Source organism: Squalius cephalus (assembly GCF_949319135.1).
Source record: "Squalius cephalus genome assembly, chromosome: 14".
In the NCBI taxonomy this organism is placed as follows: Eukaryota; Metazoa; Chordata; class Actinopteri; order Cypriniformes; family Leuciscidae; genus Squalius; species Squalius cephalus.
In genome coordinates, this window is record NC_137135.1 from 6,450,614 (window position 1) to 6,594,792 (window position 144,179).

The window sequence follows — 144,179 nt, forward strand, 5'->3', positions numbered from 1 at the left end:
TGAGCAAGACACCTAACCCTAGCTGCTCCCGACAAGCTGGATGGCGCCTTGCATGGCTGACACCGCCGTCGGTGTATGAATGAGTGAATGAATGAGTGAATGAATGAATGGGTGAATGTGAGGCAATATGTAAAGCGCTTTGGTGGCCATGGGTCTGTTGAAAGCGCTATATAAATGCAGTCCATTTACCATTTACCATAATGACCCAACTTGTACCCACATAGGAAGCCCATCTGGGTTTACCCAAGTGGGAACTACATGGTTGAACAAGGTAGGCTGCACATTTATTTACCCATTCTGAAACAATATACCGATTACCTACCTGTGCACTACCTAGGAACCATGTAGGTAGCCTATACTGTCAGGGTTTGGGTTGATGAAAGGAGTGAGGACTCAAATGCAGAGTAACAGACTTTAATTAATTATAAAAATAAAACAAAAACTCCCCCAAGGGTGGAAACAAGACAGGCAGCCAGACTTAACAAGAACTGGACTTGGCAGGAACAAGAAACATGAGGATACCTTAGACAATGGACCAGCACAGGACTGCAAACACAAGGAGAATATATAGGGAAGCAAACAAAAGAGGGTAACGAGGGAAGGCAGGTGGGGCAAATTAACCAAATAATCAGGTAACAAGATGGACGGGGTTAGACAATCGACAGGAGAGCACATGGCACAAAGCACATGACAAGCCATGTGCTCACACCAAACATGACGGCCAATGAAAACAATCACAAGCCATGTGCTCACACAAACCGAGACATGAACACACAGCTAATGAGACCTCACATAAGCTGTGTGTTCACACAAAACAAGACATGAAAGCACACGGCCGATGTAAACATGAACTACACTACACAAAGCACAACAAACACGCGGACAGAAGAGCGTACGCCCGAGCGAACTCGAAACCGCACGCTAACACAACAAGACAGAACGCACGAGAATGAGCAAATACACAACAGACGACAAACACACGGAGCATGAATGTCCGAATCCCGACACAAAACCAAAACAAAACTAGACCGAAGTGCCGGGATCCGAACACCACGCCCCGCTCACAAGACAATACACATGGACAGAAGATCGCACGGCTCGAGCACGCTCAAAACCGTGCACTCACACACAGACAAGACAATACAGGAGTGTCAGGGCTCTGTCACAAAACCGAGAATAAACTAGACAGAAGTGACAGAACCCTGACATATATGGGACTGATTGTGTTTGCCCATGTCAAACCTATTTGTTAAATCTAACTGGGCCCCATTAGTCACCCAACTTGTACCCACATAGGGACAACATGGTTGACCCAAATAGGCCCCAGATAAAATGCCCACCAATTTATCTAAAAAATAACCTATATGGGTCCCACATACACATGTTGGCTGGGAGGGCAGAGCTGGAGACCACCATGGTGGAGCCGGCAGAGATGGAGACCACGACGGGGCCGTTGGGGCTGGGCAGCTGGAACAGAGAGAGAGAGTCCAGAGAGATTGTTATGATTAATTGTTAATATTTGGGTCAGTTAATTGGATTAACTTGATGTAGCTAAATTAATATTACAATCAATTAATCAGTTCGTCCAACGAACTCTTTTGATTATTCATTTATTCTAAAGAAAAGCGTCTTTCATGGCCACCGAAAAATTATTATTTCTTAGCATGTACAGCGCTTAGAGCATGTAACAAGATCAAGATCATAAAATAGATATTTATTTATTAATAGAATTAGAAAATTAGAAAATTATTTCTGAAGAATCATGTGACTGAAGTAATAGTGCTGAAAATTCTGCTTTGAATCATTGTAAAAAATTCCATTTTAAAATGTATTTAAATAGAAAAAAGTTATTTTAATTTGTAATAATATTTCACAATATTACTGTTTTTGCTGTATAAATGCAGCAATGGTGAGCATAAGAGACTTCTTTCCAAACATAAAAATAAATCTTAAATATTCCTAAATATTCCTTTTGACTGGTAGTGTATATCTTCCTCTATTACTATATCTTGCCCTGGTGTCTTTCCTGGTGTCTACCATTTTCTTTTGGATAATTTCCTTAAAGTCCCCCTGTGGTGAAAATCCAGCTTTTAATGTTGTCTGTGTGTCTATGTGGTGTTTTTAATATGCTTTAAGACAAACCATGTGTAAATTCATAAGTCGACACCATTGCTGAGTATTTCCTCCTTAAAACTGCAGTGAACCAAAGACAGTCTCAAACACACGCTTTGAAATCGCTGGTGTTTCTGACGTCACAAACTGTGATCGTCAACGAGTGGATCTCTGAGCTGAGTGAGTGAGTGGAGGCGGGGCTCATTTGCATATTCATAGAATCTCATATACTAAATGAGGCAAGGGTGGAGAGTTACATTCAAGATATTTTAAGGCATAATTTTTTTTAAATATGTCATTTTGGTGATCAAAGATGTGTTTTAAGGGACAAAATTGTCTACGGGGGGACTTTAAGATGAGCCTTTAGACCAAATATTATATACATGTGTACAGACAAAGTATTTGAGTCTATATGTTTCTGTCATTATTTCTCTAGTGAAGGGAATCAATCAGACATCAGCACTAAAACCACTGATGACATGGTTGAGAAATACAGCAGCAAACAGTGCTTGTGTGTGTATTCAAGTGCTCGCCGGAGCAAAGGCTGAGCATCAAAAACACAATGCTGCAATCAGTGCACTTCAAACGCACAAGCATCTGCTGGAATAACAATCAGCCTCTCTGCTCTCACAAAACCACAGGACCACCTTTGAATCTCACAACTGCGCTGGGCATACAAACAGATCAGAGCTTAGAGAAACAGAGGACGGAGAAAAAGACATTGAGATTGATGTTGCTCCGCTGGGAGAGATGGAGTGGGATGTGAGGAGGCGGTGGAGAGGTGTGTGTGATGTCTGGAGAGCTGTATGGTAATGTGTCCCACGTCCCCCTCCCTGCCTCCAGACACTCAACTGCCCTCTCAGCCTCATTTCAATCACAACACAGCCCTTCACTTCAGATTTCTCTGGAACAAACGCAGCAGATCCATGAACCAGACAGATAAAACATCACTGCGCTGAAGTCAGAGGAAGACTCTTCAGAACTCAGGAGAGGAAGGATGTTTCAACACTTCAGATGCACATTCTTCAAAGTTATTAAGAATTAATTCAAAGCATCTCTTCAAAAACCTGAAACAGCCCAACATACAAGAAGGTGAGTGAATCAAAACAACACTTCTGTTCCTTAATCGTCAATGTACTGCTATATTGCATATTCTAAGTAATAGTAATAATTAATTTGTTTGAATAAGATGTGGAAATATTACCTTGTCAGATCTTGATGAGTTCCTGAAAAAGCTGTTGGTGTTTAGTGCTATTCACAGCAATGGCTTCAAGTGCAGTCATAATTTATATTTATTCTAAGGTCACTTAGTCATCTCATGATCACAGTGTTTTTAAAAGCTGCGAACAGCTCAACAGCTTTAACCATTTTCGATTCAGTTTCTAAATTGTGGTCAAAAGTGTACATATATGTTGCAAAATCTGCAAAATGTTCATTATGTTAACAAAAAAAAATAAAAGATGAATCTTAAAAGCATACAGTCACTGCTGGAAAGGGTTCAAATATGTGAAAGATGCTGGAAAACCAAATAATTTGTGGGACCTGGAGGATTTTTCTGAAGAACGGTGCTCAGTTTAACTGCTCGGCACAAACAAGGGATTCATTAACAACCATAAAAAAAACAAAAACAGTCGTGGATCATCTAGGGTGATACGTCCTACAGTAATGACACACAGTATTAAGATTCAAGGGGCATTTTAATGAATTCAACTATTATTTTGTCTTGTGAATTATATGCTAACATCTTATTTGTAAAATATCTTATTCAGGACGCTATAAAGTATTATTTTTCCACTATAAAGAACCTTTTGTGGAATAGGATGGTTTCATGGATGTTAAAGCTTCTTCATGGAATCATAGATTCCTGTATATTATTAAAACATTTCCCTTTCACAACATATTTTGTGCAACAACATTTCAACCTTGTTAAAATTAATAATGTTTTCGGGGTTGTTTGTTAACAATAGGGTGGTTGATAAATAGTCAGTGTAAAAATGTCCAAACTGCAAATGTCATCATATTACTCATCAGACAAAACTATCAGTAAGAAAAACAACATAACACAGCTGAATATATTATAATAGTGAGCTTGTTTTTTAAGGGCAAAGCATAAGTATTACACATACAGACCTAAATCTATCAAAAGTAATTCATTTCCAATAAATCAGTAACTGATGTGAATGAACCCAATCCATTTAACTGCCATGAATACTAAGAGCCTCCCCATAATTACATTGGATTTTCAGAGAGTCCTGCATAGTTGTCCATCTTGACCTTTGAACAGTGAACACCATACTTTACTGCTATAGCATTAAACACAGCCAGGCCTGTGCTGATCTTGTGTTACAAAAGGAATGTCACTTTAATATCTTCATTTAGTAAGTAAAATTTACAATTAACACAATCATGTCCTGTCATCAAGAAACCTTTGAAATGCTTATAGATCATTAAACGTTAATTTAAAGGTGCCCTAGAATTTGAAATTGAATTTATCTTGGCATAGTTAAATAACAAGAGTTCAGTACATGTACATGACATACAGTGAGTCTCAAACACCATTGTTTTCTCCTTCTTATTTAAATCTTGTTTTTGAAAAACACCCCTGAAAAATAGGCGAACCTCCACATAACACCGACTGTGACGCAACAGTCGGGATCATTAATATGTACGCCTCCAAAAATTTGCATATGCCAGCCCATGTTCAAGGCCAGGCGGAACTGCGCAGCCGAATCATCATCCGAATAATTTTTCCTCGAGAGACATCATGGCTTGCAAACGAGCGAAGCATGGCAGTTGCTCAGTGTTTGGAAGTACAAATGAACACAAAGATATTTGTTTAGTTCCTTCATCCGAGCCTCTGAAGAACCAGTGGGTTATGTGAATGTGAATGATGTGTATTTGTTCAAGTTCAGACAGATGATCTTTCTCTCAAAGTCGTTCAATACTGTTGATGCATCAGTAAATCAAGCCAGTGACTAAACAATCAACTTCACGTCGTTTCTCTTAGTAGGATGAAAATAATCGTTCTTAAACTGTGATTAATATACAGATAGCGATCAAAGAACAATCCCTTTCCAATCGCCCAAGCTGTCAATCACACAGCGCGAGTTTATCTGGACACTTGCCAAAACTCGTTATGAAATCAATGACGCTGTTACACTGCACAACGAAGCTCTTACTGTACGTACATCATGTTTGCATTGGTGAAATCATTAGTGAGAGTGCAGAAACTGCGTTGCAATGATAAGATCTTCATTCACGTGATCAACAGGCTTACACTGAAGTCTCACAGCAGCCAATCACAGCAGTGGGTGTTTACACTGAAGTCTCACAGCAGCCAATAACAGCAGTGGGCATTTACACTGAAGTCTCACAGCAGACACGCCCCTTCAAACAGAGTGTTCAAATCAGAGGCTAAAATCAGGCTAGGAAAAATGCCTTTTATTTCTAAATTATAACAAATTTTGATCTAAAAAATATACTAACATTATAAGGGCACCCCAGGAAACATTCTAAAATAATAAAATAATCCATGCAATGGCACCTTTAACTTTTGTATATCCCAATAATATTGACAAGCTATTTGTCAAGTTGCCTGATATTATTAAATATATTGCTGAAATTAACAAAATGAACACACCATTTAATGTCTCTTTTAAAATCATATAATAGTATAACCTTTACAGACTTCTTTAGTGTTATGGTATGAATAATGTTAAACTGCAAGCATAAGTAATCATACAGACGGGACAAACTCATACAACCTAACACCAGCTGAGAAGTATGTGCATGCGACAAAATTATTTGAGATATTTCTAACTTGTTTTCTTCAGTAATATGACAGTTTGTTCAATATAGTATTTTTGCATTGCAGTATTTCTATAGTATCATGTGTACAAATTATATTTTGTGTTATCAATGTGCAAATACACAGATGCTGCTTTGAATGAGACTCTAATAATATTAAACTGTTTATTAAATTGTTTGATTAGCTGTAGATTCAGTTCTACAAAACTCTTTTACAGAATGACCGGACAAGTGTTGGTGGAGAGCATGGATTTATCAGCCCACAGACTGTCTGTGAAGACTTCTGTTGAAGATGAGTCAGAGCGTGCCGATAGCACTATCAGCCGGTGAGATATTTTAGAACTCAACAATCAGCTGTTACGGTCTATCAGTCTGTATAAATCCCAGTTTGACTCTTTTGCTAATGCAGTGGTCAGTCCATATGTGATGACACTTCATCAGAATTACAGCGAATGGCCACCCTCGAACCACGTGGACTGAACTCACAGAACTCCTTCCGTGGCAGAGGGGCGCTGTCCAGGTGAGTCAAGTCAAGTCAAGTCAAGTCAAGTTTATTTATATAGCACTTTTCACAACATAGGTTGTATCAAAGCAGCTTCACAGTATTAAATTAAAACAATACATCAATGTTTGTTTCTAGTGGAACGTCCACGTTTGGTAATGCTGATCAATAGTATCGTTGATTGATTAATTAAATTAAATATCCCAAAATATCCCCAACTGAGCAAGCCAAAGGCAACAGTGGCAAGGAACCGAAAAACTCCATCAGGTTACCTAATGGAGAAAAAAAAAACCTTGGGAGAACCCGGGCTCAGTCGGGGGCCAGTTCTCCTCTGGCGTTTATGAACTAGAGGTCGGATTTAACTGTAAGATTAAAAGTATTATATGAATGCCTGGCTGAAGAGATGCGTCTTTAATCTAGTTTTAAACTGGGAGAGCGAGTCTGAGCAACGAACAGTATCAGGAAGGCTATTCCAGAGTTTTGGTGCTAAATGTGAAAATGCTCTCCCTCCTTTGGTGGATCTGGATATCCTAGGTATGACCAAAAGCCTCGAATTTAGTGATCTTAAAGAGCGCGATGGATTATAGGGCGATAGAAGATCGGTTAAATAGACTGGAGCTAAGCCGTTTAGGGCTTTATAAGTCAGTAGCAATACCTTGTAATTAATACAGAACTTTATAGGTAACCAATGTAGTGATGATAATATTGGTGTTATATGATCATATTTTCTTGATCTAGTTAGAACTCTAGCGGCGGCATTTTGGACTAACTGTATCTTGTTTATTGAGGATGCAGGCCAACCAGCTAATAAATCATTACAGTAATCTAGTCTCGAGGTCATGAATGCATGAACTAGCTTTTCTGCATCAGAAACAGATAGCATGTTACGTAGCTTAGCAATGTTTCTAAGGTGGAAAAAGGCTGTTATTGTAACATGAAATATGATTTTCAAAAGACAGGTTGCAGTCTAATATAACACCCAGGTCTTTTACTGTAGAGGATAAAGTAACAGGACATCCTACTATGTTAAAGTTGTATTGTGAGAGGTTTTGTGGGTGTTTTTTTGAACCGATGATTAGTACCTCTGTCTTGTCTGGATTTAATAAAAGAAAATTGCGCGTCATCCAATCTTTTATATCTTTAACACACTCTGTCAATTTGGATAATTTAGCGTTCTCATCCGGCCGTGATGAAATATAGATTTGAGTGTCATCAGCATAACAATGGAAACTAATTCCATGTTTCCTTATAATATTTCCAAGTGGCAGCATATATATTGAGAATAATAGAGGGCCTAACACAGATCCCTGCGGCACTCCATAGTTTACTGGAGTTATGATCGATTTTTCTCCATTTAAATAGACAAAATGGTAGCGGTCAGATAAATACGATCTAAACCAGCTTAATGCTTGTCCTTGAACACCAGTATAATTTTGTAGTTGATCTAAGAGTATTGTGTGATCTATAGTATCGAACGCAGCACTAAGATCAAGTAAAACTAGTATTGAGATACAGCCTTGGTCAGAAGCTAAGAGTAAATCATTTGTGATTTTAACGAGCGCAGTTTCAGTGCTATGATGCGGCCTGAATCCTGACTGAAACTTTTCATAGATGTCATTTTCATGCAAGAAAGAGCCCAGTTGGGCGGACACAACTTTTTCTAGTATTTTAGACATAAACGGTAGATTTGAAATGGGTCTATAATTTGCTAGATTATGTGGATCTAATTGTGGTTTCTTAATGAGAGGTTTTATAACTGCCAGTTTAAATGTTCTTGGAACATGACCTAAAGATAAAGATGAGTTAATAATATTGAGGAGAGGCTCTTCCACTACAGGTAACACTTCTTTCAGTAGTTTAGTTGGTATAGGATCTAATAAACATGTTGTTGTTTTAGATGAAGTGATAAGTTTATTTAACTCTTTTTGTTCTATAGTTGTAAAGCACTGTAATTGTTCTTGCAGGGTGATAATTGAGGCTGAATTATAAGGCATGATTGAGGATTGAACGTTTACAATTGTGGTTCTGATGTTTTCTATTTTCTCAGTGAAGAACTTCATGAAATCATTACTACTAAACTGTAACGGAATATTTTGTTCAGGTGACATCTGTTTATTTGTTAGTCTAGCCACGGTGTTAACCCTCATATGACCTTAGTTTCCTGTTTTACACTCAGTGCATTTGGGGTCTATATGACCCCAAAGATGCACAGAGCTTTTGTACAAGAAATATACATTTTAATAATACAAATTATATATAATTTTTTTCGTTTACTTCTCATCTATATTTTTATGCTGTGTTTTGGGGGATATGAAGTACTTTTTTACCTATTTACTGCAAAATTCCTCAACTACACCATTAGCATATGTATGAAATATCATTTTTTTATAAAAAAAACACATTTATGATGATCAAATTTAAATATGAATTGTTTCTGGATATTGATCTAGGTGTTAGATGCAGAATTCTGCCATCTGGTGGTTAGATGTTTTTTTGTAGATAATATAGTTTTAGCCACAAAGTGTAATTACCATGTACTTCCAGCAGAGGTCCCATAGAGATCCATTCATTTTTCTGGATGTGACTTATTGCTCTTATAACAGCTTTTTTTATGAATTATATATTTAAACATTTTAAAATACATTAAATAAGTATTTTGTCAAAGTTTAGAATTTTTTTTGTTGTTGTTTGAGGTTTTTTGAAGTGTCTTGTTATTGCAATAATGCTATATAAATTTGCAATAATGTCACACAAGTTGCCACTAAAAGAAACTACTTGATTGCAATTGCATATTATTTCAATAATCGAAATGTATAAAATGATTAACTTTAGAATAAGAAATTAATTTTTAAAAAGTAAAAAAACTAAATAAAACAGTAAAAAAAAAACAAAAAAAAAAAAAACAGCTGGGCGGATAGGAATAGGAGTGAAGAGTAAACACACTGTGTGTCTGTCTGTGTGTGTTTGTGTGCATGTGTGTGTGTGTAATCATGCTCATTCCACATTGTTTTTTTTTCTCTAGTACCAGGCCTTCATTTATGTGTGAGAATTTTCAGATTTATGCTGGAATTATTGATTTTATTTGTCAATTTCTATAAAAATGCTTTCTATTGGAGTCACACCTGTGTGTGTGTTTGTGTGCGCGAGCATGTGTGTGTGCAAGTGATCATGTTCGATTCACATTGCATTTGTGCTCGAGTACCAGGACTTCATTGTGGTACTGAAATTTTCAGATTTATTCTGGATTTATAGATTTTTTTTGACAAATGAAAAATAAAAAAAACATTTTTTTTCGATTTTCCCATTCATTTCAATGTGGGGTCATATTGACCCCAAAGGTCATGAGTGTGACTTTTTTTTTTACATGCGTTTAGAACAACCGAATCAAGCCCAGTTTTTTTGTGTGTGTATAGATAGATAATGTAGGAAAGTCACAAAATTTTATTCCACTGAGATGAAGGGAACCATTTTTTTTAATGAAAGAAAAGTCACTTGGGATCATATTGACCCCAAAGCACAAATTAGGGTTAAATAAGAACCTAGGATTGTTTTGGTTGTTTTCTATTAGTTTGTGGAGGTGCTCAGCCCTGGCCGCTTTTAGGGCCTTTTTATAACGTGACATACTGTCTTTCCATGCGATTCTAAAGACCTCTAAGTTTTTTTCCATTTACGCTCTAAATTACGGGTTTCTCTCTTTAGAACATGCGTAGTATTGTTGTACCATGGTGCTTTACTTTTCTCTCTGACCTTTTTTAATCTAATGGGTGCAACAATATCCAATGTTCCAGAGAGAATGGTGCTCATAGTGCTAGTTAATTCCTCAAGTTCATCTGTTTGTTTGGGTTCACTGAGCAGCTGAGACAGATCAGATAAGCAATTTGAAAAATTATCTATGGTGGATGGAAGGATTCCATGTGAGTGTCACAGACAGTTTCTTCAGTTCATTTCGGTTTATTCAAGTATGGCCTGCTTGGGAATTTGAATTTGAAATTGGATAAAGGTACACTTTGGCCCTCTAGCGGTTAAAAGACAAAACGTCATTCATTTTGCGGAATAACATTGTTTTGGTTGTGCTTTGGCTCTGTGTGACTGTGTGATAAATATGGTTATTTCTCATAACTAAAGAGAGAGATTATCCTACTGCTCACAAAACATTCACTACTAGGCTTAAGAGATATAAGCAGTTTAGACGATAAGGATCTCAAGCTGACTAACTGGAGACATTACTGTAGCTTTACCCATTAATAGACATAGTAATGAAAATAAATCCCAACACAATGCTACAACAACCATAATGAAATGATCTTCACAATATATAATGATTTACAATTAACTCTGTTAGAGAGCTACATATGACAATTTATCTGTTCAATAAAAAACTATTGAGTAATAAAAACACCATCATCTCCACATTGCTTTTACAACATTTCAAATCGTCTCGGTTGTGTATGCAACCCTCGTTCCCTGAAGGAGGGAACGGAGATGTAGTCGACCCGGCTCGAGAGGCCCGAAGGCGGTCTAAAGGCAGGGTCTGAGTGTGCAGTGCAACACTTACCTGTCTCCACAAGACAGCCAGGGATGCATGAGAAGGTGGATGACCGGGTCCTCGAACCACACCCAGCTGTCGTGCTGGCGAACAAGAGGGGGCTGAGGGGTGCAAGGCTTTACAGAGTTGCACACCACCAGACTTACCCTCTTGGGACCCAGGAACAGAGGAATTTGCTCTTTCTTTGAAATGTGGGTACCGCTTGCTTTGCCTTTTTTGGGAACCAGTGGTGGAAAAGACACACACACAAACAAAGACTCCACCTGGCCCTCATCCAGGGGGAGGGAGTGGATCGGTGACCAACTCCAAAAGCACCCTCCTCCATCCCTGAGCGGGCCGCTCAGGAATGCTTTCGCTGTCGCTCGCCACCTGGCTTGGCAGCGCCTAGAGCGGGCTGGGCGTCCCTACAGTGGCCGGCTCTAAGCTGAGGCTTGGCTGGAGGCTGCTGCGGAGGCCCAGCGGGAGCGGCGGCAGGGGAACACCCTTGGCGATGAGCAAGCTGAGGAACTGCCACCGGCGGTGGGGTAGAGGCAGCAGTGGGCCGCCGGGGCAGGATGTGCCAGATGGCCTCCGTCTGCGCTTGGGCGCATCTGCCGCATTGCCGACCAGGCCAACCTGGGAAATTGGGAAGACCAGGAACCGAACCTTGTCTGCATCCGCCATAACAACCAGGCTGAGCCAACGATGGCGCTCCTGGACTACTAATGTGGACATCGCCAAACCGATCGTGCATGCCACGACACTCGTGCCCCAGAGGACGAGGTCGGATGTGGTGTGGAGCTCACCTGTGAGCGCACGGTCTGGGCTACCCTTGTGCATGTCCATGAGTGCCCTGGCCTGATATACCTGTAGCAGCGCCATGGCACGCAAGAGGAGGTGGCTTGCCCACAGGCCTTGTAAGCTCTGCCCTTCAGAACGGGCGAGAACTCACAGGCTTTAGGTGGAGACGAGGGGCCCCATCCAAAAAGCAGCGGCCGCCGGACGCAGGTGCATCTTTGTCACGCCAGACCGCTCTATTTGAGGGACAGCCTCGCAACCCTTCACTGCTCCTCACTATGATCCTCTGATCATCCATCCCACACAGCGCCGTAGCGGGGCGTGGTAATGGGGACTCCACCATGCATGAAGGCGAGTCTCGATCTCAACACCGCCATAGTCATATCCTCGCAATGAGAAAAGAAACTATCCACAAAAGCTGCTTCAACGTGCTGTATATATATATATATATATATATATATATATATATATATATATATATATATATATATATATATATTCTACAAACACGTGATACAACTATTGTGACCGCCCATTTGGGGAGACAAGGAACAATCACATCCAGAAGCGCACGGGTGGAATGGCATCTTGAAAAAGACGCAAACACACCCGTGTTGCCCTTTCAGGAAATGGGACCCATCATCAGTGCCGAAACACACAGGGGACACAACAGTGAACTGAAACAGTGAAGCACTAATTTTTCTGCCCTCTAACCAGCCGTCAACAAACAAAATTTGATGCTGTTAAAACTGCAGTTGAGAGCTTAAAGCTCGCGATCACCACTGCACTCGCGCTGTAGAACCACCAGCAACTGGGAGAGTCTTCCTAGAAGAACACGACACACTCGCTCGTTGTATACAACAATACTCTTCAGAGACATCAAAAACAATCGGCTCCGAAGCAAAAAGTAACTAGTGGCAGACAAAAAGCACCTTGGAGAAACTCAACAGCAGTGCAAAATATGAAAAGACAATGCAGAAAAGCAGAGCGCATGTGGCAGAAGACAAAACTTGTAGTCCATTATAATATCTACAAAGACAGCCTTCATGCTTTCAATATGGAACTTGGCAAAGCTAGACAGACTTTCTTCTCAAATATTATAAACAGCAATTTAAACACACGCACTCTTTTTGCTACTGTAGAGAGACTGACAAACCCCCCAAGCCAGATTCCCAGTGAAATGCTCTCAGACAGCAAGTGCAGTGAGTTTGCTTCTTTCTTCTCTGAGAAAATCAATAATATCAGAAAGGTGATCAGCACATCCTTGAGTTGCGCTGGGGTCAGACAGATCAGACCACCTGAGAAAGTAGTTACTATGTCTGATTTCAGCGAAATTGATGGCAAAATTTTGGAAGAAACTGTACAGCACCTTAAAACATCAACATGCGCTCTTGACACACTTCCCACATCTTTTTTCAAAAGTGTGTTAAACAGTTTAGAAGCAGATCTTCTAGAAGTGGTAAATGCCTCACTTCTCTCTGGGAGTTTTCCAAACTCCCTGAAAACTGCAGTTGTCAAGCCCCTCCTGAAAAAGAGCAATCTGGATAAGACCATATTAAGCAACTATAGACCGATCTCAAATCTTCCTTTCATAGGCAAGATCATTGAAAAAGTTGTCCTCAATCAGCTGAACAAATTCTTATGCTCGAATGGATACTTTGACAATTTTCAATCTGGTTTCCGACCGCACCACAGCACAGAGACAGCGCTCATAAAGATAATAAACGATATTCGCTTAAATACTGATACAGGCAAATTACGTATTTCAATATGAATGCATTTTTATTATTAATATTAATAATAATAATAATAATATTATTAGTGTTTTTGTTGTTGTTATTAATAATTGCTCAAATACAAAGTATTTATTTAATTTCCGTGTGTGTGTGTGAGAGAGAGAGAGAGAGAGAGAGAGAGATTATGACTGGTGTTGTTTATTGAAAGTGTTTGTTGCCTTTTTGGACTTATTGCCCTCCACCTGCACTGTCTCCTTCTCTAATGGATCTACCCTTTTCGCCACCTTCTCTGGGCCAGCATCCTCTAACCTGGCCTTTTTAGGGGACTCTCCTCTCAGGGCGAATGAGAGGATGCTTAACTGCTTTTTACCTGACATCTTTGAAAGACAGATGCAATGATTAATGCATCCATGGCCAGGATATAATTATAAAATATGACATGATTTTAAAAGTGACCTATAACATTGACTATGCAATACAGTTTAATTTATTTAGAGCTAATAAAATTATTAAGCCTATTTGGAGAGAGAGAGATGTTTATAATGTGACAATACTGTATGTCAGTCGTGTGATAATGAAAATATGACTAGGCCTAAACTACTTGTTCTGAGCAGGTGTTGTCAGTGAACAGGCTGTAAAACTGTTGGCTAAGTTACAGACACTTATGAAAAACTGATGCTAATTATCTGGGAAACATTCTCTAACAGCAGTCAAGTTGTCACTGTTTGTGTCAAACAAGTTGTGAATTTGTTGTAACATTAAAACAGGAGATCATCATCATGACTTACTCTGTGCTCAAAGTGATGCTCGGAGCTCCAGTGGTTTCCTCTATGGGTGAACAAAACTTTGAACGAAGACGCTGTAGCAGAATCACGTTAACAATTCCAGGATGTGCTTTTTTTCATTGGTTGTTGCGTTAAATCTTACCCAGATACAGTAGTGCTATTTTCTGATTGGCTATTGTGTAGCCCCTTTATTTTTTTTGATTGGCTGATAAAGTGGCAGGCTCGGCTAGGGGAGATGCCCTTGATTCCTGGCTGCCGGTTCCATAGTGAGATCGGCGCGGCTAGAGAAATTTTGGGCGCTGCGGCATAAATAGTTTTTCTGCGTGAGAAATACAGTGTGTGGCAGGAGTGCGTGACAAAAGACCGAAATGAGTGACACTTGAGAGCCCTGCAAAATAAGTTTCTACAGGCTCCGAAGAACAAAGCTGAATGAGTGGAGCACGCAAGCCTCATTTTATACCCATATGTCTAGGGGAGTAGCTGGCCTAGAAATTCAACTCACCAATTCTCATGGGCCTTTTCTGAAATGTCAGAGATGCTCTGGGCTTCCAAGTCTGGCTCTTAGTGTTAGTCTCAACACAACATCAAAGAGACTGACAGATAGGGAATGGGTGATTTCCCGGTGGTTAGAAATTTAGCTGCCTGTCAACCTTTCTTGTTTACTGTGACAACCAACCTATGTCATTCCCACACCTTTTCTCTATTTACGAATATGTCTAGACATGTACGGGCAAGTGACGTATGGGTTGAACTATCCTTTTAATATTACTTAATTCAATTTATATTGATGATATTGATATGAGGATTTACCAAAGTTTTTAGAGTATTGTGAACAATAGAAAGAACATAAATGCATACATCAACCAAATTAAAAAAGGGTGAACTTTAAATCTGCACAGCTATCATATTCACTGAATCGAAAAAGAATAGATTAAGTTAATAGTGCTAAGAGAACCATATTATATACACTCACCTAAAGGATTATTAGGAACACCATACTAATACTGTGTTTGACCCCCTTTCGCCTTCAGAACTGCCTTAATTCTACGTGGCATTGATTCAACAAGGTGCTGAAAGCATTCTTTAGAAATGTTGGCCCATATTGATAGGATAGCATCTTGCCAAATTCTGACTCTACCATCTGAATGTCTCAACAGAAATCGAGATTTTTTCCCATGACTTTCCCATTCTGACATTCAGTTTGGAGTTCAGGAGATTGTCTTGACCAGGACCACACCCCTAAATGCATTGAAGCAACTGCCATGTGATTGGTTGATTAGATAATTGCATTAATGAGAAATTGAACAGGTGTTCCTAATAATCCTTTAGGTGAGTGTGTATATATATATATATATATATATATATATATATATATATATATTGTATAGGTACATTTAAGGATTTCAGGCACTATATTTCCAGCTTCCAGTTTTCAAATCAATATTTGTTCAGCGTCACAGGATCATAATTCATAATTATTAATGAGACACTAATTTCCCTAAGATTAAAGCTTCACATCCTTCTGTAAGGAGAAACTACAGCATATAGTAAAGTAGAATGTTTGAACCAAATTAATTAGGCAATTTCTCCCAGGACTCCCCAGAACCAAAGGACAGGGCACTCTTGTTGAGATCCTTTGGGAAGCTGCAGTACCTTTCAAAGTTCTCCATAAATTAAGCTAGGGAACATCTAGAAGGCTATTTAGTTTATTTCAATTTAGACTTGGATGGAAGGTGAACTCTTGAAATTAAATTCTGGGGCCTCATTTATAAACGTTGCGTACGCACAAAAGAAGGCGTACGCCGCTCTCTACGCAATAATTGGTATTTATAAAAAGCAAACTTGACGGGAAAATGGGCGGTCCTTAACGCAAGCTCTGACCCAGGCGTACGCACAAAAACGGGTGAAATGAGAAATGGCGACACCGTCGACAGATGGAAGAAACCCGTGAAAGTGTGTGAAACTGTAGAAACTGTAAAAGAAATGGCAATACTGCCTCTCATAAATAACATGAAGACATGAACAGCCGACACGAACACCCGTTTGATCGATCTGCAGTGTAAAACAAACAAAAGCAAACGAAGATTACAACAGAAATGAAAATTAACGCATATTTGCAAAATGAAAAGTGAAATATGTTCTGCAATAATATTGGCTTGTTATGCAATTCATCCTCATAACACATCTGTAGCTTGTCAGATGCAATCAAATGGATGGTAATAAAATGCTATGATGCCGTCACAAGGCGTAATGACGTGAGTGAAGTTACGTTTCTTGGTTTTCCTCTGTGTTTGCCATGATTTCGCAATCGATGAATATTAACTTGTGGGCGTTTCACGGACTATTTATGGGCAACTATGGGCGTGACATGAAGCCGCAAAAGCTGCGCTCCATTTAGAATTGATTGTGATTTATTAAGGGAAAACTGCGTAGGATGTGCGTGCGCACGGTTTTATAAATCCGAATATTTCTGTGCGTACGCACGTCCTATGTTTTATCCGTACGCCACTTCTGACGCAAATCCTACGCAAAGTTTTATAAATGAGGCCCCTGGTCAGTTTCTCACAATGCGTATTTCCTCATTGATTTATTATTTCTCTTTGTTTCCAAGGTTGGTGAGTATGGTAGTCACTCTTAGAGACTGGGCCCATAAGAGCCTTCAGGAAGAGGAGGAAAGGCCAGATTCTTTTTTAGAGCGCTTCCGAGGACCTGAACTTCAAGTTGCTCCCAGTCGGATAAGCATCAGTAGATCTGATGCTCATGATGGGAACAACAGTGCCAAAACCAAGTGAGTTTGTCCTGTCACACCATTATCACCATTCATACATAGCTGTATGAAATACCCATTGCCCTTTTTAACAAACATGCAACCACATAAAATTATGAAATGCATTTGATTATCAGGAAAAAGTCTGATGTTTTCATACTGGCACCTGCTGATGACCTGTACTACCGCTGGCTGTTTGTTATTGCCACAGCTGTATTGTACAACTGGTGCTTTGTGGTGGCTAGGTAAGACAAAAGATATGTTAATTTATCTACACACTAATCATTTTATTTGGAGTTTAAAGCTGATATATTGAACATCAATAGCATTTCTTAGCTAAGGTCCTAAAATACAGCAAATTATACAGTAAATTAATCTGAATACTGTAAGCGGAAGAAATAATAAACCTACTAAATTTTGCATGCTGAACACTGCATGTATATAGCCTGTGAGGAAATTATTTGTAGCAGCTGTTCGTCCATTAAATCCAAGCGGTATAATTAGACCTCATGAGCAAGAGTGTGTGATCTAGGCTCTCATTTTGATGATGATTCATGTAAATAAGTGTTGTTGTGCCATATGTGAAAGGGTTAGTCCTGACTCAAGCTGATGGTGTTTCATTATTCATATCCCAAACACAGAGCCTGCTTTGATGAGCTTCAAACCAGGAACTTCATTCTGTGGCTGGTTTTGGATTATCTCTCTGATGTCATTTATATACTGGACACCTGTGCGAGACTGAGAACAGGTCAGAATCTTTTAGCATCTATCATGTTTTTCAAAGAGTTGTTGTGACACTTTGCACTATTGATTAGATAGGTGCTTTGGTGCTAAAATTAAGTGTATATGAGCAATCATTAAGAATTGACAATGTGTATCTTCACTATAGGTTTCCTTGAGCAGGGTCTTCTGGTGAAGGACCTTACCAAGTTAAGAGAAAGCTACTTTCATACTTTTCAGTTCAAGCTAGACCTCCTATCCATACTGCCCACGGATCTAGCCTACATCGTCATTGGCATTCACGTACCAGAGCTGCGTTTCAATCGGCTGATGCGCTTCTCACGCCTGTTCGAGTTCTTCGACCGCACAGAGACCCGCACAAATTACCCCAACATTTTCCGCATTTGCATCTTGGTGCTCTATATCCTAGTCATCATTCACTGGAATGCCTGCATCTACTTTGCCATTTCCAAGTCTCTGGGCTTTGGATCCGACCAGTGGGTCTACCCAAACATTTCTGACCCTGAGTTTGGGACTCTCACGCGAGGATATGTCTACTGCCTCTACTGGTCAACCCTCACTTTGACGACCATTGGGGAAATGCCAGCTCCGGTGCGGGATGAGGAGTATCTTTTTGTTGTTTTTGATTTCCTTGTTGGCGTTCTCATTTTCGCCACCATTGTTGGTAATGTAGGAGCCATGATATCAAACATGAATGCCACACGGACCGAGTTCCAAGCTCACATCGACGCCATCAAACACTACATGCAGTTCAGAAAGGTCAGCAAAGAGCTAGAAGCTAGAGTCATCAAATGGTTTGACTACTTGTGGACCAACAAGAAAGCAATTGATGAGCAGGATGTCCTAAAGAATCTGCCAAACAAACTGCGGGCTGAGATTGCTATCAATGTGCACTTAGAAACATTGAAGAAGGTCCGTATCTTCCAGGACTGTGAGGCAGGGCTTTTAGTGGAACTGGTGCTCAAGCTGCGGCCACAGGTCTTCAGCCCTGGAGACTACATCTGCCGAAAGGGAGACATAGGAAAAGAGATGTACATCATTAAAGAGGGTCGCCTTGCTGTTGTGGCTGATGATGGGGTGACCCAGTATGCACACTTGACGGGCGGCAGCTGCTTTGGCGAGATTAGCATCCTCAACATCAAAGGGAGCAAAATGGGCAACCGTCGTACAGCTAACATCCGTAGCATTGGCTACTCTGACCTCTTTTGTTTGTCAAAGGATGACCTGATGGAGGCTGTAATGGAGTATCCGGATGCTAAGAAAGTTCTGGAAGAGAGGGGAAGACAGATTCTCCTGAAAGAGGGTCTGCTGGAGGAGTTGGAGGCCGGCGGAATGGGAGAAGAGCGGGTTGAGGAGAAAGTGGAGAGGTTGGAAGCTTCTCTTGAAATACTACAGACTCGGTTTGCTCGGTTACTGGCTGAATATACAGCTACTCAACAGCGGCTGAAGCAGAGACTTACAGCATTGGAGTGTAGGACACATCACTCTGGAAGCGGATTCCTTTCGGATGGCAATGAAAGCACTATTGATGGTGATGGTACACACAGTGAGGTCAACATCCAACTCTGAGCACTTGCTTTTAAGAGAGAACCTTGTACTAGTCTTAATGACTACTCAATAGCAATAATATATGAACACTTTACAACAATTATAGCTGTCAAAACAGTTAGTATACATGTGGAATTGTTTCATTTATATTTATAAATGTCATGGAACAGACCTTAGTTATATACAAAATAACATAATTTCCTTATGTTTTTGGCCATCCTGCCTGTACAGTACTTTGTTTGCTTATTGTGTGATGTTTTCCAAAATAAAAAAAATTCCCACAGAAAAAATTAACCGTACTTCTGACAAATACAATTAAACTTGTGTATACCCACATGAGATGAGGACTCCAGACATATTAGTCTTCTAGAAAAAAAATAATTTTTTTAAAAAATTTAAAAAAATAAAACAAAATTTATTCTACATGGAGCGGGACCCCTAGCCTGGATGCCAGCCGATCTTAGCCCCGCCCACAAAATTTTTAGGTTGGGAAGTTCAGTCTGGACTTGATCCGTTATTATGCCCGAACAAAAGCTGTACAACAAAGATGACTGCCGCTAGAGAATTGAGATTTCACGAGTTCACACTTACAAATAAGTCAGATAGAATAAATGCATTTTTGGCGTGCTGTCCGAGGAGAGGCTCCAGGCTCGGTATTCGGCCCAAACCCAAAGTACTCCCCTCGTATTCCTGGCTGTAGAAGAACAGGCCAAGAGTGAGTGGAGGGATGCTGAAAACTGTCAAGGAATGTTAGATGAGTTGACAGAGTGAATAAATATATGCTTCCTCTCATGCTGATAGGGTAGACGGTAATTGTTTGATGACAAGTTGATTGGATTGATTATTTGAACGTGCTCCTCCCGAACTATGTTTATAAAACATCATGTGAAGATTCCACCATCACGTCTGTTATAGAAGATATCGACAGCGCATTGATTTTAAAAGAGGAACAGAGAACCGTGATCAAGGCATTTGTTGTTCGGAAACATGAATGAAAAACATACGTCACTTTCTCCGTTGCTCTGATTGGTTGTAGGTCTATCCAATTGAGTGCAGAGGCATTTTCCTTCCTGGTTCGGTTGAAAAACACCCCATAATCACAGCCCAATGGAGCAGTATCAGACTCATATTCTGACTAGAATCTGAGTATGACAACGTCAGGCTACGGGACCCCCAGAGTTACAAATAATTGTGATTTTGGGGTGGTGACAGTTAAAACATATTTGTTAATATAGATTTATTCTGATTAACATTTCTTTCACAGTTGTGCCAGTGTTAGCTGCGTTACATACACTCTACCTTATGTTACAGATTTATGGTAATATCATGGAAATATTTACCTGATTTGTGAATGTCATTTTGTAATCTGAATTTGATGATAAAAAATAATGCACATGACCTGTCCTCGCAAGCTGCATGCAAAAACAAACACAGTCTCAGATTCTGAATTATTCTGTCAGGACCACTATCGTCAAATACGATTGACAGTTAGCAAACATTTTGGATTGGCGGTATGGTTCTGTTCTGCACGAGAACTCCCTGCGCGTCCATGCAGTCTAGCATGGATAAGAGCAGCAATAACCCCCCTTAGGGTAAACAGAACAGAACCAACATGAATGTGTTGCAGATATCATTAATTCAAGATTTTAAAGTACAACATAATTCAAGAATTTATTCTGATTCAAGGGGAATCTGAATGCCAAATCCTGATTGGACAGGAGGAGCTGGGGAGGGAGGAGGGTAATGAGCTCCTGAGAAACGCGATCGCTGCTGATAATACTGAAGGAGCTTATATATGAATACAGTGATAGGCGTCATACTCCTATAGATAGATGTGGATCAGCTGAGTATAGGACTCTAATGTGCTAACGACCTGCCAGAACTGACACTACGCTTAATTTTGAGCAGCTTCTTTTAATAATTCACTTTCAAACATGTTACTGGTTTTAATGAGTTTGACTAATCTTTCAGTAAAATAATTCAATATTGTGTTTGGGGGCAGGAATGTCCTGCAGTATTTTCTGTTGTTGCCATTCAGTTGTAAAAGTCATTGTCTTGATAATTAAATAGAAAGTGTGTTCACATTTTTTCACTTTAATCATTAATTGCAGGTCAAGTTAAGTATATTTGATTGTGCTTAAATGGAACTAGTGCAAGTAAACTCTAGGCACACTTTAAATATCTTGTATTTAAAGACAGATATTATACAGAAATCATACTATCCTTACTAATTCTGATATTAAAACATTTTAGGCTTAATATTAAAAAATGTGCATTGTGCAATAAAGAAGTACTCCAAATAAAGTTTATTTATAATATTTATACCAGTAAGTCTCAAGCAATATGTCAGTAAAAATGTTAATGGGTTTGTAGTATACGTAGAGTGAAATAAATGTATTTTAAATATATTTTGGTATAGGTTTTTCTCACCTGGGCTGCAGGGTTGGGAAATACTGTGTAACAGCATCCTCCCTTACACTACATGAGCCTGTCCAGCAGAGGGAGTTGGTAACACACACACACACACACACACACACACACACACACACTGTGTCCTAATTCAAAGGCTGTTTAAAAGTGTAATCCAGAAATTTCTCTCAAAAAATTAATTCTGGGGTAGGCCAGGCTGCGAATGAGCTGTTGTATCTGTTGTATCCTTTATTTCACGGGAAACGAAGGACGTGTTTGGAGGAGCCTTCACATTGGGACAGCCTTCGTCAACAGAGTACTTTATAGTCAACAGAATCTACTTTATAGTGAAGAGTTGACAACAACACTGTTAACACTTACATGATGTCCTTAAGTTCCTTATCAATTTGACTCAGGGAAGAAGCCTGACTTCGTCATACTCATATTCTAGTCAGAATGTGAGTCTGATACTGCTCCATAGAGATTTGATTATGGGGCGTGTCTCAACCGAACTAGGAAAAAAAAAAAACCTCTGCACTCAATTGGATAGACCTACAACCAATCAGAGCAACGGAGTAAATGACGCATGTTCTTCATTCATATCAGAGCCTGCCCACTCCCTATTAAGCCCTATTGTACCGAATTTTGGTTGTAGTACCACCACAGTTCCACTGGGGGCAATCGCCATGAGTGCAAAATGAATGAGAGTCAATGGGGCTAGACAGCTAAATTTGTCTCTTTCACCCGATTGCCGTTGAGAAATCTCAGATCTGATTGTAGATTTTGCAAGTTCAACATGGGTTTTAGGTCGAAAGTTGAATGAACAAGTACTTACGTCCTTTTGATTTCTTACAGGTTGAGTTGTTGTTGCCCATAACACGCTAGCATTCTGCTAATGAACGCTGATTGGTCAGTGAAGGACTGATTACGACCAGAGATCCCGCTTGATGGCATCGTGGCATCCAAAGCGGGACTACAAACAAACAAAACAAAAACAAGTCTAGCACGTGTATTTACCTGTGTCAGCTGTGTTGTCGATGCCTCGAGAGAAAAGAAAGTGCAGAGCGCGAACGCACCAAAGTGACTGAAGGATTGCCGTGAAGCAGTATCTCTGGTCGTACGATGTGTATGACGTCATTGACACTTTAAAATACTTTTTAAAGCAAATAAGTGACTCAAAAAAATCTAACACCCAGCAATGTGTAATTTATTTGCATATCCTTTCGAATACAACATTCAAATTACTAGACAAAAAATTATATCCTGAGAAAAGTGGATTTTTATTGGTATCGCGCCATAGACCTCCATTCATTCTGCACTCGTCCTGTGAGCGCCCTCATATGGAATCAGAGAGGAACTGCAACCAGTTCAGAAGCCGGAAGTGTACTGAGAGTGACACTTCTCGCCTTATTAGACATTCTCTGTTCATATTTTCAACCAACAAAATGTCGCGGGCGCGGCTCTCTGTTCCTCTTTTAAAATGAATGCGCTGTGGATATCTTCTATAACAGACGCGATGGCGGAATCTACACATGATGTTTCATAAACAAAGTTCGGGAGGAGCACGTACAAATAATCAATCCAAATCCAATATCAACTTGTCATCAAACAATACCATGTCTAACGTTACCGAGGAAGCATATTCACTCTGTCAACTTACCTAACACTCCTTGACAGTTTTTCAGCATCCCTCGGTCCCTCCACCACCCCGAATCCTCACTCTTGTCTTGTTCTCTCACAACCAGGAACACGGGGGGAGTATGGCTACCGAGCCCACAGCCCTCTCCTCGGACAGCACGTCATATACGCATTTATTCTATCTTACTTATTTGTGTGAACTCGTGACATCTCATATAGCCTACGCATTTATTCTGTCTGACTTATTTGTAAGTGTGAACTCGTGAAATCTCAATTCTCCAGCTGCACTCGTCTTTGTTGTAAACGAATTCAAATTAAGCGCTCTTTGGTGACGTGGGTGATTACGTAACCGCAGACCATCTGTCCATCATCGATTAAAGCCTGCCCTGGCAATTTGATTGGCTCGGCCTTCTAGGAGACGAGCATAATTACTCCTCAATGGATCGAGTCCAGACCGAACTTCCCGACCAAAAAATGTTGTGGGCGGGGTTCGGGCTGGCACCCAGGCTATCAGGGAAGAGGAAGAGTAGAGAAAATCATTTAACTTTGAACTTTTATTTCAGTAAAATTAAATTTACACAGGATTATTGTGACAAGTACATATATATAAAAAAAAAAATGGAATGAAATTATTTTTATTTTGAAAAAGCGCAGATCTTATTATAAACGATTCATCCATGTTCACGTTTTTTTTTTTTTTTTTTTTTTTTGGTAATATTTAATCCAATCATTTATTCTCCTTAAACTCTACAATCGACTGTAAGATCACATTCATTTTTGAGTGCAACATCCACATCTCAACATCTGATTCATTACCAACTGATGAACCTGCCCTACACTATTTCGTTTTTTATTATGTTACACTTGGATGTACGTCACAATATGTAAGAAAAGATTCACTATTTCCTTTTAATTGCGACTTTAGGTCAAATTACCTTTATTTATAAAGCGCTTTATACAATACAGATTGTTTCAAAGCAGCTTTACAGATAAACTAATGATCAATGATGGAAACAGAAATCAATTCTGCTGTAAAGCAGATCTAAAAAGACGACAGTGTCATTGTTCAGCTGAAGTCAGTTCAGTGTTGATTCAGTTCAGTTCAATAACTGTGTAACGATCATCAACTATGAAATGAGTTCATCTATGATCAGCTCTACAGAAGATAATAATGATGTTATTCACTTTGAGTTAGTTCAACGTTGATTCCATTCAGTTCAATAACAGTGTTGATGTTTTTGTTACTGTCACCAAATCCCAGCATGCACTGCAGTCTCTGGTGCTGAGAACGGGTCCTGTTACATCATCAGTGGACATTGTGCAGACCATGGTGTTCATGGTGTTATGACTTATATTTGTCACTGCAGATGTACTTAAAATAAATTGAAGTGCATTAGTTTGCATATAGTTCTCTATACATACATACATAAATACATCAATCATCTGTCAATCATTATGCATGAATATATAAACAGCTGCTTGCCTCACAGTGCATTCATATGTTTCAGATCTCGAGTTTATAGGATAATATACATATGAACATATGAGAATTTCAGTGGCAAGAAGATTACTAAAACTTTTTTCAGTACCAAGCTTTTCCCATTAAATGCCTGCAAAGCTCCACTGGGATTTCGCTGGGATTTGGGATTTATAGTACAGTAGAATTTTTCTTTATCAAATATTACATGCACAATTTTTTTTTCTTTTCTGGTAAATACACACAATTATTACACAATAATTTATCCAATTGGCTCTAATATGCAGATGCAGAAAACAGGAAAAAAGTGAGTATTTGCTTTAAAGACCAAACCTCAGAAAACGGCTTGTAAAAAATAAACTTAAAAAGACAAAAATATCCTTTAGGACACACAAGGGTTAAGTTGGCTCAAAATTGAACATTTAAGTGTGATTGATCAATGAGACCCTTTTATTACAGTGTTATTATTGAAGCATAATTTGCACAACTGAATTAGTCTAGAAGCAGAATCAGATTTAACTGCTGCAATAAACAGTTTAACTGGTAAGATCCTCAGAGGAGTTGTGCAGCGATTATATAAGCATGGAAAGACTGTGTCGTTGAAGGTGGATGTGAATGTGAGTAAATGTGTGTTAGTTACAGGATCAGAGAATGACACTGTTCCTCTGTCATAGTCCAGCTGAACTCTCACACGCTGAAGCTTCTGTTTAACAGTAAAGACAGTGACGGGTTGCTCTGGGGATTGTGAGCCGTATTCGCTGTCTATGTAATCCACACACCAGACATTAGACTCAAAGAAGTCCAGTCCCTTCCTTTGGTTTGATGCTGTGGTTATTCCAAGACTCCACTCTGTATTGTCTCCAACCTCCACATCCCAGCAGTGTGTTCCTGAGTTAAAGCCCTCAGATCCCAGGACACATGGATACCTGTCAATCCTCTCTGGATTATCAGGAAGTGTTTTATATACACGACTGTTCGACACACTGGTCAGATCAGCAGAGAGTGTGAGACGAGGATTTGCTGTGTTTGGATCCAGAGTCAACGGAGCTGCAAAGAGAATAACATCAGATTAGAGGATGAAATATGATGTATTAGAAATGTAAATTTAAAACACAAATAAAGACTTTGTTGAAAGAAATCATAAATCATAACAATGGTCTCTTACTGTCAGAATGGATTGAGGCTTCAGGTTTAATATCAGTATTCAATAAACACTATTGTATCCTAATAGATAAATATAGATCATGAGGAATAAACTTTTCATTATGAGTTCGCTGTATGATCTGATGATTTTCTGAAATACAGTTCAGATTCACTTAGAAATTATCACATATATTTCTATCAAATGTTGATGTTGTGTGTGTTTATATCTGAACTATCTTCTGCACTGGTGTCAAATCTGCTGAGACTCACTGTGTTGGACAGTTTCCAGCATCTTCTTCCAGACTCTGAACGGCAGGTTATCCAGATAACGCGACACATGAATCAAAGCTCCAGAACTCATCCGTGGATCCGGCTGTGAGATCTGGACTCTGAAGAACATTCAGGAGTCAGAACTGCAGTGAATTTGAGTTCAGATCCACTGAGAGAAGAGATACGAGCAGCTCACTCACCTTTCCATCGTGACTTTATAGTTCTGGAAAATATAGAGTTTGAAAACATTTTAATATCTTATCAAACACTCTCATTGTCAATGAGTCTCTCTATACAAGTTGTTTTCTGCACAGAGAATGAAGCCAGATTGATTTGTCACCTTTAGAAACGAGACGTCATTGTCTTTCATCATCTCCTCCATGTCTCTGATTGTGTGTGAAAGAGCTGAGATGTGTGTGTTCATCTCCTCCAGCTTCTCCTTCATCCTCTGCTTCTTCTGCTCCTCTTCCTCTCTCAGTGCAGTGATTGTAGCTTCTTCTTCGTCTCTGAGAAACTGATGAAGCTTCTCAAACTCTTCTTTAATCTGACGCTCTGTGTGCTCAGCTTGAGACTGAAATCAAATCACATTCATTTCAGTCAGCGCTGTATGAACACACACTCCACTAATGTCAATAATAAACTCTGTGTGTGAATGTTGAGTATTTAACTCTTTATATCCTCACCTTGATGTGTTCAATTGTTTCATCACACTTTTTCTTCATTTCTTCTCCATGTTTGAGCTTGTTTTGTAAGGACGTCAGTGCTGTATTAAATTCTTCCTACAGGTTAAGGTGGAAATCTGTGAAACTTATGCAGCTCTAAGAGGTTTAAACATTGTATGTTTGGATGTTTTTATAGTTATATTATTTATATGATGAATGGGTCATTCTCATGGAAGCATTTGTGTCTGAAAATTGCAGGACATATATTTTTAATTATATAATTTGGAAAGTATGAACGTCAATAAATCATGTTTCTACCAAACAAATGTGTTTTTTGCAATGGCCAATTCTTAATTATTATATCCATGCAGTTGTAAATTTGTGGTTGTGCAAATACAGAACATTTATATTTTTTCAAGAAGATTTAAACATCAGAGCGGTCGAAGATTAGAGCAGAATTTTATATCAGAGAGATATAAAGATTTAGTCTGAGTAAAATGGTTTATTGGTCTATTGTATACACAAATAATACTGTTTCTATGTTTAGCACTGTATTCAGCATATGAAATGAGAGACATTAGTCTTACCTTGTAAGATGAAAGCACTTCACTGATGCGTCTGAATGTGTGATTGGTGTGTTTCTCTGAGTCTCTGCACACGAAACACACAGGCTGTTTGTCCTCCTGACAGAAGAGTTTGAGTTTCCCACTGTGTAAACTGCAGATCTCCTCAGATCCTGATGAAAGTTTCTCAATTCCCTCCTTTATCAATGAATCACACAAGTTTTTTAACACAAGAATAACTGGAGGATGACCATTTGAGGATCTTCTCCTGCAGACAGGACACTCCTGAGTTTCCTTAGTTTTCCAGAACTGTTGTAGACACTCTTTACAAATACTGTGACTACAGGACAGAAGAACAGGAGTCTTGAAGATTTCACAGCAAACAGGACAAGAAAGCTCTTCCACAGATTTTGAATCCATTTCCTCGTCTTGAAAAAGATCCAATGATCTACAATTTACTTTCACTTTCTGAACTTTGGTTTAAAGAGTAAACAACTATTACAATCAAAATCTAATCTGGGTTAATTCAGAAATAAACAAAAATGCTATAATATAATGTTATATATATATATATATATATATATATATATATATATATATAAACTCTGTTCTTCACAACACTTGACTCGTTTCAGCTTTCAGTAAAAATGAAAGGCAAAAATAACGACTAGTCACTTCCTGGTAAGGTTTGTAAGAGGGTGGAGTTTGTGTGTGTGTGTGTGGTTGTGGTTGTGTTCAGTGTGTGTGTGTGTGTGTGTGGGGTGGGGATGGGTCATGGATGGTATCTGTCATGATTCCTGTCTTGTGTTCCCCTTGTTTTGTGTGGACTAATGTTATTTCCTGTTCTGTGCCATGTTTTGTAGTCATTTGTAGTTTTTCATGTTGATATCTGTTTTACTTTATTTTACTTGTGTTAAAAAACAAACAAACAACAAAACAAAACTGCATTTAGATCCTCACCTTCTCCTGCTTTCTCTGGCACGTTACAGTATCAGTTGCAGAATTCAGAACAGCATACAAGCATACTACTCTTCCTATTTCTGCCATAAAACAATATGGTAAATGTTGTACGAGTAGTGTACTAGTATGTGCTTCTGAATTCAGAGGGTTTTATTTTATTTTTTAATGCCGGTAGGAAAACGTCTCGGTTACGTATGTAACCCTCGTTCCCTGAGTAGGGAACGGAGACGTTACGTCGGATGACGACGAATGGGGTTTCGCTTAGAAAGCCTCTCACCTTCGAGTATATAAAATGAGCCAATGGCAATGAAATGCCATGGGTCTGCGGAATTTGCATAGCGTATCTCCGCCCCACGCAGGGGGTATATAAGGAAGTGTGGAGCAACATGCAGATATGTCTTCGCTGAGGAGCCGAGACTGAACTCAGGCGTTCCAGCGGTACAGCGGAAGTGGCAGGGAGACGTAACGTCTCCGTTCCCTACTCAGGGAACGAGGGTTACATACGTAACCGAGACGTTCCCTTTCGTTGTCACTCCGAGTTACGTCAGATGACGACGAATGGGGTTCCCAGTGTAATCACGCCACCTCTCGACTGTCTTCCAGTGCCCTGCGTAAGTCTGAGCTCCCTGTCGTGAGACTGGCACGGACGAAGGACTCCTACTTAACACAGGAATACCAAGGTACACTGGGAAGCATATCTCAGTGGAAATATGCAATCATGCCCAACCCGAAGGGGGGGACTTGGAATACACATATGACCCCGAAGGGCTGCATACGGAGTAACACTGGGGTGTCCAGCCGCAGGTGGAATATTTCAACCCCAGGGTGGCAAGGTGGCTTGCCATGGGAAAGACACATGCTCAAAGAGGCTTACAGTGGAATACACATGTGGGGGTCGCCCGGAGGGGAACCATGCACATGGAGGCACCTAGCCAAGCGCGAAAGCTGCCAGTGGCATAACTCTGGCGTTGACGTCAACAGTGCTGGAGGAGACTCAGGGCTTATGAGGCTCACCTGAGGAAATATCGCACGTATACCGTCCGTGGAGAGGAATGGCAAGCAAGCGAAGACACCTGAGCAGAATCTAGTACCGGCTAGTTGAAGCGAGTACATGAGAAGAAACTGGCTCTACTCGGAGATTGTAGAATCTCGCGAATGTGTTAGGTGTCGCCCAGCCTGCAGCTCTGCAGATGTCTGTTAGCGAGGCGCCATGCGCTAGAGCCCAAGAGGATGCCACACTCCGAGTGGAGTGGGCCGTCACACCAAGGGGGCATGGTCGACCTTGCTGCTGGTAAGCCAAAGCAATGGCGTCCACTATCCAGTGAGACAACCTTTGCTTGGAGAGAGCCTTCCCCTTCAGCTTCCCACCATAACAGACAAGAGCTGGTCTGAGGTCCTGAAACACTGCGTTCTGTCAACGTAAGCACGGAGGGCGCAGTACTGGACAGAGCAGTGCCAAGGCTGGGTCTGCCTCCTCCAAGGGCAGCGCTTGCAGGTTCACCACCTGATCTCAAAAGGGTGTGGTGGGAACCTTGGGCACATATCCAGGCCGGGGTCTCAGGATCACGTGAGAGTTGGCCGGCCCGAATTCCAGGCACGCTTCGTCAACCGAAAATGCCTGCAGGTCCCCTACCCTCTTGATGGAGGCCAATGCAACCAGGAGCGCTGTCTTCATTGACAGGAACTTAAGCTCCACTGATTGCAGAGGCTCAAAGGGAGCACTCTGCAGGGCAGTTAAAACCACTGAGAGGTCCCAAGAGGGTACGAGGGGAGGATGAGAAGGATTCAGTCTCCTCGCTCGCCTCAGGAACCTGACGATCAGGTTGTGCTTTCCTAAGGACTTACCATCAACTGCGTCGTGATGTGCGGCAATGGCGGCAACATACACTTTCAGGGTGGAGGGAGACAGCCTTCGCTCCAACCCTTCTTGCAGGAAGGAAAGCACGACACTGATGGGGCATTTCGTGGGTTCTAGATTTTTAGAAGAACACCAGTTGACGAAGAGGTTCCACTTCAACGCATAGACATGTCTCGTGGACGATGCTCTAGCGGAAGTGATGGTAGCCACCACCGCTGGTGGTAGGGTACTCAAACCTACCTCGTCCCGTCCAGGAGCCACACGTGGAGGTTCCATAGATCGGGACGAGGGTGCCATAAGGTGCCCCGTCCCTGAGAAAGCAGGTCCTTCCTCAGGGGAATAGGCCAGGGAGGTGCTGTCGCGAGGAGTACTAGTTCTGGGAACCAGGTGCGGTTGTGCCAATACGGGGCAACCAAAATTACCTGCTCCTCGTCCTCCCTGATCTTGCGCAGAGGCTCACTGGGGGAAACGCATACTTGCGGAGGCCCCGTGGCCAGCTGTGCGCCAGTGCATCCGTGCTGAGCGTGCCCTCGGACAGGGAATAAAACAGGTCGCAGTGGGACGAGTCGTGGGAGGCAAACAGGTCTACCTGTGCGTCCCCGAACTGATCCCAAATCAGCTGAACCGTCTGGGGATGGAGTCGCCATTCTCCAGCGAGAGGCCGAAGCCGAGACAGCTCGTCGGCTGCCTGGTTCAGGTCTCCCGGGATATAAATGGCTCGAAGCGACCTCAGATGCTTCTGACTCCATATAAGGAGGTGGCGGGCTAGTTGTGACATACGGCGGGAGCGTAGACCACCTTGACGGTTGATGTACGCTACTGTGGCGGTATTGTCTGATCGGACTAGTACGTGTTGACCCCTAAACAACGCCCGAAAGCGGTGCAGGGCAAGGCGTACAGCCAGCAACTCGAGGCAATTGACATGCCAAAGGCGCTGGGGTCCTGTCCAGGAGCCCGCGGCAGCATGTCCATTGCACATGGCACCCCAACCAGTGGCGGAGGCATCTGTCGATACAACAACATGCCTGGAAGCTGGTTCTAAGGGAACTCCGGCCCGTAGAAAATTGAGGTTCGACCACGGGGGGAAGGTCTGACGGCAAGTCGGAGTCACTGGGACTCGGAGCGTACCGTGATGCCATGCCCACCTCGGGACTCGATCGCGAAGCCAAAGCTGAAGCGGTCTCATATGAAGCAAACCGAGCGGCGTTACTGCGGCTGCGGATGCCATATGCCCCAGGAGCCTCTGAAAGAGTTTCAGTGGGACCGCACTCTTGCCCTCGAACTGACGAAGACAAGTCAGCAGTGACTGCGCGCGCTCGCTCGTAAGCTGCGCGCACATGGCGACCGAGTCGATTTCCATACCGAGAAAAGAGATCCTCTGCACTGGGCAGAGTTTGCTCTTCTCCCAGTTGACCCGAAGGCCCAGACGAGCTAGGTGCCGGAGCACAAGGTCCCTGTGTTCGCAATTCTGGTCTCGAGAGTGAGCTAGAATCAGCCAGTCGTCGAGATAGTTCAGGATGCGAACCCCGTGTTCTCGTAGGGGAACAAGGGCTGCCTCGACGACCTTCGTGAAGACGCGAGGAGACAGGGCTAGCCCGAAAGGGAGAACCGCGTACTGGTATGCCTGCCCCTCGAAAGCAAACCGTAGAAACGGTCTGTGTCGAGGAAGAATGGAGACATGGAAGTAGGCGTCCTTCAGGTCGATCGCTGCAAACCAATCCTGCGGCCGCACGCATTCGAAAATGCGTTTGGCCGTGAGCATCTTGAACGGCAGCCTGTGAAGGGAGCGGTTCAATGATGTGCAGGTCGAGGATTGGCCGTAACCCACCAGATTTCTTCGGTACAATGAAGTAAGAGCTGTAGAAGCCGGACTTCATTTCGGCTGGAGGGACAGTCTCGATCGCACCCTTCGCCAGTAGGGTGGCGACCTCCACTCTTCATGACAGGGGCATTGCCACCGACCATAGTGAAGCGGACTCCCCTGAAGCAGGGAGGAGACCGCGCGAACTGAATCGCGTAGCCGAGCCTGATGGTTCTCGCGACCCAGCGGGACATTACGGAACCACAGACGTGCCGTCGGTGGTGCAGCGAGGCGGAATGACCGGCCCAGGCGTGGGTGGCATAGCGGCCCTGTGCGGGGGCACGGTCATTAACCGCATCCTGCCAGAGGAGGCCAGGGGAGGACCAGCGTCCCACGAGGGCGTGCTCTGGCAGGGGTCTGGCGACAGAGGGGGATGAGAGGAGCATGGCCCATGGGCGGCCTCTTGGGGCTTGGAGGAAGGGACATCAGTTCTTGAAACAAGAATTTTCCCCCGGCCCTCCACCGGGGGAAGGAGTGGCCCTGCTACCAGCTCCTGAGAAGAACTGAGCCCTAACCCCAAGCTGCCCGTCTCAGAAGTGCTGCTTAGCATGGCGTTTAGCCGGCTAAGGGGCGGAGACAGGCGGTGCCACCCTCCTGCGACCTCCTCGCTCGAGCTCGAGGCTCGAGGGGAGGAATCGCAGAGGGGCGGTGTCGGCGGGAAGCAGGCTAAGGAGACCGCACGGACAGATGACTGTCGGTGCAGAAGGTCCTCAGCCTGCTTATAGAGTGATCGAAGACTGTTGGGCGCAATCCTCAACCAGACCGCCGACCAGGCTGCCCGTCTCAAGAGTGCTGCTTAGGCTGGCGTGGCAGTCTAAGGGGCGGAGACGGGCAGCGCCGCCCTCCTGCGACTTGCTCCTGCTCAGGGCCGGTGAAGACCCGAGGGGAGCAGCCGCATGGAGGGGGCCTTGGCGGGAAGCAGACTAAGGAGACCGCACGGATGGATGACCATCGGTGCAGGACCCGAGTCTACTTCAGGTGGTCGAAGCCACACTGCCAAAGAGCCCAGCCCGGGACATGGGGGAGCTTAGAAAATGAACTCAGACACCCCCACATCAACCTGGCTAAGCCCATATCTGGACCACACTAGTGGACATCACCTGACCCAGGATCACGCAGGTACTGATGTCGCCTGAGCGAGGTCAGCAGTGTGCGTGGCAGAACAACCAGGCCGGGCATGGGAGGCATAGCGTCCCAGCATAGGGGCGTGGTTAGAGTTTCCGCGTTCTGCCAGGGTTGGCCAGGGAAGGACTAGCGTTCCTCTGCGGCCGGTTCGGACAGAACTCCCGGGGAAGCACTGCATCGAAGGCGCAGGCGACACACAGCACTGCATGACCGTGCCATGATAGTGACAGGGAACATGCAGACCATGATCGCCGTGCGATCGAAAGCAGCGAAGGCGGAGGACACCCGCGGGCCGCGAAAGTCACGTGGACTCTCGCGGAACGCAGTCGTCCTGATGCACGTCCGGGAGAAGCTTACAGCGCTCGGGGGGAGGGCGGGGCCACTCCAGCCGATGCTTTCAGCTGCCCGGGAAAGCATGGCTGACAGCTCTGGATCGGTCCCGGCAACGATGGCACTCCCGTGGGAGGCAACGCAGTCGAAACTTCATTTCCAGAGGAATCAAGCTCGCCTTGTGATGCTGTGAGTGCATGACACCATCCGCCAGAGCCCCGAATGTAACACTGGGTCCCCGAAAGAAACCAGGCACACACGGAAGCTCCACGGTTTGCGATGTGGAGGGGGGTGTGGCCCGAGGAATTGACTCGTCGGTTGTTGTGCCACACCGAACCCTCAGATCACCCTGGCCACCAGCCAAAGTATCCCTTCTCGAGGAAGAGATAAATTGGGGTGTGGCAGAGGGGACTCTACTCACATGGAGATCATTGAGTCTCGATCTATAAACATCGCGATGGTCATGTTCCCGCAATGAAAAACATGACTCATCAACGAGCGCTGCCGACGTGATTAAGCCCAACACGCAAAACAGCGCTCGCGACCGTTAGGCAGATGAATCACGCACACACATCCAGAAAATAGAAAATACAAGGGCGAACCGTCTTGATAAAGACGTGCCGCGTGCAGCTCTTTTAGAGAGTGGAAAAGCTCAGCAGAGTGCTGAAGCGCCCGGGGAGAAACACACTCACTGTAGGCAGATTACTGCACAAAACAGCAGCAGGAAATGCGATCTCGCTGGAACACGCCGTCACACCAACACACTGAAGAGCCGCTCGTCTCGAAGAGATTTGAGATGACACTCAGAAGGCTTGTGGAGTGAAGTACTGAACTTGGCTCCGAAACGAAAACATATCTGCATGTTGCTCGCGCACTTCCTTATATACCCCCTGCGTGGGGCGGAGATACGCTATGCAAATTCCGCAGACCCATGGCATTTCATTGCCATTGGCTCGTTTTATATACTCGAAGGTGAGAGGCTTTCTAAGCGAAACCCCATTCGTCGTCATCCAACGTAACTCGGAGTGACAACGAAAGGGAACTTACATCACCATCTTCCAGTTCAGCATGGAGTGAGCATCAAGTTCAAATCTATTCATTTGGATATACATACACATTGTATGTTAATTTTTCTCAAGGAGAAAAACTACACAGTGAACTCTGTGGTTCGGCTGGTACATTATTGTCACGAGGTGACAAAATTGAGGCGGAACTAAGTCCCGTTGAAGTTATGTCCCCCCCCAGGACAGTGCCATTGCAACACCAGGCCGGTTCCGGTTGTGTATCTGTCACCATAACAATGGCGGTTAATGACAGATGAACATCAGGTGCGGGGGATTTACGCTGGGATCTGTGATGGGGCCGCGTAGGCAAATGGAGTGTATAAAAGGAAAGTGAAGAGACAGTTGGGGGGGGTCTCCCCCGAGAGAAGTCGTTTCTTTGGTGGTGTTGCTGATCTGCGGAGGCAGGAGAAGAGAGGAGATGTGAGGCACGCAGCAGGTGAGCGGCCGCGGCCGCGGATGCGGAGGGAGGCCGCGAGAGAGAGAGAGAGAGAGAGAGAGAGAGAGAGAGAGAGAGAGGACTTCGGCTGGATTGCGGGTGTAAGCCTGGGTTGCACCGTGAGTCTGTTGAATTGCAGTTTTATTGTGGAAATGAGCACGAGTGAAACCTTACAGTGTGTGGTGGATATGTGAGTGTGGGAATTGTTTCTGCTGTTCACTCGCAGTCACAGCTGTCCATTAACCTCCTCTCTGCCTGAGCCCTGTGAGTGTACAGCTACGCTGGTGAAATACCATTAACCTCCTCTCTGCCTGAGCCCTGTGAGTGTACAGCTACGCTGGTGAAATACCATTAACCTCTTCTCTGCCTGAGCCCTGTGAGTGTACAGCTACGCTGATGAAATACCATTAACCTCTTCTCTGCCTGAGCCCTGTGAGTGTACAGCTACGCTGGTGAAATACCATTAACCTCTTCTCTGCCTGAACCTGCTGTATTGGTGAAATGCCATTAACCTCTTCCCTGCCTGAGCCTGGTGCTGAGATACGCGAAGAGAACGCTGAAGAAGAGAACGCGGAAGCTGTGAATTATGTTCATTCCTCTCTCTGTCTGAAGGTGCTGAGATACGCGAAGAGCACGCTGAAGAAGAGAACGCGGAAGCTGTGAATTGACCCTTCGCTAAGCCACGCCCGAAAACCGCCACAGGCCAATCGTGGCTTAGCAACCGTAACTAGGCGCGGGAGGTCTGGCAAGCTTTCGAGCGAGGGAAACATGCCGAAGCGGTGTGCGTATGGATTGTGCAAATCAGATACCCGGTATCGTAAAAGTTTGGACGGGATGGTGGATTTTGTTCCCTTCCCGAAACCTAAAACCCAAGAGGAGAAATGCCGGGCGTCATCTTCATTTATATAGCGCTTTTAACAATGTAGATTGTTCCAAAGCAGCTTTACATTTATAATAGGAAATTAAAAGTGAAGTGTTTTGGCTTTATAGCAGCTCTAGAATAAAGTTATTGTCCAGCTCGTGGATTAAGCAGTGTGATTAATGGCAAGACGGAGGCTCACTGACATAACTTAACGTTACTTAAAAATATATTTCAGCATTTTGTTAATCGACGGCCAAACTAGTAACGTTACCCCAATCCGATCGCGACTCTCCCGGTGTCTAGTAAAAGTAAAAGGTAGTTAGTAAAAGGAGGGAACATCAGGGGGCTTGCCGGAGATCTCCAAGGAAAAGGTTGGTATGCTAACTTAATCAGTTCATAACAGTAAGTTAGTCACTAATGTGACCCACGACGTGTGAGCAGTAACGTTAGCCTGGCGCACTATATAAGCGGGAGAATGTTATCATTGCAAAGTGGTCAGGCTAATGTCTTGTGTTTATCACAATACATATGGATAAGCTGTTTGATTTATAAATAGTAGAATATTTTCAAATTTCACTTACGCTGCTGTGCATGCACAAAGCTGTTCCTCAATTTGTGTGTTTCCCATTTGAATGGTCAGTGTATGAGGCGGCTGCTGCTTGCGCTAGGACCTTGCGTTATAGACTTTAGCTTCAATTTTTATGAAATTATTCTCTAATCGTTTGCATATTATGTCGTGGATATAGCCCTCGAATGCATACTGCAGTCTTGCTCTCTCATATTTTCACCTGTTCGCCAAAAAAGACTAATTATCTCCTTAGGAATGTCTGAGACCGGTGCATACATACTGTAATAGACGTGCCAGGCGCAAAAGCTTGACAGGCGTAGCAACAGTAACTAAGGAGGGCGGGGCTTAGCGAAGGGTCAATTATGTTCATTCCTCTCTCTATCTGAAGGTGCTGAGTTACGCAAAGTGCACGCGGAAGCTGTGAATTATGTTCATTCCTCTCTCTGTCTGACGGTGCTGAGATACACGAGGAGAGCGCTGAAGAAGAGAATGCGGAGGCTGTGAATTGTGTTAATTCCTCTCTCTGTCTGAAGGTGTTGAGATACACGAAGAGAACACTAAAGAAGAGAAAGCGGAAGTGGTGAATTCTGTTCATTCCTCTCTCTGCCTGAAAGTGCTGTGAGTTATACGTGTCCTCCACTCCAAGTCCAGTGAAGAACCTGCTCCCCGAAAAAGTGGATGCTGAAGAGACTTTTTAAGATTGTTTTTATTTATTTAATAAAGAGCATATTTATTTTGAATTCTGTGTCCGCCTTTTCCCTTTGTGTCCACGGTCAGCTCCTCAGGGGCGGCACGCAAGCGAAGGGGTGGGCGGCCCGCTGGCGCCCCACCCCAACCTGTGACATTATTATTAAAGGTTAATTTAATAACTGATTTGTATACAATTGCGTGCACAATATGCATTTTTTTTTATTTCGTAATAAAATGTACAACATTTAAAGGCTGAGACTTTGTTACTTATCGAAAGTGTCCTGCTATGTCTTGTCTGTCAGCGTATAGTCGCATGTTTATACCAGGGGGGCAGTGTTCCTGGAAAACAATGAAACTTCCCCGGGCGCCGCCGTTGATTAGCGGACCCCCACCTGCTGTTAGCATTCCATTGACTCCCATTCATTTTGGCGTCACTTTGACAGCGAATAACTTTACATCTGAGGCGTTTAAAGATTGTTTATTTCTAAAGAAACACGAAAATGTATAAAAGGCTCCATTACCTTGTATCTTACGTTATTGCCCAGTAGAAACAGTTTTTGTAAAAATAGGCTAACGACTCACATCTAAGTCGTCAAGCTCAGTTTGAGTCTGCGCAGTACGCTCGGCCATCAGGAAGTGAGTGCTTCTAATTGACTTCACTTGTCTCCGTTGAATCCAATGGGGTCGCTGTGTCCATTTCTTTTACTGTCTATGGTTTATACACTGTGTGGCGTGAGAGCGTGAGCAACCCTGCCATCTACTGTCAGAAAAGGGAAATGCATCCCATCTGTTCAGAAACGTGGAAAATAACTTGTCCTGTCAGCATGCAATAATGAAACAAAAACAAGAAACATCTAGTTTTATGTTTCTAGTATTCTGTTTTCAATTAATTTTATTTGTTCTGGTCCTTATAGGGGGTCTCTAATGCTTATGAGTGGTCTGGACACTGATAATAACACTTTTTTGTTTCTTTTAGGCTTAAGTTTTAAAACTTTGCTTCAGCATCTTTGATACCAGCCATCATTATTAAATCTATGAATATATTTAAATCCATCATTTTAATATTGACTCTCTTTTGTGTAATTGATTCACCGACTTAAAAACAACAACAACATAGTATTTTCATGGTATAGCTATTGTGGTGAAAATCAGTTAAGATGGCATTCCAGGTACCAGTTTATGGCAAGGCCCCTCTAACTGCCGGTGTGGATATGATGCAGAAGCAAAGAGAGAGGCCACAGAGACCTATCTTAATCCATTCATATATATGTTTGAAGGCCTTAAACTAATATAAACTGCAAAACATCCACTTCAACTTCATGCAAAGCACAGTTTATGTTAAAGGTTATTGACTGTTAACACAACAGTTCACAGGACAGACCTAACTGATAAGCGAATGCATGAACGATGACTTGATAATTTTTTTAATCATGTTTGGTCTCAATCTGTTCCACACAATGCCTTGAATATTTTAAAGAACTACTGCCCACATTGTCATGATTTGCTGCCATCACAGCCACATACACCTTAAGGGTGGAAGTGGATAACTACTTAGGCCCTCCAGAAGGAAGGAAAGCACTGATCCAATGCCACACCTCCGTGGATCTTAATCTCGGAAAGAATACCATGTAGTGAAAATATGCCACTTCAAAGCATATAGCCGTCTAGTAGAGGGGGGTTTTGCCTGAATGATTGTACCCATCCAGGGACCAGACATGGAGGTTCCAGTGTTCTGGATGCAGGTGTCAGATTGTGCAGCTAATAGGACATTTTGTCCTTCTCCCCTGATTCGCATACTTGTGCAGACCCCTGGGCCAGTTGTGCGTTGATGCTGAGTGCTAGGTCAGTTAATACCACAGAAGGCAGTGGGAGGATTCCCGGGAAGCGAACAGATCTATTTGTGCCTTGCATAATTTACTCCAAATCAGCTTATCCACCTGGGGAGGGAGTCTCCACTGCGAGACTGAGGTCACCTAGGATATGAGTGGCTCGCAGTGACTTCAGACGCTGCTGACTCCACAGGAGATGGCGGGCGAGTTGTGACATCCGCCCTGGCAATTTATTTACTGTGACAAGAAATCACTGGCTCCCCACTCGTCACCCCTGGCAACACTAATCATGGGGAACACCTGGCGATCCCAGGTGATGACGATGAGGCAATCACTCAGAGGGGGATAAAAACTCCAGCAAGGAAGATGAGAGGAGAGCCGTATAGACTCTCACTGGGTGCGTTTCTAACCTCTGTGTCTTTTCTTTACCTAGAGAGTGATTGACTTCCCCAAGTGAGTGTGGATCACCCAGCTAATTGGCTAATCTCCCCTCTCTTCGCTGGACAAGGAGGAACTTCACTTCTTACTACGGAACACTTCACCTGCACTAAACACAGACTGAGTTTGATTGCACCTAAGTTCTCACTGTTTGAACAAATAAAGACACCTTCCGGGGTGACGCTGCACTGCATTCTGTGTCTGTTCTCCTCTCTCCCCATAGTGGAGCGCTACAATACATACTGTACTCATGGCCATGTTCATGTTCGACTCAGGCATTCAAGACAGCGATTGTGGCCATCTGAAGGAGAGAGAAATCGCCCACATCCAAAAGGACACAGACAGAAAGGCATCTTTTAAAGGATGGGATTCACTGTGTTGCTCTTTTAGAGGGGAACTCTTTTAGCTCACCGCTGAAGCACATAGGGGTACTCCCTGCACTTATCTGTGCATTGTTTAAAGAAAGACAGCTGAAATGTGCTGCGAGATCCGTAGATCTGTAATTTTCCTGAGCTTCACATCCTTACATACAGCAGAAACTACAGAATTTAGGAACCCTGGTAAAGTACGTTTGAACCAAATTAATCAGGCAATTTCTCCCAGGACTCCCCAGAACCAAAGGACAGGGCACTCTTGTTGAGATCCTTTGGGAAGCTGCAGTACCTTTCAAAGTTATCCATAAATGAACTTAGGGAACATCTAGAAGGCTATTTAGTTTATTTCAATTTAGACTTGGATGGAAGGTGAACTCTTGAAATTAAATTCTGGTCAATTTCTCACATTGGGTATTTCCACATTGATTTATTATTTCCCTTTGTTTCCAAGGTTGGTGAGTATGGTAGTCACTCTTAGAGACTGGGCCCATAAGAGCCTTCAGGAAGAAGAGGAAAGGCCAGATTCTTTTTTAGAGCGCTTCCGAGGACCTGAACTTCAAGTTGCTCCCAGTCGGATAAGCATCAGTAGATCTGATGCTCATGATGGGAACAACAGCGCCAAAACCAAGTGAGTTTGTCCTGTCACACCATTATCACCATTCATACATAGCTGTATGAAATACCCATTGCCCTTTTTAACAAACATGCAACCACATAAAATTATGAAATGCATTTGGTTATCAGGAAAAAGTCTGATGTTTTCATACTGGCACCTGCTGATGACCTGTACTACCGCTGGCTGTTTGTTATTGCCACAGCTGTATTGTACAACTGGTGCTTTGTGGTGGCTAGGTAAGACAAAAGAAATGTTAATTTATCTACACTCTAATTATTTTATTTGGAGTTTAAAGCTGATATATTGAACATCAATAGCATTTCTTAGCTGAGGTACCTAAAATAAATCCAATGATTCCAATGAAAAACTTGACAGCAAATTATACAGTAAATTAATCTGAATACTGTAAGCGGAAGAAATAATTAACCTACTGATTTTGCATGCTGAACACTGCATGTATATGGCCTGTGAGGAAATTATTTGTAGCAGCTGTTCGTTCCATTAAATCCAAGCGGTATACTTAGACCTCATGAGCAAGAGTGTGTGATCTAGGCTCTCATTTTGATGATGATTCATGTAAATAAGTGTTGTTGTGCCATATGTGAAAGGGTTAGTCCTGACTCAAGCTGATGGTGTTTCATTATTCATATCCCAAACACAGAGCCTGCTTTGATGAGCTTCAAACCAGGAACTTCATTCTGTGGCTGGTTTTGGATTATCTCTCTGATGTCATTTATATACTGGACACCTGTGCGAGACTGAGAACAGGTCAGAATCTTTTAGCATCTATCATGTTTTTCAAAGAGTTGTACACTTTGCACTATTGATTAGATAGGTGCTTTGGTGCTAAAATTAAGTGTATATGAGCAATCTTAAGAATTGACAATGTATATCTTCACTATAGGTTTCCTTGAGCAGGGTCTTCTGGTGAAGTACCTTACCAAGTTAAGAGAAAGCTACTTTCATACTTTTCAGTTCAAGCTAGACCTCCTATCCATACTGCCCACGGATCTAGCCTACATCGTCATTGGCATTCATGTACCAGAGCTGCGTTTCAATCGACTGATGCGCTTCTCACGCCTGTTCGAGTTCTTCGACCGCACAGAGACCCGCACAAATTACACCAACATTTTCCGCATTTGCATCTTGGTGCTCTATATCCTAGTCATCATTCACTGGAATGCCTGCATCTACTTTGCCATTTCCAAGTCTCTGGGCTTTGGATCCGACCAGTGGGTCTACCCAAACATTTCTGACCCTGAGTTTGGGACTCTCACGTGAGACTCTCATATGTCTACTGCCTCTATTGGTCAACCCTCACTTTGACGACCATTGGGGAAATGCCAGCTCCGGTGCGGGATGAGGAGTATATTTTTGTTGTTTTTGATTTCCTTGTTGGCGTTCTCATTTTCGCCACCATTGTTGGTAATGTAGGAGCCATGATATCAAACATGAATGCCACACGGACCGAGTTCCAAGCTCACATCGACGCCATCAAACACTACATGCAGTTCAGAAAGGTCAGCAAAGAGCTAGAAGCTAGAGTCATCAAATGGTTTGACTACTTGTGGACCAACAAGAAAGCAATTGATGAGCAGGATGTCCTAAAGAATCTGCCAAACAAACTGCGGGCTGAGATTGCTATCAATGTGCACTTAGAAACATTGAAGAAGGTCTGTATCTTCCAGGACTGTGAGGCAGGGCTTTTAGTGGAACTGGTGCTCAAGCTGCGGCCACAGGTCTTCAGCCCTGGAGACTACATCTGCCGAAAGGGAGACATAGGAAAAGAGATGTACATCATTAAAGAGGGTTGCCTTGCTGTTGTGGCTGATGATGGGGTGACCCAGTATGCACACTTGACGGGCGGCAGCTGCTTTGGCGAGATTAGCATCCTCAACATCAAAGGGAGCAAAATGGGCAACCGTCGTACAGCTAACATCCGTAGCATTGGCTACTCTGACCTCTTTTGTTTGTCAAAGGATGACCTGATGGAGGCTGTAATGGAGTATCCGGATGCTAAGAAAGTTCTGGAAGAGAGGGGAAGACAGATTCTCCTGAAAGAGGGTCTGCTGGAGGAGTTGGAGGCCGGTGGAATGGGAGAAGAACGGGTTGAGGAGAAAGTGGAGAGGTTGGAAGCATCTCTTGAAATACTTCAGACTCGGTTTGCTCGGTTACTGGCTGAATACACAGCTACTCAACAGCGGCTGAAGCAGAGACTTACAGCATTGGAGTGTAGGACACATCACTCTGGAAGCGGATTCCTTTCGGATGGCAATGAAAGCACTATTGATGGTGATGGTACACACAGTGAGGTCAACATCCAACTCTGAGCACTTGCTTTTAAGAGAGAACCTTGTACTAGACTTAATGACCACTCAATAGCAATAATATATGAACACTTTACAACAATTATAGCTGTCAAAACAGTTAGTATACATGTGGAATAATTTCATTTATATTTATAAATGTCATGGAACAAACCTTAGTTATACACAAAATAACATCATTTCCTTACGTTTTTTGACCATCCTGCCTGTACTTTGTTTGCTTATTGTGTGATGTTTTCCAAAATAAAAAAATTCCCACAAAAAAAATTAACCGTACTTCTGACAAATACAATTAAACTTGTCTATACCCACATGAGATGAGGACTCCAGACATATTAGTCTTCTAGAAAAACTACAAATAATAATAATAATAATAATGTTTTATTCTACATGGAGCAGGACCCCCAGAGTTACAAATAATTCTCATTTGGGGTGGTGACAGTTAAAACATATTTGTTAATATAGTTTATTCTGATGAACATTTCTTTCACAGTTGTGCCAGTGTTAGCTGCGTTACTCACACTCTACTTTACCTTATGTTACAGATTTATGGTAATATCATGGAAATATTTACCTGATTTGTGAATGTAATTTTCTAATCTGAATTTGATGATAAAATAATGCATATGACCTGTCCTCGCAAGCTGCATGCAAAAACAAACACAGTCTCCAATTCACAAATTAATAATTCTGTCAGGACCATTATCGTCAAATACGATTGACAATTAGCATACAGTTAGGATTGGCTGTATGGTTCTTTTCTGGGCGAGAACTCCCTGCACGTCCATGCAGTCTAGCATGGGTAAGAGCAGCAATAACCCCCCTTAGGGTAAACAGAACAGAACCAACATGAATGTATTGCAGATATCATTAATTCAAGATTTTAAAGTACAACATAATTCGAGAATTTATTCTGATTCAAGGGGAATCAGAATGCCAAATCCTGACTGGACTGGAGGAACTGGGGAGGGGGGAGGGAGGAGGGTAATGAGCTCCTGAGAAACGCGATAGCTGCTGATAATACTGAAGGAGCTTATATATGAATACAGTGATAGGCGTCGTATTCCTATAGATAGATGTGGATCAGCTGAGTATAGGACTCTAATGTGCTAACGACCTGCCAGAACTGACACTACGCTTAATTTTGAGCAGCTTCTTTTAATAATTCACTTTCAAGAATGTTACTCGTTTTAATGAATTTGACTAATCTTTCAGTAAAATAATTCACTATTGTGTTTGGGGACAGAAATATCCTGCAGTAGTTTCTGTTGGTGCCATTCAGTTGTAAAAGTCATTGTATTGATAATTAAATAGAAAGTGTGTTCACATTTTTTTTTTTCACTTTAATCATTAATTGCAGGTCAAGTTAAGTATATTTGATTGTGCTTAAATGGAAGTAGTGCAAGTAAACTCTAGGCACACTTTAAATATCTTGTATTTAAAGACAGATATTATACAGAAATCATACTATCCTTACTAATTGTGATATTAAAACATTTTGGGCTTAAAATAAAAAAAATGTGCATTGTGCAAATAAAGTTTATTTATAATATTTATACCAGTAAGTCTCAAACAATATGTCAGTAAATATGTTAATGGGTTTGTAGTATACTTAGAGTGAAATAAATGTATTTTAAACATATTTTGGTATAGGTTTTTCTCACCTGGGCTGCAGGGTTGGGAAATAGTGTGTAACAGCATCCTCCCTTACACTGCATGAGCCTGTCCAGCAGAGGGAGTTGGTAACACACACACACACACACACACACACACAGGCTGTGCCCCAATTCAAATTTAAAGGCTGGTTAAAAGTGTAATCCAGCAATTTCTCTCAAAAAATGTATTCTGGGGTAGGCCAGGCTGCGAGCCATCTGTTGTATCCTTTATTTCACTGGAAACGAAGGACGCATTTGGAGGAGCCTTCGCATTGGGACAGACTTCGTCAACAGAGTACTACTTTATAGTCAACATAATCTACTTTATAGTGAAGAGTTGACAACAACACTGTTAATACTTACATGATGTCCTTATATCAAGTTCCTTATCAATTTTCCTTTGACTCAGGGAAGAGGAAGAGTAGAGAAAATCTTTGAACTTTTATTTCAGTAAAATTAATTTGTCACGATCCACACTCAGGGAAACACAGGAAGATCCAATAATGCAAAATGGAATTTTAATAGGGAAATCCGTAATCAGAAACTAGTCCAGGCAAGGGTCAAAAATACAAAAAGCAGTCCAAAAACATAAAACAATAAACAGGAACAACAAGTGGAACAGACCTCACAAGTGGCGTGATGAAAAACAAGGAATCCGTAACAAACACAAAACAGGCAGGGTATTTATACACAGGGAAACGACAATGATAATGGGAAACAGGCTGAGTGCAGTAATCAGTGATGAGGGACAGCTGAGTGCAATGAACAGACAAGGATCATGGGGAATGTAGTGCAAGAGTGTGCTGGACACCGTGAGGAAGGAGGACATCTAGTGGTGACCCAAGGAACATAAACCAGACACTGTGACATGACCCCCCTTCTACGGAGCGGCTACCAGACGCTCCAAGACATAGAAACAAACAAAACAAGAGTCCAGGCGGGAGGTGGAACGGTGGAGGATCAGGGGGAGGGATGGGGGGCCAGGTCCATGGAGGGGAACAGAAACAGGGAGTGACAGCTCATCTGGCGGCCAGGACGGGGACGACAGTCCATCGGGCGGCCAGGACGAAGCAGAGGGTCCATCGGGCGGCCAGGACGGAGACTCTCCCTCGGGCGGCCAGGGCGGAGAAGACCCCTCGGGCGGCCAGGGCGGAGAAGACCCCTCGGGCGGCCAGGGCGGAGAAGACCCCTCGGGCGGCCAGGGCGGAGACTTCCCCTCGGGCGGCCAGGGCGGAGACGACCCCTCGGGCGGCCAGGGCGGAGACGACCCCTCGGGCGGCCACGGCGGAGACGACCCCTCGGGCGGCCACGGCGGAGACGACCCCTCGGGCGGCCACGGCGGAGACGACCCCTCGGGCGGCCACGGCGGAGACGACCCCTCGGGCGGCCAGGGCTCAGGCCCAGGAACTGGCACCAGCGGCTCAGGCACTGGAACTGGCACCGCCGGCTCAGGCACCGGCACTGGCACCGCCGGCTCAGGCACCGGCACTGGCGGCTCCGGCTCAGGCACCGGCACTGGCACCACCGGCTCAGGCACCGGCACTGGCACCACCGGCTCAGGCACCGGCACTGGCGGCTCCGGCTCAGGCACCGGAACTGGCGGCTCCGGCTCACGAACCGACACTGGCTCCGGCTCACGAACCGACACTGGCTCCGGCTCACGAACCGACACTGGCTCCGGCTCACGAACCGACACTGGCTCCGGCTCACGAACCGACACTGGCTCCGGCTCACGAACCGACACTGGCTCCGGCTCACGAACCGACACTGGCTCCGGCTCACGAACCGACACTGGCTCCGGCTCACGAACCGACACTGGCTCCGGCTCACGAACCGACACTGGCTCCGGCTCACGAACCGACACTGGCTCCGGCTCACGAACCGACACTGGCTCCGGCTCACGAACCGACACTGGCTCCGGCTCACGAACCGACACTGGCTCCGGCTCACGAACCGACACTGGCTCCGGCTCGGCCGCGGCCATCTTGTCCGAAGACACAGGCTCGGCAGACGTGACGGGAACACTCTCGGCGGCGGCCATCTTGTCCAAAGACACAGGCTCGGCAGACGTGAAGGGAACACTCTCGGCGGCGGCCATCTTGTCCGAAGACACCGGCTCAGCAGACGTGACGTGAACAGTCTCTGGCTGGGCAGACGTGACGTGAACAGTCTCTGGCTGGGCAGACGTGACGTGAACAGTCTCTGGCTGGGCAGACGTGACGTGAACAGTCTCTGGCTGGGCAGACGTGACGTGAACAGTCTCTGGCTGGGCAGACGTGACGTGAACAGTCTCTGGCTGGGCAGACGTGACGTGAACAGTCTCTGGCTGGGCAGACGTGACGTGAAGTGCAGGCTCGGTGGGAAGATACTCAGGCAGGACGGTCTTGGTGGGACGAGACTTAGACACGATGGCCCTCCTGGCAACACGCGCTGACATCAGCAGAGAATCGGCCACGCTGGAAACCAGTCCTGGACAGCAATAGACAGATCCGGTGGTTGGCTTGATGGTTGGCGTGACTGGTGTGTCCCACTGGCTCCGATGATGGAGGTATTTGGTGAACCCCCAAAAGTCCAGGACCTCCAACCCCTTCATCTCCCACCCAGGCAATGGGTCATCCAGGCAGCCATTAAAAAAATCCTTTAAAGCTGCATCGTTGTAGTCCATGCCTCTAGAGAGGGTCCAAAAAGTCTGAGCCAGACAATTCACCATCTGGCCTTGCTGGCGTAGAAGCATCAAATTTTGGACCCGTCCCCTCCTCTTCTTCTCCGTCTTAGGGGGAGAGATACGAAACCCCATAATGCTGGATCTTTATTCTTGACGGATTCCTTCTGTCACGATCCACACTCAGGGAAACACAGGAAGATCCAATAATGCAAAATGGAATTTTAATAGGGAAATCCGTAATCAGAAACTAGTCCAGGCAAGGGTCAAAAATACAAAAAGCAGTCCAAAAACATAAAACAATAAACAGGAACAACAAGTGGAACAGACCTCACAAGTGGCGTGATGAAAAACAAGGAATCCGTAACAAACACAAAACAGGCAGGGTATTTATACACAGGGAAAGGACAATGATAATGGGAAACAGGCTGAGTGCAGTAATCAGTGATGAGGGACAGCTGAGTGCAATGAACAGACAAGGATCATGGGGAATGTAGTGCAAGAGTGTGCTGGACACCGTGAGGAAGGAGGACATCTAGTGGTGACCCAAGGAACATAAACCAGACACTGTGACAATTTTACACAGGATTATTGTGACATATGATTATAAGTGCATATATATATATATATATATATATATATATATATATATATATATATATATATATATATATATATATATATATATTGTTTTATGGTGCGTATTTTTAAACACCATTAACCTTATTTTAATTATTCTCAGGTTAGTTAAAGTAAGTCAAATCTGTCCTAAATAATAAGCATTTGAATTTATACTTACAATATTTAGATCACAGAAGACTTCTCCGTGGTCAGTTCAGCTCAATCTTTTTGTAAAACAGAGACTTATGGCAGGCGAGCTTCTTAATTTCAATTATTTATATTTTTTATTAAATACAGGTTAACTAGTTTACATAAAAGGTACTAATATATAAAATAAAAATAAAAGTAAATCAAAACCAAATAATTTACAAGCTTTCATCTTCATGAGGAGCAATGGCAAGGCATCTAACACCGGAGAGGCCGTCCTTGGTGAATCAGGTCTGCATGGACATTCTTTTACAGTCCTTTTTAAAGTCCATCAAACTTTTTGACATGTTCAGAAATCCCCTCTTTGGAAACTCCCTAAAACTTGTCCATATAAAGCCTTTGCCTCTTTGTCCTCCTTCTTCTGGACCTTTTCTTCATCACTGTATCTTCTGTATCTCGTCCGCAACACATAGACGGTAATAATTGCATTTTTTCTTCTTTCTTTAGCAAAGCTCTTTCTAATACATTTTCAGTTTCTTCTACTCTGCCATATGCTTAATAAATGCTTACAACATTCAGTGTGGTATGTCTTTCTTTATAAACCATTTTCTCAATAAATGATTTTACAACAATAATTGCAGTGTTTTTCTTTATAAACATTTTTCTCAATAAAAATCCTTACAACAATAATTGCAGTGTTTTCTTATAAAAACCTCTTTATGGTGTTTTCTTATATAATAATACAGGGTTAATGTAAAACACTTTCCATTACACAAAGTTACAATTATAGTTAATATGAGCCTGTTTACATGAGGCATTAATTATAACAGAATCAATTGCATATTTCACCCAACAATATATATATATATATATATATATATATATATATATATATATATATATATATATATATATATATATATATAAATGGAATGAAATTGAATTTACTTTGAAAAAAAACAGATCTTATTGTAAACGATTCATCCATGTACATGTGTTTTATTTTATTTTAATTTTTGTAATATTTAACCCAATCATTTATTCTCCTTAAACTCTACAATCGACTGTAAGTTCACATTCATTTTTGAGTGCAACATCCACCGGGTCTGGCATCGACCAATGAAAATTGGCAAGCATGCATTTGAAAATCTGCACGCAATTGGATAACACTACGACCGATCACAACAATAAACCCCATACGCTTAGCTACCAGCGGAGCTAACCATAGATATCATATACAGGCTATGTCTTAAGGCGGAGTCACTTCCGGCATCACCGGCGGCCATCTTACCACAGGGAAGCTGTGAATTAAGGTGAGTTATCAGCACGCACACAAATCCTCTTATCTCGCTGAAATCTTTACGGATTTACAAACGGTTTGGTATCTTAAAAACGTTATTAACGTGGCTATAATTCTTTCATATGGAAGTCCATTGTTATAATTATTCATATGTATGCAGTGTCATAACTACATCTCTGACGTTTATAACAAACCAAACCGTTTGAAAATCGGTAGAAAATTGAGCAAGTTATGGTTATTTAAAAGTACATGCACCATGTTACGAGTGAGGGAGCTCCCTGTGGCAAGATGGCCGCCGCGTGCGGACGTCGACCTCCATTGGCCAGCAGCGCGGATGAGACATCTAGCCTTTATTATATAATATCTATGGAGCTAACTGGTAGATTACACTCTTACTGTATCCGGTCCTTCTTGCAACGGAACGATTCGAGCGCCGTCTTCTGATCCTCTTTTAGATAAAAAGCCAAGTCTAACTCGATCATTGTAGCGGCCAAAGCCGTTTCAAACAACTGGTGTTCATCCATAGCCATCTTGCAATGTTTACTAATGACTTTGACGTCGCAGCGCTGTCATCTTCTGTTTATCTCGCCTCTGGCCCGCTATATCTAGCATGTATCTATATCAGATAACCCGATGTGATTGGTGCAGCTCGGCTACAAGGGCATATATAACGAGCAAAAATGTCCTTTAGGACACACAAGGGTTAAGTTGGCTCAAAATTTTACATTTAAGTGTGATTGATCAATGAGACCCTTTTATTACAGTGTTGTTATTACAGCATAATTTGCAAAACTGAATTGATCTATAAGCAGAATCAGATTTAACTGTGATTTTCTGCTGTAATAAAGAGTTTAACTGGTAAGATCTTTAGAGGAGTTGTGCAGCGATTATATAAGAATGGAAAGACTGTGTCGTTGAAGGTGGATGTGAATGTGAGTAAATGTGTGTTAGTTACAGGATCAGAGAATGACACTGTTCCTCTGTCATAGTCCAGCTCAACTCTCACACGCTGAAGCTTCTGTTTAACAGTAAAGACAGTGTAGCGTTGCTCTGGGGTTTGTGAGCTGTATTTGCTGTTCATGTACCGCACACGCCAGACATTAGACTCAAAGAAATCTCCCTTCCTTTGGTTTGATGCTGTTGTTATTCCAAGAATCCAGAGTATATTGTCTCCAACCTCCACATCCCAGCAGTGTGTTCCTGAGTTAAAGCCCTCAGATCCCAGGACACATGCATACTCATCAAACCTCTCTGGATTATCAGGAAGTGTTTTATCTCCAACACTGTACGACACACTGGTCAGATCAGCAGAGAGTGTGAGACAACGATGTGCTGTGTTTGGATCCAGAGTCAATGGAGCTGCAGAGAGAATAACATCAGATTAGAGGATGAAATATGTTATTAGAAATGTAAATGTAAAACATATAAAGACTTCATAAATCATATATCATGCTATAACAAGGTTCTCAAGTTTTATCAAAAGCTTGGAGTGAGATCACATGCGGTTAGGGGAGGAGCCCTAATGGAGCCCCGCCCCCCAATTTTACCCATTGTTCATAATTAACCAGCACAAATTGAAATTATAACAATTGGTAAATCTGATAAATGACAGATCAATTCATCACATCAAATATACTCTTTAATGTTATATTTCAAAATTACAAATATACAAAAATATAACAAATTGCTCAAAACAGTTTGGAAAAACAAATATTTTTGCATTTGGAATGTGCCTAGTCGTTTATTGTGTGGTGGGACATTGTGAACAAATGACATATTAGAGTATTAAGTTACTTAGTTTCAGATAACGTTGTCACGTACTGCTCAGAGACACGAAGTAGGAGATCCAAATGCAGCTTTATTTTGTGGGGCAATCCAGAGGCGTAATCCAACATACAAGCTAGGGTCATACACAGGAAAGCAGTCCAAAACAAAGAAACAAAGAAACAAACAAAACAGGCAGGGACCAGAGGCAAGAGAGTAATCCAGGGACCAGAGGCAAGAGAGTAATCCAGGAAACAGGGCAAGATATCCAAAAACAAGAAACAAGACAACCAGGGAAACGCTCAGAATAGCAGTGTAACACTTAACAAGACTTCGCGGTGAGTAAATGAATGAACAAGGTATATATAGACAGACTAACAGGATGAGACAGGTGAATGCAATCAGTGAATGAGGTACAGGTGAATGTGATCAGTGATAAGTGATGATGAGTCTGGGCAGTGAGTTATGGGAAATGTAGTTAGTGAGTGAATATGATAGTCTGATGTGGACTGCCCTCTGGTGGCTCACAAGGGCAGCTCCAGCTGGTGATCGTTACATAGCCCCCCCTTTAAGGAGCGGATTCCAGACGCTCCTAAAAGTGTCCAGGAGGGAGGTGGAGCGGAGGCGGACCCGGGGGCGGGACGGAGGGCCAGGCCCGTGCAGCGGAAGGGGACCTGAAGACTCCGGCAGGGCGGAAGGCCAGGGCGGAGCAGGCTGTGCAGGCGTCCAGGGCGGAGCAGGCTGTGCAGGCGTCCAGGGCGGAGCAGGCTGTGCAGGCGTCCAGGGCGGAGCAGGCTGTGCAGGCGGCCAGGGCGGAGCAGGCTGTGCAGGCGGCCAGGGCGGAGCAGGCTGTGCAGGCGGCCAGGGCGGAGCAGGCTGTGCAGGCGGAGCAGGCTGTGCAGGCGGCCAGGGCGGAGCAGGCTGTGCAGGCGACCAGGGAGGAGACGACCCTTCAGGCGACCAGGGAGGAGACGACCCTTCAGGCGACCAGGGAGGAGACGACCCTTCAGGCAACCAGGGAGGAGACGACCCTTCAGGCGGCCAGGGAGGAGAAGACCCTTCAGGCGGCCAGAGAGGAGACGACCCTTCAGGCGGCCAGGGCACAGGAACAGACACCGGCTCAGGAACAGGAACAGACACAGGGACAGGAACAGACACCGGCTCAAGGACAGGAACAGACACCGGCTCAGGTACAGGAACAGACACAGGGACAGGAACAAACACCGGCTCAAGGACAGGAACAGACACCGGCTCAGGTACAGGAACAGACACCGGCTCAGGAACAGACACCGGCTCAGCGGAGACCATCTTGTCCTGAAACACTGGCTCGGCGGTGGCCATCTTGTCCGAAGACACAGGCGTGGAGTCGGCCATCTTGTCCGAAGACACAGGCGTGGAGTCGGCCATCTTGTCCGAAGACACAGGCGTGGAGTCGGCCATCTTGTCCGAAGACACAGGCGTGGAGTCGGCCATCTTGTCCGAAGACACAGGCGTGGAGTCGGCCATCTTGTCCGAAGACACAGGCATGGAGTCGGCAATCTTGTCCGAGGACACAGGCGTGGAGTCGGCCATCTTGTCCGAAGACACAGGCGTGGAGTCGGCCATCTTGTCCTGAGACACTGGTTCGGTGGCGGAGGTCATCGTGTCTGGAGACACAGGCGCAGAAAGAGGAAGAGGAACAGATTCAAGCTCAGTGTCCGGATCAGTTTCAGGCTCAGGAACAGATTCAGTCTCGGCGGGGCGAGACACTTGACGGGCGGACGTGACGTGAAGCTCAGTCTCTGGATCGGCAGAAGTGACGTGAAGCTCAGTCTCTGGATCGGCAGAAGTGACGTGAAGCTCAGTCTCTGGATCGGCAGAAGTGACGTGAAGCTCAGTCTCTGGATCGGCAGAAGTGACGTGAACAGTCTCTGGATCGGCAGAAGTGACGTGAACAGTCTCTGGATCAGCAGAAGCGACGTGAACAGTCTCTGGATCAGCAGAAGCGACGTGAACAGTCTCTGCATCAGCAGAAGCGACATGAACAGTCTCAGGATCAGCAGAAGCGACGTGAACAGTCTCTGGATCAGCAGAAGCAACGTGAACAGTCTCTAGATCAGCAGAAGCGACGTGAACAGTCTCTGGATCAGCAGAAGCGCACTCTGAGCTTGACGGGACCAGCGGCGGCGAGGGCTCTGAGCTGGGCGGGACCAGCAGTGAAGGCTCTGTGCTGGACGGGACCAGCAGTGAAGGCTCTGTGCTGGACGGAACCAGCGGTGAAGAGGGCTCTGTGCTGGACGGGACCAGCGGTGAAGAGGGCTCTGTGCTGGACGGGACCAGCAGTGAAGGCTCTGTGCTGGACGGGACCAGCAGTGAAGGCTCTGTGCTGGACGGAAGCAGCGGTGAAGAGGGCTCTGTGCTGGACGGGACCAGCGGTGAAGAGGGCTCTGTGCTGGACGGGACCAGCGGTGAAGAGGGCTCTGTGCTGAACGGGACCAGCAGTGAAGAGGGCTCTGTGCTGGACGGAACCAGCGGTGAAGAGGGCTCTGTGCTGGACGGGACCAGCGGTGAAGAGGGCTCTGTGCTGGACGGGACCAGTGGTGAAGAGGGCTCTGTGCTGGACGGGACCAGCGGTGAAGACTCTAGCTTGGCGGGCATGTCGCTTGCTGTCTTGGCTTCGGCAGATCTGGCGTGAAGTGCGGGCTCGGCTGGACTGGCGTGAAGTGCAGGCTCGGCTGGACGGGGGTGCCACGGAAGGAAGCTCTCCAGACATCTGGAGAGTGCCTCTCTCCAATCCAGACCAGAGAGATCGGGGAGCTCCCTCGGGTCGACCTCCTTAGCCCCCAGCCGGTAACATAACTTAATAGCCTCGTCACCCAGAGAGCAAGAGGCAGCGAGAGGAAAAAACCCCCAGGGGGACTGGAACAGATCGAGGCTATCCAGGGCTAAGGCCGCGATCTGTCCAGCGAACTCCCGGCTCATACTGGGAAGATCAGGTGAGATCCGTACTGCTGTATTACAGGAGGTCCTAGCTGCTGGATCTGAAGTGTGGCGAAGTCTTCTGTCACGTACTGCTCAGAGACACGAAGTAGGAGATCCAAATGCAGCTTTATTTTGTGGGGCAATCCAGAGGCGTAATCCAACATACAAGCTAGGGTCATACACAGGAAAGCAGTCCAAAACAAAGAAACAAACAAACAAACAAAACAGGCAGGGACCAGAGGCAAGAGAGTAATCCAGGGACCAGAGGCAAGAGAGTAATCCAGGAAACAGGGCAAGATATCCAAAAACAAGAAACAAGACAACCAGGGAAACGCTCAGAATAGCAGTGTAACACTTAACAAGACTTCGCGGTGAGTAAATGAATGAACAAGGTATATATAGACAGACTAACAGGATGAGACAGGTGAATGCAATCAGTGAATGAGGTACAGGTGAATGTGATCAGTGATAAGTGATGATGAGTCTGGGCAGTGAGTTATGGGAAATGTAGTTAGTGAGTGAATATGATAGTCTGATGTGGACTGCCCTCTGGTGGCTCACAAGGGCAGCTCCAGCTGGTGATCGTTACAAACGTAAGCTAGCCAAACTGAGCCAAAGCTTCTGGCCTGGTTGCAAAGTAGTTGTAGAGTTTTTGACTGCATCAATAATAATGTATACGTTGGGCTATATTAAATGCTCTAGCCTAAAAATGTTAGACGAGCTTTCTTCCAACTTACCTTCTCCATCACGACGTGTGTTCGCGCGATGTTATTGGTTCTCTTTCATCATCTCGTGTTCGAGATCCACCTATGGGAAGGGCATCCGCACCTGACCTCTGCAGAAGCATCCAATTGCACCAAGTCTGGCCTGACAGACAGAAGCGAGTGTCCAATGCCCGTAAGGGACCCACCCCTTACCAAGTGTATAAACACTAGCACGCGCTATCTTACCTCAGTTGTTATTCGCTTCTCACGACCTCTTTGCTTCGCAGCTCTACGGGTTTTCGTTGACTTCACCACAGTCAACAGGAGGAAATATCTATTTCGATCAGCCTCCGCCAGGCGTGATTGTCAGACGGTTACGTTTAGTTGCGATTTATTTCTGGTTGCAAGCCACCCACGCTCGCTACCTGGATTTGCTCAGGCTGCCCGCCTGTTTTCTTAGCTTTCACCTCTCCCATGGATCACAAGCTCTCCGGTCCTGCTAACTCGTCGGACTCGCAGTCGCGTGCATGCCCTGCCGCCTGCGGTTCACTCATTGCCGCGAGGGATACCCATCCTTTTTGCGTGGTATACATGGGATTAAAGCATGCGGAAGAAGCTATTTCTCTTCCTGAGAACTGCAGCCACTGCCTACGCTCTGCCTAGGAAGCTTCTTCAACCTAGACTTAAGGTTGCGTCCACCCAAAACACGGACGAACAATACGACTTGGATGTTGGAGTAGGTGAAAGCGTTGCAGCTCCGGGGACCTCCCAGAGCATGCCTGCTCTCAGTTGGGCTGACCAGTCTAACGAGGGCTTACACGAGGAAATCCTTCCCGGTATTTCCTTGCTCGACTATGAGCCGCCCGGCTCAGGCAAGGATGAGGACCCCGCTATACTTGATGGCTCGGACGACAAGGAAACCATCCCGTCCGCCCAAGCTCCCCCGGTTAGTGGCTCGGCTACACGGCTCTGCTACACGCAGCCCTTCTCGAGGTGTGTGAGCGAGTGGCCTCTCGTCTCGGCATTGAATGGCCAGCCCTCCAGAATGCCGCCGACCAAGAGAGGGATGTGTATGACGACAAACTCCTAGGCCCTCCTCCCGGTCCTAGGAAGCAGCTCATGCCTGTTCTCCCCACGTGCACTAAGGACATGCGTCACTATTGGAGAGACCCGCTAGATCTCAAGCACGGTCTGGCGGGTCTAGAGGTTAAGGATATGGCAGCGTGTGGTATGGGCTACCCTCCCACCATCCAGCCCTCGATTGCCAGACACCTTAACCCCTCGCAGGGAGGGTTACTGGCCCCTCCTAAGCCAGTCCTCCTAAACAAGATGGACTGCTTCTCAGCATCTGTTTTCCAGGCCTCGTACAAGGCCTCAGCTCTCGCGGTGCGGGCTCTAAATGTTTCCTCCCTCCTCTCGGCCTACCAGGCTGAGCTTTTGGAGGACATGAGCTCACATTTGGAGAAAGGTGTGTCATCCCCGACGCTGTGGAAGGAGATCGTTACCGTTAACGACCTGGTCCTTCGCAACACCCGCCAAGCTGTTCAGGCTGACGGACGTTCTATGGTCCTGTCTGTTGTGGGGGAACGCGCCCTCTGGCTCAATCTCTCTGGTCTGCCTGACAGCGAGAAGAGACGCATAGCAGGAGCCCCAGTGGAACCAGGCCAGGCCAGGCTCTTTTCGGCCCTGCTGTTGCCCTTATGCAGCAGCGGTGCGACGATAAGAAGAAGGAGGATGAGGCTACTATGGAAACTACTATTTCCTCCCCTTTGCCTCATAACGCCGTCTCTGGTCATGGTGAGGGAACGGGGCTTGACCATGATTTTGATCACTCCCAGATGGCCCAGGGCACCGTGGCTCTCAGAGATTATCCCTCTGCTGTATGTCCAGCCATGGCCCCTCCCACTTCGCACAGACCTTCTGTCCCAAGCGAATGGGGAAATCTACCACCCGCACCCAGACAGGGTGGCCCTCTGGGCCTGGCCCGTGAGAGGGCCAACTTAAACACATTGGGGCTCCCCCCACGTGTTGTGGCCACCATTCAGTGTGCCAGAGCCTCTTCGACACGGTCCCTGTACGACTGTAAGTGGCGTGTGTTCGAAGAATGGTGTGAAGGGCGACAGTTAATATCATATCAGTGCTCAATCACTGATATTTTATGCTTTTTACAGGACCTTATGGATAAGGGAAGATCCTTTTCCACTATTAAGGTCTATTTAGCGGCTATCGCTGCATGTCATGTGGGGTTCGACAATGCTACGGTGGGGCAACACCCCCTTATTCGTAGATTTATAAAGGGCTCGCGCCGCACTCTTCCAGTTCCCAGGAAAGTAGTTCCTGAGTGGGACCTCTCCATGGTGCTGGAGGCAATGTCTCAACAGCCGTTTGAGCCCCTGGGAAGTGTTTCCCTGAAGAATTTTTCTTTCAAGACAGCTCTTCTCCTGGCCTTGGCATCTGCCAAGCATGTCAGTGATCTCCATGCACTTTCTGTTCATCCCTCGTGCACTAAATTCTCTCTCAGTGGAGATAAGGTTTTTCTCAGGCCCAACCTGGCCTTTATGCCAAAATGCTTCCCGGCATTCACGTGTGAGGTGATTGAGCTTTCCGCGTGTCACCCAGCTCCTTTCTCCTCCACAAAGGATCAGAGGCTGAATTCTGTGTGTCCTGTTCGTGCCCTGCGGGTGTACTTAGACAGGACCAGCTCGTTTAGGAAAAGCGACCAGCTTTTCATTTCTTGGGGTCCCCCGTACTCAGGGAATCTCATTTCCAAGCAACGCCTTTCTCATTGGCTTGTGGAAGCTATATCTTTGCATATGAATCTAAGGGAGTGCAGCCGCCTGAGGGCATCAGAGCTCATTCCACTAGAGGTATGGCTGCCTCTTGGGCTCTGTTTAAGGGAGTCTCTTTGCAGGATATATGTGCCGCTGCAAGCTGGGTCTCTCCCCAAACGTTTGACAGATACTACCGGCTCGATGTCACCAGAACTCCGGTAGCTCATTCTGTCCTGGGTGTTGGCTCTTTGTAGCTTTGTGCTCTTAGGCCCTCTACCCCTAAGTTAGCCTGGGCTGCTTAGTCCAGCCTTTTTAAAGTCACTAAGCATGTTTCTAACCTGCACCTGGCACCATTTACTCACCATTATGAGTTTGGTCAGGTTTATTCATAAATGCATGTTACCACATGTCATTATTTGTTGCTATGTGTCTTCCTCACTTTGCGTGGTGGGTTTCGTGTGACGTGTCATGCACCGCCTTTCCAGGTGACCATCCTCTGGCTTTCAGGGCCTCATTGTAGTGTATTTGGCAATCGGGGAGCTGTCCATATCTCCCATAGGTGGATCTCGAACACGAGATGATGAAAGAGAACGATAGGTTACTGTTCGTAACCCCGGTTCTCTGAAACATTGAGTGGAGAGATCCACCAAGCTTGCCCCGCTTGCTGCACGAGAAGCGAATATGCTCACTGAGGTAAGATAGCGCGTGCTAGTGTTTATACACTTGGTAAGGGGCAGGTCCCTTACCGGGCATTGGACACGCGCTTCTGTCTGTCAGGCCAGACTTGGTGCAATTGGATGCTTCTGCAGAGGTCAGGTGTGGATGCCCTTCCCATAGGTGGATCTCTCCACTCGATGTTTCAGAGAACCGCGGTTACAAACAGTAACCTATTGTTACATAGTAACGAACATAAAGTGGCCGAGAATGTTCCGTCAACTTCCATGTGTTCGCGCATCTATGTTGCCTAACGAACGCAATCTGGCCGAGATACGTGCTGGCGGCAGGAAACTTCACTTTGTGAGCCTGCGCCTCGTATACAACGTTATATATAAAGCTTGCAGGACAACTTGGTTGGCATTGCCTTTTTCAGCGTGAGAAATACACGGTGTGGCGTGTGAGCGTGTGAACTGATTGAATTGCGTGTCTCACGGCCAATGCATGAGACTTGTCTCTCAGTTACTGTAAGAATGGATTGAGGCTTCATGTTTAATATCAGTATTCAATCAACACTATAGTATCCTAATACATAAAGATAGATCATGAGGAATAGACTTTTCATTATGAGTTTGCTGTATGATCTGATGATTTTCTGAAATACAGTTCAGATTCACTTGGAAATTTTTAAATATATTTCTATCAAATGCTAATGTTGTGTGTGTTTATATCTGAACTATCTTCTGCACTGGTGTCAAATCTGCTGAGACTCACTGTGTTGGACAGTTTCCAGCATCTTCTTCCAGACTCTGAACGGCAGGTTACCCAGATAACGCGACACATGAATCAAAGCTCCAGAACTCATCCGTGGATCCGGCTGTGAGATCTGGACTCTGAGGAACATTCAGGAGTCAGAACTGCAGTGAATTTGAGTTCAGATCCATTGAGAGAAGAGATACGAGCAGCTCACTCACCTTTCCATCATGACTTTATAGTTCTGGAAAATATAGAGTTTCAAAACATTTTAATATCTTATCAAACACTCTGTCAATGAGTCTCTCTATACAAGTTGTTTTATACACAAAGAATGAAGCCAGATTGATTTGTCACCTTTATAAACGAGACGTCATTGTCTTTCATCATCTTCTCCATGTCTCTGATTGTGTGTGAAAGAGCTGAGATGTGTGTGTTCATCTCCTCCAGCGTCTCCTTCATCCTCTGCTTCTTCTGCTCCTCTTCCTCTCTCAGTGCAGTGATTGTAGCTTCTTCTTCGTCTCTGAGAAACTGATGAAGCTTCTCAAACTCTTCTTTAATCTGACGCTCTGTGTGCTCAGCTTGAGACTGAAATCAAATCACATTCACTTCAGTCAGCGCTGTATGAACACACACACTCCACTAATGTCAATAATAAATTATGTGTGTGATTGTTGAGTATTTAACTCTTTATATCCTCACCTTGATGTGTTTGATTGTTTTATCACAATTTTTCTTCAATTCTTCTCCATGTTTGAGCTTGTTTTGTAAGGACGTCAGTGCTGTATTAAATTCCTCCTACAGGTTTAGATGAAAATCTGTGAAACTTATGCAGCTCTAAGAGGTTTAAACATTGTATGTTTGTATGTTTTTTATGTTTGTAACAATGCTGTTACATTCAAGAAGATTTGAACATCAGAGGATCAAAGTTTTGTGTAGAATTTTATATCAGTAGAAAATCAGAGGTTAACGCTGAGTCAGCAGAGTTAGGATGCATTTGCAGCTTTATTAAAAGAGATACTCGTACAACAAACAGTTCAGTCAACGGCGACAGGCAGAGCCGAGACGTAATCACAAACCAGGCAGTGGGTCAGGGCAAACAGTACAGACTTAATCCAGGAAGACAGAGCACAGGTACTGTAAGTAGGCAGGCAGCAGAGAATCTTAACAAGGTACACAGTCCAGGGTCATACACTGGGAAATCAAAAACAGAGAAAAACGCTCAGAGATGTAAGTCACAGCAAAACAAAACTTTGCAATGAGAGCTTGTGAGAGTGCTGGTTAAATAGTCCATGGGATACACTGTAATGGGTTTCTGTAATTTGAACAGTATTTTACTGTAATATGTACAGTAAGATACTGTAAAATATGTATACAGTATGTTACTGTAAACAGCAAAGGATTATGGGAAAATATATGGTCACTACTGTAATTCTTCCCTACTGTAAATCAATTTACAGTAGTTAACTTGTGATACAAATGGTCACCAGGAGATTAATTCTATTGACTTGGGAGATGTTGCCTTTTTTTCTTCAGCTAGTGGCTCCTAAAGGTCAAGATTTGTAATTTGTACTTCTAAAACAAAATGTTCAACGATTAAAAAGAATATTATAAGGACAAATGTTCGTGAGTTATTGTGATTTTTTTGGGGGTGGGGTAAACATACATTTAAAAAAAAAATTTAAAATGATGAAAATAAATAAATAAATAAACTCAATACTAATACTGTAAATGAAAATACGGTAATAATACTGTAAATGCAAGTACAGTAAATGGTACAGTATACTGTAAGTGAAAATACAATAATAATACTGTAAACATTTTACAGTAAATTACTGGCATCCAGCTGCCAGTAAGTTACTGTAAAATTTACAGCAACCTCTTTACAGTGTAGGGATCAGGAGCGAGTGTAATCAGCCCCAGGTACAGGATCATGGAAAATTAAGTCTGAGAAAATACTCAGACGATGTTGCCCTCTGGCGGTGATCAGAGGGAGCCACAGAGGCTTGATTTGTGACAGAGATTTAGTCTGAACAAAAATAAATACTGGTCTATTGTGTACACAAATAATATGTTAAACACTGTATTCAGCATATGAAATCAGAGACATTTGTCTTACCTTGTAAGATGAAAGCACTTCACTGATGGGTCTGAATGTGTGATTGGTGTGTTTCTCTGAGTCTCTGCACACTAAACACACAGGCTGTTTGTCCTCCAGACAGAAGAGTTTGAGTTTCTCACTGTGTAAACTGCAGATCTCCTCAGATCCTGATGAACATTTCTCATTTCCCTTCTTTATCAATGAATCACACAAGTTTTTTAACGCAAGATTAATTGGAGGATTACCTTTAGATGATCTTCTGCAGACAGGACACTCCTGAGTTTTCTTAATTTTCCAGAACTGTTGTAGACACTCTTTACAAAAACTGTGACTACAGGACAGAAGAACAGGAGTCTTGAAGATTTCACGGCAAACAGGACAAGAAAGCTCTTCCACAGATTTTGAATCCATTTCCTCTTCTAGTAAAAGATCCAAATAATCTTACAATTTACTTCCACTTTCTGAACTTTGGTTTAAAGAGTAAACAACTATTACAATCAAAATCTGGGTTAACTCAGAAATAAACAAAAATGCTATGAAATAATGTGTCCTCTTCTGTTCTTCACAACACTGACTCGCTTTAGCTTTCAGTAAAAATGAAAGGCAGAAATAATGACTCACTTCCTGGCTGGTTTTGTAAGAAAACAAACCGGGTGGGGGTTGGGGGTTGGGGGATGGGGGGGGGGGGGTAAAGGGGGGTCACAGATTGTATCAGTTGCTGAATTCAGAACATCATACTAGCATACTCTTCCTATTTCTGCTGCAGAAATATGGTAAATGTAGTATGAGTAGTATACTAGAATGGTCTTCCGAATTCAGATGTTGATGTTTTTTAAAGGGGTGGTTCGGGATTTTTGACATCGGACCTCAATGTTAAGTCAGCCTGGTTGTTATTCATCAGTGGAGACATTTTTTTAAAAAAATTATCCAGTCCTTATATTTGGATAGTTAGCCGATGCTAGGCTAGCGCGAGTCAATGGTAGATGCGTTAGCCAGCCATTAAAAACAGTTTTACCCACTCCACAGTGCACCAAACGCAAATCAATTATAACACCAAACTATCGATGCAAATGTTCGTTGAGAGAATAATGTTAGAAATCAAACTTACCTTTCATCTCAATGATCCCAAAGGAACTAGTTTCTCAGCAGCTGCGGAATTTTACTTTGCTCCGGTTAGTAATGCGGCGAAAAGTAAACACAGAACAGACGCGCACTACAGTGTGTGTAGTACATGTGTGTACCGGCTCACTCGGTTGCCTAGGTAATCAATATCACTCCGCTGCTGCTGTAGACAAGGCTTATGATTACAGGGAACAAATTATAACTAATGCAATGTGATGAAAGGTAAATTTGATTTCTAACATTATTCTCTCAACGGACATTTGCATCGATAGTCTAGTGTTATAATTGATTTGCGTTTGGTGCACTGTGAAGTGGGTAAAACGGTTTTTAATGGCTGGCTAACATCTACCATTAACTCGCGCTAGCCTAGCATCGGCTAACTATCCAAATATAAGGACTGGATAATTTTTAAAAAAAAATGTCTCCACTGATGAATAACAACCAGGCTGACTTAAAAATGAGGTCCGATGTCAAAAATCCCGAACCACCCCTTTAATGCCAATAGGAAAACTTACATCACCATCTTCCAGGGCTGCCAACTTTTGAGTTCAGCTTGGAGTGAGAATCGAGCTTGCAAATAGATTTTGATTCAACACTGCAAAAATGCTTCTCTTACTTAGTATTTTTGTCTTGTTTCCAGTCCAAATATCTAACAATTCTTAAATCAAGATGCATTACTATATGAGTAAAATGACATAAGATAGTCTTGTTTTCTGGGGAAATAAATAAAAATTAAGTGAGCTGATGCTTAAAAAAAGCTATTTGTCTGCCAATGGGGTAAGAAAAATAATCTTGTTTCTGTTTGAATTAAGTTTAATCTTACCCCATTGGCAGATAATTTTGCCTTTTTTAAGCATCAATTCACTTAATTTTTATTTATTTTAAAATAAATAAATAGGGCCCTAGCGCCCTCTATTGGCCAGGCGCCCCTGTTTTGATGTTTCTAAATCCGAACCGCTGAAGACGCAGTGGCTGAGTTTTGTTTTCGAAGGGAATATTCCCCACGATCAACGTCAATGCTTTCATGTTTGCGCGAATCATTTCACACACCAGACTGCTTTATAAACGAGGGTCAGTATAAGAAGCTGCTCCTGAAAAAAGGATCAGTACCAACTATTCGTGTTCCTGCTGCACCTCCAGAAGAACTGAAGTGAGTGTAACGTTTTATTAACCTTTATAATTAATATTTATATTAATCTTTGCAAATCGCTTGCTGCACGCTTCACAATGAATGCGTTTTACACTTAGGGTAACGTTACATTACGGCATGTTTTCTATGTACGACGTTCTCAATATAATTCATAATCCCACGTTTATAATGAACAACGCGTTATGGTTATTGTGTTATTGTGTTAGAAACGGTGTACGCACAGAACAGAGGGGCGGGGTGAGCAAAGCTCATTATCATTTAAAGACACATGCACTTAAACGGCGTGCTGAAAACAGAGCTGTTTTTGACCAGGTAAAAAGTTTTCTTACAATACTAATGAGAATTTTTTATTAAAGTATATTACAAACTTTTAATTTAGACCCTAAAGAATCACATTAGCTTGTACAAAAATGGTATTATATGACCCCTTTAAGGAGAAGGACATCATACAAGATGAGGAATATTTAAAAGCAGAAGAGGGAAAGAAAGAATCTGAAAAAAAAGAAAGAGTTTGGGCTGGTGGATGTAAAGAAAGAGGACTCAAAGGAGGTGAAGACAGCGCTAAAAGAGGAAGATGGAGAGGAAGATGTACCAGAGATTGTAGGCGCAAAGGAGGAAGAAGTTACACAAGAGATGATTACATTTCAAAAGGAATATGAAAAAGAACATACGAGGGAGAAGGTCTTAATTCAAGAGGATAGCAACACCCTAGCAACCAACCAGGATACCTTAGCAACCGCTTAGCAACAGCATAGCAACCACCCAGAACACCCTAGCAACCGCCTAGCAACCACCCTGAACACCCTAGCAACCACCAAAAATACCTTAGCAACCACCTAGCAACCGCCCAGAACACCATAGCAACCACCTAGTAACACCATAGCAACCATCCAGAATACCATAGCAACCACCTAGTAACACCCTAGCAACCACCCAGAATACCCTAGCAACCGCCTAGCAATACCATAGCAACCACCAAGAACACCTTAGCAACTGCCTAGCAACCACCCACAATACCATTGCAACCACCTAGCAACCACCCAAGACTAATTCAAACTTTAAACTACTTTAAACTTTAAACCACTTTAACCTTTAAACTAATTTAAACTTCAAACTAATTTAAACTTTAAACTACTTTAAACTTCAAACTACTTTAAACTAATTTAACCTTAAAACTAATTTAAACTTCAAACTAATTTAAACTTTAAACTACTTTAAACTTCAAACTACTTTCAACTAATTTAAACTTTAAACTACTTTAAACTTCAAACTACTTTAAACTAATTTAACCTTTAAACTAATTTAAACTTCAAACTAATTTAAACTTTAAACTACTTTAAACTTCAAACTACTTTCAACTAATTTAAACTTTAAACTAATTTAAACTTCAAACTACTTTAAACTTCAAACTTTCTGGTCCGGCTTTCTCAAGCCAACTTAAAGTTTGTCTCGACAATTCCTCTATTCCTCAAACTGCCTGGAAAAAACTAAGAAAAACAAAACAAAAAAAGGATCACTTCAAGGGATTGCAGTGGACTAACCTTATCTCTTCAGGCATTCACACAATCCATCCACATTGCAGTTTTGCTTTTACAGGCCACAGGGTTAAAATACAGGGATCAACCAGGAACACACCTGCTCTGGCTATTGCTTGTTCACTGACTGCCCAGTAGAAGTTGATGTTGTTGTGCACAGTGAGAACACACTTAAAGCACAGGTGTCGTTCAGAGGTGACATGGTAGTTCACAATAAAGCAGAGCTGCAAAGGCGACCCGTAAGAGCTGGTGACCAAAAGGAAATAAATCAGCAATTGCAAACAACACTACCAAGGGCTCTCTATCTTAAGAAAATGGTAAACCTTAAAGAATCTGTGGTAGAGTCTGGCTGTCGAGATGAGGCACCAATGCCAGGTGTTCTGAAACCCATTTCCTGGAGACAAAGAATGAAGGACAGGAAACATAAAAATGAAACACTCAGTCTCCAGATAGAGACTGGTGTGATTTCTCAAAACTATTTCACATCTATTTTACTGATGGTCATATCAGATGGTTTAAAGTTTCTCTTCATGTGTTGATTTATTTTCTCACAAGTTGATCAACGACTGATTTTACTTTTATTTCTGTAAAATTAAATTGACACGAGATTATTGTTATCAATATAAAAGAAAAAATGAAAGTGAAATTTCCAAGCATTTGGAATGAAATTAAATTTTTTTGGAAAAGGTTCAGATCTTATTGTGAACGATTCATCAATGTACACTTTTTTTTTATTTCATCCTTGTGATATTTAATCCAATAATTTATTCTCCTTAAACTCTACAATCGACTGTAAACTCACATTAATTTTTGTGTGCCACATCCACATCTCAACATCCAGTCAACAACTGATGAACCTGCCCTACATTTCTGATAATCTGTTACACTTGGATGTGCGTCACAATATGTAAGAAAAGATCCGTCACTATTTTCTTTTCATTGCGACTTTAAGTCAAATCACCTTTATTTATACCACGCTTTATACAATACAGATTTTTTCAAATCAGCTTTACAGTGATAAACAGGAAAATAATGATCAATGATCAAACAGAAATCAATTCTGCTGTGAAGCAGATCTAAAAAGACAACAGTGCCATTGCCGTGTGTTGTAGTCCTTAAAAAGTGATTTCTGTAAAAGGAAATATCTCCCTTTGCTTTGTCGTAACTTTTGCAGATGTTGTTTATGCTCAAACAGCAACATTACACACTAACTAAAGTTAAAAACGTGAAATCATAATCAACCACCCCTTTATTATCCATTGAAGTGCATCATTTTGCATCTGGTATGGTGCTTTTTTTTAAATTATAATGTTAGTATTATAATATTTTTTCAACGCCTGCTACATAAGACAGTTTTGTGCATCACATTTTTGAATGATGAAAATCTGTCACACTGTAACCAAATTAAACCTTAAATTAAAAATATTAAACATTTTAAACATTTAAAAATGTTCTAAATAACGGTCTGAAAGCATCTAGTCTTGTTATTCTGTCAATCATTTTGCATGAATATATATAAACAGCTGCTTGCCTCACAGTGAATTCATCATTTTCAGAGCTCCAGTAATAGGATAATATACATATGAACATAATGAGGATTTTACTTTATTGTCATGATTCCTGTCCTGTGTTCTCCTTGTCTTGTGTGCACTTTTGTTATTTCCTGTTCTGTGCCATGTTTTGTAGTCCTTTGTAGTTTTTCATGTTGATTAGTCTCCCCAGGTGTTTCTAATTAGCCACACCCCCGTGTTATCTTGTTTAGCTTGTTTGTCCCTGTGTATTTATAGCCCTTGTGTTTCACTTGTTACTTTGTCAGTTGTTGTACATGTAATGGTTGCCTCTGTGATTCCCTGGTTTTTGTTCCTTTGACCTTTGAGTTCTGTGTTCCTTGTTACTTTATTAAATACCCTGCGTTTAGATCCTTGTCTTCGCTTGTCTTCCTCAGCAATGTTACATTTATATTTCCATTTAAAAAAAGAAAAAAAAGTACATTTATAACACTTTATTGTATTAGATTACCTTTGCATAAAAAAAATAAATAAAAAAACCGAGTTACCGCTGTGAGGGTTTTCTAATACAGTGACTGTAACACTTTATAATAATGTTCAGTTGTAAGTCATTTATAAGTGATTAGTTAATGATGAACTAATCATTTACAAAACATTCATAAATGAGTAGCAAGTGACATACTAACATTTTATGTATGTTTTGTAAATTGTGTTACAAGTCATTTACAATTGATTAGTTAATGATTAACTAATCATTTAAAAACATGACTAATCATTCATAAATGATTAATTAGTGATATGTTCATTATATGTTTTGTAGATTCAGTTATAAGTCATTTACAATTGATTAGTTAATGATTAACTAATCATTTAAAAACATGACTAATCATTCATAAATGATTAATTAGTGATATGTTCCATTATATGTTTTGTAGATTCAGTTATAAGTCATTTACAATTGATTAGTTAATGATTAACTAATCATTTACTAAACATGACTATGCGTTTCATAAATGTTTAATAAATGATGTTACATTTTTTTTGCATGTTTTGCTCACATCATGTGCACAGTGGTTAAAGACTCCATGTGTTTCAGAGAAGCTGTCTATACCCTCACCAGTCAGCACTTACACTGCAGTACACACTACAGTGTTCAACACCTGTTATAGATGTGCAAACGCATGAATAAATCATTTACAAGTGATGAATAGTTTACACTTTAGATTAGGGGATGCAGAAAGTGTTGTAAATCATCCCCTAATCTAAAGTGTAAACTATTCATCACTTGTAAATGTCTTACACTTCATTTGTAGATTACCACTTCAAGAATCAAAAAGGCATAAGATCTGCGAATGTTATCTACGAATGTATATGTAACACATTTACAAGTGATGAATAGTTTACACTTTAGATTAGGGGATGCAGAAAGTGTTGTAAATCATTTACAACACTTTCTGCATCCCCTAATCTAAAGTGTAAACTATTCATCACTTGTAAATGTGTTACATATACCTACAAATTATCTGTATGTGTATTCAAGGCATTTACAACACTTTTTGCACCATCTAATTGCTACATATATACAAAAAAACAAACATTTATGAAAAGCATATTCATGTTTTGTATATGACTAGTTAATCATTAACTAATCAATTGTAAATTACTTATAACTGAATCTACAAAACATACATCCAATAATTAGCATATCACTTATTAATCATTTATGAACGCATAGTCATGTTTCGTAAATAATTAGTTAATCATTAACTAATCACATGTAAATGACTTGTATCGGAATTTACAAAACATACATAAAATGTTAGTATATCACTTGCTACTCATTTATGAATGTTCTGTAAATGACTAGTTCATCATTAACTAACCACTTATAAATGACTTACAACTGAACGTTATTATAAAGTGTTACCCTCACGGGGGCATGCAGTCATTTATTAAATTGCAACACCTTGTCACAGTGTGAGACTGTGTTTTGTGTTTATTGTATTGTATTAGTGTTGTTCCCTGAGTTGCCACCAGATGTCTCTTCCCCTCACTGTCATTTGTATCATGAACTGCATTTCCCATACTCCTGTCTGTTAATCATTGATCATTTGTCACCAGCTGTTTCCCATTAACCTGCATATATAAGCTGTGTCTTTGTGTGTGTCTTTTGCTGGTTCATTGTTTGATGTCACTGGTTGTTCTGTTGCCTTCTCTGTGTCACCTGTTTGGATTATCACTTTGTGTACGGCTGTGAGTTTTATGTTTTTATTAAACACTGTTAACCTGCAAATCCTTCTCCTCATTTGATACCGTGACAGAATGAACCAGCCATTAAGGAAGGAGCGGGTTATCAGCCACAGGAGTTATTTGTAGCCGGAGTTATTTTTGTATCACTGCTATGGATCTGACACAGGAGAGCAACTTGGAGTGGGTGAGAGAAGCACTGAGTACTAGGGTGGCGGATTTGCAACAACAGCTCCTGTTGTTGCAGAGTGGTTCCATGTCGCCCACACCATCCATTTCCCCCAACCCCACGGAGTCGAGTGGTCAGCCGGAGCCTAGCACGGACTTCCCTGAGAGATACGCTGGTGAGCCTAAGTTATGTGAAAACTTTATTAATCAGTGTTCTCTGCATCTAGATATGCATCACAGGACTTTAGAAACTGAGGAATCGAAAGTAGCGTTCGTGCTACTGCTGCTGACCGGTCCAGCAGCCACATGGGGAACAGAGGTGTGGGAGAGACGGGACCCATGCTGTGCCTCTTTCAAGGCACTTACCGGGGAGATGATTCGGGTCTTTTCCAAGACTAAGGTGAATTCTTCTCAGAGGTCAGGGAGGAGACCCCGTCCAAGCAATTTTTTGAGGGGAGGTAGTGTGCACCGGTCGTTGTGTGTTGGGACTCTGGGCCTGCGGGAATACACACCCGAGTCATATCACAAGATGGCTGCCACACCTGAGCCTCTTCACAAGATGGCTGCCACACCCGAGCCAATTATGGATGTAGCGAGTGCTAGAGACATGCTTGTTTCACTCTTTCCCGAGCGTCGGCCACGAGAGAGGGAGATGGAGAGGAGACCCAAGCCTATTCACAAGATGGCTGCCGCACCAGAGCCACTTCACAGGATGGCTGCCTCACCTTTCTCTCCTATCCATGCCAGAACCCAGCGTCTGAGGTCTAGTCTGGCAGAGACTCCATTAAGGTCAGTGCAGAGGGCTGGCCTTCCAACCCCGGTGCCGGTTTTCACGAGGGCCACTGCCAAGCCTGCACCCGTCCTCAAAATGGCCGCCGCCAAGCCAGCAGCAGTACCCAAGATGGCTGTCACTATGCCTGCACCTATTTTTGAGACTGCTGGGGTTATACCTGCCCCTACACTCCAGATGGCTGTTGTCTCAGCGTCACCTGTTCTAAGGAGGGCTATCATCACGCTTGCACCTGTTCTCAGGAAGGCACCAGAGGTATGTTCATTGGACTCAGTATTTCCTGTGTTTACCATGGCTCTGTGGTGTGTGTGGTCTGCTTTCTGCTCTTCTGTTCAGCAAGATGTCCCTCAAGCCCATGAACCTGAATCGGCCGTTAAGTCTGAATCGGAGTCTCTTGAACTTCCTGTCACGGCTGAGAGGTCTGAGCCTGAGTCTCTTGCACTTCCTGTCACGACGGAGAGGTCTGAACCTGAGTCTACTGTACTTCCTGTCACGGCTGAGGAATATGAACCTGAGTCTACTGTACTTCCTGTCACGGCTGAGGAAGATGAACCTGAGTCTCTTGCACTTCCTGTCACGGCAGAGAGGTCTGAACCTGAGTCTACTGCACTTCCTGTCACAGCTGAGAGGTCTGAACATGAGTCTACTGCACTTCCTGTCACGACTGAAAGTCTCTCCGTCCTGCCCAAGATGGATGACTCCGAGCTCCCTGAACTCTCTGCCTGGCCCGAGATGGCCGACCCCAAGCTAGTTGAACTGTCTGCCCTAGCTAACCTGGCCCATAGGGCCTCTTGTGCTTCTTTGCCCAGGTTCCTGTTACCGCCAGCACCACCATGGGTTGCAGCTCGGCTCTGGTGTCTGGAGATGCCTGCAGCACCACCCTGGTCTCCAGCGCCGTTCTGGTCTCTGGTCCCGCCTGCGGCCCCGCCCTGGCTCCCTGCACCGCCTGCGGCCCCGCCCTGGCTCCCTGCACCGCCTGCGGCCCCGCCCTGGGGTTCTAGACCCTCCATCCCTCCCCCAGATCCACCTCCGTTCCTCCACCCACCTGAACTTTTGTGCTTGGTCTTATGGAGTGTCTGGAAGCCACTCCTTTTAGGGGGGAGTACTGTCACAGTGTGAGACTGTGTTTTGTGTTTATTGTATTGTATTAGTGTTGTTCCCTGAGTTGCCACCAGATGTCTCTTCCCCTCACTGTCATATGTATCATGAACTGCATTTCCCATACTCCTGTCTGTTAATCATTGATCATTTGTCACCAGCTGTTTCCCATTAACCTGCATATATAAGCTGTGTCTTTGTGTGTGTCTTTTTGCTGGTTCATTGTTTGATGTCACTGGTTGTTCTGTTGCCTTCTCTGTGTCACCTGTTTGGATTATCACTTTGTGTACGGCTGTGAGTTTTATGTTTTTATTAAACACTGTTAACCTGCAAATCCTTCTCCTCATTTGATACCGTGACACACCTGAACAGCAGAAATGAATGAACCACACCCCTTAGACTCACACCCCCTTAGACAACAGTCATAATAAGAGCACATTCAAGGTCACCAATGTTCAACATATTAAAAAAAAATACAGAAATCAGATTTTTAACCCTTATGCATCAATGTATACCAAAAGAATAAAAATGTTAAATGTTTGTTTGTTAAATGGCTCTGGGATAAAGAAAAAAAAGAAGGAAAAAAAAAGAAATGTAGTTTTCAATGGGGATATTTTTTTCCTTAAGGTCCTGACTCCTGAGTGTAAATATTTTGTGTTTAATGTAAAATTGATTCATGAAAGAAAAAGATAAGAAACACACTTGTGCCACAATTCATGAATTTGGAATTAACACAGGAAAAAAATATTTAAAAAAACAGACAAAAATTTTCTTAAGGACGCACAAGTGTTAAGTTGACTCTAAATGTTACATTTAAGTGTGATTGATCAATGAGACCCTTTGATTACAGTATTGTTATTGAAGTATAATTTAACAAACTGAATTAATCTAGAAGCAGAATCAGATTTAACTGTGATTTTCTGCTGTAATAAACAGTTTAACTGGTAAGATCTTCAGAGGAGAAGTTGTGCAGTGATTATATAAGAATGGAAAGACTGTGTCGTTGAAGGTGGATGTGAATGTGAGTAAATGTGTGTTAGTTACAGGATCAGAGAATGACACTGTTTCTCTGTCATAGTCCAGCTGAACTCTCACACGCTGAAGCTTCTGTTTAACAGTGAAGTAAGTGAGGCGTTGCTCTGGGGATTCTGAGCTGTATTTGCTGTTCCAGTGATCCACACACCAGACATCATACTTCAAGAAATCCAGTCCCTTCCTTTGGTTTGATGCTGTTGTTATTCCAAGACCCCAGAGTGTATTGTCTCCAACCTCCACATCCCAGCAGTGTGTTCCTGAGCTAAAGCCCTCAGATCCCAGGACACATGGATACCTGTCAATCCTCTCTGGATTATCAGGAAGTGTTTTACCTACATCACTGTATGACACACTGGTCAGATCAGCAGAGAGTGTGAGATCAGGATTTGCTGTGTTTGGATCCAGAGTCAACGAAGCTGCAAAGAGAATAACATCAGATTACAGGATGACATATGATGTATTAGAAATGTAAATGTAAAACACAAAGATTTTGTTGAAAGAATTCATAACTCATAACAATGGTCTCTCAGTTACTGTCAGAATGGATTGGGGCTTCAGGTTTAATATCAGTATTCAATAAACAATATTGTATGCTAATACATAAATAAAGATTATGAGGAATAGACTTTTCATTATGAGTTCGCTGTATGATCTGATGATTTTCTGAAATACAGTTCAGATTCACTTTGTAATGATTAAATATATTGGTACAATACGGGTAAACTAATATGCAGTAATTCATGTTTAACTAATGCACAGATAATCATGTGTTAATCATGTTTTTTTTTTGTTTTTTCACTCATGAAGAACTAAACCATTAATGATTACTGCATCAGTAACTAATAAAGATTCTAAATGATTAATAGATTAAGTAATATATGAATTGTTATTAATTAAATGTGTCATAATGTATTAATTCCTTAATAACTTATTAACTAAAAGTGTAAATTAATGCGTTAATTACCACAGTTGGTCAAAGTAATTACTTCAACTTCCAGTTGTCTGCTTTAATTAATCATTAACTAATGATTTTCAAATGTATCATTATGTTATGACTTTACTTGTTGAAGCACATGACTATTAACTAATTGTAAGTAATATGCCATTAGTGCAATTATTGTAAAGTGTTACCAATATATTTCTATCAAATGTTGATGTTGTGTGTGTTTATATCTGAACTATCTTCTGCACTGGTGTCAAATCTGCTGAGACTCACTGTGTTGGACAGTTTCCAGCATCTTCTTCCAGACTCTGAACGGCAGGTTATCCAGATAACGCGACACATGAATCAAAGCTCCAGAACTCATCCGTGGATCCGGCTGTGAGATCTGGACTCTGAGGAACATTCAGGAGTCAGAACTGCAGTGAATTTGAGTTCAGATCCACTGAGAGAAGAGATACGAGCAGCTCACTTACCTTTCCATCGTGACTTTATAGTTCTGGAAAATATAGAGTTTGAAAACATTTTAATATCTTATCAAACATTCTCAATGTCAGTGAGTCTCTCTATACAAGTTGTTTTATGCACAAAGACTGAAGCCAGATTGATTTGTCACCTTTAGAAACGAGACGTCATTGTCTTTCATCATCTCCTCCATGTCTCTGATTGTGTGTGAAAGAGCTGAGATGTGTGTGTTCATCTCCTCCAGCTTCTCCTTCATCCTCTGCTTCTTCTGCTCCTCTTCCTCTCTCAGTGCAGTGATTGTAGCTTCTTCTTCGTCTCTGAGAAACTGATGAAGCTTCTCAAACTCTTCTTTAATCTGACGCTCTGTGTGCTCAGCTTGAGACTGAAATCAAATCACATTCACTTCAGTCAGCGCTGTATGAACACACACACTCCACTAATGTCAATAATAAATTATGTGTGTGATTGTTGAGTATTTAACTCTTTATATCCTCACCTCGATGTGCTCAATTGTTTTATCACACTTTTTCTTCATTTCTTCTCCATGTTTGAGCTTGTTTTGTAAGGACGTCAGTGCTGTATTAAATTCCTCCTACAGGTTAAGATGGAAATCTGTGAAACTTATGCAGCTCTAAGAGGTTTAAACATTGTATGTTTGGATGTTTTCATTGTTATATTATTCATATGTTGAATGGGTCATTGTCATGGAAGCATTTGTGTCTGAAAATTGCAGGAAGTATATTTTTAATTATATAGTTTGGAAAGGATGAACGTCAATAAATCATGTTTTTACCAAACAAATGTGTTTTTTTCAATGGCCAATTCTTAATTATTATATCCATGTAGTTGTAAATTTGTGGTTGTGCAAATACAAATACAGAAAGAGAAAGTATGTTAGTATCAATCACTTTTTGGTATGTCTTGTAATAATCACATATTATTAATGAAAAAATATGAATAACCCATGACAACATTTTATTTTCTATGTTTTGTGCCAATGCTGTTACATTCAAGAAGATCTAAACATCAGAAGATCAAAGTTTTGAATTTTATATCAGTAGAAAATCAGAGGTTAACGCTGAGTCAGCAGAGTTAGGATGCATTTGCAGATTTATTAAAAGAGATACTCGTACAACAAACAGTTCAGTCAACGGCGACAGGCAGAGCCGAGACGTAATCACAAACCAGGCAGTGGGTCAGGGCAAACAGTACAGACTTAATCCAGGAAGACAGAGCACAGGTACTGTAAGTAGCCATCAGAGAATCGTAACAAGGTACAGGGTCATACACAGGGAAATCAAAAACAAAAAGCCTAACATTTAAAGCTGTGTAATCAGCACCAGGTACGGGATCATAGAAAATGAAGTCTGTGAAATGGATAAGTACTCAGGCGATGTTGCCCTCTGGCGGTGATCAGAGGGAGCCACAGAGGCTTGATTTGAGACACAGAGATTTAGTCTGAACAAAAATAAATACTGGTCTATTGTATACACAAATAATACTATATGTTTAGCACTGTATTTAACATATGAAATGTGAAACATTAGTCTTACCTTGTAAGATGAAAGCACTTCACTGATGGGTCTGAATGTGTGATTGGTGTGTTTCTCTGAGTCTCTGCACACTAAACACACAGGCTGTTTGTCCTCCAGACAGAAGAGTTTGAGTTTCTCACTGTGTAAACTGCAGATCTCCTCAGATCCTGGTGAACGTTTCTCATTTCTCTCCTTTATCAATGAATAACACAAGTTTTTTAACACAAGAATAACTGGAGGATCATCTTTTGAGGATCTTCTCCTGCAGACAGGACACTCCTGAGTTTTCTTAGTTTTCCAGGACTGTTGTAGACACTCTTTACAAAAACTGTGACTACAGGACAGAAGAACAGGAGTCTTGAAGATTTCATAGCAAACAGGACAAGAAAGCTCTTCCACAGATTTTGAATCCATTTCCTCGTCTTGTAAAATATCCAATGATCTACAATTTACTTTCACTTTCTGAACTTTGGTTTAAAGAGTAAACAACTATTACAATTCAAATCTAATCTGGATTAATTCAGAAATAAACAAAAATGCTATAATATAATGTGTCCTCCTCTGTTTTTCACTACACTGACTCGTTTTAGCTTTCAGTAAAAATGAAAGGCAGAAATAATGACTAGTCACTTCCTGGTTGGTTTTGTAAGAGGGTGGAGTTTCTGAAGACAGACTGGATGTATAGTTTTATCTTTATTTTTTATTTGTGCTTTCAAGCATATTGTGTACTCAATGAACTGGATAAAAAAATCAAGTGATAATCTGTAGCATAAAAAAGATTATAAGAGAATTTAATAATGTAAAACAAAATAAGTTTAATAAAATATATTTGGCCTATTTAGAGTGAGGCTGTCAATGTGTGTGTGTGTGCGCGTGTGTGTGTGTGTCTGTCTGTGTGTGTGTGTGTGTGTGTGTGTGTGGAGGGGGGGGGGGACTGGGGGGTCCCCCATTGACACATTGTTTACAAGCTGTTTTATCAGTGGTTGAAGCACTGATCGAGCGATTACGAGACATGATTTATTTCAGTAAGTTGTACTAGTTCTTTCAACATATCTTCTGATGTTCATTTATTTTTATTTTGTACTTTAACTAGAAGTAAGAGAAAGAGATGCAACACAGTCCTGAAGTGTCAACTAGGCTCTTCCCTGTGAAGGCCTCCCTCCCCTCCCTTTACCTCTCTACAGATAAAGCGTTGTCGGGATAATTCTGGTTTGCGTTGCTACGCGGAAGCGATAAAATTGTTTATAATAAATTTTAAGGCCAGACAAGTAGTTTGTTGAGGGTTGGTTTATAGGGAAGGACTACACGCCTGCGCACATATATTCAAACGCGCATACCTATAGACTGAACTCGTAATACGCATGTGCACGCCATCAGCGTTCTCACAGGTTCGTGTTTTTAAAGTTTGCGCAGAGAGAACTTGAGTTTTCTGTTAAAACGGTGTTGTGTTAGTGACCCCTAAGTTAATAACTAATGATCGTTGCGACGGAAGTGAATAAATCAAAACTAACTTTAGCTGGACAATAACTTTATTCTAGAGCTGCTATAAAGCCAAAACAATCTCTGTTACTTTACATTGTTAAATGTAGATTTGTGGTTGTATCTCGCTATTAGTGTTACTCGATCTTAGTGCTGCATTTGACACCATTGACCACAACGTTCTTTTAAATAGATTAGAACATTATGTTGGCATTACGGAAAATGCACTAGCATGGTTTAAATCATACTTATCTGACCGTTATCAGTTTGTAGCAGTAAATGATGAGATGTCTCATCGATCACAAGTTCAGTATGGCGTACCACAAGGCTCAGTACTAGGACCGCTGCTGTTCACTCTGTACATGCTACCATTAGGAGATATCATTAGGAAACATGGCATTAGCTTTCACTGTTATGCTGACGATACTCAGCTGTATATTTCTTCAAAACCTAACGAAACTTATCAATTCACAAAATTAACCCTTGTGTGGTGTTCATATTTTTGTTACTCAGCCAGTGTTCGTGGGTCTGGTGGACCCGCTGCATTTTTGGGTTTTTAATTCAACACAATCAAAAATGTTATGTTAAAATACTCAACAGATGTTTACTTCATCCCAATTACAAGCAATATAAACAGCATATATGGTCAATATTTTCTCTTTACCTTTGTTAGATCACATTTAAGAATTGCAACCTCGTGAGGGAATGGCAGGAGTAGAAGCACAAAACTCACTCTTGCTCTCTTTCACACTTACACACAATCTCTCTCTCACACGCACGCACACACACACTCATGCAGACACATACACACACCCACAACACACACACACAGACACACACAAAACACACACACACACACACACACACACACACACACACACACACATACACATGCACATACACACACACACACTCACTTGGATATGTGGTGTACGGTCACTCTCCATAGGCATAATGGTTTTTCTAATGTACAAACTGTATAATCTATCCCCCTACACTAACCCTACCCCTAAACCTACCAATCACAGAAAAATTTGGGCATTTTTTGAATTTCAAAAAACACCATTTAGTATGTTTTAGTATGAGGACACAGATGTCGTCATAAACCATGTTTACGTTGTAATACCCATGTCATTATACACATTTGTGTCCTCATAAACCATATACAAGAACATACACACACTAACAGCAGGCCCTGACAGGAGGAGGACAGAGTAAAGGTACACAGGACCTACAATTTCCACACTTTTATTAGCCCCGGGTCCAGTAGACCCGAACATCCTGTGTGTAATAAAAATGTGTTGGGGGTGGTGTACAGTGTGTTTTCATTAAAAATGTGTTCTGATATATATTCCTCACAGAAAATGAGCCAAGGCCAATGAGTCTCAGTTTGAAAAAATAATTAATTGTATCATTTTTCTTTTGATAAAAAATGAAAACGGGTCCAACAGACCCGAACACCATACAAGGGTTAACGGAATGCATCGCGGATATAAAAAATTGGATGACTCGTAATTTCCTACTTCTAAATTCTGAAAAAACAGAGTTTCTAATTATTGGACAAAAAACGTCCTCACGTAATAACCTAGAATACTGTCTAACACTCGATGGCTGCTCTGTTAAGTCTTCGTTGTCGGTTAGGAACCTGGGTGTGCTCTTTGATACCAATCTTTCATTTGAAAGTCACGTGTCTAGTATCTGTAAAACTGTATTTTTCCATCTTAAAAATATATCTAAATTACGCCATATGCTCTCATTGACAAATGCGGAACAATTAGTTCATGCGTTCATGACCTCAAGGCTAGATTATTGTAATGCTCTACTGGGTGGTTGCCCTGCACGCTTAATAAACAAACTACAGCTGGTTCAAAACGCAGCAGCTCGAGTTCTTACCAGAACCAGGAAGTATGACCATATTAGCCCAGTTCTGTCAAAACTGCATTGGCTCCCTATTAAACATCGCATAAATATTAAAATTATTGCTGATTACTTACAAAGCACTAAATGGTTTAGCTCCGCAGTACTTGAGCGAGCTCTTAACGCATTATAGTCCGTCACGTCTATTGCGATCTCAAAATTCCGGCCAGTTAATAATACCTAGAATATCAAAATCGACGGCGGTAGATCCTTTTCCTATTTAGCACAAAAAAAATGGAACAGTCTTCCTACCATTGTCCGGGAAGCAGACACACTCTGTCAGTTCAAAGCCAGATTAAAGACACATCTCTTTGACCTAGCATTCACATAATACATTATAGACTTCGATAATTTAATGTTAGGCTGCATAGATTAGGTCAGCCGGAACCGGGAACACTTCCCATAAATCCTGATGTACTCGTTACATCATGAGAAGAATGGCATCTACGCTAATTTTAGTGTCTGTGTTTATCCCAAGGTTTTCCTGCAGCCTGCCGGATCCAGGCCGTATCCAGATCTGACGAAGGACCTTCGCCTGGACCGATGACAACGCAGTGCTGAAGTGCCAACTAGTCTCTCCCTATGGAGGATCCCTCTACCACTATACAGATAAGGCGTTGTCGGGAAAATTCGTTTCGCGTTCCTACCCCAAAGCAACAAAATAAAATAAAATTCTTTATCAAAATTTATAAGGAAAGACAAGTACTTTGTTTAGGCTTGGCTTGTAGGGAATTCCAAACCTGCGTATATTCAAACGCACATAACTATAGAACCCATTCTAAATGCGCATCTGAACGCCATCAGCGTTTCTCACAGGTTCGCGTTTAAAGTCTGTGTAGAGGGAATGGTGTCGTCTTAGCGGCCCCTAATTTAAAGGAGACATATCATGCTTTTAAATCTTTCCTTTTTAAATATAAATCATACATTTGTAGTCTATATAAAGCGGAACTGCAATGCTTGGGTCTGAATTCCTCATTATTATAGCTCCACAGGCCCATTTTCTACCCCTTTTCTGATGTGCGTCTGAGAGCAACTCGTTTTGGTGCGGTCTCTTTAAATACAATTAAGACACTTCATACCCCGCCCCCTCTCCAGGTTGCAGAGGTGACAATCGGTTCAACTCCACCCCGTTCGGCCATTTTTGTATCTAGCGGCACAGAACATTTTTATCCACACGTTATTAACAAAATGTCAACAACGGAAGACTTGTCCAGCCAGCCTTACATGTTCGAGCCAGAGTCGGAGCCGGAGCGAGATGAAAATGAAGACGACGAACCTGCAGAACAACATCTTCATATGGATGTATCGCAATGGTGTGTTACTGTATTTACACATGAAACTTTGGTCTTCCGACCTTTTACCACCGTGTCGATTTTGATTAATATGTGCGAGGGAGAGAGAGTAAGACAGCGTCTAGTTTGGAGACGGTGAAGTCTTGTTTACACTTTCGCCTGGCTCCGAAGAGAGAGAGTGTGCGCGCGCGCGACCGGGTCTCTCTCTCTGCTTGTTCTTTCAGTTAAACATGCGCACTGTCACAAGCGCGGCAGTTCATCTACATTAGACGGTGTAATGAAGCGTGTGGGTTACTACATCCAACAACCGAACATTTTAACTTACCCTCTCGTAACTTCTGCATCCTTTAGCTTGGACTACAAAATTGCAGCGAGAAATAAAAATGGCGGATTGCTCGAAGTGTTGGGCCGGAAGTCAATGTCCTTATTTGGCAGTTCCGCTGCAAATACTGTGACGAAATAGTTCAAAAAACGTCATAGATAACAGAAAAATCGGAACAGGTTGAAAAATATGACCAAAACAGAATATAAAGATATCAACGAAGCACCTGAAGAGAATAATTTAAACGTTTCTGTACTTCTAAACACTCCAAATATACAATAAAATGCATTTAAGGGCTAAAAAACTGGGTTTAGCATGATATGTCCCCTTTAATAACAAATGATCGTTGCGATGGAAGCAAATCAATCAAAACTAACTTTAGATGGAAAATAACTTAACTCTGCTATAAAGCCAAAACAATCTCTGTCACCTTAAATTATACGCTTATCTCTGTAAAGCTGCTTTGAAAAAATCTACATTGTTAAAAGCGCTATATAAATGAAGATGACTTGACTTGACTTAAAAGCGCTATATATAAATGAAGATGACTTAACTTGACTTGACTAGTTGATCTGTCAATGCCACATTAAGAGCGGCAAAACAGTAGACCTATTTATTGTATTTAGTAATACAACTTACAAAATCTGAAGGCTGAGACTTTGTTGCTTATCGAAAGTATCCTGCTGTCTTGTCTGTCAGCATATAGTTGCATGTTTATTCACTGTGTGGCGTGAGAGAGTGAGCAACCCTGCCATCTAGTGTCAGAAAAGGGTAATGCATCCCATCTGATCAGAAACCTGGAAAAAATTATCCTGTCTGCAATAATGAAACAAAAATAAGAAACATCTTGTCTTATGTTTCTAGTATTCTATTTTCAATGAAACACCTTATTCCAGAGGGTGCTGCTGTAGAAATTATTATGGGTGAAACTTCCGTGAGATAGTGGAAGTAGAAGTAAAATAGTTAGTCCCAGTGGCGTTGGTGACTGCGGTCACGCCATCTGTGCTATAAATTCATAAAAAAAAAAGAAAAAAAAAAAAGAAATCAAATTGTTTTCTGCAAACACAACCAGCTTCTTGTTGTAGGCTACGTCTCCCAGAGTATCACTGTGGTGAATTTCATGTTGCTTTACTGTTTTAATCTGTAATAATTGCCTGGCAAAGTCTTGACCAATAACGACTACCTATTTACCTTGACATATAGACATATTTTATAAATTCATTAAAAAAAAAAAAAAAAAAATTATAAGCAAGTCATATAATAATAATAAGTTTAAATAGGATTTCAGTAAGTTGGCTTTCTCAAGCCAACTTAAATAAAAAATATTTTTCATTTACTTCCCATCTATATGTTTATGCTGTTTTGGGGGCGTCCAGGGGCATCCGAAGCCAGAATCACCCCACCCCATCCCCCCCTGGTTGTTATCCCGGGGGGCACCAGTTGTTATCCCACTGACGGGCCAGCTCATCTACACACCACACTATCCTTGTGGTATGTGTGCCTTCTAATGTCTAAGTGCATTAAAAGAGGTGCAGAGCAGGGGGGAGAACTTATTCAGGTCTCCCCTCAGGCACTGCCCTCGCCCTACCTATGGATTGATTGAGTGCCCCCTCTAATATGAGATGCATTAAAAAAGAGGTGGGGCGCGCCTGTGCAGGTCCTCTTCAGGCCCTCCACAGAGCACCCCACCCGGCCCTATTCCTAGTTGATTTAGTTATTGTTTTCTTAAATGTGGGTGTGAGTGTAGGACATCTATCATGAGGAGCATTAAAAAGTGAGGTGTACAGAGTAGAGCCGGCCTTGGCAATCACTGGGGAAGAGGAGGGCTGCGGAGGCATGGTGGCAGGGAGCTTTGTTTTTTTTTTTGTTTTTTTTTCCAGTTCATGAAAATTGTTTTCTTGGCGACAGCAAGTGTGACTAGCAGAGTTTTACTGTTAAGGTGATTCAGGTTGATTGTGGAGATGTCTCCAAGCAGACAGAGAGATGGGGACATTGGGATGCAGCAGCCAAAGAAGGTAGAGAGGGTCCCAGTAATCTTTTCCCAGAACTGTTTTATAGGAGTACAGTGCCAAAGTGCATGAATATATGTGTCCGGGCAGTTCTGAGTGCAGTGGGGACAGATGTCTGAAGTGGAGCCCATATGAAATAATTTGCGTCCAGTAAGATGAGTCCTGTGGATAGTTTTGTATTGTATTAGCTGCAGGTTAGTGTTTTTGGTCATGAGAAATGTATTTTTGCAGACTTGGGTCCAGAAATTGGCATCGATGGGAATAGATAGATCCGATTCCCATTTGTCAATGGGAATACTTATGGTGATGTCTGTTTGCGTCACAGTTCTGTAGATTTTGGATAGTAGTTTTTTTGAGGATGGTATACTGATTAGCTGCGAGATAGGTGTGGCAAGTTCTAACCCAGCAAACACAGAACGTTGGCACAACGTAGCCAACCTTCTAACAACGTTTTAACAACATGACCAAAAGGTTGCTGTAACTACGTTGTGTAGTGAAGGTTGTTACAGCGTTGTCACAATGTTGGCATTAAACCACCATTCAGGGCCATTGCTTAAGGTTGTGCCAACGGTGTCTTGACAACCACTGGACTACATATGTACTCGTCACTGCCCTGAAGCGCGAAAATCAGCCTTTTAAATTCCAACCACCTGTTGTTGGGCATTGTGTTCTCAATTCATCATCGAGCAAGGATACGTGACGTGAGTATTGCGTTTAGCCTACCTCAGCTATCAAACACAACCTACAACTTTAATTTCTAATGTGATTAATGTAGCATTGCTCGCACTATTTAGTTTTTCGTTTGATTTTTACGCTATTTAGTCTCATTCGTTTCTTTGCTCCTCTGGATTTGTGGATGTTTCCCCGGTGACACCTGCTTTCGGCTACTGTCCGCCATACAGACCCGGTTTTGTTCATCAAATGTTCTGATCTGCTTTATTTTTTATACTTAAAATAAATTTGTATATATATATATTTTTTTTTTTTCACAAATGTATGACTTTTGGAAGTGCAATTTGATTATATGCAGTTTTAATAAAGTTGAATTAACGAAACCTTCTGTCATTTTTTCTCTTCAAAGTGTAGACTACACTTGCAGGTGTTGATAGCCCCATTAAATAATAATATAGATAAACAATAAACGATAAAAAGTATATAATTATCTAACAAAATACACCATATAAAAATGTTGTCAGAACGTTCTCTCAGTTGCTAAATGTCGCGCAAAAACGTTGCTACAGCCCTGTCGCTCTTACAATTCTACGTTGTTACAATGTTGCAAGCACGTAGACAGCGACGTTGCCATAGCAGAAATGCAACGTGCCAGAGACGTTGCCACAACGTAAATGTGTTTGCTGGGAAGTTGACCATTGGAGTGTTGGTGGTTGTTCTAATTGCTGATGTAATTGCTGATTTAATCTGTAGGTATTGTAGGAAGTGTTGGTGTGCCAAATTTCTGGACCAAGTCCGCAAATGTGGAGAAAATGCCATTGAGAAAAATATGTTGCAGATGAGTAATGCCTCTGTCTTTCCAGGTGTGAAAGTTGAGTGTTTTGTTGTTGCAAGTGAAATCGGTGTTATTCCAAATTGGGGTGAGTTTCGAAGGTGAAAGCTTTGTGTTAGTAATGTTGTGGAATTTCCACCAGGCTGTCAGACTAGAGCTAATTTGTTGTCACTTTGAAACAGGGATGTTTTTTAATTGTCGGTGTAAGGAAGGGCATGTCTGAGATCTGAAAGTTATTGCAGATATTTTGTTCTAAGTCTAACCAGGTGATATCGGATTGATTGGGGTGAGTCCATCTGTGTACATACTGAAGATGATTTTTCAAACAGTATAAAGCGAAATTTGGTGGTTCTTTGGTTTTTAAAGGGTGGATAATTTTTCCAGTAGAATTTTGTGATTGCTGAGTTTAGAGATTTAAACCAAGAAGTGGTTGGTTGTATTGGGGTCATTGAGAAGAGATAGTTTACTTTGGGTAATATTGTCTTTCTTTGCAAATAGTAAGTTTCCTTCATTAAGGCACAAACATCCCCCTGTCAGCTCCAATTTTTCCATATTGCTGGTACAAAGTCTCTAAAGTTTGTCTTTTTTCCTCAAGTACATCATCAGAATTTGCAAGCGGAGGCTCAGGCTGCCATTGTGCACATCCGTATGTGGCTGTTGGTTCTCTGCATTGCATTCTCTCAGGTGTGTCAGATACTCCCCTGATTGTCACGGTTGAGGAATTCATTGACGCTCCCTTGCACTGTGTGTGCGTGTTTTGTGAATGAATGTGTGTGTGTGTGGGTGTGGCCACTGATTGTCCTCCAGGAGATCAGCAACAGGTGTTGTGCATTACCACTGCCTATTTATACTCACCTCATGCATCTTGTGTTTGTCAGATCGTTGTTTTGTGGATGTTGCCTGTTGTGTTCCCGTTTCTTCGGCTCCTCGTGTCTCCTGCCTTGTCTTCGTCTGGAAGTTCGTCGTTACAGTTAAAGTCTTCACTCTTCACCAACACTGGGTTCATCACTTCACGTCTGACCATCTGATCGAGTTGTCCACGCAAGCCTGCGCTGCCTTGCCAGCATCTTCATCAGAGAGTTCCATCGCATTGAGAAGGATCTTGTGATCTACACACCTCTCTTGAGAACTGTACCGGCGATCTTCCAACACCTCTGGGAACTTTGTCTGCTTCCCTTTCACTCTGAGACTTGTGCTTTATATTCTAATAAAGACCTGTTTTACTTGCTATTGTCCCCTCTATCCTTTCGTAACAGAACGATCTGACCATGCAGGGGGCAGCAAGCGGATCTGAAGTCACAGATTACTTCGCACACAACACAGCTCGTATGGAGCGGCAGGAGGAGAATCTCGCCGCAACTGGAAGAGCGGTGCAGGCATTGGTAGCGCAGGTGTCCGGGCTCACCCAACAGATTCAACAACTGACACAGCCCATTGCGCCCAACCCACCGCCGGTCCCCCCCGCACCGCCCGCACCCGCCCGTCAACATGAGCCGCGTCTTCCGACACCGGAGAGTTATTCTGGTGAGCCAAGTTATTGTAGAGCTTTCTTGACCAAGTGCTCTATGTTTTTTGCTCTCCAACCCCAGACTTTTTGCACTGAAGATTCGAAGGTGGCCTTCGTGCTCACACTGCTGTCCGGGCGTGCGGCGCTATGGGGGACGGCGGTGTGGGAGAACCATCGATCCTGTTGTGACTCGTTCGCGGCATTCTCGGAGGAGATGAAGAGGGTGTTTGATCGGGCAGTCGCAGGCAGAGAGGCGGCTCACCAGCTGGCAGACATCCGCCAGGGAGAAAGATCCGTCGCCGACTATTCCATTGAGTTTCGCACCCTCTCCGCAGAGTGCCGCTGGAACGAGGAGGCGCAATGGGACATCTTCCTGCATGGGCTGGCTGACCGCATCCAACGCGAGATTTATACCCTGGATCTGCCAGGGAAGCTCGACGACCTGATCGAACTGGCCTTAAGAGTGGATGCACGCCTGCATCGGTTGGAACTACACACTCGTACGACACCTACACAGAGGAGTTTTGGGATCCCCCCACTCAACGCTCGTGATGCGGTCAGCCCCGTCGACGATCACGAGCCCATGCAGGTGGGTCGAGCCCGGCTCTCCCGGGAGGAGAGAGAGAGAAGGAGGTCCCGAGGTTTGTGTCTCTACTGTGGCGGAGCTGGACATTTTCTCAATAATTGCCCAGTAAAAGAGCATGCCCGGCAGTGAAGAAGAGGATCCTGTCGGGCGGGGTCTCCATCCAGAAAACCTCTTCCACCCTCCTCCCGGTGAGATTGCAATGGGCAACTCGGTCACATCACTGTCAAGCTCTTCTCGACTCCGGCGCGGAAGGTAACTTTATGGACTGGTCACTTGCACAACAGCTTCAGATTCCCACCACACCACTCGCTAACCAGATCTCAGTCAGCGCACTCAACGGACAACAGTTACCCACAGTATCTCACACCACCGCTCTGATAACACTCACCACATCCGGCAATCATTCCGAAGAACTGTCATTTCTCCTCATGGACTCCCCTCAGGTTCCCATTGTCCTCGGTCACCCCTGGCTGGTGCAGCACAACCCCAGGGTGAACTGGGGACATAATTCCGTTTCTGCCTGGAGCACTGAGTGTTATGCGTCTTGTTTAGTGTCTGCTGGTTCGTCTCTGTCTTGTTCTGTCTTGCAGGAAGAGTCTGTGAATTTGTCAAACGTGCCCGCTGAGTACCTCGACCTGAAGGAAGTGTTCAGTAAGTCCAGAGCTGCTTCTCTTCCTCCGCATCGTCCCTATGACTGTGCGATAGATCTACTGCCAGGTACGTCTCCGCCTAAGGGCAAGCTTTACTCTCTGTCTGTTCCCGAGAGGGAGGCCATGGAGAAATATATTTCTGATTCTCTGGCATCCAAGTTCATCCGACCTTCCTCTTCTCCAGCGGGGGCGGGGTTCTTTTTTGTGGGGAAGAAGGACGGTTCTCTGCGACCTTGCATTGATTACCGAGGGTTGAACAACATCACGGTAAAGAATACCTATCCTTTGCCGTTGATGTCTTCAGCCTTCGAGAGGTTGCAGGGAGCGTCGGTCTTCACAAAACTGGACTTACGTAACGCTTATCATTTGGTCCGCATCAGGAAAGGGGATGAATGGAAGACCGCTTTTAACACCCCCAGAGGGCACTTTGAATACTTGGTTATGCCTTTCGGGCTTTCCAATAGCCCAGCGGTCTTCCAGGCACTCGTCAATGATGTGCTGAGAGACATGGTCGATCAGTTCATTTATGTCTACCTGGATGACATATTGATTTTTTCTTCGTCTCTCCAGGAACACGTTCAGCACGTCAGACGAGTGCTTCAGAGGTTGCTAGAGAATGGGCTTTTTGTCAAGGCGGAGAAATGCGCTTTTCATGCACAGTCTGTCCCTTTCCTAGGTTACATCATTTCATCTGAGGGAGTGCGTATGGATCCTGACAAAGTTAAGGCTGTGGTGGATTGGCCAAGTCCAGATTCCCGTAAGGCCCTACAGAGGTTTCTGGGGTTCGCCAATTTTTACCGACGTTTCATCCGTAATTACAGCCAACTAGCCGCGCCTCTGACTGCCTTGACCTCCCCCAGAACGACGTTCAGGTGGTCCGAAACAGCCGAAGCTGTATTCGCCAACCTGAAGAGCCGCTTCGTTTCGGCTCCCATTCTTACGACCCCTGATCTGTCACGTCAGTTCGTGGTGGAGGTAGATGCTTCAGAGGTGGGGGTAGGCGCAGTGCTCTCTCAGCGCTCTTCTTCAGACGACAAGATGCATCCTTGCGCGTTTTTTTCTCATCATTTGTCTCCTACTGAACGTAACTATGACATTGGTAACAGGGAGTTGTTGGCAGTCAAGTTAGCATTGGAAGAATGGCGACATTGGTTAGAAGGGTCGGGGGTACCTTTTATCGTCTGGACCGATCACAAGAACTTAGAATATATTCAATCTGCCAAAAGACTCAACTCCAGGCAGGCTCGGTGGGCTCTTTTTTTCGGTCGTTTTGATTTTACTCTTTCGTACCGCCCGGGTTCTAAAAACATCAAACCCGATTCTTTATCTCGTATTTTTGATCCATCCGAACGCCCGTCTACTCCCGAGTGCATTTTACCGGAGACTCTATTCATCTCCACACTCCGATGGGAGGTCGAATCGAAGGTCAAGACGGCCTTAGAAGGGGTAACGCCTCCGTCCCGGTGCCCACCGAACCGTTTGTTTGTGCCGGAGGGATTACGGTCCGACGTGATTCAGTGGGGTCATTGTTCCAATGTGGCCTGTCACCCAGGAGTAAACCGTACTAGATTTCTAGTTAAGCAACGGTTCTGGTGGCCATCTATGGCTTGCGACATTCGAGATTTTGTTTTGGCCTGCTCGACCTGTGCGGTTGGTAAGACTTCCAATCGACCCCCAGATGGGCTTCTTCAACCGCTGTCTGTCCCTTCGAGACCCTGGTCCCACATAGCGCTAGATTTTGTTACCGCCCTCCCACCCTCCCAAGGCAATACGGTTGTTTTAACCGTAGTGGACCGGTTCTCGAAGGCGACTCATTTTATTCCCTTGCCCAAATTGCCTTCAGCCAAGGAAACAGCGGTGACTGTCATCGATCACGTCTTTCGGTTACATGGCCTCCCGACAGACGTGGTTTCTGACAGGGGATCCCAATTTGTCTCCAAATTTTGGCAAGAATTTTGTAAATTACTGGGGGCCACTGTCAGTCTATCTTCGGGTTACCACCCCCAGAGCAACGGACAGACCGAGAGGGCCAACCAAGATCTGGAGAGAATGTTGCGATGTGTTGCCGCCAAGAATCCTTCCTCTTGGTGTCAACAACTCTCAATGGTGGAGTACGCACACAACTCGTTACCTGTGTCATCTACGGGCCTATCTCCGTTTGAGGGTAGCTTAGGGTACCAGCCACCTATTTTTCCTAGTCTGGAATCCGAAGTCGCGGTCCCCTCCGCTCACGCTTTTGTCCAGAGGTGTCACCGTACATGGACCAGAGCCCGTGAGACTCTCCTCCAAGTAAGGGCGCGCACCAAGGTTAAGGCCAATCGCCACCGGTCAAGACCTCCCGTGTATGTCGTCGGTTCCAAAGTGTGGCTTTCTACTAAGAACATTCCACTCCGCTCCGTTTCTAATAAGCTAGCTCCCAAATTCATTGGCCCATTTCCTGTCACCAAGATCATTAGCCCGGTGACAGTTCGCCTCAAACTCCATCCTGCGTACAGAAGAATTCATCCCGTGTTCCATGTTTCCAAATTGAAACCCGTATTTTATTCACCCATTAATCCGCCAGCCCCGGTTCCCCCACCGCCGCGACTCGTAGATGGGGAACCCACTTATTCGGTAAATCGAATTCTGGACTCGAGACGGAGGGGACGCGGATTCCAGTACCTGGTGGACTGGGAGGGTTACGGTCCGGAGGAGAGAAGTTGGGTGCCTGCTAGGGACATCCTGGATCACTCCCTTATCGATGATTACAATCGCCAGGTAAGGGGGTCTGGGAACGCCAGGAGGCGTTCCTAGGAGGGGGGGTACTGTCACGGTTGAGGAATTCATTGACGCTCCCTTGCACTGTGTGTGCGTGTTTTGTGAATGAATGTGTGTGTGTGTGGGCGTGGCCACTGATTGTCCTCCGGGAGATCAGCAACAGGTGTTGTGCATTACCACTGCCTATTTATACTCACCTCATGCATCTTGTGTTTGTCAGATCGTTGTTTTGTGGATGTTGCCTGTTGTGTTCCCGTTTCTTCGGCTCCTCGTGTCTCCTGCCTTGTCTTCGTCTGGAAGTTCGTCGTTACAGTTAAAGTCTTCACTCTTCACCAACACTGGGTTCATCACTTCACGTCTGACCATCTGATCGAGTTGTCCACGCAAGCCTGCGCTGCCTTGCCAGCATCTTCATCAGAGAGTTCCATCGCATTGAGAAGGATCTTGTGATCTACACACCTCTCTTGAGAACTGTACCGGCGATCTTCCAACACCTCTGGGAACTTTGTCTGCTTCCCTTTCACTCTGAGACTTGTGCTTTATATTCTAATAAAGACCTGTTTTACTTGCTATTGTCCCCTCTATCCTTTCGTAACACTGATCCGTCGCCTGCGTGTTAAAGTATTATCTCTATTGACATGTTCTACACGGGTTTTTATTTGTTTCAAGAGGGAGTAGTACCCAATTTCATTTTTTTCTTGAGCATCATCAAAATCAGAAAAGCTCTGTGGATACTGTTTGACAATTTTGAGAGCAACAGCAAGGCACTGTGCTTTGATTGGATTCTTTTCATGTTTCCTAATTTCATCAACAATAATGCAAATCATTTTGCGGCGATCAGGGGGGAGTGGTCTCTTTCCATTTGTTAATGCAATGTGTAATTCGCTCGGCATTTGGTTCCAAGGAACCAGAAATGACTCAGGCCAAGTAACTGCTGTGGTCGAAGAAAGGCTTGGTGGGCTAATTGTGTCTAAGGTGACAGTGGAGGAAGGCGGAGTTGTTGATGAAGGGACATCACTAGATATATTGTGTTCTCCAGCTAATAGAAAAAGAAAATACATCATCAACAAGTCAATGTTATGTAACTGTGCTAATATATCTGTTATCAGAAAAACAACTATTTACAGTGTAACAAAAAATATACTTTATACATATACGGAATGTCAAAATAACCTCTGTTAAAGCTGTCTAGCAGTTTGCGAATCTGGATGGGCGGGAGTAAATCAGACAGGTCCACTCCAGGCGCCCCCTCTACATACTTTAGATCATCTGTGCTCTCCACACCCCAGCTAGTAAGTCTTTGCATCAACTGTTCCTTCTTTTCTTCAAGAAGACCAGGAAGCGCTTTGGAAATGACCTTTTTTACTTCCTCCCCCACAGTTGCATCATTCTAGAGAAGGAAAAGAGTGGCGAAGAGCAAGCACTGACAGGCCACACAATTTGTACATGGGCAAGGTATAATAGTCTAATAGGTTTTCTTGGCTGACACAGCACAGCCTTTTTGCAGGTTTCTTGGAAATGCAATGAAGGCCCTGATCAATGAGAGTTGAAGAGTTATATTTCTGTGATCAAGTTGATGTAATCTCCTTGAATGAGAATGGCTTTTATTTTGCCATATACAATTCCATCATCAATTTGATCCAGCACAAGAAACATATATATATATATATATATATATATATATATATATTTTTTTTTTTTGTATTTAGTCCCTTTCACTTTTGCCTCATGTGAAATTAGTGTGTTTGCCCGACAGTTAAAGATGAACTGAACTGGAATTTTGAGTAAAGGTGATATAACAGATGTATTTTATTTATTCTCATTGGTACAATTTTTAAAGTGGCAGAATTTGTTAAAAAGGATAAAATGGTATGTTGAAAATGTTGTTGTTGTTACAAGGGCGCTGCCATGTTGGATTTCAACATTCGGCAACGTCACTGGAATGGTAAGCTACTCCGTTGCTAACCAACACTAGCAGAGCAGCCATTGCATGCAGCCCCTGGATTTCGAGTCCGTAGTGAGCATTTTTTAGCGACAGACTATTTAGAGAGTTGTACTTTCAATACAACCGGTTCACTGGTGAGGGTTAGGCTAAACCTGAGGCCATTCCGTCAATGTTAAACTTTTCAGGCTGTAGTACAGGGCAAACCGATAGACCAATGGCAAGTATTAACACCACCGATGCTATCTATGTTACCGCAGAGACAGGGCGCTGAAACGCGCACGTCAAGGCAGAGGACAGAGAAGTATGTTAACTGTTATGATAGCAAGTTATAGCAAGCTATAAGCAAAGGGCTGGATGTAACGTTGTCACATACACAAAACATGTAGCCTACATATTCACTTACACGCACATATAACGTGTAACGTTAGGCTTTATAGCGTTCAACAAAACTGAGACACTCATTAATTGAAATTGAGTAACAACATCAAGCTAGATACCAAACGATCCAACCAAGGGAAAGAGCTAGCAGCTAACGTAAACACGTTGGAAGCACTTTTGTCAAACTCCACAAGCTAGCCACCACTCCGACCATATAAACTGTATAAATCATGACTCGTCTCGATAATAATGCGTTTACTAGCTGCTAATAAAACCACAGCAGGTCTGTAAACAGATTCCAATGTCCTACCCACCCTGAAGCTAGCTGATGTCATCGTCTCAGGGCACATTGTTGATACAGAGGGAGTTCTTTTTTTTTTTTACGTTTCTTCATTCGGATCCATTTGCGATCCATTCCATTCTGAATAAACAAACAACGCAGTTTACATGCTTCATCCTTGTTGCATTATTCATTAAGATAATAATTAATAAATGCACGCACTGTGGTGTGATCTATAATATTGTTACACTGCCAGGGCACTAGACGGCAGTATAGGGCAATGACAGGGTTGTACAGGAGGGTAGTTTTTGCCAGTGAAGAATAAAGCATACCATGTGAATCCATCCAGCTATGTCTTTATTATTATTCTAAGAACCCAACACAACATGGTGTCAGAAGTGGAGCTACTGTGAGGGAAAGGATAGCGGACATTATATGAGAAGCGGAGGAAGGAAACAGAGAAGTGGAGAAGTTAAAGTTAAGCAAGGTTAGCAAGCATGTCGCAATCGCAACGAGGACAGCAAGCTGCCGGGCATGAACAGAATGACCCTCCACAGCCTCCTGCTAAAGTATGTGCAACGTTCTCAATAAACCCGCCGGAATCCTTCGACTTTTCAAAGCCACAAGACTGGGAAAAATGGATAAGACGGTTTGAGCGCTTCAGAGTGGCTAGCGACCTGGACAAGTCAACAGATGCTAACCAGGTAAACACGCTAATATATTGCATGGGAGACGAGGCAGATGACGTTTTAAAAGGGCTGACTTTAACCGCCGAACAGAAACTGGTGTACAGCTCCGTCAGGGACGGCTTCACAAACTTTTTTGTGCCGAAGAAAAACGTGATTTACCAAAGGGCTAAATTTAACCAGCGAGCACAGGGAGCGTCTGAATCTGCAGACTCGTTTATAACTGCTTTATATGCACTGGCTGAAGATTGTGAGTATGGGGCACTGCGCGATGAACTGTTGAGAGACAGGATCGTAGTAGGCATCAGAGACAATGTGCTTTCACAGAAAATGCAGATGGAGAGCAGGCTGGATCTGGCAAAAGCCATTAATATGGTCAGACAAGCAGAGGACATTAAACGGCAACAAACAGATCTGAGAGGAGATGCAGCACATGCTTTTAAAACTAAGGTGGATGCAGTACACACTAGGAAAGCAAAACAGCATGCATGGAAAAATAAAAGACAGCCAGCTAAACAGTACAAAGACAAACATGAAGCACAATCGGGAGCAGAGCATAAGTCATGCCCTAAATGTGGAAACCAGCATGCTAAGTTCCAGTGCCCGGCAAAGAATGCAGACTGCCACAACTGTGGTAAGAGAGGGCATTATGGAAAAGTGTGCAAGTCTACCAAAAGTGTGAGTGCTGTCACGGAAGATGGCGACTTGTTCCTGGGGACCATTGATGCAGGAGAAGATGTAATGCATGGTCTGTAGACCTACAAGTAAGGCATACTAATGTGAGGTTCAAGATTGATACAGGAGCCGACGTTACTGTCATACCGGAACAGGTGTACAGACAGATATGCAGTGGCACCTCATACAACCTCACTCCAGGCAATAAAGCACTGTTTGGGCCAGGCCGTGTACCTCTCTCTGTAGTGGGTGTAGCCAGAGAAATACTGAAAAGTGGTGATAAACACACCACAGAGGACATTTATGTAGTGAAACACTTGAACACAGCTCTGCTGAGTAGACCCGCCTCAGTTAACCTCAGACTGGTAGCCAGAGTAGATAGTACTGACTTGGACTCTGTAAAACAACAATATCCAAAGCTGTGTGGTGGGTTAGGTTTAGTACAGCAGCAGTACACAATTAAGCTCAGACCAGATGCCAAGCCTGTGTCTTTGAAAGTGCCTCGTCGTGTCCCACTGCCCTTGATGGGAAAAGTAAAGCAGGAACTCCAGCGCATGGAGCAGCTAGGAGTCATCAGCCGGATTGAGCAGCCAACAGAGTGGTGCTCTGGCATGGTGGTCGCACCAAAAAAATCTAAAGATGAAATCCGGATCTGTGTTGACTTCTCTCCCCTCAACGAAGCTGTGTGCAGGGAAAAGTTTATCCTCCCATCGGTGGACCAGACGCTAGGCATGCTGTCTGGAGCTAAGCTATTCACGAAACTGGACGCCAACATGGGGTTTTGGCAGATCCCATTATCAAAGGACTGTGCCCATTACACCACTTTTATCACCCCATTTGTCACCCTTTTATCACCCTTCTTCTTTAACCGCTTACCATTTGGTATTGCCTCCGCTCCAGAACATTTTCAAAACCGGATGGTAACGGAAGTGACAGAAGGCTTGGAAGGAGTCGTCTGCCACATGGATGATGTCCTTATATGGGGTTCTACACAGGCAGAGCACGACACACGGGTGCATGCGGTCCTGCAGAGGGCACAGGCGGCTGGCATCACATTAAACACAGCCAAGTGTGAGTTCAGCAAAACCAAGGTGAAGTTTCTCGGATACATAATCTCAGCACATGGAATAAGCCCAGATCCAGAAAAGACACGTGCTGTACGAGAGATGGATCCGCCACACAACATCAGCGAGCTCAGGAGCTTTCTGGGCATGGTGAATCAACTAGGCAAGTTTGTGCCCAACCTGGCTGAAAAGGATAAAGCTCTCAGAGACCTGCTGTCAAAAAAGAACCTGTGGTATTGGGGGCTATTACTTGCTTGTTGTGGACTATTTTTCCCGGTACGTGGAGGTGGCCCAGCTGAGCCCGACAAGGAGTGTGGATGTGGTAATGCACCTCAAGTCAATTTTCGCCAGGCATGGCATACCGGAAATTCTAGTCACAGACAATGGGCCTCAGTTTGCGGGGGCTCACATGTCGGCCTTTGCCACTGAATACGAATTTGAGCATGTAACGAGCAGCCCAAGATACCCTCAAAGCAACGGCGAGGCCGAGCGTGCTGTCCAAACCATCAAAAATCTGCTGAAAAAAGCAACTGACCCTTACCGTGCACTGCTGGCTTACAGGAACACTCCTTTGAGCAACGGCTTCAGTCCAGCCCAGCTGCTTATGGGGCGCCGCCTACGCACCACTGTGCCGGCTTTCCCGGCGGTGTTGGAGCCAGCTGTTCCAGACCTTCGGACGGTGCAGTACAAAGAAGGGGAGAAGAGATGGATGGATGCAAGCAACTACGACCGCAGACACAGAGTGAGAAATCTCTCTGACCTGTCACCAGGAGATCAAGTGTGGATCACAGATACAAGATCTACAGGTACTGTGACAGCCGCACATGAAACACCTAGATCTTACCTGGTCAGTGGACCACAGGGCACTTTAAGGAGGAATCGCCGCCACCTTATGCCCATGTCAGCGGACAACAGCTGTAACATACAAGAGCATGCTGCAGGGGTTGACCTGCAGGATACTTCGTCAGACACTGAACAGGTGTCTTCGGAGGGGCCTAAGAACACTCCCCAAACTGTGAGAACCAGATCTGGCAGGGCTATCACAAAGCCAGATAGACTGAATCTGTGAGAATTTAATCAAAACAAATAAGAAAAAAAATAAGAAAAGAAAGTATGCAAATGTATTGGGGACGAAACAGGGAGGTTAAGTAGTTTAAGTGTTATGAGAGTTTAATAGGAAGTTGAACCTTGTTTTGTGTTAACTGTCTAGGGTGACTACTGTGTGTTCATGTGTAGCTTAAAGAGCCTCAAAGAGTTCATGTTCTGTAGTGTAATTCGGTCTCACTAAGAGTTTACAGGAAAGTCAAGTGTTAAATAAGTACTGTAAAGAAATGTGTTATAGTTGAGTCATGTTTCTAAAGGATACAAAAGTGAGTAAAGAGTTTTATGCAATCTGGTGATAACTATATAGGTCACAGTCTAATGCTTTTCAGAAGGGGAGATGTGGTGTGATCTATAATATTGTTACACTGCCAGGGCACTAGACGGCAGTATAGGGCAATGACAGGGTTGTACAGGAGGGTAGTTTTTGCCAGTGAAGAATAAAGCATACCATGTGAATCCATCCAGCTATGTTACATATTCATGTATTTGTGATTCATTTGTTTCATGTTATGTTCGGTTTGTCCTCTAGGGGGCAAGTATGTGTGTTTTTGTTTTAATTAGGACTGATTGCCGGCACCTGTGGATCCTGTGTGTTTGGCATAAGAAGTCTAAGCGGCCAAACCTGCGTGGCGGGCGGGGTGATCGGCGGCGGTTCTGTGTGCTCTCTTGTGGTGTCTTACCCCGGTTCATTTTCCTATCGTTATGTCTACGTCACTTTTGTTAATAAACCCCTATTGTACGAGCTGAGTTGTTTGTGTCCTCTCTTGTGTTATGGCCGCGGTCGTAACATAATTGGGGGCTCGTCCGAAACTATTACGTTTTTGTTTTGTTTTTCCACGTGTGGAGGAAAATGTGTGACGTATTTTGCCCGTTCTGGGAAGTGTTTGGTGTAACTGCTGTGGTCCCACGTGAGTATTTGCCCTATATTTTTGTAGTCGCCGGGTAGGTTGGACCTGCCACTTTGTTATTTTGCCTTTTTTATTTTTAGTGGTTATTCGGAGTGGGGGTACGTTTCAGTTCACGTGTGGCTGATCTTGTTAATGGGATCGGTGTGCAGGTGGGCATGAGTTTAGCGTTTAAAGTCGCCCCGAGCCCCTAACGCCACTGAAGACTAGATGGTAAAAATAAAATTGTTATAGGGTAAATACATTGTTCTGTGGGATCGCTGTTAGTTGCAATTTGTTTATTAGCCGCGTTTGTTTGGATTGCGTAAATGATCGTTAATTAGTGAGAGCAAGTTGTTTGCATACGTGCATGTACGTTTGATATTCATTCGTTTATTCGAGTGCGGATAAAAGATTGAAATGGCTTCGGTGGTGGATATTTTTCAGGAATCTCCTTCTGAAGAGTTGCTTTCATTGTATACAAAGGAGCAGTTGTTGCAGATAGCGGAGTTTTATAAAATAGAAATAACTTCTAAGGACAGGAATTTAAAGGAAACTTTGCGGAGCATACTGAAGTGTAACCTGGTTAAGTTGGGTATTCTAGAAAAGCCCTTAGCAGAGGAAGCGGCTGGTCCTTCTATGGGAGATCATGCCATTCGTTTGAGAGAATTAGCTTTGAAAGAAAAAGAGTTGGAATTTGAAAATGCAAAGTTAGAGTTACGAAAACGTGAATTGGATCATGAGTTTGCATTAAAACGAATGGAATTAGAAATGGCCACTAAGAAGGGTGTTGCTGCCTCTGAATTTGATGTGGGACGAAATCGGAGGATGGTTCCTCCTTTTTGCGAAAGGGATGTTGAAAAATACTTTAGTCATTTTGAGAGAGTTGCGATTACTTTAAAGTGGCCTGCAGATTTTTGGTGTTTATTACTGCAATGCGTAATCACCGGTAAGGCACAAGAAGCTTACTCTGCCTTGACTATAGACGAAGCAGCAGATTATGAAACCGTGAAATCAGCAATTCTAAAAGCCTATGAATTAGTTCCGGAGGCGTATAGACAGCGTTTCAGACATTATGTAAAACTTTCTGATCAGACTTATGTGGAGTTTGCGCATGAGAAAGAGATATTGTTTGATCGATGGTGCGCGTCGAAAAAAGCTGAAAGCAGAGAACAGTTGCGACAACTGATGTTGGTGGAAGATTTTAAAAATGGTTTGCCTGCTGTTCTTTCTACGTATTTAAATGAACAGAAAGCTGAGACGCTTCACAACGCTGCTATGCTAGCTGATGACTTTGTGCTGACGCATAAGGTAGCATTTAAGGAGAAGTCGTGGGACCGATCTCCTGTTTCTTCATCAGTTTTAAGTTCGAAAAGATCATCTGGTAGTAAAACAGTCGTTCCTTATGATGACAGGGCTTGCTTTTATTGTAAAGCTTTTGGACACTTAATTGCAAACTGTCCCATTCTTAAAAAGAAGTCCAGCCCAAAGTCTGTTGGTTTGATTTCAGGTGATTTTCTTTCGAAACCTGTTTTTTCGTCTGACTCTATGATTCAGCCCGAGAAGGCTGGATATGGACCATTCCTGAATAGTGGAACTGTGTCTGTGTCTAGTTCTAATGAGTGTGTGCCAGTTAGCATCCTCCGAGATACTGGGGCTGCTTTGTCATTCATTTTGGAGGGAGTATTACCGTTGTCTGAAAAGACCGCTACTGGTACTTTTGCTCTAGTTCGAGGTTTCGAAATGGGAGTTATAGAAGTTCCGTTACATCGTGTTCACTTGAACTCTGAATTGGTGTCAGGGAACGTGATAGTAGGTGTTCGGTCGTCTTTGCCCATTCCTGACGTAACTTTCATCTTGGGAAACGATTTAGCTGGAGGCAGTGTGTGGAGTTGTTCAAATGTGCCACCTGAAGTTGTGTCGTCACCTCTCGATGCTACTGCTGATGAGTGTGCTGTAAAGCACCCTGATGTGTTTTCAGCATGTGCAGTTACACGTTCTATGGCTAAACCTGATGTTCATATCTCAGAGGAGGTGGAGTTAAGTGGTACGTGGTTTGAAAATCCTGGTTTAACCAATTTGTCTTCTGTTGCTCCACAGGGGGAATTAGATCCGCATCCTCTGAGTGCTGAAAAAGTTTTTGAACATCTTGGTGATTCGTCTCTGTCTTCTGATAAACTAATTGCCACTCAAAGGTCAGATCCTACGCTTGCGTCATTATTTGAACTCGCTCATACAGATCAGACGTTTGGGAATCCACCCCAGGGTTACTTTCTCAGAGATGGGATATTGATGAGAAAGTGGGTGCCTTCTATCTCGTCTGATAACTGGAATGTTGTTGATCAAATTGTGATTCCAGTGGGTTATCGAGACATGATATTAAGTGTGGCTCATGATGGTACGGCTGGTCATTTGGGTGTAAGAAAAACATACAATCGAGTTTTGCGTAACTTCTACTGGCCTTGTTTGAAGAAAGATGTGTCCCGCTATTGTCAGACTTGCCATACTTGTCAAATGGTTGGGAAGCCTAATCAAACTATTCCTCCTGCTCCGTTGTTTCCGGTTCCTGTGGTGACTGAACCTTTTGAGCACATAATCATTGATTGTGTTGGGCCTCTTCCTCGTTCAAAGTCCGGTTGTAAATACTTGCTGACCATAATGTGTGCGACTACACGTTTTCCTGAGGCGGTACCGTTACGTACGATAACCGCTAGAACGATATCTAAAGCACTTATTAAGTTCTTTACACTGTTCGGTTTACCGAAAGTAGTCCAGAGCGATCAAGGTACTAATTTTACATCTCGTATTTTTTCGCAAGTGCTTAAACGTCTCCACATTAAACACAATTTTTCATCTGTGTTTCATCCTGAAAGTCAGGGCGCATTAGAAAGGTTTCACCAGACCTTGAAATCTATGCTTCGCTCTTACTGTTTCGAGCTCGAACGAGATTGGGAGGAGGGAATTCCATGGCTACTTTTTGCTTCACGTGAGGTAGTGCAGGAATCACTTGGGTTTAGTCCCGCTGATTTGGTTTTTGGCCATACTCCGCGTGGACCGTTGACAGTCCTGAAAGAAAGTTGGCTATCCGATCAAAAATGTAAGTCTCTTCCTGAGTACGTTACTGATTTTCGTACCCGTCTTCATAGAGTCCGTGAGTTAGCTAAACAAAATCTTGAGAAAGCACAAGGTAAAATGAAGGTCTGGTATGATAAGAAGGCTAGAGAACGAAGTTTCAGACCGGGTGACAGAGTGCTGGTTTTGTTACCTGTGCTGGGAGGGTCGCTGCAGGCTCGGTATAGTGGTCCCTATGTAGTGGAAAAGAAACTTTCTGACCGTGATTATGTTATTCATCTCCCAGATCGCCGTAAAAGTTCCAAAGTTTTCCATATTAATATGATGAAGGTCTATCATGAGAGGGAATCGAGTATGGAGAAGTCCCTGAAAAATGTTCCTCCCAGCATAAAACCAGTTGATCTGACTGCTGCTGTATGCTTGGCTGTACAGGAACCGTTGTATGAAGAGGTGGGACCTTCTAGATGTGTAGTTGAGGGTCGATTGAGAAATTCTGAAGTGTTACTAACATTGTCTAGTCAACTATCACATTTGTCTGCTGTGCAACAAACTGACGTTTTGGAATTGGTGAAGAACTTCTCGATATTGTTTGGTGATATTCCTACTCAAACGTCTGTTATAGAGCACGATATAGATGTGGGAGTCACTCGACCTATTAAGCAACATCCATATCGTGTTAATCCAATTAAAAGATCTCTTTTGGATAAGGAAGTTCAGTATATGCTAGAGAATCAAATCGCAGAGCCTAGTATTAGTCCCTGGAGTTCACCGTGTTTGCTGGTGGAGAAGTCTGATGGTAGTTATCGATTCTGCACTGACTATCGCCGAGTAAATGCTGTAACCAAGGCTGATTGTTATCCGTTGCCGAGAGTAGATGACTGTGTAGATCGTGTAGGTTCCGCTACATACGTCTCTAAACTGGACTTGTTAAAAGGATACTGGCAGGTACCTTTAACGGATCGTGCTAAGGAGATTTCAGCGTTCGTAACTCCTGATGCGTTCCTTAATTATAGGGTAATGGCTTTCGGAATGCGAAATGCTCCTAGCACGTTCCAGAGACTCGTGAACACTGTTCTGGCTGGTGTTTCTGGTTGTGAAGCCTATTTGGACGACCTAGTTTTATACAGTTCTTCCTGGGATGAGCATTTGAACTTGCTTGGGCAGGTTTTTTCCCGTTTGGCAGATGCAGATCTGACTGTCAATTTAAGTAAATGTGAATTCGGCAAAGCTAACCTAATTTATTTAGGTAAAGTGATTGGTGGGGGACAGGTTCGTCCAGTTGCGGCAAAGGTTACCGCAATTTGAGTTTCCGTCACCTGTCGATCGAAAACAACTGCGCCGCTTTCTAGGGATGGTCGGTTATTATCGAGCGTTCTGTAAAAATTTTGCTACTGTGGTTTCACCCCTTACCGATTTGTTAAGTCCTAAGCCGTTATTTCACTGGTCAGACTCGTGTCAGAGTGCTTTTGAGAATGTTAAGTCCTTGTTGATTTCAGCGCCTGTTTTGCTGGCACCGGATCACTTAAGACCTTTTAGTCTCGCAGTGGATGCGAGTGACGTGGGTGCGGGAGCTGTTCTCCAGCAGAGGGGTTCTGATGAGGTAGAACACCCTGTCTGTTACTTTTCAAAGAAGTTTGTTGCTGCCCAAAGGAATTATTCTACTATTGAGAAGGAGGCTTTGGCTTTAGTCCTCGCCATCTGTCATTTTGAGGTCTATTTGACTTGCTCTCATCCTATTGTTGTGTATTGTGATCACAATCCTCTTCTGTTTTTGAATTCAATGCGCAACACTAATCAGCGTCTTATGCGTTGGAGTCTGACGTTACAACCATATGACCTCGATATTAAACACGTTCGAGGTAAGGATAATCTGGTGGCTGATGCCCTGTCCCGGGTGGGTTACTAAACTAGAAAAAGGTAAAAGGTGAAGGTTCACTTTTGGGGGGTGAAGGTGTTACATATTCATGTATTTGTGATTCATTTGTTTCATGTTATGTTCGGTTTGTCCTCTAGGGGGCAAGTATGTGTGTTTTTGTTTTAATTAGGACTGATTGCCGGCACCTGTGGATCCTGTGTGTTTGGCATAAGAAGTCTAAGCGGCCAAACCTGCGTGGCGGGCGGGGTGATCGGCGGCGGTTCTGTGTGCTCTCTTGTGGTGTCTTACCCCGGTTCATTTTCCTATCGTTATGTCTACGTCACTTTTGTTAATAAACCCCTATTGTACGAGCTGAGTTGTTTGTGTCCTCTCTTGTGTTATGGCCGCGGTCGTAACAAGCTATGTCTTTATTATTATTCTAAGAACCCAACACAACACGCACAATTATCCGTTAACTTGATAAATGTTGCAGATATGTTTTATGCACAAACAAATGCCTTTCAACGTGCACAATTCAGAAGTAAATGAATGTGCAGCAATTTGTACAAATAGAGAGTCTGTAAGCCTACTATACGTGTTGTAGCCATTAAATAAGCTCATTCAGTTTAATTAAAATATTATTATGTTTTATTATTATTATTATTTTCATCTAGCCTATGTTGAATATAAAAACGTTAAGAGTAAGATAGGATGCGCAATATATCGAGAGATATGGAGCGGGTCAGACATGATTTTGACCACTTAATTAAGATTTGCATTGTAGAAAGCCTTTCTTTAAAGTGAATTTCGTTTTGTATAAATTGTATCTTAATTTTAATATTTTTTTCATCAACCAATTGCCTGTATTTAATAAGCAAATATAGCAGACATTATAATCATGGAGGCGTCCGCGCGGTCACTTGCATTGCACGTGAACTGGAGCGCATCTCATCCTAACTTAACCGAAACTCAGTGTAGCCTATGCCTCACACAGACATGAGAAATATAGAAAGCTTGAAATGTCTTTAAACAAAACAATTCAAAACGAAAAGAAATAGGCTACTCTCTGATTATGTAATGATGTGCATTTCTCTCTATAGGCGCGTTCACTACGGAGATGGCGATCGTCAACTTAATCTTTGCAGCTGACACTGTTTATTAATAAAAATCAATGCATGCGCGTCACCGGATTTACAAATGCACATCTTGCTTGTTGCACGCACACATATTATGTAGGCTACATATTACGAAATAACGAGATATTATGTTGAAATAATTAGGCTAATTATTAATTATCATTATTAATAATAAATCTATAAGAATATTTGATTGAATGCTGAATGTTGCTTGTTCAATTGAATAAAATTAATACTTTAATTGTGATAATTAAAATAATTGATTATTAAATATTAAGTGGCCTATGTTTGCTCATTTATTAATACTATTTGTATATAATATATCTAGCACCCCCTCAGTACCTGTGTCACGGGGTGTCAAGCGGCTGGGCGGAACCTTTTTTTTCATGAGGATGTTTCCCCGCCGGAGGAGTTCCGGTGCGACACCTGGCCGGTTCCGGTTGCCCATGAGCATGTTCAGACGCGGGGATTAAATGAAGAAAGGTGTATCAGGTGTGCGATGAGAGGGTGGAGGTTGGTGATTGGGACATGTAGCAGGAAGGTGGCTCATAAAAGGACACTTTGGTGGTGAGGAAGGGGGCAGGAAGAGAGAGGAGATGTGAGGCACACAGCACGTGAGCGGCCGCGGATGCGGAGGGAGGCCGCGAGAGAAAGAGAGAGAAAGAGAGAGAAAGAGAGAGAAAGAGAGAGAGAGAGGACTTCGGCTGGATTGCGGGTGTAAGCCTTTGTTGCACCGTGAGTCTGTTGAATTGCAGTTTTATTGTGGAGATGAGCACGAGTGAAACCTTGCAGTGTGTGGTGGATATGCGAGTGTGGGAATTGTTTCTGCTGTCCACTCGCAGTCACAGCTGTCCATTGACCTCCTCTCTGCCTGAGCCCTGTGAGTGTACAGCTGTGCTGGTGAAATATTATTAACCCTCTGGGGTCTGGGCTGTTTTTGGGGCCCTTGAGATGTTCTGACATGCCCTGACATTTGTGCTTTTTTCAGTTGCTTATAAACATATTAATGGCAAAGGTGTAAATTCACTCTATAAAGCACAAACAGGGCTACCATAATATGTGAGCCATGTGTATGTACATGTTTTCATTTTTGAAAGAATAATGTTTATGCGTGGTTATTGAAAAAAATAAAAAATTAAATTTCTGAAATAAGGCCACAAAACACATAGTAAATATGTGTCAATAAGACTTTTGACTAATGGATGTCCTCGCCTAGTGTTTTTTCTTCAAAATTATGTGAAAATAGTCTTGCTTTATCGTTCACATAAAACCATACATTGATTTAAATTGATGTAAAACAGGTTTTGCTTGGAAAGCCAATATGCGAGGGGGAGGAGTAGTTTACACCTTTGATTACAGTGTCCCACCCACTTTGCATAATGATGAGCCATTCACTCAGGTGTGAAACTGACTGAGCCACAATACAAGGACAAAAGATATATTTAGAAGACTTATGTTGACCATTTAAGATTTTGCTTACATCTATCTTGTAAATATGTTTTGCTATTTTATTAAAAAGGTTACAATTACAACAATAATTACAATTTCAACAATATTTCAAGTGTACTCTTTCTTTGTAAAAAAAAAAAATGCTTATAGGCCTACATTTTATCTATGTATTCATATTTCAGTCGATTTTTACTCATCTCAGTAGCAATACAGTTTGCTAAAACATCATCATTCATTCACACACGCGATTTAAATTGAACTTCTGGCAAAGATGAAGTTGACGATAGGCTATTGACTCGCGATCTTCGCAGTAGGCTAGTGTTTTGGATGGTTTTGTTTAGAACCAGCTTTCTGTAAATATATTTCACATTTTTTAGACATGTGAGGCGAGTAGGCTACGGTCTGGTTCATGATGATCTCCAGTTCAAGCACCTTATGTTGTGGTTGCTAGCCTATATTTACTTTAAATCCAGGAAATTTGTTAATGAAAAAATTATTAAAATTAAGATACAATTCACTGTTAGACTTTTCAAGGGTTTTTTACAGTAACTTACTGGCAACACTGTTGCCAGTAAGTTACTGTAATTAAGAGTTACAGTACCAAACCGTATTTCAGTTTTGTGTAAATACAGTGCATTACTGTAAAAACGAAGCTAATCAGTACAGTGCATTACTGTAAAAACGAAGCTAATCAGTACACTACTGTAATTATTTTTATTTGTACTAAATATAAATTAGATTTGATAATTTTGATATATGATTAATTTTATTTTTATCCTACATAAGTACTACTTTCACAATTAGACAAAGTTATCACAAAATACCATTTTTTTATTTAAAACATTTCGTATATATATCACAAAATAAACATGCCAATGCTGGAAATGATGTGTGAAATTTTTACACATTAATGGGTGAGTTTAGAGACAACATTTTTTTGTGTTAATTTTAACTCATTCATTGTGTTAATGATTTTAACAAAGTAAATATGTCAGAGAGGTTAGCACAAATATGTGTAAACGTGTTAAATTAGCACATTATGTGCTGTCCATTTTATGTGCAAACATTTTTGAAAACATACATAAAACCATAAACAAAACATTAGCATTTGACTAAATGAATGTAGAGTCATTGGTTGTTTAGCTTATACAAGTATTATAATGAAATATCAACCTTTACATTCATAAAACTGCAGAATATAAATACATTTTTAAGCATTCAAAAAGGAAATGTCCAAAACAGGACAAAACACAGTTCTTTTCACAATACAAGAAACATAACCCCACCTTAAAAATAATTTCACTTATTTCCAAAAATGTGTTGGATTCATGTACACTGGTGGCCAAAAGAAATATTTAAGTGTCTTAATGTTTTTGAAAGAAGTCTCTTTGATGCTCAAGAAACATTTATTATTATTATCAATGTCTGACTGTCTACTTCTCCATCTTTTCTACAGCATAGGAGTAAAAGTCATCATCAAAATAATCTTTAAAAAGCCAACACAATGTTTTTGTCCACCTTTGTGAATAAATGAACTTCTCCAAAGATTGGTTCCTGTTCAGAACTTGATTGACAACATCAGAATGTTCCCTGGTCTGCATGCGTGCCCACAAACACAAATGTACTCAGTCCTTCAAAGGAGATCCCGGTTCCAAAACTATATGAGAGAGAGAGAGAGAGAGAGAGAGAGAGAGAGAGAGAGAGAGAGAGAGAGAGAGAGAGAAAATATTAGTGTCACATTATTTTTAACCTCCTTTTTTGTTAATTTGTATTATTATTTTCACAAAAACTTAAGAATATATATTTGTAAACAGCTTTTGTCAATAAATAGCATACAAAAGAACTAAATTAAATTATGCCAGATTAAATTTTATACTTACAAATCCTAAATTCTGTCCAAAAATGCTGAGATCCATAGAAAAAACGACTGAAACCGATGATTTTAGCCCATTTTAGCTTGTCTGCAGTGAAGGAGTACCTGTTTGAGACAAATACACAGTAAGATACATGCAAGAAATCACTGTGTGATGATCTTCTCCTTCCTACAGTAGTTAACCCACCTGTGCGCTGATATTAGGACCTTCCTAGTCAGGTGGGACTGCAATGGTAGAGTCTTCTGGCTAATAAAATATCAAAATAATGCAAAAATATAAACTTAAGTTGTTTAGAATGCTAGATTTGGTATGAATGAATTAGTGAGAGTTTTACTGCAGTGCTTACCTGGATACATTTAATCTGGTGAGACTGAACAAAGACAATGGTCCATCTTCTGATTGGTTCATTTGCTGTGTAATAAAGTTAGACATAATGCAAAGGTCACTTATTTGATATAAAGTTTATAGAGATTTTATAAGATATTGTAAGCTACCTAGTCTGCACCAGTGGCTCAAAGCAATTTTCACATAGTGTATGCTAATCATTTCAGCAAACTTATCTCAAAATATATCACAAATGGGCTGCTTTACCTCTGGAATCTTGCTAGAAGTCACTGGCGCGAATTGACGCTTTGTTGCAGTTGCCTTTAAACACAAAAATGGAAGTAAATATTAAATTCCATTAAAAAAAAAAACTATAATATGGTATAGTTTGAAAAATAATGCTAACTATAAGGTTCTCATCAGTAGGCCAACATTAGGCTATAAACAGAATTTCACATTAGTTTATTCACATTTATTGTTTATGTAAACTCGTTGCTCGTTGGCAAACAAAGTGTGTAAAATGAAACGTTAGCTCAGTTTACTATGGTAAAGTTCGTTACCGCCATGTTGACGACGAGTAACGTTAGGCTAACGTTAACGTTATAACATAGGTTAAACTGGGCACAATCCTGTCAACACACACAGAAGGTTTTTTTTTGTTTTTTTTTACCTTGCTTGCTGATCTCTCTCTCGGTGAAGTGAATTCCGTCTCTTCCCCGGGCCAGACACGAACGTCGCGATCCAACAAAACACAGACCCCATTACCTACACTGGATGCTCTGACGCGACACGACAAATCCCAGACAGTGTAGTGATGCGCCGCAGCCGTTATATTTCTGACGTAGTCCGATAGGCTACGAGTCTAAGCGCTCGCGCTATTTCTGACAAGGGACAAACAGGTTTGCATTTAAAGGTCCGGTCGCTTCAATTTGTCCAATTTAGACAGCCTTTGGCTACTATAGCGTTGTAGACACGCGGTGTAAGGCAAAAATTAGGAAATAAAAAGCACGGTGGAATGGTCCCAGCCAGAGAGGCAGTTACGTCAAATACAGTAGTATACAGCAAATTTAAAAAATACAGTAAGTCTCTGTATGTGGTGTTAGACGTCACAGAAAATTCCCATGATGCAATGGGAATCACAGTTATTTACTGTAAAGAGAAATAGCAGTATAATACTGGGGGATTTAAAGTAAATAACTGTAGAAATTACAGAAAAGTCTAACAGTGTTGATACAAAACGAAATTCGTTTTAAAGAAAGGATTTGTACTTTCTGTTTTGAGGTCTCTGTGAAAGTTTGAAAGTCTTTTAGTGCTTTTTTTAGAGCGCTCGCGTCCATAATGGAGAACTGTCACGTAATATTGTTTTTCCTCATAAATGCGAACACGAAAAAATAAAAGACAAAAGACTTTTAAGTAAAACTTACTCCGAAATTGTGTTCTCGGCGGAATTCGCTCTTCAAAATGCTGCCGTTCGTCCTCTGAGGAAAAGGTGCATTCTTCCTCGCTGTCCAGAATCATCTGAAGGGAGTCTTTATTACCGGAGAAGCGTGTCATACTCAAAACGCGATGAACTATCAGTAAGTCTGATGAACAAACTGTGTTTTTATGGCATTGATCGGGGGGCGTATGCGATGCATACTAGATCAGGTCAACTATTTACATGTGAATCGCGCCGGGGGCGGGGCGGCTGCAGCTCATTTAGAGATAATGAAGGGAGAAGGAAAAACGGTACCTCTCCTTGCTTTCAAAGGGATTACATGAGTTAAAAACATTTGTTTTTTATATAAATTACTTCATTTAAAAGAAGAGATTTCAAGCTTCATAAAGACATACCTCACGTGCCTGTGTGAGAAGTATTCGCTGAGTTATGATTCATTTTCGGACGCGTTTCAGAATGGACTACACGGACAGAGAGAAGGCAGAACTCGCTTCGTGTTTATTTTTCTTTATTTGGCAAAAAGCACAACACTTTGTTTTTATTGTGAGTATACACAAAAATAATACACATTTAACAGAATCGATTGATGTATGAAACTTGTTTTGTAAAAATCAAAGTCAAAAGAGTATTTGGGGTCTCAATTCAACTCATAAGGAAAAAAGCGAGCAGATCACGCCGGCGTGATCTCCGACCTCTGAGGGTTAACCTCCTCTCTGCCTGAGCCCTGTGAGTGTACAGCTACGCTGGTGAAATACTATTAACCTCTTCTCTGCCTGAGCCCTGTGAGTGTACAGCTACGCTGGTGAAATACTATTAACCTCTTCTCTGCCTGAGCCCTGTGAGTGTACAGCTACGCTGGTGAAATACTATTAACCTCTTCTCTGCCTGAGCCCTGTGAGTGTACAGCTACGCTGGTGAAATACTATTAACCTCTTCTCTGCCTGATCCCTGTGAGTGCACAGCTACACTGGTGAGATACGTAACCTCTTCTCTGCCTGAGCCCTGTGAGTGTACAGCTGCATTGGTGCAATACCTGTCATCCTCTCTGCCTGAGCCCTGTGAGTGTACAGCTACGCTGGTGAAATACTAGTAACCTCTTCTCTGCCTGAGCCCTGTGAGTGTACAGCTACGCTGGTGAGATACGTAACCCCTTCTCTGTCTGAAAGTGCTGAGATACGCGAAGAGAACGCTGAAGAAGAGAACGCGGAAGCTGTGAATTATGTTCATTCCTCTCTCTGTCTGAAGGTGCTGAGATACGCGAAGAGAACGCTGAAGAAGAGAACGCGGAAGCTGTGAATTATGTTCATCCCTCTCTCTGTCTGAAGGTGCTGAGATACGCGAAGAGAACGCTGAAGAAGAGAACGCGGAAGCTGTGAATTATGTTCATTCCTCTCTCTGTCTGAAGGTGCTGAGATACGCGAAGAGAACGCTGAAGAAGAGAACGCGGAAGCTGTGAATTATGTTCATTCCTCTCTCTGTCTGAAGGTGCTGAGATACGCGAAGAGAACGCTGAAGAAGAGAACGCGGAAGCTGTGAATTATGTTCATCCCTCTCTCTGTCTGAAGGTGTTGAGATACGCGAAGAGAACGCTGAAGAAGAGAACGCGGAAGCTGTGAATTATGTTCATTCCTCTCTCTGTTTGAAGGTGCTGAGATACGCGAAGAGAATGCTGAAGAAGAGAACGCGGAAGCTGTGAATTATGTTCATTCCTCTCTCTGTCTGAAGGTGCTGAGATACGCGAAGAGAACGCTGAAGAAGAGAACGCGGAAGCTGTGAACTATATTCATTCCTCTCTCTGTCTGAAGGTGCTGAGATACGCGAAGAGAACGCTGAAGAAGAGAACGCGGAAGCTGTGAATTATGTTCATCCCTCTCTCTGTCTGAAGGTGTTGAGATACGCGAAGAGAACGCTGAAGAAGAGAACGCGGAAGCTGTGAACTATATTCATTCCTCTCTCTGTCTGAAGGTGCTGAGATACGCGAAGAGAACGTTGAAGAAGAGAATGCGGAAGCTGTGAATTATGTTCATCCCTCTCTCTGTCTGAAGGTGTTGAGATACGCGAAGAGAACGCTGAAGAAGAGAATGCGGAAGCTGTGAATTATGTTCATTCCTCTCTCTGTCTGTAAGTGCTGAGATACACGAAGAGAACGCTGGAGAAGAGACTTTTTAAGATTGTTTTTATTATTTAATAAAGAGCATATTTATTTTGAATTCTGTGTCCGCCTTTTTCCCTTCGTGTCCACGGCCAGCTCCTCAGGGGCGGCACGCAAGCGAGGGGTGGGCGGCCCGCTGGCGCTCCACCCCGACCTGTGACACCTGCGTTAAAAAATTCTCTGGCGCCGCCCCTGGTTATAACGGCCCACGTATTAAAAAAATTGTCAGGTTTAAATCGGGCTTGGGTTCATAATTACAGTTAATGTGTCGGGCCGGGCGTGTGGTGGTAGTCAGATACCCATGCCATTAAAATGACTCATTTTCGTCTGTGTATAGGACCTGCAGCTGCAGCTGCCTATATACCTTCGCAGGTTCTACCATGCCGGTGACGTCATCGGAATTGCCAGCGTTCTTATACTAACAAACGCAATTTTGTGTTGCTTAAAAAAAGAGCTATATTGATATTTTTAATTCAATTTTTTTGTGTAATTTACTTTTAATTGTCATAAACAACACGTTATCAACGTTGATTATTTCAGTTCAGTTCATCTTTAAGGTGTGAAACAGCTTCTCTAATATTGTCATTATAATCGGATGGGCAAAAATCTGTTCCCTTTTCAACAACAACATGGTGTGGGAACAGACTACCAGCACTTAAGTAAGCTTGAAATAGCTGATGCCTTTCAGCAAGAGTAGAGCAAATGTTCTTGAAATTGTGCAACTTTCTTGAACACTGCTTAAAATATGTGTGTTTGCTGCTTTCAAATCTGAGGGTCCAGAGACTAATGAGTGGCCCAAACTGGACTGTTAGTTCTGGATAATGGGTAACATAATGGTGTTTTGGCCTCAGAGGATGGTCAGGAAATAGTTTCTTTCGAAAATACATGTAGTCCTCAATCATTACCTTTAAGTAGGCGATCTGTCCAGAAGTAATGGCAGGTGCACAGATGAACTACCATCTAGCGGAGCTGCAAAACAAGTTGCCACACATCATTATCAGCTGGGTCCCTTATTTTATCTCCTATTAACACCGGTAGCAATCTCAGGAAACACCAGTTCTGAACAGCATGCCCTCCAAGTTTATCACTCCCAGAATTTATCTCACATGGCTCACATGTGCATCATTGCCTAGGAATCTAAATTGATTTACCCTTCTATTCAGTTCCACATATGTAAACTGTTTCTCAACTCTGATCAGATGTTTAATGCACAGAGCCAAATCATAGGACACAACACCTTCAAAAAGATCATGTCCAATGCATGGAGGCAACCCATACACAAAAGAAATATATTTGAAATATATTCCTTTTGTGTATGGGAAGCCAGGCTGGCACACATGGTAATGTGATAAGTCATTGAACAGTGAGTCAAATTTGACCCCTTTTTTAAGGTGCAAATCTTCTGCTTGGATATTACCTTTATATGAATGCAGTCCTGCTTGGCCCCTTGGCCAGTGGGTCTGCCACAAATGTTGGTCGATTTCACAAAATCTGCAAAAGAAGGAACTGGTTCTGAAATTTTCAACAAAACCTCCAATACCATGTGAGCCAAGATTATCTCCAGCAATGGCACACACAATTGCTTTCCTAATCTCACCACTGGGCATTTGGATGCCACTCACCTCAAGGTCTTTAAGATCGTTTACCAACTGCCCCATCACCAAATCATGTCCGAAGAACTTGAAATCTTGCTCTCTGCAAAGAAGAACAAGTTGCATATGGTCAGTGTTTGACCGATTATGAGGCAAAATGTCTCCTAAAGTGAGATAGACTGCCAGCACTTTGTGTTTTTTCTTTCCTGAACCGAATGGATTAACTACTTCAAATGAATCCTGATAGAGAATCAAGCCCAAGGACATGGGATCTGACTTAAACAAAGCATTTTCTGCAACTACTTTTCCATCTCAAATGTCCTTAAAAACATTGCTGTTGTGAACTTGCAAATGGGTGTTTCTGTGTTGCTCCTGCATGGACTCACTCTTGAAAAGACTAGCAAGTGTTTTTTTTTATTGGAATGTATTGGGCAAAACATTCATTTCCTGCTTCATTGTTCCCTAAACAAATGGGAACTGGCTCAATGTAGTTGAAGCTCTCTTTAAAAACGGTTCCCCTTCAGGGACTACCGCTGCGTGTAATCGCAGTGGGAACGCCTCCAGCGTAGTGCGTCTGAAGCATGAATGAATCAGTCCAATGACGAGACTGAGCGTCACAGCGAGTGACGTCATCGACCAGTAAAATATAAAGCACCCCTGAATCCACAAGCAAAACAGCTTTTTGTTACTTCAGCAGCTCTCTGTGTGTGTGAAATACTCGATACATCACAGGCGGGGATTCACACCAACTATGTGTTGCTTGTTTGGGGATGCCGCATGCCCAGTCAGCTCTCGAGGGGGCTGATTGTGAGCATTGCGAGCGTCTTCCCTTAAGAACGCTGTGATCGCTCTTCGAGGAGGGCGGTTCGCTGCGCGCTCCCCAAGGCTCGGGTCCCGCTTCTGTCGAGGCAGAGCGGCGGCGCTTGTCTTGGGGTTTGCAGATGGATATCACCGCGGGGTTTGAGACGGGCCCCGCTCTATCTCAGCCTTCTCCAGTGATATCTAGTGCCTCTAAGCACGCTCGGCGGTTACTTCCATCCCGGTTGAGGCACATGATGTTCAAGAACTTCGGCTATCCAGTTCTGAGGAGCTGGATGTTGAAAGTCTTGCAACAGAAGACACTGTACACCAACACACAAATGTTAATGAGGAAAATAAATTAATCGATGTTTTATCTCGTGCTGTTGAGAAGCTCAGCATTGAGTGGCCAGCTGATAGGCAGGAGTCTAAACCAAAAAGTAAACTTGATGAAAGATTTCTGCCGTCACGTTCTCTGCCTTCTCGCCGGTGCTTACCATTTTTCTCAGATCTTCACACCGAGGTGTCGAAGACCTGGGCTAGACCAGTGTCCAGTCGTATTTACACTAATCAGTCTAATGCTTATGGTAACATCATGGGAGCAAAAGCATTTGGTTATGTGACGTTGCCGAAGGCGGAGGAGACGCTCGCGAGCTATCTCTCTCCCGAATCGGCATCGTCGCTTAAAGCACCGGCTCTTCCCACCAGACCTTTAAAAAATACATCAGCGCCTTTCGGCTTACTCGGCGGCGGGACAGGCGGCTGCGTGCCTGCATACTATGGCTATCATGCAGGCATATCAGGCCGACCTGCTTAAGGAAGCTAGTGAAGGGGGAGAGATTTCTGTTGAGACTATTAATGAGCTCAGGCAGACAGCTGATCTCACTCTCCGGGCCACCAAGGAGACCGCGAAATCTATCGGCCGGTCTATGGCAGCCCTGGTGGCCACGGAGAGGCATTTATGGTTAAATCAGACATCAATGAAAGAAAAAGATAAGTCTCTTCTTTTAAATGCTCCTGTTTCCCCTGCGGGCCTCTTCGGTGATGGTCTCCACTCTGTCACTGAGAGGTTTCAGGAAGAAAAAAAGCAGGCAGCCGCATTTCATAAATTTATCCCGCTAAAAGTAACTGTCTCTGGGACTGCTGAGCGAGGACAGTCCCAGTCGCCGAGTACATCGCAGAGAGCGCAGCAAAAACAAATCGTCGCGTCTCGTGCCCCCCCGCAGAGAAACTGGAGGGACGAGACGGGACGCTCTCAGGCGCGGCCTTCGCGGGGCAGGGCTGATCTGAGGACAGTCATTGTCGCCAAGAAGGCCGCGTCTAAAAGGTCCTGACGCTCACAGCGTCAGGGCTCTGAGGGTGGTCCCCATCGAGAGAGACTCGTGTTCACCTCCTTTAAAGGTGCCCTGTCTCCCTCGGTGTCCTCAGGCTTCTGTTCTACTCAGTGCCGGCCCGTGGGGTTGTGGGGCCCTAGGCAAGATCATGAAAATTGGCCCCACTCTGGAGTAAAAAACTCTCATAACAATTTTATGAAGGAAGAGAAAGCACATGATACGACAATTTCAATATAAAAGTTTGTAAATGTGTATTAAGTGTAGCATTCAAAAATGAAAAAAATATTTACATGAAACTCAAATAAATGAAATAAAATGTATGAATTGTACATAAAAATATACATTATATATATATTAAAAAAATGAGGCTATAGATTGCTCAATATTTAAGTTTATAAAAGTGTAACATTCAACGTACATATGAAAAAACACTAAGAAACTAAGAGATTTCAGCATAGCCCCTACACTGTAAAAATAAAAGGTGCCTGGAGGAACCTTTTGGGGTTCTTCACTTTGCCACACCGGCGGAACCGTCTGTAGATCCTCTAGGCACCCTATAAAAAGGGGTGGTTCTCTGAAGAACCACACAAGTTTCCTGAGGAACTCTTATATAAGGCACTGCGTGGAACCACTTTGGGTGCCTCCAGGAACCAAATTTCTTTTTTTTTCTTTTTTTATATTTAATTTCATGTTGTTACTATGGTTACCTTTGACTTCTATTATAATAAACAAATTGAACCAAATACAAAATAAGAATTGTTTATTACATATTTGATATTCATTTTTATACATACACTTCCATGCACATGGGAAAAAAAGCTAACTATAGATTAATATCAATGAATACACACAAAAAAATAGTATAATACATAAGCAACATGAATAATCAACCATGTATATACAATAGATAAACAAGAAAAGACATCTCAACAAAATGCATGGAAACACATATGTTCCACGAAATAAATCAATGTAAAAAAAAAATACATTTTGACTAATTAAAAATGTCCATCAAACTTAACTTTAAAACATTTGTGTTTCAGTCCGATGGTAAGTCTGACATCACTGTTTCCAAGTCCAAAAGCTCTATCAGATGCCAAAAACAAACAAACAGTGCTAATATGCACTCATTGTGCTGTAATATTCCTGAAAATTATGATCCTAACCTTTATCTCTATACCGAAATCTCGGATGCTTAGTTATTCAGCTATTTTGAATCATAAAATGTTGAAGTCTGGGATGCCATTAGACTGGAGACTGTAATGTACACTAAGATAGAGGAAGCAGAAGTAGAGGCTTCGATCCGGAAACAGTATTAAGGTGCAGTAAAATTATCTGTTGTTCTGTGAATGTTCACTGGTGAATTCCAGTCATTTCAATAAGAATCCAAACAATCAGCAATTCCGTTTGTGGTCAAAAATGTCACTATGGGACCAAGTTGGTGTGAGGTACTTAAAGAGTTAGAAAAGTGAAAAGGTACAGCAGATTCGTTTTCCGTTTGTTTTTCCTCTTTTCTGGTGGATGGTCCAGGCACTTCAGTGATTTTCAGGTCTACAGGAGGATTTTTATTCTTGTTCAAACTTGTATTTCAGCTTACCGAGATCCCTGCAAAGTACAAAATTTACTGTTAGTAAGGTTATTAAAGTGATAGTTGTGAAATTTAAATAATTTCCTCAGCCTTGTGACGTTCCAAACCTGTTTGATTTTCTGTCTGTGGAACCCAAAAGCAGATCTCAGGCATAATGCAACCCCAGTCACCATTCAATTTCACTGCATGAAACACAAGCAGAAAAAAATTGTGTAAATCATTCATGAAACCATTCTTATGTACACTTGTCTAGTACAATTCAATGCAACAATTTATGTAAAAATGGTTAAGCTCCAAAAATGTCCCAGAAAAGATCCTAAAAATAATCAATGAGTTCACAACTCATGTGTTATGGGTTGTGTTGTAAGTCTTCTGAAGCCATGTAATAGATTTTTCCTTTTTTTTTTTTGTTGAAAAAGACTGAACTTGAAGTTATAATTCAGAGTTAAAATGTCTTATATTCAAATGCAAATGATAAAGATATAAGAAAAAATGCATAGCATTATTGGCGCCAAACCTGTGATATTATTTTTCTGAGTAACATGAATGAGATTTGAGAGCATGAGGGAAGATTTTCAGAGAATAACTGATTAAAAAACACAAGTACACAGTCAAACAATACAATTTCACACAGAGAAAGTTCATAGTAATGTGGTGAAGTGCCCTTTAAGCATGACTCCGCCCCATCATTATTTAGCGGGCCTTATTTGGGCTATATAAAGGGCATTTCCAGAGTGGTAGGGAATGGCGTCATCCTTGCGTTCATCTGGGTGTCATGGTGGCTGGTACCCGCTTGCTCTGTGAGCTGACTTTTCCACGCAGCTGGTGTCTGTGTGGAGGTGCGGAGCGTACTGCTCAAGGGTTTCTTTTTCCCTCTGCATTGCTGCTATAGTTCCAGTGTAGAAAAGAGATCCGATCGCACGTATAACACGGCGTGCTGTAAATGACTGCTGCTCTCCTGCGCGGTAGGTCTATTGCATTGTGTATATGCAGGCGTGGGATTGTAGCAGCTATGTATTTTATAAATGTATGACGCATGAATCCCTCTGTGTAGTAAATAGGATGAGGGAATGGTCTGCCGGATATTTGAACGGAAGTTCTGCTGATCGGTATGTAAACCAAGCGGCAACATTCTGATCTGAAAAATGAAGCCTACCCGGAAGTGCGAAAAACTGCAATACATCGAAAATCCGCTAGAGGGAGGTCCCAAAAGGGAGCAAATGTCCATAGCCCCCATGTTAAAATGTCCGTTTTCACAGCATAAATTCATGTTTTTACAAGTTGGTCCCATGGACTTTTATTGTATTTTTCGATAGATTCCGAGTGCCTGACAACTGTGAGGGGGGTGAATTTTTTTCTAACTTGTTAGTTTAGATCGTATTTAGATATAAAATATATGACAATAAGGGCGTGGTTAACTTTGAGTGACAGCTTGATTGACAGCTGACAAGGCAGCGCCACGGAGAATGACAACAAGAAGCGCCATTTTTTAATACAGTTGACATATAATACTACTGTTTATGTATCACGAAATGTAGTTTTAAGAGTTTTTCAGGCGAGAATGTAGTTGTTTAAAGCTCAAATCTGTGGTTTATTTAAAGATTTATGAAAATTTTATCCAGTTGATCCAGCGATGACCGGGCGCTCGGCGTTCATGTACCCCACCTGGAGCAGTCTTTCATCGGCTTGACGTTATGAGGTTTGCCGCCAATGCCGCGGACTCTGGCGTCTCTTTAGTGGTTAAACATGAGATATTGTGTATATCTATATCGTCTCGTGTATATCTAATGGGCGATTTTTGGTCTCGTGAATCTAAATTTTTTTCCCTGGGCAATCGTTTTGGCTGAGGGGAAGTTTCATAACTTTATAAGCTATTTAAATTTAACGTTACCGATGTATGGTTAGACTAGAGCGCTGACTTTGTATGTTTGACTGAATTGTTTGCTTTATTTGTATAGCTTCTTATACCTTTTACGTATACTTTTATAATGGCTAATATTGATAAAACTGAAATTTAACAAAAAGAGACTGGGTTGAGTTTTGTCATTTTAAATTTTAATACAACGAAGATGATCTGTAATGTTGTAATCTGTAATCTCTAAACAAAATCTGTTTAGTACAAATGCACATATTGCCTGGACCATAAAATGTGTAATATTTTTATATTATATTTAAAATGAAAAGAGGCAGGTTTGTGTTTTATATTTTGTTTTTTTCATAAATAGGCAAATGTTATGTGCAGTTGAATATAATCAATATGCGTTGCCTGAACCACATTTGTGTGGCTATAATGTTTAAGATTTCTTTAAATGAAAACGAAAAGAGTTAGTATGGTGTTTTATAACATATTTCGTTGCCTAAAATATACACAGAGATAACCGGAGTAGCAGAGCAAGCTGAGTGACGCGCGCTGCGTTAGAAGGTGGGCGGGGTTAGGATTTCCCAAGATTTTCCAAGATGGCGCCGCCCATACCCCCCATAAACGGCTTCAAACCCTTTCTTCAGAAAGTCTATGGGTGACGTCACAGACGCTTTGTCCATATTTTTTACAGTCTATGATGTAAACCCATTTATGTCCATGTCCACTTTGAAGCAAAAAGTGTGGTTTTAATTCTGTTTCTTGTGTATTTTAGGTCGTTAAAGATGGCGCTTAATCACAACGCTGCTTAGCCTCGACGCTGCTGTTTTGTTTCTGTTTGTTTTGTTTATTTTGATTTGTTTCTATGTTTTATTGAGAACCGTTTCTGACAACTGTTTTGTGTGCAGCTGTTTTGAGTGCTCTGCTTGCTGTTGGGTTTTCTTTTTCTCATTGTAATATTTTGCGTATGCTTAGATTCTGATATAATTGCTTATTTGTTTTTGTGCTTTTTGTTTTTACTGTCAGTAAGCAACTGTGTTTTTGTGTGTTTGAGCGTTAACTGCCTATTGCTGGCCACGTTAACAATTAATGCTGTTACCAACTAATGCTGGTTGTTTGTAATTGGTTTTCCCTTTTTATTTTCTAGGAGCAGGGGTGACCCAAAGGTGGGCAGGCTAGCCGTTCTGTGCCTGGTGTACAGCAATTCTCCTTAAGTGTGCGGTAGAGATTTTCTTGTAGTGGATTTCACCTGTGTGTGTGTGTGCTTTGGAAGTTTTGGGCACGGTGTATTCCTTGCGGGCTGATTCGAGGCCTACTGCTCAGCCTGCCCAGCTAATGGTGCACCCCAGCTCCGTCACGAGAATCTACATGTCTGTTTACGGATGGAACTTCGTTGCTCATATACAAAGTAGTGGCCTTGCCACCCAGCTCCGTCACGAGAATCTACATGTCTGTTTACTGATTGAACTTCGTTGCTCATATACAAAGTAGTGGCCTTGCCATCCCGCCCCATTGTTTGACGGATTCTAATACCCTGTTTTAAATTATTTATGACATTAAATAAAGAATTATATATATTTTTGTACGTATTCACGTCTCAGTGTCTTGTGATTGTGGGAAGGAGAAACGAACTTGTGTGCCCCTTTTTGTTGGGTATTTCCCCAGCTGGGTTAATGCTGGGGTGGCGTAGTCGTGACTTCATTATAGCTCCGTATGGGAGAGCGTGTCTGTACCCATTTAAATTCTATCTTCATTGCCACAGTAATAAAGTACTTGCATGTGATGCAGGCAACTTACTGTAATTCAATGTTGCCACTGAAATGTTCAGATTATTTTAGAAATGTAATGGTTGTTCTGGGGAAACAAAAGAACAAAGCTGATTATTCACAACTGCGATCGAAATGGAGTATTGACACATACCTTTCATATGCAAAACACAGCGTACCCAGTGTAAAGAGGATGTACGAGCCGAGAAATGACTTTGTTTGCCACCCGATATGCCGGTTTTATACAACATGCCACTGACGCTAATGAATGACTAGCCACTTGCAGTAGAGTTGTGACGTTCGCGAACGAACCGATTCTTTTGAACGGCTCATAAACATGAACGATGGGAGCCGAGTCGCAGCTGGAGGGGAGCCGTTCTTTCTGTCGTTCTTTTTTTCCTATGCGTGTTTCACACATATGCACACAAATTAGCCCCTCCGCGAGACAGAACAGTTATAGGGGGAGGGGCGCACCCAGCGCAGGGGTGCTACTGCCTAACAGCATGATGATAGTTGTGCACAGTTATGCAAAGTTTACAGTAGTAATAGTAGTAATAGTGGACTGTACGTAGACATTTCCATTTTATTTATTCTAATTTTATCTACAGTATATGTCTAAAACTTTAAATATTTTTTGTTTTCTATCAAAATGTTCTTGTGTGATAACAATGTTCTAGTGTGGAAGTGTTTGTAGTAAAAGCTGTGTTGCACAGAAATTCATTGCAGCCGGCTTTGTTTTTGACGTTTATTTGTGAGTAGATATTGTATGAATAACATAAGTCAACGTAGCTTTACACATACACACACACTTTGTACTAAAGGTAAATCCAAAATAGTGATGTCACTGTCTAAGCAGAGGGATGTTGTGCAACCCTATGGAATATAGTCCACACATGACAAATGAGGTAATAATCAATATTTCAGAATAATTCAAACTCAGATATTGGTGTGTGATATCTGAGTTTTAATTATTTGACTACAAATCTCACCTCATCATTCCTCCCAGTGATTATTTCCAGGATAAACTGAGATGCCCCCAAGCTGGCTTCTTAAAACTGACTAAATATTTAAATATTCAAAATATTCAAAAAGAATATTTGAAAATTTAAATATTCAAAAAGAGCCGTTCTTTGAACGGCTCTTTGAAAGGAACGGATCGCCAAGATCCGGATCCCCTCAAAGAGCCATAAATCCCATCACTAACTTGCAGGCTAACTAGAGGGCGTGGCTGAGAGGCAGAGGGATACGGTAATAACAGAAGGACAAACATGCTATGGCAATTCTTCTGCTGGTTACATTCAGTATAAGAAGTCGCTGATGGCGTCGTTAGAGGCAGAAGGCAGCGCTATGCACGAGTAAGTGCTAAATAATTATGCTGAGAGTATAAGAAGTCGCTGATAGCATTGTTATGGTTAACGGCAGCAGACAGCGCAAGCGAAGCGTGGGGGCCCCGCTGGGCATTGTTGGTGTAGCACCACCCCAGCAGAGGACATCCCTGGATTGTAGGTCCAAACCTGCTCCATCTCTTCCATCTCAGATAGGGGATCCCCAAATTTAGTGAATCAGGCAGTTAGGGATACTAACAAAAATAGGGTTGTTTGCCAGGGATGTATCAGGAACGATCCCGAGAGAAAAATAAAAAAATGTGACCCAATTGGCGTGGACCAGTATATGTAACTGTGATTTTGGAGTATACTTTGCAGTTTCATCACGCGAAGAAGCCAAGCCGTATTGTTCAAAGATCGCTGCCTCCATTTCTGCAAAAACTTCAGGTGAGTTTTAACCGTGATTAAGATATGGCTGACGAATTGAGAAACTTGATCAATAACCTGAACAGTCCTGAAACAAATAGTGAGACAGAAGAGAGCAAAAGCTGTAAGCAGCTCTGCTCTAAAGCTCTGACTTCAAAGAAATGTGCAGAAATTATTAAGAAAATAGTAGTCAGTGTTTTGATTCTGTTTGGAAATTTAAACAACAACTTGACTGGCTACGAACAAAGAAAGAAACTGAAAAATCCAAAGTTTTAGCCTCGTAATGCTTACGATGATAAATTATGGGTTGGGGATGATTTCCTTAGACAAGTGTGACTAAAGATAAACATAAACTCTGTGAAAACCCCTTAGCATATTTTGAGCATTTCCGTGCAGCTTACATCCTTACACTACAACCTTATGCATCACTTTCTGCCAGGACTTTTACGTGCTTTCCCAAACCACTGAAGTGACGTCGACGTCCGGGTTAGCAGTAGCATGAGCCGTCAGGCAAGTGTTATTTAAATAAACTCCTGATGTACTTACAAACTTTCCAATGCCTTGTTTTATGAGTACAGAACCTATGTGTACTGCTGTAGAAGTTTGGTACCATTCTGGGCATTATTAGTGGGGTAATTTACTCTGTTCGTTTGCTTAAAAAGATTTGCACCAGTTCAGCAAGAATTAGGAGATTGTGTACTTGTGTTTGGATGCTCCTGTGAGCGTGTGTGTTCCCTTCTTTGACAAAGTTGCTAGAGGGAATTTCTTCAGTGCCAATTGGCTGGCAGTCGGTCAATGATGCGTTCTGAGGGACAGCACTCGATAGTGAATGGTTGGTTGGCTTTGCCGGGTGGCGCTTCGTGTGTGGGTTTTCCTGGATTGCGGATTGCGGATTGCTATGCAACGGAGTTTCCTCTGAGTCTGGAGGAGCTGCTGGAGCGACTCTGAGAGGGCTTAATGAAGAGTTGATGAGTTTTAAGTGAGCTCTTGGTGTTTTGAAAAGCATGTAAGTGTACACGCTGGACGATGGAAAGGAACCCACGGTAAGATATTTGTCTATTATTCAGACAGGTAAATTTAGCTCAAAGGAATTATTAATTAATTTATAGGGAATTCGAAAGAATCACAGGTGCACAGGTCATGTGAGTGATTCCTTCGGAGTGAACGCGGGTGAATCTGACTGCAGTAGATGTGAAAGATATGAATAAAAATGATGTTTATTCAGCCAGCGCACTCGACAATCGACTACTGTGGACTTCGACCGAAAACAGGATGTAAATACAGGTATGTGCGCTGGCTTAATAAACATCATTTTTATTCATATCTTTCACATCTACTGCAGTCAGATTCACCCGCGTTCACTCCGAAGGAATCACTCACATGACCTGTGCACTTGTAATGACACATCAAGGATGTTAAGAGGCTAAAAGCAGGTTTAAAACTTGCCCCATTGAAGTCAACAGGGTGCACATTTTAAAAAGAGGATAACACGGTGTAGGTAACACGGTGTAGGTAACACCGATTTTTGTCATTGTTCTCTGTACTGACAGCACTCCAAATTTACAAAAAAATGAGCTCAATGTTAAAATTGACCGGAGTTCTCCTTTAAATTACTCCGTCATTTATGGTCATACAGAAAAAAGAAATATAAAAAAAGAATCTGTGATATTTCTACTTTTGTATGTGTCCACTTACAATCAAATCAAAACATTGTGCTTTTGTAAAATAAAGAAAATAAACAGGGTGTGCGTTCTGCCTCTCCGTCGAGGTGAACTTTTTTTTCTTGAGCACGTCTATAAACTGAAACAAAACTCAGCGAATACTTGTCACACATTTATGAGCCATACACCTTTATAAACATTTAAGTGTGTACTTTTAAATGATCGGGTTCAAAACGAAAACAAATATTTTCTGTTTAAGTAATTTGTATAAAACCAACAAGATGTCCAGCTTCTCAAACGCTTGCTCATTACAGTTAATTTGGCCAAGCCCACTCGCGCAAAAGATATTCACATGCAAATCTCCACATGGAACGCGAACGCGCTCGTTACCTCAACAACAAAACACCAAAACACTTCACTTCACTTTTCGTCGAGTTTGAAAGACGTGCCTGAGCTTACATTGGATTTAGGCTACCTCAGTAGAAGAAGAACGCAATTTGAAGACAAGAAAGATGTAAGGTAAGAAATTCTTACATATTAGTTTGTTATTGTTGCATAAATTTCACATTGCAGTTGAACTGTTGCTAGATATATGGTGAATATTATAATATTTAGACCCGTGTTTACTGTTACTGTGTTTGTGGATATCTGCTCAAACGTAGATATGTATATGGTAACCATAATGTTTCATATTTTGGAGCTTGCTGTGCGTTTGAATGTATCATATTTTGCAGCATGCTGTGCGTTTGAATGTTTCATATTTTGGAGCGCGATCGCGTTTGAAAAGCAAAACGCACCAAACAGCTTAATGTTTTTACTATTATCTCATTTCATATCATCATAACGAATGGAAACATTTGAAGTAACATATGATAATCAATATATTTTTCTCTAGCTTAGTTGTTACTGAAATCTTTTGGAAGATTTATAGGCTGCTATAGGTTATTGTTATTATTATTTTATGCAGCACTGTGCATAGCCTATGCCTACAAGGCACAACAAACCTGGTGTTCATTATATTATATATTGTTGGAAACATTTGTGTGTGTGTGTGTGTGTGTGTGTGTGTATTCTGTGAATTTTAAAAAGCAATTTTAACCAGAAAAATCTCAAATTTATTCCCAAAATCGTGCAGGCCTTTCTCTTGATATCAGTATGTTCACTTTTTTTTTCTTTCAGGGCCCAGATGCCACTGAGTCCTGCTGACTTCAACATTCACATGAGTCTCTGTACATGAACATGGTAAAGTGAAAATCAAACACCTTGGAAATGAAAGGTATGTACAATGTTTTTAGGAACAAAGGCACAAAGGTCTCTGTCTTTGGGTCATTGTTTTCAATAAGTGCTTTTTTGTCATTTGTTTTGTATCTTTGGATTATGTTGTGTTGTAAATAAATCCAAACAATAAAAAAGCCATTCTTTTTTAAATCTCCTCATTCTTTGTGCAAGGTTGCTCAGAATGATAGGGCCTGATAGCTCCTAATAGGGCCGTTAGGGGAGGGTCTTTGTCCTTCTCAGGTGTGAAAGGCTTACATACCCTTGTGAAAAAGAAGTGTACTTAATTGTATTGAAAGCGTACTTTTTGTGTGCTTAAAATAATAAAAGTATACTTTTTAAAAGTATATTGCAGATAATATAATATAATTAAAATTAAAGACCACTTAAGTGTACTTAAATGGAATACACTTTAATGACAATATTTCTTAACACACTTAAGTGCACTTTTTACAAATGCACTTTGTAATAATGTCTAATTAAGTTTTACTTGAAGAAAGTACACTTTCTTCACAATATTTCTAAACACACTTAAGTGTACTTTTTAAAAATGCACTTTGTAATAATGTCTAATTAAGTTTTACTTGAAGAAAGTACACTTTCCTCACAATATTTCTAAACACACTTAAGTGTACTTTTTAAAAATGCACTTTGTAATAATATCTAATTAAGTTTTACTTAAGGAAAGTACACTTTCATCACAATATTTCTAAACACACTTAAGTGTACTTTTTAAAAATGCACATTACAATAATGTCTAATTATTTTTATTTAAAGAAAGTACACTTTCATGATAATATTTCTAAACACACTTAAATGTGCTGTATGTAGGATCCAGCGGCCTCTAGCGGTGATGTTTCAGATTGCAACAACAGCGCTCGTGCTCGTGCGCGTGCTCAAACGTCATGTTCCGGCGTGCATGAATATCTATCGGTATAACGACAATAAATGTTAAGCATTAACCTAACGTTACGAAACAGTTGTTTTGTACCAAGTCATATTTTCTTGCAGAACCAACACTTAGCTGGTGATGTAATGTGAAAAGCAATAAAGTTACAACTGTAGTATTTCACATCAGATAACATTAGCAAATGGTCGGCGTTAGCTGGCGAACTATGATGTCTAACTTGAGCCAACTAAAGCACAAAATCACAATATATTTTACATGCTTTGAAGTATTGTTAGCTTACCTGTCCAAAAGGATGAAAGCCAACTCAGGGTCTGTTTTTATACCTAAAACAAAGCAGAGGTCTCTCCATAATTCAAACGCTCTGCCAATGTTGATCCGTGTTTTCGTCCTGAGTCGATCCGATTGACGTTTGGCCTGACGAGCTTCAGCAGATAATTTTTTTTTTGTTTTTTATATTTTTTTGGAGTTTGTGTTGGAGTCTGTGTTGTGCTGGAGGCAGGTCGTTTTTTGGTGTTATCAGACTCCATGTCGTTAGCTGCAGTGCCGTCGCAATAGACTGTATAAAAATAAAATGGATTTCGCAGAAAATCCGACCCGGAGACTTCACATAAAAATAGGAATACTGGCCTTCAGAGGTAATAGCAAAACACGAAAAGTGGATCATTGTAATGTGTGATTACAACCCCTTCACAGACGGGCAATAAAAAAAGGATTCATTTTATAAAAAAAGTTACATACAGCACCTTTAAGTGCATGTTTTAAAAAATGCACTTTTTAATAATGTCTACTTAAGTTTTACTTAAACATTTTAAATAATTATGATTTTATAGTGTTTTAAAGTTATTAAAGTTAAAGTTATAAGTTATTAAAGGAAATTTATTTTGATGTATTGACTAATATATTAAATAAAATAAGAACTTTAATGGAAAACATGGAAAATAATTTTTTTGAATTACAACTCAGGTGTGTTGTCCAAAAATAATTTGTTAATGTATTTTAAATATGTTTAGTCTATAATATATACTTGTGCATTAATGCACTTGAAATGTTTTTTTTCCAATACATTTGCTTGTACATTATAATCAAGTACAACATATTGTTGACATTTTTGTCTGTTTTATACATAGTATTTGACAATAAAATGTAATTTATGAGAGGAGTCTTAGCATAATAGTAATGTGTTGTACTTTACAACTGTGAACAGAATACTTACAATATCATTATGTTGTTCTTAGTCAATTAAACACATTTAATTGTAATCAGACTACACTACACTGAACAAAAATATTGATTTTTAGTTAGGTGAAAGAGTCAAGTTTTGTGAATTTAGGCTACAGAGTCTAACAACACAATGAGTTAGTTCATGTTATCTGAAGTAGTTCAATAATACCTTTTTGTAAAGCATTACCCGTTTGAATCTTAGTGTTGTACATGGAATGATACTTTTCTGCACATTTTGTTTCTATTAATTCATGGGTTGTGTGTTTGAGGTACTGTGTGTTTGCTTCTAAAATGATGTGTGTACTGGTAATCCCTAGGTTATGGGGACCAAATTACCCCAAAAGTATAGTAATACCAGTAAATTACATGCAAACAATCTTATAAATCCATACAGAATGATGTTTTATGAAAATGTAAAAATGCTAAATATTTTCTGTGATGGATAGGTTTAGGTACCTTTGTATGAGGGAGAAAATGATTGTGCATAATAAGCATCATTGTCCTCCAGACTCTTTATAAATGAGTTAAAGGGATAGTTCACTTTAAAATGAAAATTGTCATCATACTCGCCCTCAAAAGTTGTTTCAAACCTGAATGAATTTATTTCTTCTGCTGAACACAAAGGAAGATATTTAAAAAAATGTCTGTAACCAAACAGTTAACTGGTCCCATTGACTTCCATAGTATATATATATTTTTCCTACTATGGAAGTCAATGGTTCCAGTTAACTGGTTGGTTACTGACATTCTTCGAAATATCATCTTTTGTGTTCAGCAAAAGAAATAAATTCATACAGGTTTGAAACAACTTGAGGGTGAGTATGATGACAGAATTTTCATTTTAAAGTGAACTATCCCTTTAAGGCAGGGATGGGCAACTTCGGTCCTGGAGGGCCACTGTCCTACAGAGTTTAGCTCCAACCCTGAAAAAATCACCTGCCTGTAATTTTCTAGTAATCCTGAGGACCTTGATTAGCTTGTTCAGGTGTGTTTGATTAGGGTTGAAGCTAAACTCTGTAGGACAGTGGCCCTCCAGGACCGAAGTTGCCCATCCCTGCTTTAAGGTGTTGTAACTGTTTATGTATAGTGTTTCTTTGGGGTTTTTTTGTGCATCAACAAAGGTTTGTATGTATGTATTTTAGAGATTTTGTCAGTAAATGTACGTAGAGGGTTTTAAATTGAATTTGTGTTGATTGTAACTAGGTTAAGATTTTTTTATTCAAATTTGAAATAAATTGCAACTTAATTTTTTTTAATTACGTATTTAATTATATAATAGTGTACATGTATATTACATTAAAGTATATTTTAGTTCACATTAATTGCTTGTCAGTAGTTCACATTAATTGCTTGTCAGTATATTTGGAAGTACACCTTTATCATATTTCAAAGTTCAAATAAAAATGTATTAAAGTCCCACTTAAGTTGTTCCAAAAAAGCACTCTTAATTTCAACTAATTTCATTTGAGCTTAATCTGTGATACATTTGAAATCAATTACATGCAATACGTTTGTCGAAAACATTACACTTAATTCACATTTAAGTGTATTGTTAACTGACATTAAAGTATATTTTAGTTCACATGAATTGCTTGTCAGTTCATTAAACTACACTTTAACTATATTTTAAATACACTGAAAGTACTTATTAAATATGTATTAAAGTCCCATTTACGTTTAAAAAAAAGCATTCAAAAGTTCAACTAATTGCATTTAATATGAACTTAATTTGAGATACATTTGAAATGAAATACAAATAAAATGCACTTAAGTGGTGAAAACATTACATTTAATTCACACTTAAGTGTATTGTTAACTGACATTAAAGTACATTTTAGTTCACATTAATTGCTTGTCAGTGCATTGAGCAGTGCACTTTAAATACATTTTAAAGCCATTAGAAGCAATTATGAAAGTAAATATAAAGTTGTATTAAAGTCCCACTTAAGTGGTACCAAAAAAAAAAAAAAAAAAAAAAAAAATCACTTTGTTATATCCCCGGCTTGTCTAGAGGTGTGGGACTAACAAACAGATATGCCCAGGGTGGAAAAACCAAGGATGACTCAAAACGTGTCAAGTTCATGTATTTATTTCAGCCTTATGTAAATTAAACTACAAAAATACTCAATAGAAAAGTGCAACACAATATACGATCTCCACGGCTCCCACCGCGTTACTGAAATGCACGCGGAGATTGCTTGCCGCTCACCACGCCGACGCCCAGCTGATCGGAAACCCCGGTCCGACAGCTGCCTCCACAGAGTCACTTGACAGACGGCGCGGGGAGAAGCTAAGATCAGCACCCAGCAGATCCCGCTACAAACCACACAGGAGTCCACACAGGAGTCCACACAGGAAAAGTGACAAAGATGAGCACTTCACTGGCTCAACTTATACACCTCACTAATTGCCACTGATCTGCATCAGCTGCGGGATTCTCACCACGCCAGATTCAAGACACCTGCAGAAGAGAGACAGAAAACACCGACAGCAACACACAAAACACGCACACAGACCTCACGGGTCGTAACACTCTTAATGACAACTTATTGCATTTTATTTCAACTTAATATGTGATATATTTCAAATCAATTATACTTAATGTGCATTCAGACCGGTGAAAACATTGCATTTGAGTTACACTTAAGTGTATACATTTAAAGTATATTATTTGTATAATAAGTACACTTTATAAAAGTACACTAAAGTGCATTTTTTTTTCACAAGGGTATTAATGATGTGATCACACCTCCCGCATAAAGCTTTCTCACACAAAACACGTCGTACAAATTTTAAATCAATATATTGTCTTATCTGAATGAGCAGTCAGGGCGATTTTCACATAGTTTTGGAGCAAACATTCTAGGCTACGTGATACAATTTTCAAAAGTCTTGTGAAGAAATAATCAGTATGGGTTTCATGGCCTTATTTCAATGAGAATTTTTTGGGGTATTTTTACAAACCACGCATAAATGTCATTATCTCAAAACTACAAACTTTTACATACATGATGCTGACATATTATTGTAGCAAAGTTTGTGCTAAATACAGTGTAATTAGACTTTAGCCATGAAAATGTCACAAGTAACAGAAATAAGCACAAATGTCAGAGCATGTCAGTCAGAACACCTCCAGGGCCCAGAAAACAGCTCAGACCCCAGAGGGTTAAGACATTAAATTCGTAAGCACATAACACAAGTAACACTTCTCTTTAAAATACAAACAAGACTTTATTGATTATTCTAACACATAAAACTAATATCTAACACAAACACACGCACAAACACATTCATACGAGTTGCAGAAAGGGAGAGAGTGAGGAAAGAGTGAGTTTAAGAGTGAGATGATGAAATCTCAAGATTCTATGCACTTATAAGACATGACCTGAAGAACCATCAATCATTAATTTAACCCTTCTTAGGCGGGTTATTAAATCAATACAATACACCAGTTCAGCTTTTAGTCTGGAGGCTAGTTGCTTGTGTTGCGTAGAGATTCCCTTTTTGTCGGTGTAAAAGGGGGTTCTCTTACGAGAGGTTCTCTCGTATTGCGTAAGTTGCTTACGCATCGGGAAAGTCTTCTTTCTTCGAGATCTGAAGACTAAAATTATCCTTAATTTTGTATTCATTGTCAATGCAGTGCGGCAGCCGGCAGACCATGGCAGGTTGTATAAGCGTGCTCATTGGCTGCTCGGCGGCAACTGCTTAAGCCTACCAGTGAGCCCTGAGTGACGTCACATCCAATGAGGGCGCTTCGCGCCCTCCACACCCCTCTAACCGTCAAGATGGGTGTGGCCAGTGTGTATATACGCAGGGCTCACAGGCTGAAATTCTGATTTTCTTGTCTTCAGCGAAGCTCTTCGCATCGCTGGATCTTGAGAGCCGCCGCTGTTGAAACCAGCGACCAGCAAGCCTAGGACAGCGCCTGAAGAAGCCGGCCGCCATCGCCGCCTTCAGCCATCCGTGCCTGCTACGCTATCCGGCGACATATCCTTTTATTACTGCTGTGTGTGCTCGCCCTGCGACACACACTATCTCTCACTGTTCTAAAAGAGCACGAGGCGTTTTTGTCAAAACGCCTCGTTTTTTTCCTGCGGCTCGTGCCGCGCCCCGCTCAGCAACGGAGACCGCCACCTCTTCTGCGCTCTCTGCCTGGGCCGCGAGCACGCCGCCACCGCACTCTCTACGGGCGGCTGCCCCGAGTGCTAAGAACTATCAATGTCGACCCTGCGGGCTCGACTTGAAGTTTTCGACCAAGCTGTCGCTCCGCCTGTCCCTGCCGGGCCGCGCAATAGGAAGCGCCGCTCGCAGAGACCACCGGAGACTGATATGACTGAGGAGCTCGCCGGAACCTCTCCCTCGAGCTTCTCTCTCGCTCTCTCTGCCCCCCCTCCCGGCCGCTCAACCGCCGGCTCACGCCCGCGCCGCCGCCGCGTCAGGGGATGAGGCGAATGAGATAGACACTCTCCCTCTGTTCGAGCCGCGCTACTGCGCCGCTCACAAGGGATGGCAGAAGTGGATGGTCTCGGAGCGAGCTTCCTCTCCCTCTGTTCGAGCCGCGCAAACTGCGCCGCTCACAAGGGATGGCAGAAGTGGACGGTCTCGGAGCGAGCTTCCTCTCCCTCTGTTCGAGCCGCGCTACTGCGCCGCTCACAAGGGATGGCAGAAGTGGACGTTCTCAGAGCGAGCTTCCTCTCCCTCTGTTCGAGCCGCGCTACTGCGCCGCTCACAAGGGATGGCAGAAGTGGACGGTCTCGGAGCGAGCTTCCTCTCCCTCTGTTCGAGCCGCGCTACTGCGCCGCTCACAAGGGATGGCAGAAGTGGACGGTCTCGGAGCGAGCTTCCTCTCCCTCTGTTCGAGCCGCGCAAACTGCGCCGCTCACAGGGGATGGCAGAAGTGGACGGTCTTGGAGCGAGCTTCCTCTCCCTCTGTTCGAGCCGCGCAAACTGCGCCGCTCACAAGGGATGGCAGAAACGGACGGTCCTGGAGCTCTCTTTACGTTACAAGAAAGCTACTCCGTCCTCGCGCGGACCTACCTCAATTTCTCACACATTTCTCAGTCCCCTCTTAAGTTCAGGCGACTGGAATTGTTCATATTGCAGAATACGAGCCTGTTATAAATACACATGTTTTCTCCCCTGTGGCTCAGTGGCAGAATCTTAGGCTTTTGCACCAGAGACCCATGTTCGATCCCGGCTCTCGCAGCAGATACAAATTTATGCTGTTCGCTTCTCCAAGCTCGCGGCCAGTTTTTGTTACATACAGAAAGCGAACCCGCACTTCCCCTTGTTGGGCCGCGCAGATTGCGCCATTCACAAGGGATGACAGAGCGGACGGTCACGAGCAACGTTCAGCGCGCGCGCCTCACTCACCGGCGAAAAGAGGAGAGAGAGTGTTTTCGTCCCGCTGTGGCCGGACAAACCGCCAATTCTCAAACATTTCTCAGTCCCCTCTTAAGTTCAGGCGGCTGGAAATATTACTATTGCAGTAAACGAGCCTGTTTTTAATACACGCACGACTGCAAACAAACATGTGGTCGTACTCTTATATGCTCACGCTAACCAAAAGCTAATGTGTTATCCCCTGTAGCCCAGTGGCAGAATCATAGGCTGTAATGCCAGAGACCCGTATTCGAGCCCAGCTCTTGCGGCAGATAATTTTTTTTACTGTTCGCTTCTCCGAGCTCGCGGCCAGCTTTTCTTACATACAGAAAGCGAACCCGCCTCTCGCACCACTCGCACCACATGGTGCTCGATTATTTATGAGCGTCTATACACGAGGGAAGAAAAGACGGTTAAGTCCCGCTGCGGCTGGACCACCTTCAAAGCTTCACGCTCTGTCAGTCCCCGTTGCCACGGCTACTGCAGATGTTTATCTCGCAGCCAACGAACCGGTATATCTACCCGCTCGCCTGCGCGCAACCACCGTTCTCACGGCGACCCAGAGAAATCTCAACATGTCCGTGGTGTCCTATGTGAACCGACAGGGCGGTGTCAGGTCCAGGAACCTGTGTAACCTGACAGAACGCCTTCTCGTGTGGGCTCACCGCTCGTTGTGCTCGCTGAGAGCCGCGCACGTGCTGGGCCATTTGAATGTCGGCCCAGACAGACTGTCCAGAGACATTATTCCCCCGGGAGAATGGTCCCTGCACCCTCAGACAGTCCAGTTCCTCTGGCGCCTATTTGGCAGAGCGGAGGTCGACCTCTTTGCGTCGAAAGACAACGCTCACTGCCCGATATTTTTCTCGAAAAGCGAGGACGCGCTGTCCCAAACCTGGCCCAGCCTCCCGCTGTACGCTTTCCCTCCGATCTCCCTGTTACCACAGGTCATAGCGAGGATCAGGGAAATGCACCACCCAGTGCTTCTCATAACCCCGCGTTGGGAGAACCAAGTCTGGTACCCAGAGCTAGTGAGGCTGTCGCACTCACCCCCATGGCCGATCCCGGTGAGAAAGGATCTCCTCTCTCAAGCCGGTGGATCGATCTGGCATCCCCATCCGGAGCGATGGTCTCTGCATGCATGGATAATCAACGGATACACGTTGACCTGCCAGAAGGGGTTGTGAACACGATCACACAGTCTAGAGCTCCCTCCACGAGACGGCTCTATGCATCTAAATGGTCTGTGTTCTCTAAATGGTGCGCTACTAAGAGCTTCGATCCACGTACATGTGGGGTCCCGCGAGTGCTCTCCTTCCTACAGGAGCTGTTGGAAGTGTATGTGGCGGCTATTGCAGCGTTCGCTGAGACGACGCGCAGCCGGGCAATAGGAAGGAACAAGCTTATTATCAGTTTCCTCAGAGGAGCCAGACGGATGAACCCCCCGCGGCCCCCCTCGGTTCCTATCTGGTATCTGTCCTTGGTCCTGGAGGCCCTGAAGGCTTTTCCCTTTGAACCGCTTGAATCCGTGGATCCAAAGTACCTTTCGCTCAAAACCGTTTTTCTGATAGCTCTGTCTTCAGTAAAACGCGTGGGGGATCTGCACGCGCTATCTGTTAGCCCTGCATGTCTTGAGTTCGGACCAAATGACTCAAAAGTCATTCTCAGACCGAGACACGGTTACATCCCCAAAGCGATTGGAACCCCCTTTAGGGCACAAATCATCTCCCTTTCGGCTCTGCCAGCATCCGATAACGGGGACAGTGATAACCTCCTATGCCCTGTTAGGGCGCTGAGAGTGTACATCACGCGCTCCGCCGCTTTCAGGCGTTCCGAGCAGCTCTTCGTTTCTTTTGGCGGACGCACCAAGAGTCTCGCTGCCTCGAAACAGAGCCTGTCCAGGTGGATAGTGGACGCGATTGCAGCAGCTTACGCCTCCAAACACCTGCAGTGCCCTTTGGGTATCAGAGCCCACTCCACTAGAGGCATGGCCTCTTCGTGGGCCTGGTCCAGCGGAATTTCTATTCACGATATTTGTATGGCAGCGGGCTGGGCCTCCCCATCGACATTCATGAGGTTTTATAACCTGGAAGTTCCTGACTTGCAGGCTAAGCTATTATCAGTATAAGTGGCATGTATGCTCTGCCCAGTCGATTATGCGCAGACTACGTTCACATACTGGTGATATTTCTGGTATGGCACCAAGGGAAGGAGTATTTTGTGCTCAGACCGGCTGTGCCGCTCCATCCACACACAGAATAGAATAAGCGTATTTTAAGCCGATACATCAACATCTCTCATCATTGGGGTGGGGGAACGGATTTCGACAGCTGAACTATTTGCCGTCGGATTCTGTTCCCCCTGTGTTTATTACACAATAAGGTTCTAAGATTTATCAAATTGCAGCTAATTGCAAGCCTCAATAGCCTAGTGGTCAGTGCCCTGACAATATTTTTTTTTTTAGCTTTGAGCGACCCTTGTTCAAGTCCCGGTTCGTCAAACTTTCTTGATACTATACTGTCCTATCACAATAAGGCAAAAAAAAATAAAAAAATTTAAACTGATGCAAGTTAAGCTCCATCCACACACAAAAATAAAACCAGCGTTTTTTAAGCCATTACATCAACACATCTCATAATGGGAGTGGGGGAACGGATTCCGACAGCTGATTTTTTAGCGCAATTTTCCACCGGACAAATTGCGATTGTTAACTCATGATTTCTGTTCTGTGCGTCTGTGCGCACCAATCTTGCACTTCTATCTACTCCTCAACCAGACCACCTAGAGACTTTGGGTTTTCGGCATTATGTTAAGGAAGGTCTAATCTCGGGAACGCACAAAAAAAATCCAGGAAAAGATTTACTATCTCTTAGTGTTGTGATCCCATGAGGTGAGAAAATTGCGAAACACTCACCGAGTTTTTATTACTTGTTTTTTTTTTTTGCCGTCGGATTCTGTTCCCCCCATATTTCTGACACACTGAGGTTCTAATATTTATCAAATTGATGCTGTTTAAGCTCCATCCACACACAGAATAGAATAAGCATATTTTAAGCCATTACATCAACATCTCTCATCATTGGGGTGGGGGAACGGATTTCGACAGCTAAACTATTTGCCGTCGGATTCTGTTCCCCCTATGTTTCTTACACAATGAGGTTCTAATATTTATCACACTGTATTCAGCACAAACTCTGCTACAATAATATATCAACAGCATGTATGTAAAAGTTTGTAGTTTTGAGATAATGACATTTATGCGTGGTTTGTGAAAATACAAAAAAAAATTCTCACTGAAATAAGGCCATGAAACCCATACTGATTATTTCTTCACAAGACTTTTGAGAATTGTATGACGTAGCCTAGAATATTTGCTGCAAAACTATGTGAAAATCACCCTGACTGCTCATTCAGATAAGACAATATATTGATTTAAAAATTTTACGACGTGTTTTGTGTGAAAAAGCCTTATGCGAGAGCTCATTAATATGTAAGCTTTTCTCACCTGAGAAAGACAAAGAACCTCCCCTAACGGCCCTATTAGGAGCTATCAGGCCCTGTCATTCTGGGCAACCTTGCACAATACTGTAAATGAGGAGATTTAAAAAATAATGGCTTTTAAATTGTTTGGATTTATTTACAACACAGCATCGTCCAAAGATACACAACACATGCCAAAAAAGCACTTATTGAAAACAATGATCCAAAGACAGAGACCTTTGTGCCATTCCTAAAAACATACATACCTTTAATTTCCAAGGTGTTTGATTTTCACTTTACCATGTACAGAGACTCATGTGAATTTTGAATTCAGCAGTCCTCAGTGTCATCTGGGCCCTGAAAAAAAAAGTGAACATACTGATATCAAGAGAAAGGCCTGCACGATTTTGGGAATAAATTTTAGATTTTTCTGGTTAAACTTGTTTTTTAAAATTCACAGAATACACACACACACACACACACAAATGTTTCCAACAAGATATAATGAACAGTGAACACCAGGTTTGTTGTGCCTTGTAGGCATAAGCTATGCGCAGTGCTGGATAAAATAATAATAACCTATAACAGTATAAATCTTCCAAAAGATTTAAGTAACAACTAAGCTAGAGAAAAATATATTGATTATCATGTTACTTAAAATGTTTCCATTCGTGGTCCATATGAAATGAGATAATAGTAAAAACATGAAGCTGTTTGTTTTTCAAACGCGATCGCGATCCAAAATATGATACAATCAAATGCGATCACGATCCAAAATATGATACATTCAAATGCGATCACGATCCAAAATATGATACATTCAAACGTGATCACGATCCAAAATAAGATACATTCAAACGCGATCACGCTCAAATATAAAACATTATGGTTACCAAATACATATCTACGTTTGAACAGATATCCACAAACACAGTAACAGTAAACACGGGTCTAAATATTATCATATTCACCATCTAGCAACAGTTCAACTGCAATGTGAAATTTATGCAACAATAGCAAACTAATATGTAAGAATTTCTTACCTTATCTTTCTTGTTTTCAAATCGCGTTCTTCTTCTCCTGATGTAAATCCAATGTAAGCTCAGGCACGTCTTTCAAACTCGACGAAAAGTGAAGTGAAGTGTTTTGTTGTTGAGGTAATGAGGGCGATCGCGTTCCATGTGGAGATTTGCATGTGAATCTCTTTTGCGCGAGTAGGCGTGGCCAAATTAACTGTAATGAGCAAGCGTTTGAGAATCTGGACATCTTGTTGGTTTTATACAAATTACTTAAACAGAGAATATTTGTTTTCGTTTTGAATCGGATAATTTAAAAGTACACACTTATATGTTTATAAAGGTTTATGGCTCATAAATGTGTGACAAGTATTCGCAGAGTTTTGTTTCAGTTTATAGACGTGCTCAAGAAAAAAAAGTTCACCGCGACAGAGAGGCAGAACGCACACCCTGTTTATTTTCTTTATTTTACAAAAGCACAATGTTTTGATTTGATTGTAAGTGGACACATACAAAAGTAGAAATATCACAGATTCTTTTTTTATATTTCTTTTTTCTGTATGACCATAAATGATGGAGAAATTTAAGTTTATAGTGCTACAATGTGAAGAAAATCCAGCAAAACGCGCCGGCGCGTTTGTCGACCTCAGAGGGTTAAGCTGTTATCATTCACATCAACTGATCAAAAACATGAAATTATATATTCATTCTACAAATAAATTCTATTTTACAACTGTCCCCATGTTTTGGTCAGTCCTGTCACGTTTACATAAAACTCTACATAAAATGTGTGAAATACGCCTTTAAGGGAATCACTCAGAGGAAGTGACATCATTTGACCCAGGTGAAGCTTACATTAGGCTTGTTTGAGACAAGCGGGAAGGAAGTCGAACGGAAGTTGAAGCCGGCCGCGTGCCACCATCTTGTAGCAGAACTTCACCTGCTGTTAGCATCCCATTGACTCCCATTCATTTTGGCGTCACTTTGACAGCGAATAACTTTACATCTGAGGCGTTTGAAGACTCCATTTGTCCATTATTTATTTCTAAAGAAACACGACAATGTATAAAATGCTCCATTACATTGTAGCTTATGTTATGGCCCCGTAGAAGCAGTTTTTGTAAAAGTAGGCTAACGATTGCGTCATAACCACGCGACTCTCTGTCGCACAGTAGAGAGATTACCGTATGGACGGGAGGAGAAGTTCGCGAGCAATCGGTGGGACGTGGAGGCAAAATGACAAAATAATTAATCAGAATACTTAGCAAAAGTTGCTCCTGCTCCTAGCTCATGGACAGCTCCTACTCACACTCTCCGTCTCTGCACATTTCGGAAGGGAATGATTCAGATTTCTCTTGGCACAGCTACTAGAAGACAGACGGGTTGCTCACGTGGTCCGTGTAACGCTTTGCTCTGTTTGAGTCTGCGCGTCAGGAAAGGAAGTGCTAAGAAATCGCTAAAAATGGGCTTCACTTGTCTCAATTGAGATCCAATGAGATGGCTCTGTCCACTTCTTATACTGTCTATGGTTTGAGATGAGCAAAATCTGCGCAGAATCGATCACCGGTGATCAGCGCGAGATGCATGCCGGTTAGAAATGTGTCCAGTGCGGTCCGCCTTGCTCTGATGTCATGCTGGCGTATGTCAAAAATCTCTCGCGAGCGCAAGGCGCACCTGTCGGATTCTGCAGTCAAGCGCAGTTGCTCTCCGCTGACTGCGCTGATCAAAAGCACGATGGGAAACGACTTGCTGACGACACAGCTTAATGCTCATTGGTTTAAACAACTGTGATGTATTGTTCTCTTTTAAAATGTTTTGATTTTAAATGTTTTGAACTCTAATATCATGTTTTATGTGTATACGTTACGTGTGAATATTCCCAAACTATCTAACAGTGCGATCTCTATGGGTTATGCAATGTATTTTTTATTAAAAAAAGAAAGAAAAAAACCCACAAAAAAAAGACTGATAAACATGTATTTGGAATGGAATTAAATAAGTAAGCTACTTTGGGTGTCTTGTTCATTATATTTATTTTCATATAAAAGCAACAGAACTTAAATTCCATCCAGTTTATTAGCAACACTGTGCACGAGCGTGAATCCGGTGAATCCCGTGATATCCATTTGATCTCGCAGGTGTCAGATCACTGCGAGACATGAGATCTGTCCGGCTTGCCTGCGCTTTTTTCACTCCTCCTCTCACTGCAGCCGCCTACTCTCGACTACATTTCAGACGAGCCAAGGCGCATCTCAAACAAGCCTATTGATTAAGGCTGAATTCTGTCATTGAATTGTATGATTTTAAGCTTGTTTTTGTATATTTTTTTTAGGAAGACGAGCTAAAGGGTCAGGCTGTTGTGATTCGGTTGAAACATGGAGGAAGCAGGATCCAAATGCAGCTCACTTTATTTAACAAACTCCAGACTTACAAACTCAAATACAGGAACGGGGAACAGGACTCAGGAACAGAACAACCAACATCCACTTAACATCAAGAACTCACAAAGACTGAACTAGACACAGGGCTTAAATACATACTGGACTAATGACGAGACAAGGGACACCTGTGAACATTTAAACAATCAACCAATGACAAAATGACAACAGACAGGGGAACACAAGGCAAGATCACATGACTAGAACAGGGGATCACATGACAGACAAGAACCAGGAACAATAAACAAAACCCAAACCGTGACATAGCCCCCCCTCTATGGGCGGCTCCCGACGCCCATCAAAACAAAAACATAAGTTCAGGAGGGTGGTGGAGCGGAGGCGGTCTTGGGGGAGGGATGGAGGGCCAGGCCCGTGCAGAGGAATAGATCCAGGACATGGCAATGGCGGGCCTGGGCCATGAAGCGTGGGTGGACCAGACTGTTCAGGGGACCAGAGCAGACCAGGGTGTGCGGGTGGCCAGGGCGGATCAGGATGTGCAGAGGACCAGGGCGGAGAAGACCCCTCAGGCGGCCACGGCGGAGAAGACCCTAAGGGTGGCCACGGCCAGGGCGGATCAGGATGTGCAGAGGACCAGGGCGGAGAAGACCCCTCGGGCGGCCACGGTGAAGAAATCCCTTCGGGCGGCCACGGCGAAGAAATCCCTTCGGGCGGCCACGGCGGAGAAGACCCTTCGGGCGGCCACGGCGGAGAAGACCCTTCGGGCGGCCACGGCGGAGAAGACCCTTCGGGCGGCCACGGCGGAGAAGACCCTTCGGGCGGCCACGGCGGTGAAGGCTTATTGCCCCCCCCCAAAATTTTCTTGGGGAGGTTAACGGACTTAGACGCCAGGTAGGAGGAGTCCGGTGGCGAAGGCGTGTCAGGGCTGGATGAGACAGGCGATGAAGGCAGGTCAGGGCTGGACGAGGTCTGCGACGAGGGCAGGTCAGGACTGGACAGGACCAGCGATGAAAAGGGCTCTGAGCTGGGCAGGACCAGCGGTGAAGAGGACTCTGAGCTGGGCAGGACCAGCGATGAAGAGGGCTCTGAGCTGGGCAGGACCAGCGGCGAAGAGGGCTCTGAGCTGGGCAGGACCAGCGGCGAAGAGGGCTCTGAGCTGGGCAGGACCAGCGGCGAAGAGGGCTCTGAGCTGGGCAGGACCAGCGGCGAAGAGGGCTCTGAGCTGGGCAGGACCAGCGGCGAAGAGGGCTCTGAGCTGGGCAGGACCAGCGGCGAAGAGGGCTCTGAGCTGGGCAGGACCAGCGGCGAAGAGGGCTCTGAGCTGGGCAGGACCAGCGGCGAAGAGGGCTCTGAGCTGGGCAGGACCAGCGGCGAAGAGGGCTCTGAGCTGGCGGGAAGTGCAGGCTCGGCTGGACTGGCGGGAAGTGCAGGCTCGGCTGGACTGGCGGGAAGTGCAGGCTCGGCTGGACTGGCGGGAAGTGCAGGCTCGGCTGGACTGGCGGGAAGTGCAGGCTCGGCTGGACTGGCGGGAAGTGCAGGCTCGGCTGGACTGGCGGGAAGTGCAGGCTCGGCTGGACTGGCGGGAAGTGCAGGCTCGGCTGGACTGGCGGGAAGTGCAGGCTCGGCTGGACTGGCGTGAAGCTCTGGATCAGCAGAAGCGACGTGAACCGTCTCTAGATCAGCAGAAGCGACTTGAACTGTCTCTGGATCAGCAGAAGCGACGTGAACAGTCTCTGGATCAGCAGAAGCGACGTGAACCGTCTCTAGATCAACAGAAGCGACGTGAACCGTCTCTGGATCAGCAGAAGCGACGTGAACAGTCTCTGGATCAGCAGAAGCGACGTGAACAGTCTCTGGATCAGCAGAAGCGACGTGAACAGTCTCTGGATCAGCAGAAGCGACGTGAACAGTCTCTGGATCAGCAGAAGCGACGTGAACAGTCTCTGGATCGGCAGAAGCGACGTGAAGCTCAGTCTCTGGATCGGCTGACGTGACGTGAAGCTCAGGCTCGGCAGGGCTGACGTGGAGCCAAGGCTCGGCGGGACGAGTCCCTGGAACGATGGCCTTTGTGGCAGCATGTGCTGACATCAGCGGGGAATCGGCCACGCTGGAAACCAGTCCTTGACGGCCATAGACCAATCCAGTGGCTGGCTTGATGGTTGGCGTGACGTGAAGATTCTCAGGCTGGGCACATGAGACGTGAAGCTGTGAAGACTCTGGACTGGACGGGACCAGCGGTGAGGGCTCTGGGGGTACTGTGAGCTCAAGGGGTGTTTCATTAGCCAAGCCCACAGTAAATGCCAAACCGCTCAAGGAGAGGGCCAGGTCGACATATCCCTCCAGGGTCCAGCCGGTATAGTCCTCCGGCATAAATTGAGCAATGTCATCATCCAACCCGCTCCAAAACAGCTCCATGAGCTGGATGTCATCTAATGATCCCAGATGACAGCAAGTCAAAAAGTCCCTCGCATATCTCTCAATGGGCTGGCCATCCTGAAACAATGAAGAAAGGAATTTCCTCAGGGCCTGGTTGCTAACCACTGCTGGATCCATTTTGTGGTGAGTTCTTCTGTTGTGATTCGGTTGAAACATGGAGGAAGCAGGATCCAAATGCAGCTCACTTTATTTAACAAACTCCAGACTTACAAACTCAAATACAGGAACGGGGAACAGGACTCAGGAACAGAACAACCAACATCCACTTAACAACATCAAGAACTCACAAAGACTGAACTAGACACAGGGCTTAAATACATACTGGACTAATGACGAGACAAGGGACACCTGTGAACATTTAAACAATCAACCAATGACAAAATGACAACAGACAGGGGAACACAAGGCAAGATCACATGACTAGAACAGGGGATCACATGACAGACAAGAACCAGGAACAATAAACAAAACCCAAACCGTGACACAGGCCCTGTCACGGTAAAACATTCCAGAAAATAATGAAAATGTTTTAAATCCAAAACATGTCTAAAAAGGTTATTGAAATTCCTTGCTTGCATGTTAACAGTTTTTATGCTAGCATGCTAGCAGGCTGAGTAATGGCAGTTTAAAATGGCCAACCGTCAGGCCCTGTCACATCAGGCCCTGTCACATTCCCGTGTGATACGGCCTTACAAATTAATGTTATTGTTCTTTTTTATTACATTTATTGCATATTTTATGTATTTAACGCATGCAATAGTAAAATGAAGTCCAAGGTGCTTGATTTTTATACAACTGTGGCCATGGAAGTGATTTAAACACCTGAATTAAATTATTTGGAGGGCTGTCCCAATACTTTTGGCAATATTATGTATCTCCTTGGCTGAATTTAACCATAGTCTAATATTACATTAACATTAAAATTATAATAATATTTTAAAAAAGAAATGCCAATCAAAACTTAAATAAAGAACACAAAACATAACTTTTTCTGCATCATCAAAATCCATAAAGTCAGTCCTGTCACAGTACCGTCAGTCCTGTCACGCCATGGTCAGTCCTGTCACACAGGAAATATGACAAAAGTGTACTATTTGAGGAAATATTAATTAATTCATCTCTTTAACTGTGTAGACGAAGGTGGGGGTATATATCCACTACTATGTTTTTATAAAAATCTCCTATGTAAAGTTAGTTATTTTACAACTATATGAGTGCCTGGTGGGTATTCTGTGATTTTGTGTACTACAGTTGACCGAAAAGTTACTTATATTTCTTAAATGAATTATAAAACCATGTTAGATACAATCAGGGACATGTGATCAATAAGAAAATGCTATTTGTATCAAAGAAATTCATTAGGAAACCATTCTGACATATACAAATTTGTCTGTGACAGGGCCTGACATTTTAGGGGTGAAATGCGTATAAAAATGTATTTTATTTAATCATAAAAACATGCTGAGATGGCATGATATGTGTTTCTCATAGTTTAACATGTCCTCCATATGTCTCAACGTTCAGATTTAAGAAAAATATATTTTTTCCCCCAAGATTTTTTTTTTTCTGGAAATGTACGTTTCTGGTAGAATGTCCTATAGAGACGCGGTCGTTATAGCGAATAACAAGCCCTTCAGGCTGTCTCATTTAGCCTGTCGGGCTTGTTATTTGCTATAACGACCGCGTCTCTATACATTATCCCTTACATAAACTGCCCATCAACATTTTGTTTCACGTTTTTAAGATATAAACTAATAATTATACGAAATGAAATAAAGTTTGAATTTGTCACTGACAATGATAATCAGCAGTGATTTTATCTTTTGTTGTTTTACTAACATTAAAGGGAAAGTTCACCTAAAGTAAAATTCTGTCATTTACTCACTCTCAAATAGTTTTAAACCTGATGTTTATGTTGAACATAATAGTTATTTTGAAGAATGTGGATAACCAAACAGTATTTTTTTTTTTTTCTATGGAAGTCATTGGGGACCAGCAACTGTTTGGTTAGCCACATTCTTCAAAATGTTTTCTTTTTAGTTCAGCACAAGTTTTTTTGGAGGGTGAACTCTCTTTAAAGGTTGTCTAAGCGATCCCGGGAGACGTTTCTTCTTGTTGACATTCGAATTGTTGTCAAACAAAACGGAGGCTGGCTAGACCCTCCCTCATCCTCATCCCGTCTCCTCCCTCCTCCCCTCCCTTCCGGCATAAAGGAAAGTCAAAATAGTCACTACAAAGTTAAGTTTTACTGATACTTCATTCAATGTATAATGTCGCCAAGTTAGATAAATGCTTTTATATATTGCAGAACAGAATGCAAAAAAAGAGACACATTATCTTAAAATCGTTTTGCCACCTGAGGTTATAAATAGCTCCCATACAAGGACGCAATGATAGCAAGATAACGTTAGCTTCGCGTTTCCCAGTGAGCATAAACAACGGCGGCGTTGTAAACCAATTTAGTCAAAGTTGTCAATAGCCTATAAATGAACATTCAAATTCACGACAAACCGTGGGTGAAAACAACCCTTAACTTACACAAATTGTCGCCCTACTGTGAATTTGCTTGATCATTTACAATAGAGATTGATCGCTGCTAGAAACATACATGTTGTATTCACCAAAGTTAACGCTGACTGCAGAAATCTAGCGAATTACATCCTTGTGTTGGTTTGGCGAACATGAACGTCAGTTTAGAAAGAAAAGTGGATTTACCTGTTCTGCAAAAACAGAGCAACTGAATGTCGGATAGTAGCTAATCCCTTCTGCCGGCGGAGGTCTCGTCACATTTCAAAGGTTTTTCCGATGTAAATTCGGGACTTCTCGCGTTCCTTATCCTTGTCCCTCTTGCAAGTTGTTCTGTTCATCGGAACGTCGTCTCTTTGGTCGTGTGTCGGCCATAATTCAAACTTCCCTCTTCATCTCTCTCCTCCACACACCCACCTCATGTGCACGCGCACTAACCCCGCAAACGCGCAAACCCCACCCTCCAACACTTCTTGTCGGTGATTGGCTGGAGCTCTGTTTGTTATGTTTCGTGGTGCGGGTGAGCACAGTTTGTTTTTGTTGCCGTTTGTGGAGCCTGTGGTGTCTACAGAGACCGCGTTTTTTTAAAGTGTGTTCAGGGGACAGGCAGCTAGCGGATAGTGAGGAGATGTTTGCTGTATGTGACAAAAAATGTTTTGGCCTCACATCGCTTAGACAACCTTTAAGGACAAGTGACAGCATATAGGTGTCACTGTCACTTTAAGACATGCATGCATAGATGCTGCAGACACGCAGTCCGATTTTCTCTCAACTCTTTTAATTCACTTTAGACAATAACCAACTGTGTTTATGTGAACCTTGTGTGTATTTGGCAGTATTAGCACAACCAGACGCGAAAGATAAAGTCATCAGGGATCAGGCGCTGTTTGACAGTACGCGCTCAGAAAAGATGCATCATGTCAGAACAGAACGACCAATGAAATGTTTACCTTGCCTACCATACCTTTGCAAAGTAATGATTATGAATGTGTCTAAAATAGCAAGGAGACATTTAATTGTTTATTAATAAACTGGTGTTTTCTCTGTCGCTGCAAAGATGAATGCGGACTCGCCATGAACGCCAGAGAGAAATGAAATTTTTTTTCGTTTAAAAGTAGACTAAATCTAGACTAAAAAATAGGCTAAATATTTACTATATTTCTCAAATCTGTATATATTTGCTTCTTATTTATTAAATACAATTGGTTGATAACAAAATTATCAAAATTAAGATACAATTTATACTATAACGAAAATCTTTTAAAAAGAGTCTTTCTACAAAACAAAATTCTATTAAGTGGTCAAAATCATGTCTTAAAAAACATAAAAAAAAACAGTCGCACAAAAGTGCGCCTGGACACAAAACTAGACATTTTGATAGGTAAGCCCATAGGCTATAGCCCCGTTCACACCGCCAACGACACGCAGCGACAAAGCAACACGATCCCGTCCAATTCAATGGAGCTTTGGCGACACGAGCGACTTGAACTTGGGAGGCCCCTGGGCTTCAGCCAGGTAAGCCCGTGCATTAATGTGGCCTTGGTGCTGGTGGTGCTGAATTGGTTGATATGGCTAGATTGAGATTCAATAATCCACTGCAGGGGCAGCAAAATAAACTGACCCGGTCCTTAAACTGGAAATGGTGATGCTTTCACGGATGGCCCGGGGTGAGCAGTGCTGCATATGTAATGGAGTTGTATATAAATGTGTGTGTGTCTCCACTTGCTGGTAATGTTCTGTTAAATAATCACACTTGGGGATGATTGGATATAATATATGAGTGACATGGTTTCCTATTGGCTGGCTGGTTCTCTTTGCTGCGTGCGTCCTGTGTCGTAACTATCAGTTCACGTGTGTAAGGCCAGCGGTAAGTCGTGTGATTGAGAGCTCTGAATTCTGTCTGTAATTATCTGTCAATGGAATGTGTGATATATCATGAGCAATAGCATACTTATTTTGAGACCAAGAAAAGTGTTATATATTAGTGAAGAGTGAAAAATGTGTCTTATTATAGCGCCAGCACGAGGAGTGACGCAGGCTGAATTATTGTGTCTCACCCTGTTACACAATGTTTCTCAGGTAAAAGTTATGTTTTTGATTTGTGAGAATGCATTCATTTGAAACATGGTTTATTTTGAAATTGTTCAACTGACGCAATTATCAGTTCAGGTGTGTAAGGCCAGCGCGCCAGCACGAGGAGTGACGCAGGCTGAATTATTGTGTCTCACCCTGTTACACGATGTTTCTCAGTTTCCTCAGGGGAATAAAATTGATTGGAGATGATTTATTGAAGCACGAGTTTTATTGACAACACAACGCAGAGGGACAATAAAGACCAGTTACACA

At 42.6% G+C, this 144,179-nt stretch overlaps 4 protein-coding genes, 2 long non-coding RNA genes and 1 pseudogene across 7 annotated transcripts; 2 read left to right on the forward strand and 5 right to left on the reverse strand.

Moving 5' to 3' along the window:
- Positions 1 to 2,872: 2,872 nt before the first annotated feature.
- On the forward strand, positions 2,873 to 19,342 carry cnga2a (cyclic nucleotide gated channel subunit alpha 2a; the record flags this gene model as incomplete). The annotated part of the gene is made up of 7 exons (XM_079892329.1): positions 2,873 to 3,204; positions 6,138 to 6,245; positions 6,329 to 6,439; positions 16,877 to 17,053; positions 17,170 to 17,277; positions 17,674 to 17,780; positions 17,922 to 19,342. Exons 2-7 carry the CDS (start codon positions 6,139 to 6,141, stop codon positions 19,340 to 19,342), a joined length of 2,031 nt encoding a protein of 676 aa, XP_079748455.1. The 5' UTR covers positions 2,873 to 3,204; position 6,138.
- Positions 19,343 to 24,078: 4,736 nt separating this feature from the next.
- On the reverse strand, positions 24,079 to 27,940 carry LOC307170973 (E3 ubiquitin-protein ligase TRIM35-like). The gene is made up of 6 exons (XM_079892311.1): positions 27,508 to 27,940; positions 26,942 to 27,037; positions 26,599 to 26,829; positions 26,459 to 26,481; positions 26,259 to 26,377; positions 24,079 to 25,892 (listed from the first exon to the last, which is right to left on the reverse strand). Exons 1-6 carry the CDS (start codon positions 27,901 to 27,903, stop codon positions 25,282 to 25,284), a joined length of 1,476 nt encoding a protein of 491 aa, XP_079748437.1. The 5' UTR covers positions 27,904 to 27,940; the 3' UTR covers positions 24,079 to 25,281.
- An 8,862-nt stretch (positions 27,941 to 36,802) lies between these two features.
- On the forward strand, positions 36,803 to 42,824 carry LOC307171397 (cyclic nucleotide-gated channel alpha-2-like; annotated as a pseudogene). Its single transcript has 6 exons — positions 36,803 to 36,815; positions 37,081 to 37,165; positions 40,330 to 40,506; positions 40,623 to 40,730; positions 41,156 to 41,262; positions 41,399 to 42,824. The product of its transcript is annotated as a cyclic nucleotide-gated channel alpha-2-like (transcript).
- Positions 42,825 to 48,924: 6,100 nt separating this feature from the next.
- Positions 48,925 to 61,434, reverse strand: LOC307170980 (E3 ubiquitin-protein ligase TRIM39-like). Its single transcript, XM_079892318.1, has 6 exons — positions 60,933 to 61,434; positions 59,516 to 59,611; positions 59,171 to 59,401; positions 59,035 to 59,057; positions 58,835 to 58,953; positions 48,925 to 50,565 (listed from the first exon to the last, which is right to left on the reverse strand). The coding sequence occupies exons 1-6, from the start codon at positions 61,323 to 61,325 to the stop codon at positions 50,027 to 50,029; spliced, it is 1,401 nt and encodes a 466-aa protein (XP_079748444.1). The 5' UTR covers positions 61,326 to 61,434; the 3' UTR covers positions 48,925 to 50,026.
- Positions 61,435 to 70,584: 9,150 nt separating this feature from the next.
- Positions 70,585 to 75,162, reverse strand: LOC307170974 (nuclear factor 7, brain-like). Its single transcript, XM_079892312.1, has 6 exons — positions 74,526 to 75,162; positions 73,469 to 73,564; positions 73,124 to 73,354; positions 72,984 to 73,006; positions 72,784 to 72,902; positions 70,585 to 71,983 (listed from the first exon to the last, which is right to left on the reverse strand). The coding sequence occupies exons 1-6, from the start codon at positions 74,919 to 74,921 to the stop codon at positions 71,439 to 71,441; spliced, it is 1,410 nt and encodes a 469-aa protein (XP_079748438.1). The 5' UTR covers positions 74,922 to 75,162; the 3' UTR covers positions 70,585 to 71,438.
- Positions 75,163 to 104,996: 29,834 nt separating this feature from the next.
- On the reverse strand, positions 104,997 to 105,559 carry LOC307170989. Its single transcript, XR_013823468.1, has 4 exons — positions 105,524 to 105,559; positions 105,279 to 105,343; positions 105,119 to 105,178; positions 104,997 to 105,036 (listed from the first exon to the last, which is right to left on the reverse strand). It is a non-coding gene; the product is annotated as an uncharacterized lncRNA (long non-coding RNA).
- An 8,421-nt stretch (positions 105,560 to 113,980) lies between these two features.
- On the reverse strand, positions 113,981 to 117,867 carry LOC307170992. The gene is made up of 3 exons (XR_013823471.1): positions 117,814 to 117,867; positions 114,266 to 114,340; positions 113,981 to 114,175 (listed from the first exon to the last, which is right to left on the reverse strand). It is a non-coding gene; the product is annotated as an uncharacterized lncRNA (long non-coding RNA).
- Between the last annotated feature and the right edge of the window lie 26,312 nt (positions 117,868 to 144,179).

Coding starts and splice junctions, on each gene's coding strand:
- LOC307170974 (XM_079892312.1), bottom strand. CDS start 74,921: ATGGATTCAAAATCTGTGGAAGAGCTTTCTTGTCCTGTTTGCTATGAA. Junction 73,355..73,468: donor AAACAATTGAGCACATCGAG/GTGAGGATATAA, acceptor ATTTGATTTCAG/TCTCAAGCTGAGCACACAGA. Junction 73,007..73,123: donor ATGACGTCTCGTTTCTAAAG/GTGACAAATCAA, acceptor TATATTTTCCAG/AACTATAAAGTCACGATGGA.
- LOC307170973 (XM_079892311.1), bottom strand. CDS start 27,903: ATGGATTCAAAATCTGTGGAAGAGCTTTCTTGTCCTGTTTGCTGTGAA. Junction 26,482..26,598: donor ATGACGTCTCGTTTCTAAAG/GTGACAAATCAA, acceptor TATATTTTCCAG/AACTATAAAGTCACGATGGA. Junction 26,378..26,458: donor TATAAAGTCACGATGGAAAG/GTGAGTGAGCTG, acceptor AATGTTCTTCAG/AGTCCAGATCTCACAGCCGG.
- LOC307170980 (XM_079892318.1), bottom strand. CDS start 61,325: ATGGATTCAAAATCTGTGGAAGAGCTTTCTTGTCCTGTTTGCCGTGAA. Junction 59,612..60,932: donor AAGTGCTTTCATCTTACAAG/GTAAGACAAATG, acceptor CTAAACCTGTAG/GAGGAATTTAATACAGCACT. Junction 59,058..59,170: donor ATGACGTCTCGTTTATAAAG/GTGACAAATCAA, acceptor TATATTTTCCAG/AACTATAAAGTCATGATGGA.